This window comes from Scyliorhinus canicula, chromosome 5, assembly GCF_902713615.1.
Source record: "Scyliorhinus canicula chromosome 5, sScyCan1.1, whole genome shotgun sequence".
In the NCBI taxonomy this organism is placed as follows: Eukaryota; Metazoa; Chordata; class Chondrichthyes; order Carcharhiniformes; family Scyliorhinidae; genus Scyliorhinus; species Scyliorhinus canicula.
This window is the reverse complement of record NC_052150.1, coordinates 70,894,767-71,038,945: the sequence shown is the minus strand read 5'-3', so window position 1 is coordinate 71,038,945 and position 144,179 is coordinate 70,894,767.

The window sequence follows — 144,179 nt, the reverse complement described above, 5'->3', positions numbered from 1 at the left end:
CAGGTCAGCCAGTGCCGCCGAAGAGGAAGTGGCAGCGGCCGTCAGCTCGGACAGCATCACAAGGAGGACTGGCACCCAGTGCTGCAAGAAGGTCAATGATCTACACCAGGCCGTACGGGTGAGTTGGCACCGGAACCCCCTCGCCCCCCTCCCCACCATGAGACTGCACCTGGCACTGCCCCCACCCAGCTCCGTGCCATGCCCTGGCACACCCATGCTGCCCACATAGCCCACTCCCGCCAGAACCTCCCCCATCCCCCCGCACTGAACCACAAATGTGGCTATCGAGGCCCTCTCTATGTCTCTCCATAGAGAGAAGGCCCAGACTGATGGCGAGGTGCTGGACATCAGAATCTTCACCAGAATGGGTCTGGAGGTTACGGGGGTGGTCGAGGACAGAGCGGAGGTCGGCGCATGGCATAGAGGTGGGGGTCCACCAGGCCCCACCCAGATGGACTGTCACATGTGAGTTGTTATTGCTATACTGAATAACCCATTCCTCCCACTGACTATATGCCCATTCTCCCGCAGGGCTTCCAACCAATGACGCCGACCAATCTGGGGTTGTTCTGCCCCTCCCCCCGCCTCCCAGGAAAACACCTCAGAGGAGAGCTCCGAGGATGCCACCATAGATACGTCACAGCTGTCATCCCCACTCTCCATCAACGCAGAGACACGGACATCGATTGGCAACATTAGTGCTTAGACTTCTGGAGCACTATCTAGTGAGCACCACACCGTTGCAGATGTACATAAGGTGGAGGCAGGAAGACCCAGGCAAGACAGCAGTTGGAGGTCTGCTGGATCTCAGGACCCAGCTGGGTCTCAGTCAGATGCTGAACCTCTGGAATATGTTTACCCGGAGCTGTTGCAGACGTTAGGGTGCAGCTGTAACATTCAGAGGGGGATGTCAGCAACACTCCAACAGATCCATAGCCTATTGGAAGAGTTCCAGATGCTACACGCACAGGAGATGGCGTCGGCAAAGCGTGGCACTGAGGCCAACATTGATAGGGTGGCGACCAAATTGGAGAATCTGCTGCACGAAATCAGCGTGAGTGGAGGTGTCCAAGGCATGGTGTAGTCAGTGACGGCCATGGCCTCGGGCCTCGGTAGGCTGTCTGACTCTATGGGGGACATGACCCAGTACCAGGTGGACTTTGATGAGGTGCTGCGGGACATGTCCCAGCCTCAGATGGGAATAGCCAAGTCGCTGCGGCGCTTCTCCCAGTCGCAGGTAGGCATTGCCGTAGCACTGCAGAGCATGTCCCAGTCACTGAGGAACATCGCCGAGGGCGTCAACACCATGGTGCAGACATTGGGGAGCCACCAGGGTTGGCAGAGCCAGATGATGGAGGGGCAACTGTGTTACATCACTCCAGAAGCCTGGATTGATGTAACACAGACACTGGGAGGGTAGGAAATAGAAGGGGGCTAGTGTTGACAGAGCAGGCCATGTCTTATGTGAAGTGAGCAAGTATGAATGCCTCCCTGGCCCTCTGGGCTTGACGGACCCTCTCCACTGCCGCATTCCCTGCAGCCCCCAGCTGGTCCTCCGGTTGTTCTCCCGGATCGTCCTTCAACCGCAGCTCATCCGGCGCCTCCTCATCGTCGTCCTCCTCGGAGGAGGCCATTTGTTCCTCATGCACCACCACCAGCACATCGCCCTGCTGCTGTGCCAGGTTGTGGTGGACACAACAGACCACCAGGAAGCAGGCCACCGTCAGGGAGCTGTACTGCAGGGCATCACCGGAGCAGTCGAGGCATCGGAACTGCATTTTGAGCAGTTCAATGCACCTCTCAATGACAGCCCGTATGGCCAAACTGTCTGCTTGTTGAGGTGGAGCCTCCTGTGGCATACGCTGTCCATCATTTGCTTGAAAGACCGGCGATGCTTGTACACCCTGGGCTGTCGCGGGCCTCCCCCTGTGGGTCTCACCCTGGTCTGATGGGCAGCCTGGTCCTCAGGGTGTGGGGCAGGACCCTTCACTTGGGCCGCCACCTCTGTTGACACTGCTGCTGCCACCTACTCCGGCGCCTGGCTACCCGGCCTACCAGTAGCACCACTAGGGCAATTTCTGCAAGGTCCAAAATATTGGCCATACTGTTATATCTGTAAGGAATTGGGAGAGGATGTGAGACTTTCAAACAGCGGTGTCTTCCACCGTAGGACCCTCCATCCGCCCATTGATCCCCGCCTCTGTCACAGCTGGAACCCCCTGCCCATGCACACCCAGAGGGAGCGGGATTCGCCACTCACCAGACCCCAGACCCTGTAACCCTGAAACCCGCGCATAACGTTCCCTGGGCCAGGCGCTGGTACACTCACCCACCCTCCGACCATGAACATGTCCCCGCGGCTGGGGTCCATCCACTGGGTGTTCGGGTTTTGGCTGCTGCGTCAGCACTGTTGTCTCCCTCAGTGTTCAGGCACAGTGTCCAGACATCGGGGTCTGATTGGAATAATAGGCAATAACGGCCACATGCTGAATAGCATATCTAACCACAGAAACACACTTGGGATGTGTGACGTGCTCACTTAACCACGATTGCCAATTCCCTCTTAGCAATAGCCTTGAGCCGCATGGCCAGAGGCCTCCGTGGTCAGTCGAAGTTATGGGTGGTTGATGATGCAGAAAGGCAGGGACTAGGCTTGCCCTCGGAAGGGGTACAGATGATCCAGGGGTTGGCACGGTGGAGCCGCACGCAGTTGCCTTCCCCGCCCCTGGCTCCGAACCCTCCCCCTACAACCAGCTCCCAAGCTCCCTCCCCCAAGCTCCGGTACCCACCCCATGGCGACCAGCCAAGGGTGGACCCCCTCCCTCGGTTGCTTCCTCAGCCCCCTCCAAGCACACGGCAGTAGGCCCAGTGCCCTGGGCTCTTTGCCTGAGGGTGAAGATGTCCTCTCACCTCCTCGGCTCCCCGCAGCAGCCCTTCTGCTAGGTTCATGTTTTTAAAAAGGAATACTAATGGGCGCCAGCGTGCCCACTTGTTGGGGAGGCCACTGGATCACGGGAGGCAATTGGATATGGGGTGCCTCCTGTTAACTGTCTGGAAATAGGGCTTAAGGGGTGGTAATTGGTTTCTTGCCACATTATGGCAAGATCCCAATTTTGCCTATGGGAGCGGGGCGTTTGCATCTCAAACGGTTTGCTGCCCAGCGCGGTTCTTGTTTTTGGCCTCTCTCACTGGAGCGCAACGTGGCCACTGAATCTTGCCCAATGTCCCAGACACGACAATCACCATCCCTGGGTATGTCGACAGGACAGACCCAGCAGAGGTGGCGGAACAGTGGTATACAGTCCGGAGGGAGTTGCCCTGGGCATCCTCAACATCGACTCTGGACCCCATGAGGTCTCATGGCTTCTGGTCAAACATGGGCAAGGAAACCACCTGCTGATTACCACGTAGCATCCACCATCAGCTGATGAATCAGTGGCCTTTCACTTTGAAAGCTACTTGGAGGAAACACTGAGAGTGGCAAGGGCTCAGAATACACTCTGGGTGGGGGACCTCATTGCCCATCACTAGGAGTGACTCGGTAGTACCACAGACCAAGCTGGCTGGGTTCTAAAAGACTTGGCTGCTAGACTGTGACTGCAGCAGGTGAAAAATGAAATGAAATAAAAATCGCTTATTGTCGCGAGTAGGCTTCAATGAAGTTACTGTGAAAAGCCCCTAGTTGCCACATTCCGGTGCTTGTTCGGGGAGGCTGGTACAGGAATTGAACCGTGCAGCTGGCCTGCCTTGGTCTGCTTTAAAAGCCAGTGATTTAGCCCTGTGCTAAACCATCCCCTTTTATCATTATTAGGAGTACATTTCAATCATACTGCCATTTCGCAGCAGTAACTCAAACTTGCTCCAGTTCAGGGGTGTAATGGAATACTCACTGTAGCGATATGCATCACTGTATATACACAAGGGGTTAATGGAAATACACTACAACTAAGTAACCACTAGAGGGAACACCAGAGATGTATATACATCTGACAGGAAGTCAGGGAGCACTCTTCACAGGAATGGCAGCTGGTGAGCAGGATACAGACAGGCAGCTCAGATATAACATAGTATAAACTCTGGAGAGAGAATTAACTCACACAATAAAGCATCTACTTTAACTGTAAGACTACAAGCTTTATTCAAACACACGGAACAATACTCACCACTTGCCTGGATGAGTGCAGCTTCAACAACATTCAAGAAGCTCGACACCATCCAGGACAAAGCAACCCACTTGATTGCTCCTCCTTCCACAAACATTCAATCTTATCATCACCAATGTACAATGGCAGCTGTGTGTACCATCTACAAGGTGCACTGCAGGAACTCTACAATGTTCCTCAGGCAGCACTTTCCAAATCCATGACCACTAGAGGGACAAGAGCAGGTACCTGGGAACCCCACCACCTGGAGGTTCCCCTCCAAGACACTCACCATCCTGACTTGGAAATATATCACTGTTCCTTCACTGCCACTGGGGCAAAATCCTGGAACTTCCTCCCTGACAGCATTATGGGTGTACCTACACCTCAGGGACTGCAGCGGTTCAATAAATCAGCTCACCACCACCTTCTGATGGGCAACTATGAATAGGCAATAAATGCTGGCCTTACCAGCGATGCCCACACTCCCTAAATACATTTTTTAAAAAACACCTTGTTCAGGTTCTTATCTCTGTCTTAACTTCAGTCTTCCTTAGATATCCTTTGTGTTCCAATTCCCTGTTCATCTGATCTATTTATTGTTTTGGTAAGACTGCCTCTTTGCATCTCCTTTGTTCTGTCCAGCTTTCCCTTTCCTGGCAGAGTTGAGAGATGTTCACTCCCCGATGTCCTATCTGCAACTGCAAACAAATTCAACTAAAACAAAATTCAAAAAGCCTTTCTACCTTAAAAAAAAATTTTCTACCTCAGAAAATCCTTTTCTCCCAAGAGAATATGAAACTTTTGAAACCAAAAAAAAAATATTCAGCAAATTAATTTCCTATTTAGTCAGATATACTGTTTTATAAGGATGGAAATGATAGATGATGTATTGCATGCATTTTACTGGTAAGGTGGATTTTTAAAAGTTCCTTCATGAATGTGCATGTGGCAACCTAGGCCAGCATTTATTGCCCATTGCTAATTGTCCTTGAGAAGGTGGTGGTGAGCTGCTTTCTTGATCCGCTGCAGGCCCTGTGGTGCAGGTGTGGCCACATAGCTGTTAGCAAGCTAGTTCCAGGAATTTGACCCAGCTACAGTGGGGGAATGCCGCTATATTTCCAAGTTAGGATGGTGAGTGATTTGGAGTGGAACTTCCGGGTGGTGGTATACCCATGTGTCTGCTGCCATTGTCCTTCTTGATGACAATCTTTGTAGGTTTGGAAGGTGCTGCCCAAGGAGCTGTGGGGAGTTGTTGCAGTACATTTTGTAGACGGCACACATGGCTGCCACTGCTCATTGGTGCTGGAGGGAGTATATGTTTGCTGAAGGGATGCCAATCCAGCAGGCTGCTTTGTCCTGGGTGGCGTTGAGCTTCTTGAGTGAGTTGGAACTGCACTCATTCCGGCTACTGGAGAGTGTTCAATCACACTACTGACCTATGCCTTGCAGGTGGGAGACAGGCTTTGCGGAGTCAGGGGGTGAGTTACTCGACATGGGCTTCTGTGATGAATACAGTATAAGAATTTCAGATGTAATGGGTAGGATTGAGCAGACAAAGTTAAAGTCCGCTTTTGCGTGCATTTGGGGGGCTGTTTTGAATCGGCCTCATTTGCGAGATCATGGCCTGACATAGTGCCAAAATGAGCCGCCACGTGAATCCAGCCATTCCAGGTCCCACTCCGTCTGATTCATCCTTTCGTGCCTCAGCTGCTCACCGCTAACAAAGGGGAGCTGTTTTTAAATGGAGATACCCAGTGAACACACAAGCATGGCAGCGCGCAGATCTGCTCTGCATTTTGGCGATCCTGACCTGATCAGGCTTCTTGACGCCATCGATAAAGGGCGGGACACCCTGTTCCATTGAGGGGGTCAGAGTTTGGCACCCCCAGCATGCCCAGATGCCAGGGGAGTGCGAGGATACTGCCTTGCCCTGTCCCCAACCATCCGGCAGGCTTCAATGGTTTCTGATACCTCAGAGTGGCCATTACACCCAGTCTCTGCTTGTAGAGACCGGCAGTACTTGCCGCCTGGTTAAGGCCTCATTGGTGTGGCCAGTGACTCGCAGGTGCCGGGAGAATGCCGCCTCAGATAGACCATGATTATTAAAATGAGCCTAACTGCTGATTTAAAATGATTATCTGGATCATGCTCAGTGAGAGAATGATTCTGATTGCGCTGGGCACCGTGGGTCGGGTGGCTGGCACACGCAGTTTTGCGCCCAGCACAAAGCCCTATTTGGGCTTCTTCCGCGATGTACCAGCTGCAACCAGATTGGTGCGGGGCCAACGCAGCGGGAAAATCACACACATTTGGATTCTCCGCTGGCGGGATGCTCCGTTTTGCCAGCAGCCTGGGGGTTTCCTGATGGCGTGGGGCTGCCCCACAATGGGAAACCCCATTGACCAGCTGGCGTAACGGAGCATCTCGCCGGCATGCAGAAACAGAAATGTGGCACGGTGGGGCGGAGAATCCAGCCCATTGTATTTGGTCTTATTAAGATGATGCAGTGAATGGGAGGATTCAGGGCTGAAGCAGTCAGATGTTGAGTTTCAGGGTTTCAGTTCTGCTTCGATCTGTCTGTGAACAGACTAGCTTCTTCTCTCAAAGCAGTTCAATTAAAAAGATTTTGACTGTGTAAAGAACAAAGAACAAAGAATAAAAGAACAAAGTTCCTGAAAAGGCTGGCATGTTCAACAATAGTTGTCACAGGCAAGAATCTACAAGCTGTTTCCAGGATGATCTCTTTCTCAACCTGATTTATCCAAGGTATCTCTTTACAGCAAGTATCCATGGGTTGGCTAACTGTATTTAAAAGTGGAATTTGACCTGAGATGGGATTTGCTTGAGTGGGGATAAAATATAGCCATTAGGATTTAAAGTGTTTCATTGTCATTGTTAAGCATTGTTTAACTGGTCATTGTGAGCTATGTTGTTCATGATGTCAAAATTAGTGATACTGTGTGTAATAAAGTTTGCTTTAAAATATCATATCCCAGAAATACTGGTTTCTTTCCAGTATTCTAGCAACTGTTGGTGTTTGGTCTGGGATAGTAATAATTCCTCGCCTCTGATCTGCTCTTATAGCCACAGTATTTACACAGATAGTCCAGTTTCTGGTCGATGGTAGCCCTCAGGATGTTAATAGTAGGGAATTCAGTGTGTTACTGCCATTGAATGTCAATGGGAGATGGTTAGATACTCTCTTCTTGGAGATGGTCACTGCCTGGCACTTGTGTAGCACTAATGCTACTTGCCACTTGTCAATCCAAGCTTGGATATTGTTCAGGTCTTTCTGCATTTGGACATGGATTGCTTAAGTACCTGAGTAACCATAAATGGTGCTGAGCATTGTGCAATCATTACTAGACATCCCCACTTCTGACCTTATGTTGGAAGGAAGTTCATTGATGAAGCAGCAAAAGGTGAATGGGCTTCTGATGCTACCCTGTGGAATCCCTGTAGAGATGTCCGGGAACTGAGATGATTGACCGGTAAAAAATCAAAACCATCTTCCTTTGTGCCAGGTATGACTTCAACCAGCAGAGTATTTTCCCCCTGATTCCCATTGACTCCAGTTTTGCTGGGGCTCGCTGACGCTACACTTGGCCAAATGTGGCTTTGGTGTCAAGGACAGTTACTCTCACCTCTGTCTGTCCTTTTATAACCATAATATTTAATTATTAAATAAATAAAACATCAAGCCAGAATTCAAGATTAATTGTTGCTTTATTATAGAAGTTTGCGATTTGGATGTGCTTGTCAGTTCGATGTGTGAGCTGGAAATTCTGCAGTATATTAAGACTTCCTTGTCTGTAACAAAAGCTGATGTCTGCAGTGCGACATTGAGTTAATGCATTGATGTGTGCACTATTATTATCAGAAATTCTCCCAAGGCATTGATCACTTTTAAGCTCAGAGTATAAGAGCACATAATAATGTTATAGAATGTATATGATTAAGGGGAAGTACACTGTTGTCATGTTCTATGTGATTAATGTAGAAATTGTTCTATATTATGTTTTATATTTGCAGCAGTAATGTTATATAAAACCCTGGTTTAAAATACACACAGGCAGTATATCTATCAAAGCTGTAATTAAAGAGTCGTAAAAGGAAAGGTAATGATTAATTCCAACCGCTTACTTGATTAAAGATAAAAGGCTAATGAAATAGTGCTTTGATTTCTGGAGATTCCCTGGCGTATAGGTAATTTATGAGGGAGTACTGTTTGGTCCAAGCTAAGCAGGTCATGGAACTTAGTGGGATACAGATGATGTAATTCATTTTTTTAAATAAACATTTTATTGAGGTATTTTTTGGTATTATAACAACAACAAAATAAACATTGTACATGAAACTATAAACATAGTGCAAAAGCCGTCTCCCTCCCTTTCAGGTCCCACCTTTATTAACCCCCTACTCTAAGCTAAACTAAGCTTCTGCTGACGATTAATTTTCCGTGAAGAAGTCGACGAATGGTTGCCACCGCCAGGTGAACCCTAACAGTGACCCTCTCAAGGCGAACTTGATTTTCTCCAAACAGAGAAAGCTAGCCATGTCCGATAGCCAGTTCTTTTACTTCGGGGGCTTTGAGTCCCTCCAAGCAAATAGTATCCGTCTCCGGGCTACCAGGGAAGCAAAGGCCAGAATGACTGCCTCTTTCTCCTCCTGGATTCCCAGGTCTTCCAACACCCCGTAAATCGCCACCTCTGGACTCAGTGCCACCCTTATTTTCAACACCGAGGACATGACATCTGCAAACTCCTGACAAAATCCCCTAAGCTTCAGACATGTCCAGAACATGTGGACGTGGTTCGTTGGTCCTCCCGCACATTTTGCACACCTGTCTTCCACCCCAAAGAATCTGCTCATCTAGGCCACTGTCATATGAGCCTGATGAATGACCTGAATTGTACCAGGCTGTGCCTGGTGCATGTTGCGGACGCGTTGACTCTACTCAACGGGTCCGCACATACAGCATCCTTTGTCTCTCCTCCCAGCTCCTCCCACCTGCGCTTCAGCTCCTCGGTCTGCAAATCCTCTGACCCTATAGGTTCCTCCTAAATGTCAGAGACGCTCCCTTCTCCGACCCACCCTCGAAACTACCCTGAACTGAATCCCCCTTAGCTGTCGGAGCGGGAAGATTGACACCTGTTTACATATGAAGTCCCGCACCTGCAGATACCTGAATTTGTTTCCCCTCGCCAGCCTAAACTTCTCCTCCAGCGTCCTCATACTCGGAAAGCTCTCCTCTATAAACATATCCCCCATCCTCTCAATCCCTGCTCTCCGCCATATCCGGACACCCCCATTCATACTTCCCGGGGCAAACCGGTGATTATTACCGATTGGGGACCAGACCGATGCTCCCTCTGCTCCCACATGTCTCCTCCATTGCCCCCAGGGGCTGGCGGAGTACCGTGCCGGCGGGAACGGCAGAGGCACAGTTACCAACGCCCCAAGACTGGTGCCCTTGCATGAAGCCGTCTCCACACTCTCCCATGCCGACCCCTCCCCACCACGCACTTCCTGATCATGGCTATATTCGCCGCCCAGTGATAGTTACTAAAATTTGGCAGCGCCAGCCCGCCCTCTCCCCAACTCTGCTCAAGCATTACCTTCCTTACTCACGGGGTCTTGCCCGCCCAAACATAGCCAGTGATCACTTTGTTGACCCATTTAATAAAGGACCAAGGAATAAAGATGGGGAGACATTGAAACATGAACAGGAATCTTGGGAGGACCGTCATCTTCTTCACCGTCTGCACCCTCCAGCAGTGACAACGAGAGCGCGACCCATCTCCGAAAACCTCCTTCATTTGGTCTACTAGTCGGGCCAGATTTAATTTATGCAGCTGTTCCCATTCCTGCGCCACTTGAATGCCTAGGTACCTGAAGTTTCCACCTACTAATCTAAACGGCAGCTCCCCCAATCACCTCACCTGTCCCCTCGCCTGGACCGCAAACATCTCACTTTTCCCCATATTTAGCTTATACCCCGGAAACAGGCCAAATTCCCCTAGAATCCTCATGATTTCTTCCATCCCCTCTAAGAAGCAGGTCATCTGCATAGAGCGAGACTCTGTGCTCCATCCCCTCACCCCCCCCCCCCTACCCCGCACCAGCACCTTCCAGCCCCATGAGGCTCTCAGAGCAATTACTATAGCCAGCACAAACAACAGTGGGGAGAGGGGCATCCTTGTTTAGTACCCGGTGCAGTCTAAAATAGTCCGCCGTTGTCCTATTCGTCCGTATGCTTGCCACAGGAGCCTGATACAGCAACCTGACCCAGTCAATAAAGCCCCGCCCAAATCTGAACCATCCCAGTACCTCCCACAGATAATCCCATTTTACCCTATCAAAAGCCTTTCCCGCCGCTGACTTTGCGACCCCTCGGGGGGGTCTCCCATTCGCAGCTTCCTCGCGAGTGCTCTGTGAGCCCTGTCCACCTCCAAGGGTTGGGAGAATGCCTCATTGCCCAGCAGCTTCTCAAACATGTCTGTGATGTATGCACCAGCGTCCGCTCCTTTGGACCCCTCCGGAAGCCCAACGATTCTCAAGTTCTGCCGGCGGGACCTATTCTCTCGGTCCTCCACCTTCTCCAGGAGCTTCTTCTGCTGCTCTCTCAGCATCCCCACCTCCAACTCCACCGCAGTTTGATGTTCCTCCTGGTCAGCCAGCGCCTTCCTTCTGGATCGCCCAGTCTTGGGCGTCCAATCTAAGCTCCAGCTGCTCAATTGACTCTTTTATCGGGTCCAAGCAGTCCTGTTTCTGCTTAGCAAAGCCTCCCTGAATAACTTGCATCAGCTGCACCGTTGACCGCTGCGTCTAGAAACCCGAGGTCCGGTGCCCCGCCATGTTGTTTCCCGCTGTAGCTGCGGCTCAAGCCTTCTCTGTCTTTCTGTTTCTGCCTTTCCGAGCACTTCTAGTCCTTCTCTCCATGCACCGATGTGGGAATTCAGTAAACAATTGCCTCTGTCATCAGTTTTACAATTCAAGTCCGGTAGAAAATCGGGGGGAAAGGTCCAAAAGTCTGACCCGATCGTGAGCCACCAAATATGCGACTTACTCCTTCATAGCCGCCACCGAAAGTCCAGATGATGTAATTCATGGGAGGATCCAGGGCTGTCTGATGTTTTGCAGCCTGTTATAGGATTTTACGTTGAACCATAGTTTTGCTAAGAGCTGTTAGGTTGAGGAGAAATGTCCTGGATCTGGGGCGGGATTCTCCGACTCCCCGCCGGGTCAGAGAATCGCCTGGGGCCGGCGTCAATCCCGCCCCTGCCATGTTGTGAATTCTCCGCCACCCGAGAATCGGCGGGGGTGGGAATCGCGCCGCGCCGGACGGTGGGCCACCCACGGCGATTCTCCGGCCCGCGATGGGCCGAAGTCCCGCTGCTGACAAGCCTCTCCTGCCGGCGTGGATTAAACCACCTTTGGTACCGGCGGGATTGGCGGCGCGGGCAGTCACTGGGATCCTGGGGGGGGGCGTGGGGCGATCTGACCCCGGACGGTGCACCCACGATGGCCTGGCCCGTGATCGGGGCCCACCGATCGGCGGGGGGGCCTGTGCCGTGGGGGCACTTTTTTTCTTCCGCCTTCACCATGGTCTTCACCATGGCAGACACGGACGAGACCCCCTCCCCTGCGCATGCGCTGGGATGACGTCAGCATCCGCTGACGCTCCAGCGCATGCGTGGACTTACGCCGGCCGACGAAGTCCTTTCGGCCCCGGCTGGCGTGGTGACAAAGGCCGTTCATGCCGGCCAGCGGAGTGGGAACCACTCCGGCACGGGCCTAGCCCCTCAATGTGAGGGCTTGGCCCCTAAAGGTGCGGAGAATTCCGCACCTTTGGGGAGGCCCGACACCGGAGTGGTTCATGCCACTCCAATACGCCGGGATCCTCCGCCCCACTGGGTAGGGGAGAATCCCGGCCCTGATCTTGAAAAGAACTCTCTCCAAATGTCTCTAAAAGGCAAGTAAACCCGCCGTTGTTAACTTTCTTTCAAAGTGGCATTTGAACTTTATTGGCTTGCTTAATTTGAGTTAGGAGCAGGTGTAGATAGTAAGTTCATGCTTTTCCTATTATTTAAGAACAGTTTAACTGATCATTATAAAACTATTTATTTGATGTTAATGTGGTTAATTCTGCCTTTAAATTAAAGTTTGTTTGAACACAAAAGATACCTATTTGTCAGGGTGATCACTGGAGTGGTGTCCTTTCCTTACAGTTTTACAAATTTAAAAAGAATGCTTGGGGTTCTTGTCAGGTAACCTGACAAAGTTTGGGGTCTGGTCCTGGATCTGATCCCGGGATCATAATATCCACTTTAAGAATGTTGTAACTGAAATCAGAATATATTGAGCTAGAGAGGGAGTGGGCAAAATAATGTGATGTACCTGGAGTGTAGAAGTGATGAAAAAAAGAGTTGGTGTAAGTGGCAAGGTTGCTGGCAGCATGACTAGAAGTGTCCAATGCTTTTGCTTGTAGGCAAGGTGGTTGGGCATGCTGAAGGGGAGACACTGGAACAGGCTGGGGAGGATCAGGCGTGATTGTGTATGTGCACTCCAAATCAATGAGGAAGGTTACATCGTCTGCTGTACGTTTAAGCAGCCAGGGATTTGAAGCCAGCTGTTTCTTGTTCACTGATTACTTACTGAAATAACAACACATAATTCTGATGACGTTGCCTACCAATGAGCATGAGTGACATGCATATTTATTCAAAAGACATTCCTGATGCTTGCCATTGGGGAGTTCAATCCACTGTCAATCTGCCACCATCTTAATTATGCAGTTTTGTCTTGCACCAGGAAACTGGCCTTTGACCTCCAGCACAATCAAGCTCCAGCCCACTTTGTTTCCTGCTAATGGGGGAATTCATGATATTCTGCCCAACATTCCAAAAAGAGTGCCTCATAAGCACTTTTGAGATGTCCTGGGGTCCTGAAAGGAAGTGAGAGTGGGAATAAATGAAGCTGGAGGGTCAGTGATTCCATGCCATCAGCAAGGTTTATATAATGAATGGATAAGTGAGGTTTAAAGGAGGCATGAATTGGAGAAGAAAGGTCATGAGGCCATAAGGAATCTAGGAGAGAAACACGTGAGGAGAGAAGAGAGGAGTGGAGTGGCTGTAGGACTTTAAATAGGAAAAGAAAACATTTTTTCGATTCACCCTTAAAACCTACTTCTTGATCAAGCTTTTGGTCATCTGATCTAATATCTCCCTGTGTAACTCGATGTCATACGTTCTTTTATACAGTTCCTATGAAGCGCCGTGGGCCATTTCTTTATGTAAAAGATGCTATTTAAATATAAGTTTTTGTTGTTGCTCAGTTGGTTGTTGTGGAATTGCTTAGCTCTGTCTATAGCATGCTGCTTCTATTGTTCAGCATTGTATGGAGTCCTGTGTTGTAACTTTGCTAGGCTGACATGACATTGTCAACATGTCTGGCACTGCTCCTGCCTGTCCACACTGCATTGAACCAGGGTTGGTTTCCTGGTTTGATCATTTAGTAACTTGAGGAAGTAGGTGAAGATTGAACGTTAATTTATTTAAACTATTGTTACGACACCCTGGATGGGTATGCAATCAATTCCAGCCCCACAGGACCCAGAGTCCCGACAAAAGTGAATTAACTAATAATTTGTGTACAATTCTGAGATCTTTGACCTGTTGCAATGATTTACAGGCACCAGATCTGTATGTTAAACGCAAAAAAACGATTTATTTATAACAGCAATAGACTTAAGGCATGCAATTATTATAATAGAATATTGGCCAGCTAAACTATTAATCCCCTACCTTTTTACTGTCCCACCCTCAACTCAAACACACACAAGACAGACACACATAGGGGAAAGAGAAAGGGGTAAAATGATAGGGATTAAAATGGAAGAAAGAGAGATGAGTGTCCTTGATGTTGATATTGAAACTGTTGTAGTGGCTATCTTCCCAGGATGCAGAGTGCTGAAACCATCAGCTGGATTGCTAATGAGATTCTTCTGGCTGGAACACTCAGGCAGGACTCTCAGACTGTGGGATCCCCTCTAGGGGAGTCACTTTAACTTGTATTATCCTGCGCCTTCATACGGAAGATCCACCTCAGGTCTGTTTATCTTCCTCCCACCTCCACCAGATTAACTATCAGCCTTCCTGAGGTAAGATTAGACTTCTCCACATGAAAGTTTAAAAAGGATTTTCAAGCAAACCACCCTGCCTGCAGCTGGTAGTAGACTGAACTTCCTTGCAGTCCAACCTGACTGTAGAGAGGAAAGTCTTTGTCCTGGACCTTCAGAAAGAATCCATCAGGTGAGAGTAATGAGAGGTCTGTCCCCACCTTGCTTCTGTCTTAAGGCTTTAAGCACTCACAGGCTGGATAAAGATAAAGGTCTTTTCTTCAGGTTTTTGTCAGGGGCCAGCAGGTAAGAGAGAGAAATCGGAGCTGTGGCCTTCTAGCTTCATGATCATGACAAAAACTGAAAGCAAACACGCAGACTTATGAAGTAGGGAACAGTCAGGGTCAATCACCACTAATCAGCATTGAGAATCAGTTAAGGCCCAGGAAAATAAAACAGCTTATTGGCTACCAGCCAAGTCCATCAAGATAAGTCATCATTAATGCCTGCATATCTTGCTGGATTCTGTTTTATTTTTTAATTCAATGTGAAGCCCATCTTAAAGGTGCAGATCCCAGTAATTGTTCAGCCACAAACATCATAAAAGCCAAAGTAACAAAAAAATAAAGGGATTCCACAGGGTAAACAAGATTTAAACAGAAAGATTGTTACACAAAGGTCTGCGTGAAGCAAGAACCTACTTGCTACCTACAAGTACAATCCTTGCTGGGAGGACTAATCTGTCCAGACCCTGCTTTGGGCCAACTTTTATCTCACTACATAACGAGCTCTACGCAGGTGGCCTCCGCCCCATATCTGGGAAGCTCATACTTCATCAGTCCCATGGGACGATCAATAATGGTTCCCCCGTGGTTCTTGTGGGGATATGACACCTCTTCCACCCCCCCCCCCCCCCCCCAACCAAAGTCCAAAAATCCCCCAACCGCCGCCATTAATGGGGCCTTCTGCACCGCTTTGGCCGGGGCTGCGCCTCTGTCTGCGGCTCTGGGTCGGGTGGAGTGTAGCGGTTCATTGATCGCCATTTCCTGGCCGACCATTGAAGAGGGACTGTTGGGGCCTTGGTCTGCAACACACCATCGTCAGCTGGAATGGATTCTTCTGCCTCCATGTTAGATTCAGAGTCATCCTCCTCCTGCTGGATTGGGAGATGCGATCTGGATGGCTGGGACTCCAGGCTGAGGGGTGGCTCCTGATGTTGCTGAGACGCCAATGCTGCCAGTCGGACATTGAGACATATGGGTTTCTACTTCATCAGGTGGTCCAAATGCTTGCAGTGGACCTTCCCCTGAGCGGGACTTTATAGGACACCAGACCCGTTAATTCTATTATGAGACCTGGGAGCTACAACATTCCATCCGAAACATTGCAGTATAGACACCGTACTGAATGAAATCTTTGTCCTGGTGCCCTAAGGTCGTGGTGCCGTTTCTGGGCTTCTAGCTGTGCTTCTATTTTGCTGCCGGGACTCGGACCGTGAGATTCAAGGATCCCATGGGTGCTATAAATTCCCCGGAGCTTCTCTACCGTGGCTCTGGACGTCATGGGGGCCATTTTACACACCTCCAGCCACCTCAGGTGGGTATCCGCAACCACATGGAACATGGAATTTGCGTGGAGGTGCACCCTTGGACGTCCCAGCCATTCCCACAGATGCAGTGAGGCTGCTGGCGGGAGTTTCTCCCGTTTCTGGCACGCCGGGTAGCTGTGCACATGCCTCTCGATGTCCCCATCGATGCCGAGCCACAAGACATAGCAATGTTCCAACATTTTCATTGTAGTGACATCTGGATGACCACTGTGAATGTCCTGTAGTAGTGCCTCCTTCCCCTGTAGGGGGATGACCACCCAAGCTTTCCACAATATGATGCTGTCTTCCATACTGAGCTCAGCAAATATCTGGGTGAAAGGCTGGAGGGTCATCGGAAGGGCCTCCTTCTTCCCGCCACTCAACAGCATGAGGCAAAGCTTCACAATCCCGGGTCCGGCCTGTCTGCCCACCCCTGGTCTACCCTGTCTACCCTGAGCAGCCATCACCGGCAAGGTGTCCATAAAATTCAGTGTTGTAATCACCTCATCCTCCAATGGTGGGGACAGGGTGCTCACGGCCAACGGCAGATGGCTGAGGGCATCGGCATGGAAACTTGCGTCCCCGGGCGGTGCTGGAAGGAATATTTGTATGCCACGAGCAGGAGTGCCCAACGCTGGATCCAAGCTAATGCAATTGGTGGAATTCCCATATCATCGCTGAAAAGGCCAAGCAGAGGTTTATGGTCAGTTATACTGACAAAATGTCGCCCTAAATGTACTGATTGAATTTCTTTATTCCAAAAATGACTGCTAAATCATCTTTCTCTATCTGAGCGCAACATTGCTCTGCATTCGCCAGAATCCTCAAAGCGAATGCAATAGGTCGCTCTGTGCAGTCGCCCATACATGGGCCAGCACCGCCCCTATACTGTAGGGGAAAGTATTGCAGGTCAATATTAGAGGCCTAGCCAGATCATAATGCTTAAGAAGCTGTGTGGAAGACAAGCGATACGTCAAAGCATCAAGGGCTTTGTCTTGTGAAGCTCCGGGGCACCATTACTGGTCCTTCCTCAATGGCATGTGGAGCGGAGTAAACAAAGTGGCCAGATTAGCAAGGAACTTTCCGTAGTAACTCACCTGGCCCAAAAATGATCGGAGCTCCGTAGCGATCTTCGGAGTCAGGGCCCCTTTTATTGTGGGAACCTTATCCTCCACTTGGTGTGTAGACCATCACGAGAACCCAGATAGGTCACCATTTTATCGCGGAACAGACACTCGCTCCTCTTCAGCCAGGTGCCGACATAGGAAACCCGCCAGAGCACTTCATGCAGGATATCCATATGTTCCCTTTCTGTAGGTCCCATAATGAGTATGTTGTCCCAATGAGTAGACAGCCACCTTCTGGAGGCCCTGCAAAATGTTCTCCATCACCTGCTGAAAGATCGCTGGGGCCAATGAAATCCCAAACGTGAGGAAGATGTACTCAAACAACCACCGATGAGTATTAATGGTGGCAAACCTCCTGGACTCCTGGCCTAGCTCCAACTGCAGATCCATCCTCCAGCCAATCTGGAGCATGAACCCTCTACTCGGGGCATTGGCACCGGTCCAAACCCAAGGGCCTGTTCACAGTGAGTTTGAAATCTCCGTAAAGACAGAAAGTCTTGTTTGGCTTCATTACTGATACCAAAGGTACACCCACTCTGCAAACTGCGCCGGGCATGGAACTCCCAGATCTTACAAGCACTGAAGTTCTGCATTGATCTTCAATAGCAAAGCATAAGGTACAGATCTCGCCCTGAAATATGGGGGCTGAGCCTCAGGATCCACGTAGATATGGGATTTGGCCCCCTTTATTCTACCCAAACCCTCCTGGAATACTTAGGGATATTTATCCAGAAAGTCATAGAGGCTGCCGGTGCCCATCCGAAAGACCTGTCACCAGTCAAAACGAAGAGCTCGTAGCCAGTCGCGCCCCAACAAATGTGATCCTGGTCCCTGCACCACAATCAATGGGAATCGAACCGACTGCTGCCCATGCATTACCAGAGTCACAGTGGTCCCCACAATTTACAAAGGCTTCTCAGTGAAGCAACATCTCACTCCCAGTACAATCCTTGCTGGAAGGATTAATCTACCTAGGTCCTGCTTTCGGCCAGCTTTTACTACAATGCATACCAGGCCTCTGGCGGGTGCCCTCCTCCCCCATCTGGGGAGCTTGTACTCCACAAGTGCCACAGGAAGATCCATAATGGTTTACCCGTGGTCCTTTTGGGGATTATGACAGATGATAATGGTAGAATGAAGGATATGTTGGGTCATAAGGCTACAGATTGTAGTTGATTAGAATTCTGTTGCTGCTGCTGGTCCATTGCACTCCATTGATGCCCTGTTTCGAGTTGCTAGATCTGCTCTGGGTCTATCCCAATCAGCATGGTGGTAGTGCCACACAACATGATGGCAGGTGTCCTCAGTGTAAAGGCAGTATTTTGTCTCCACAAGGGCTATACGGTGGTCACCTCCAGCAATACTGTTATGGACAGGTGCATCTATAACTGATAGATTGATGGGATGAGGTCAAGTACAGTTTTTCCTCTTATTGGTTTTCTCACAACTTGCCACAGTCCCAGCCTGGCAGTTGTGCCTTTCTGGACTCAGCCACTCAGGGCAGCATGGTAGCACAAGTGGATAGCACTGTGTCTTCACAGCGCCAGGATTCCAGGTTCGATTCTCCGCTTGGTCACTGTCTGTGCGGAGACTGCCGTTCTCCCCTTGTCTGCGTGGATTTCGTCCAGGTGCTCCGGTTTCCTCCCACAGTCCAAAGATGTGCAGGTTAGGTGGATTGGCCATGATAAATTGCCCTTAGTGACCAAAAAGGTTAGGAGAGGTTATTGGGTTACGGGGTTACAGGGATAGGGTGTAAGTGAGGGCTTAAGTGGGTCGGTGCTGACTAGATGGGCCAAATAGCCTCCTTCTGCACTGTATGTTCTATGTTCTATGTTCAGCCAGCTGGATCACTGGTGGTGCTACCAAGCCATCTTTGGTGGTGGACACTGAAATCCCCACCCAGAGTACATACTGTGCCTTTGCTACCCTCAGAGCTTCTTCCAGATGGTGTTCAATATGGAAAAGCACTGATTCATCAGCAGGAGGAATGATAATCAGGAGGTTTTGTTTGGCGGGTTAATTCTGAGGCGAGGACATATATGATCCTCAGCCAAGACAGAAAACAAACCTGTAATAGATTACAGATTGTACAGTGCAATTCTTTGAGGTAAACAGTGAGTCATTTTATTTTTGAACTTGAAGCTTGTATAACTTACAGTTAGGAGTTCTTTGATCAGAGTCATTTACGAAAGATCAGATTGGTTTGGGAGTTGTGCCTTGGAGGGTCAGGCAATGCACTGAGTCAAATTGAGAAAATAAAAAAAAGATACCCGCAATCAAATCGGCGCAGTCTATCAATATATTGTATATTCTTAACATTGCTGGCCAATTTATTCTGATACTCATACCTTACTGACTATAGATACCATCTCAACAGTTGCTTCTCTCAGTAACACAAGCGAGTCTGACTGTGCAAAATGAGGGGATTGCGTCAGCTGGACCCATATCACCTGCTGTGATTTCTGATTGGCACAAAACATAAACTCAGCATATGTATCTCCCTGGTAATTTAAGACTGACTGGCGCTAAATTGAATCGGTGGGCAGGTGTGAGTATAAACCTCAGGGGATCACCGGCGGTTTGAGCTTGTTCTGATTTAAACCAAACACAATGGTCTTCAGAGCTGCAGCTTGAACTAGGCTCGGCATCATTTTATTGCTTCGCTGTGGCAGGTTGTTTGGTAAATTTTACAATATTTAAATTGCAGCCCAGTTGTCTCAAGATCTCTCCTTTTGTGTGTTTATCTTAATTGTATTGATAAAGGAGAATAATAAAATGCACAACATGATGACTGTGTTCAAAACTATTGGAGTTTTGTGGAGATTAGCTGGTTGAAGAGCTTGGCCCAGATCTTGCGATAAGTGGCAAAAGAATGGCACTCACTGTAAACCTTCAAGGAAGCCACACACCAAGTGAGTTCTGTAGCATCGATTTCACCTGTTACGATGCTTATTTTCAGTTTCATTCTGGGGCAAGATGCAAAGTCATCGAACAGGCTGAACAGCCAAACAGGTTGAAGAATTCTCATTGACCCAATCCAGGAAGCAAATCATTAACTTTTGATCATTTTACAGCAAATAAAAAAAGATTGTGAGGTACACATGGCATTAAAGTAGAAGCTGAAATATCATAAACAAACTTTTAAAAACAGGGGTTACTTTTTATTATTTTAAAAAATTTGAATTATCATAGATGGATGAGCCACACTCAAGTCCCAGGGATGTTCTTCAGCAGTAATTGTGACATGATATTCTATCAGAAACTCAGTTACTCCTCACTCAACAAGGTTTCAATTGTTCATAGAACATAGAGTTTACAGTGCAGAAGGAGGCCATTTGGCCCATCGAGTCTGCACCGGAAGACCACCCCACTTAAGACCACACTTTTATCCTATCCCTGTAACCCCTCCTAACCTTTTTGAATACTAAGGGCAATTTAGCATGGCCAATCCACCTAACCTGCACATCTTTGGACTATGGGAGGAAACCGGTGCACCCGGACGAAACCCATGCAGACACGGGGCGAACGTGCAGACTCCACACAGACAGTGACCCAAGCCGGGAATCGAACGTAGGACCCTAGAGCTGTGAAGCTGTGCTACTGTGCCATTTTTATATCAAGAATAATACGTAGAGAGTAGAAGTCCATGTCAAATCACTGTTTTCTACGTATCTGTGAAGACTGAAACAATGCAGCCAGTGGAGGAACAGAATAACCTTGGCAGCAACTTTCAGATTTCCATGTTTAACTATGCAATGTGCAGATGACAGAGGTTGTGGTAAATTGCACAGAATAATAGCAGCCAATGCTGACAATTATCATTACAACTGCAAAGTCTGGGTGTAACATTGCAATCAGCGTCCTTTTACAAATCATATTGTTACACATAATTATCCCTTTCAACATTCCTCTAGTTCTTTCTATCCTTTTGACCTTTGTCTGTGGAAATATCACTGTCGGGTGAAAACATGCACTTCTTACCAGCCACTTTGTTCTGCTTCTTCTTGCTGACTACAGTTCAACCCATCATTTCAGAGCAGGGCATACTCTTTCAGAAACTGCAGGTACAAACTGTGTGATCTTTCCTCCCAACATAAGACCATAAGACCATAAGACATAGGAGTGGAAGTAAGGCCATTCGGCCCATCGAGTCCACTCCGCCATTCAATCATGGCTGATGGGCATTTCAACTCCACCTACCAGCATTCTCCCCGTAGCCCTTAATGCCTCGCGACATCAAGAATTTATCTATCTCTGCCTTGAAGCCATTTAGCGTCCTGGCCTCCACTGCACTCCGCGGCAATGAATTCCACAGGCCCACCACTCTCTGGCTGAAGAAATGTCTCCGCATTTCTGTTCTGAATTTACCCCCTCTAATTCTAAGGCTGTGCCCACGGGTCCTCGTCTCCTCGTCTAACGGAAACAGTTTCTTTGCGTCCACCCTTTCTAAGCCATGTATTATCTTGTAAGTTTCTATTAGATCTCCCCTTAACCTTCTAAACTCCAATGAATACAATCCCAGGATCCTCAGCCGTTCATCATATGTTAGACCCGCCATTCCAGGGATCATCCGTGTGAATCTCCGCTGGACACGCTCCAGTGCCAGTATGTCCTTCCTGAGATGTGGGGCCCAAAACTGGACACAGTACTCCAAATGGGGCCTAACCAGAGCCTTATAAAGGCTCAGTAGCACATCGCTGCTTTTATATTCCAACCCTCTTGAGATAAATGACAACATTGCATTCGCTTTCTTAATCACAGATTCAACCTGCATGTTTACCTTTAGGGAATCCTCGACTAGCACTCCCAGATCCCTTTGTACTTTGGCATTATGAATTTTCTCACCGTTTGGAAAGTAGTCTATGCTTGGATTCTTTTTTCCAAAGTGCAAGACCTCACATTTTCTCACGTTGAATTGCATCAGCCATTTCCTGCACCACTCTCCCAAACTGTCTAGATCCTTCTGCAGCCTCCCCACTTCCTCAGCACTACCTGCCTGACCACCTAACTTTGTATCATCGGCAAACTTCGCTAGAATGCCCCCAGTCCCTTCATCCAGATCATTAATATATATGGTGAACAGCTGCGTCCCAACATTGAACCCTGTGGGACACCGCTGGTCACCGGCTGCCATTCCGAAAAAGAACCTTTTATCCCAACTCTCTGCCTTCTGTCAGACAGCCAATCCTCAACCCATGCCAGTAGCTCACCTCGAACACCATGGGCCCTCACCTTACTCAGCAGCCTCCTGTGTGGCACCTTATCAAAGGCCTTTTGGAAATCCAGATAGACCACATCCACTGGGTTTCCCTGGTCTAACCTACTTGTCACCTCCTCAAAGAATTCTAACAGGTTCGTCAGGCACGACCTCCCCTTACTAAATCCATGTTGACTTGTTCTAATCCGACCCTGCTCTTCCAAGAATTTAGAAATCTCATCCTTAACGATCGATTCTAGAATTTTACCAACAACCGAGGTTAGGCTAATTGGCCTATAATTTTCCATCTTTTGTCTTGATCCTTTCTTGAACAAGGGGGTTACAACAGCAAACATGATGTTTCAGAGCACATTCAGCTAGCTCCAAAGACAGAAAACATGAGCTGGATTTCCTAGTGAGTGGCAAAACAATGGGGAATGCTGCCGACCTCGAGGAAAGACACCCACCTGATCTGGCACACTCACTAGCATGGATTTTCTCTTTCCTGATGTCAGTTTGAATCTGGCGCCAGGTTCAGGGGATCTCCACATGCCCAGGAAAACATCACTATGCAGAGTGACTAGACAATCATACTGAAGCATTTTCATAAACAGCATAAGAAAGTAAAGCACACTGGTTTCACTATTACTTAGTTTTTACAGTGAGTGAAGTAAATAAGGGTATATATATAGGAATTAAGATAAAAGTTGAAATATCGTATACAAACCATTTCGCACAATTATTCTTTTAAAATGTACTTTTATCAAAATAGTGAAATATTCCACAAATATAAAATTAATTTTCCAGGGCTAAAGAGTTTTCTTCAACGATAATTATAAATTTAGTATACTGTTTAAAACCCAGTTACACCTCATTCAAGAAAGTGTAACTTTTGCAAGAGTTTGACCTGAAAGACTAATCGTGTAAAAACGCAAGTTCTAATTGATTGTATCTTGGGGAGACTTCACAAACACCCCTTCTGGAGTCTGCAACTTTTGGATTTCTGCATTTAATTGCACATATGTGGACACTAGGATCTGAATTTTCACTCCCAAGCCAGCTGTGCAGTGTCAGGAAATGTCCTGTCTCCACGTGCCTGATGTGGGAGAAATTACCCCAAAAGGCTAGAATTTTTCTCGGCTTGGCATAGGTGCGTATTGAAGTCCGACCCGTTGCTGCTGGAAACAGTGCAGAAGCAAACAGAGGGGCAGCCGAGTGCTGAGATGGCAGTTTAAAGGGTGCTCTGGTGCTTCGTCCCAGTTGTAATAAAACCATAAGATCCTCGAACCCTCACCAGTCATACCCTGTCACCCCCACACTCTCCTCTTGCCATATCTATACCAACTCCTGCCACCTTATACTGCTGGAAGGGTCCTTCCTGTGATTCCCTTTTTTTCCCCTTTCTTTATTTTTGCTGTTATCATTTTGATCCATGGATGCTTAATAGATGCTTTCAGTTGAGCAGGGGAAGGGAGGAATTCAAAAGTCACAGAGGAGAACACTGCGCTAGCCTTTGGATAGCAGAACTCAGACTTTTCAGCCCCTGAGAGATCGGTGGTTTGATTGGTTGGCTGGTGACCAATGAATTGGCCAAAAGGCCATATTCTACCCGGTAACAGGCAGTGATTGGATCCTACCTGAGTGGGATGATTCGTTTCAGAGAATCAAGGAAAGACAGTTGAGTCCCAGGATGCTCCGAGGAAAGATGCTGCTCTCTCTCTTTTTATCTTGTTTACGCCAGCAAAGTTGCATGGCTGCTGTATTACTGAGACTGCAGGGACCTGAATGAATCTACAGTGAAAACCATTACAGGCTGGAAACAGAAAACCTTGAACTGAAGAAATGTACGCCAGAAAACAACCATCTGAAACAAAGTCCCTTATCCTTTTTACTTTGCATCCCACTTTTCCCCTCTGTGTTTGTCTGTCATGTGTGTTTGAAGAGAGTCGGGTGAGTTTAAGTGGGGGAGGGGGGGGGTTTAGGAATTAGACAATAGTTAACCTGTTGTACTTGCTGCATATTTAATCATAATGTGGAGATGCCGGCGTTGGACTGGGGTGAGCACAGTAAGAAGTCTTACAACACCAGGTTAAAGTCCAACAGGTTTGTTTCAAACACGAGCTTTCGGAGCACGGCTCCTTCTTCAGGTGAATGGGTTTCTGTCACTTGTCAGGGACATTCACCTGAAGAAGGAGCCGTGCTCCGAAAGCTCGTGTTTGAAACAAACCTGTTGGACTTTAACCTGGTGTTGTAAGACTTCTTACTGTATTTAATCATAGTTATTGTTATTAATAAAATTAATTGTGTTTACATTTACAAACCTCTTGACTGTAGTTATTGAGCAGCCAAGGGCCAAATATTTTGGGTGTTTTTCTAAGAGTTATTTATTAATTTCAATTGTGTTGCGACTCTGGTCAAGTGGAGCTGGATTTTACAGCGCACTAGCCCAAGGGTCGTAGCATTCCTATCAAACTCCTTGGCTCCTCATATCCTACATTCAAACCTATATCCCACTACCCACCTTTGTATGGCTCCTTATAGCCTCAGTAGTATCTTGGATCCACCTCAAGCCAAATAATGATTCCTACATCCATCATCCTTTGCACTTATACATTTCATGTCAATTCACCCAGTATTCACCATGGGCAGGCAACAGGAGTCACACTGAGATTCAATAAAACAAAGTTCCAAGTGTCTGTTACAGATATCATATTATTAAAAATGCACATTCATCAATATAAGCCTAAATACAATTAAATCCCTTCAAGTACTTAATCACTTATAAAACAAACATTGGTGTTCATAGCCCCACATCAAAGACAATTCATCTCTTTATAACCCCTTGGAGCTGTCAATTAAACTATGAAGTTACAGGACCTCACTTTGATAATGTTGGGCTGCAGAAGCAGTCAAGCAATACAAATAGTGCAATGATACCCCTTCAGCTTATATCAACAAATAGCACTTGAAATTACAGTCATATTTTGTTTTAAACTGGGAGACAAAGCAGGCTTTTTTTTTTAAATTTAAAGAGCATGTTATTTTAATGACTTGTCAGCTTGATGGTTCCACAGAGCTTATCCACCTTTTATGCATTTTCAGTCTACTCTTAAAAAAATCAAAAGGATGCCTGACATCTCCAAAGAACTCCAGTCAGCTTAGAGTTGGTCCTCAAATTTGTAAGTTGTGTTTCACAAACCTCAGTGATAAAAATTGCTTCTGAGTGAAGGTAGCACCTTTGCATGTGTTATGTCCACCATGAATTGCCTCTGTCAACAATGGTTGTGGTGCCATTTTGGCTAAGGAGCAGAGTCCGTCCATCATAGCGGACATTTTGGAAGAGTACTGACAGTGAGTTCTGAAGTTTTTCCACCACTACTACTGCAAAATCCGGGCCGTTGAATATCTATGAACAAAGAAAGAACCAGTCAGGTGATCCCAGGCTTTCCAAATTCCCTCAGCCCTTCTTTACACCTCTGATGTTTTCCTTCTGCGAAGCTAAATTTCCACAGGATGCTATTGCTCATCAGCCATCGGCTTGGTGAAAGAGCAGCAGATAAACTGTATAAATGGTCACAGTGAATGATTGGGAGAACCCCTGTTGAATTTTACCCCATTGATTGTTCTGATGCAGTGCAGTGGAGCAGATTTTCAGGATTAGCAGACATCAGGCAGTGGGGGGAACAATTACCTGATGTCCCTGACAAGTGACAGAAACCATTTATATAGAAGCACAGTAGCATGGAATTGGCGAACAGTAGTCACTGAACCAATGCTCACAGACAGCTCACCTGTCAGGGATAGGAAATCAGGCTACTACTACAGAGAGCTGAGCCAGAAATGGGAGATTAAAGGTGAGAGACATTTGCATAAAGGGACTCCCGAGGGACTGGCAGTAAGTGAAAGGATTTTTGTGGGATGCGAGGGTGCATTCATGTACCTTTTGGACCCACAAGAACCTTGAAAAAAATGTATTTTAACCATCCTTTGGCACAATCACAGCAATCTGTTCAAGGTTCAGAAGTTAAGCAAATGCTTTTCCTGTTTATTCTTCAAAATTGAAGGTTCATATGTATACCAGAGGTTCCTGTGTTGAATATTATAATAGGGTACCTGCCTGAAATAGTGTTTGGCTGATCTGTCCTTGTGGAAGGCCTGAACAGATTGGTGGTGATGGATCAGCTACTTGGGGAAGCAATTAAAAATAGCATTTTGATCCCCGACCTTTGCCAAAGTTTTTCTACTAGCATCTAATAGTGCAGAAATGACAACTTGAGTTGACATCCTATAATTGTTTTTCATCCTTCCGAAAGATAAGAATATGGGTACTGATCAACGCTTCCATTAAAGGAATTGTGGATGCAAGTTTCCATTCTGCCAGTTCTTGTGTTAAGAAACTCGCTAATGGTAAATGCAAGGGTATCCCAAACGCAGAAGGTAACTTGGAACACGGGTTCTTCATGGTGTATTTTTTCAATTTGGTGTACTGTGAGAAAATATGTGCAAACCAGGGAGGCATAGTACAGTCATTTTTTGATCAATTAATAAAGAAATGGGTTAAAGTGTGTCTGTTTCAATGCAAGGAGTGTCAGGAATAAGGGAGATGAACTTAGAGCATGGATCAGTACTTGGAACTACGATGTTGTGGCCATTACGGAGACATGGATTTCACAGGGGCAGGAATGGTTGTTAGATGTTCGGGGGTTTAGATGTTTTAAGAATAGGGAGGGAGGTAAAAGAGGAGGGGGGAGTGACACGGTTAATTAGGAAGTGCATCACAGCTGCAGCAAAGCAGGTAGGATTCCTGACTCAATATGTAGATAGGCCGACTAGGGGGGAGGCCATATTGGATTTGGTGCTTGGCAACGAACCAGGCCAGGTGTCAGATGTCTTGCTGGGAGAGCATTTTGGTGACAGTGACCACAATTCCTTGACCTTTACCATAGTTATGGAGAGGGATAGGAACAGACAGTATGGGAAGGTATTTAATTGGGGGAGGGGAAATTAGACAGGAGCTGTTCTTGGGTAAATGCACAACAGTAATGTGGGGGTTGTTTAAGGACCACTTGCTGCAAGTGCTGGATAGTTTTGTCCCACTGAGACGAGGAAGGAATGGAAAGGCGAAGGAGCGTTGGATGACAAGAGAATGGAGCTTCTAGTCAACAGGAAGAAGGAGGCTTACGTAAGGTTGAGGAAGCAAGAATCTGGCACGGCTCTAGAGGGTTACAAGGTAGCCAGGAAGGTACTCAAAAATGGACTTAGGAGAGCTAGAAAGGAGCATGAGAAAGCCTTGGCGGGAAGGATTAGGGAAAACCCAAGGCATTCTACACTTATGTGAGAAATAAGAGGATGATAAGAGTGAGAGTAGGGCCAATCAGGGATAGTGGAAGGAACTTGTGCCAAGAGTCTGAGGCGATAAGGGAGGCCCTAAATGAATATTTTGCTTCAGTACTCACTTGAGAGAGGGACCTTGTTGCTAATGACAACAGCATAAACCAGGTTAATAGATTCAAACGGGTTGATATTAAGAAGGAGGATGTCCTGGAAATTTTGAAAATAACCAGGATAGATAAGTCCCCTTGGCCTGACAGGATATACCCAAGGTTACTCTGGGAAGTGAGGGAGGAGATTGCTGCACCGTTGGCGATGATCTTTGCGTCCTCGCTCTCCACTGGAGTAGTGCCGGATGATTGGAGGGAGGGAAATGTTGTTCCCCTGTTCAAGAAAGGGAATAGGGAAATCCCTGGGAATTACAGACTAGTCAGTCTTATGTCCGTGGTGAGCAAAATATTGGAAAGGATTCTGAGAGACAGGATTTATGATTATTTAGAAAAACATAGTTTGATTAAAGATAGTCAGCATGGCTTTGTGAGGGACAGGTCATGCCTTGTGATGGAACCATCAATTCACCAGACACGTGTTTCCGATGTGAATCTAGGCTTTAATTGACTTACTTCAGAGCCAGCCTGTTACCTGTCGATGAACTCGTAGTGAACTCAGGCTGACTCTGGACATGGGTATTTATACAGCTGCACTAGGGGGAGGAGTCGTGGGCGGAGCCAAGGGTGGAGCCCAGTACAAGTTCCTGAGTGCTCCCAGCGCTACTCCCCCTAGTGGTTGGATAGCGCTACTGCGCTTACAAAGACAGTGTGAATTAACATATATACATCTATATTACATTCACCACATTCACATTCATGCAAAAAAAATCAAGTCCGGTGGGGGTGGTGGTCTAGTCTATAAAGTCAGTCTGTCCGGCGGTCGAATTGTCCGCTGAGATCTGCGGAGCACCGGGGTTGCAGCCTCTTGCGGTAGCTGGATGGGTGTTGTGTGCTGGGGTACGATGGGGGACTCTAGCGAGGGTTGTATCCGAGCTTCATACTCTCCTGGTTCGACCGGGGACTGGGGGCGCTGGGGGCTGGCCGGAGCGGGGGCGCGGAACTGGTGGAGAGAGCTCATGGGCTCGGGAGCGCAAGGGGGCGGCAGCATGGGGTGTAGGGTGAGAGGTCCTTCTGTGGGGGTAGAGGAGGCGCTGTATCCGGCGGGTGCCAGATCCCGGAGGGATACAATGTCCTGACGGCCGTCAGGGAACTCGACAAATGCGTACTGGGGGTTGGAGTGGAGCAGGCGCACCTTCTCAACAAGGGGGTCGGTTTTGTGCGCCCTGACCTGTTTCCTCAGGAGTACGGGGCCCGGCATCCTCAGCCATGCCGGAAGTGAGACCCCCGTGGTAGTGCACCTGGAGAAAATTAAGAGCCTCTCGTGAGGGGTCTGGTTGGTCGCCGTACACAAAAGGGACCTAATAGCGTGGAGCGCGTCTGGGAGGACTTCCTGCCACTGGGAGACTTGGAGCTTTCTAGACCGGAGGGTCAATAGGATGGTCCTCCAGACCGTTGCGTTCTCCCTTTCCACCTGCCCGTTCCATCTGGGGTTGTAGCTGGTAGTCCTGCTCGAGGCAATGCCCTTTTCGAGCAGGTACTGACGCAGCTCGTCGTTCATGAAGGACAAACCCCGTTCGCTGTGTACGTAGCTGGGGAAACCAAACAGGGTGAAGATGCTATGCAGGGCCCTAATGACTGTGTGGGAGGTCATGTCGTGGCACGGGATAGCGAATGGGAAACGGGAGAACTCGTCTACGACGTTTAAGAAGTAAATGTTCTTGTTAGTTGAGGGGAGTGGCCCTTTGAAATCAATCGCGAGGCGTTCAAAGGGCCTAGAAGCCTTGACCAGGTGGGCCCTGTCTGATCTATAGAAGTGCGGTTTGCACTCCGCACAGATCGGGCAGTCCCTGGTGACCGCTTTTAATTCCTCGTTGGAGAAAGGCAGGTTTCGGGCCCTGATGTAGTGGGCGAGCCGGGTGACCCCCGGGTGGCAGAGGTCATTGTGGATGACTTTTAATCGGTCGATCTGCGTGCTGGCGCATGTCCTGCAGGATAGGGCATCCGGAGGCTCGTTGAGCTTCCCGGGTCGATATTTGATATCGTAATTGTAGGTGGAGAGTTCAATCCTCCACCTCAGAATTTTATCGTTTTTTATTTTGCCCCTTTGCGAGTTGTCGAACATGAAGGCAACCGATCTTTGGTCGGTGATGAGGGTGAACCTCCTACTTGCGAGGTAGTGCCTCCAGTGATGGATAGCCTCCACAATGGCTTGTGCTTCTTTCTCGACTGAAGAGTGTCGGAGTTCTGAAGCGGAGAGGGTACGGGAGAAAAATGCAACTGGTCTCCCTGCCTGATTTAACGTGGCTGCAAGAGCTACCTCTGAGGCGTCGCTCTCTACCTGAAATGGGGTGGATTCATCCACCGCCCGCATGGCCGCTTTGGCGATGTCCTCCTTGATGCCGTCGAAGGCCTGGCGTGCCTCGGCTGACAGGGGAAATCATGTGGTCCTAAAGAGTGGGCGGGCTTTGTCCGCATATTGAGGGATCCACTGGGCATAGTAGGAAAAAAAATCCCAAACACCGTTTGAGGGCCTTGGGACAATGAGGGGGAGGGAGTTCTAAGAGGGGGCGCATACGTTCCGGGTCGGGGCCCAGGACTCTGTTTTCCAAGACATAGCCAAGGATGGCTAGTCTGGATGTGTGGAAAACGCATTTCTCTTTGTTGTACGTGAGGTTCAGTTTCTGTGCCGTCTGGAGAAAACGGTGGAGGTTGGCGTCGTGGTCCTGCTGGTCATAGCCGCATATGGTGACATTGTCCAAGTACGGAAACGTGGCCCACAGCCCGTACTGGTCCACCATTCGGTCCATTGCTCGTTGGAACACCGAGACCCCATTAGTGACGCCGAAAGGGACCCGGAGTAAATGGAAGAGGCGGCCATCGGCCTCGAATGCCGTGTAGTGGCGGTCCTCCGGGCGGATTGGGAGCTGGTGGTATGCAGACTTCAGATCCACCGTGGAAAAGAGCCGGTACTGGATGATCTGGTTTACCATGTCTGCAATCCTGGGGAGGGGATACGCGTCGAGGAGCGTAAATCTATTCATAGTCTGACTGTAGTCGACCACCATACGGAATTTTTCCCCGGTCTTAACGACCACCACCTGAGCCCTCCAGGGACTATTGCTGGCCTCTATAACCCCCTCACTGAGTAGCCTTCGGGCCTCTGCTCTGACAAATACCCTATCCTGCAGGCTATACCGCCTGCTACGAGTGGCTACGGGTTTACAGTCCTTAGTGAGATTGGCAAAGAGAGGGGGGGGGGGGGGGATTTGCAGCGTAGCAAGGCTGCAGATCGTGAGTGGGGGCAGGGGCCCTCCGAAGCTGAGGGTGAGGCTCTTGAGGTTGCATTGGAAGTCTAGGCCTAATAAGAGTGGCGCGCAGAGTTCGGGCAAAACGTAGAGTTTGAATTTCGAGTAACTAGCCCCTCGGATTGTGAGTGTCGCGGCGGTGCGCCCCTGGATCTGGACCGAGTGGGAGCCTGAAGCGAGGGTGATAGTTTGCTGCGCGGGGAAAACGGGGAGCGAACAGCGTCTTACCAGGTCTGGATGTATGAAGCTTTCTGTGCTCCTGGAGTCAAAGAGGCATGGCGTTTTGTACCCGTTGAAATGGACCTCTGCCATCGAGTTTCGTAGATTCTTTGGTCGTGATTGGTCCAGGGTGACCACGCTGAGTTGCGGGTAGTTGGCGGCTCGATCAGCTGTGCTGGAGTAGCCCCGTGATGACTGCCCTCTGAGTTCATAGTCTAATTCGAATTCCTCTGCTGAGTTGTCCGAGCGCGGAGATGCCGATCGGGCCCGTGGATCGCACGTGGCAGGCGGCGAGGAAGATGGCGTCCAAGATGGCAGCCCCCATGAGTCGCACGTGGCGGGCGGCGAGGAAGATGGCATCCAAGATGGCGACCCCCATGAGTCGCACGTGGCCGGCTGCGTGGTGGAGATTTTCCAAGATGGCGGCCCCCATAGATCGCACGTGGCTGGAGGGGGCGGAGTCGGTGCATAGGCCGCAGCTTTGCGGGCCCCGCGGGGCTGCGAGTTAGGGGAGCGATTACTGCGAGTCGCTGGGGAGTTGGAAGCTGGGGCCCTTTTTGCGAGGCACACTCTTGCATAATGCCCTTTTCGCCCGCAGCTGCTGCAGGTCGCGTTGTGGGCCGGGCAGTGCTGCTGCGGGTGCTGATTCTGGCCGCAGAAATGGCAGGCTGGAGCAGCTTAGTGGCTGGCTGGGGCAGCATAGTGGCTGGCTGGGGCAGCATGGTGGCTGGGCGGCCGCGTGGCACAGGCCTGGGGGAGTCGCTGATCGTGGGCCCATGATTGGGTCGCGGGGTCCGCGGGGAACAAGTTAAGGCTGCGGAAGGAGACCTCCATCGTGGTAGCAGCTTCCACAGGCGTTTCTAAATCCTGGGCCCCCTTTTCCAGCAGTCGCTGGTGCACATAGTTAGACCTGAGGCCCACTACAAAAACATCGCGTACCGCCAATTCCCTGTGTTCAGCCGCGGTAACCGCTTGGTAATTACAGTCATTGAACAAATTATTAAGTTCTCTTAGGAATTTGGCTAGTCGTGAACACATGGCGAGCGTAAACTTCATTAATGGGCCTTACATACATTTTTTCGAGAACTGCGAGCGCCGCAGTATATGAACTGGTCGAGTTTAATTGCGTCGAGATTCTGTGGCTCACCCTCGCGTGCAGTAGACTTTGCTTCTGATCCTCTGTAGTTTCGGCTGTGCTCGCTTCGGCCAGGTAGGCCTTGAAGCACCGGATCCAGTGGGAGAAGATTTCTTTAGCCTCTGCATCCTGCAGGTTGAGTTCCAGGCGTCCAGGCTTAAGGGCCGATTCCATAATCGATCTTTACTGTTCTTAAGTCAATTAAATTGATGGAACCATCAATTCACCAGACATGTGTTTCCGATGTGAATCTAGGCTTTAATCGACTTACATCAGAGCCAGCCTGTTACCTGTCGATGAACTCGTAGTGAACTCAGGCTGACTCTGGACACGGGTATTTATACAGCTGCACTAGGGGGAGGAGTCGTGGGCGGAGCTAAGGGTGGAGCCCAGTACAAGTTCCTGAGTGCTCCCAGCGCTACTCCCCCTAGTGGTAGGATAGCGCTACTGCGCTTACAAAGACAGTGTGAATTAACATATATACATCTATATTACATTCACCACACCCTCGCAAGCCTTATTGAAATCTTTGCGGATTTGATGAGACACATTGATGAATGTCGGGCAGTGGATGTGGTTTATATGGATTTCAGTAAGACATTTGATAAGGTTCCCCATGGTAGGCTCATTCAGAAAGTTAGGGGGCATGGGATGCAGGGAAGTTTGGCTTCCTGGTTACAGAATTGGCTGGCTGAAAGAAGACAGCGAGTGGTAGTGGATGGAAAGTATTCCGCCTGGAGGTCGGTGACCAGTGGTGTCCCACAGGGATCTGTTCTGGGATCTCTGCTCTTTCTGGTTTTTATAAATGACTTGGAAGACACGAAGGTTGGTGGAGTTGTAGATAGTGTTGAGGGCTGTTGCAGGTTACAACAGGACATTGACAGGATGCAGAACTGGCTGAGAAGTGGCAGATGGAGTTTAACCTAGATAAATGCGAAGTCATTCATTTTGGAAGGTCAAATTTGAATGCCGAATACAGGGTTAAAGGCAGAATTCTTGGAAGTGTGGAGGAACAGAGGGATCTTGAGGTCCACGTACATAGATCCCTCAAAGTTTCTACCAAGGGTGATAGGGTTGTTAAGAAGGCGTATGGTGTGTTGGCTTTCATTAACAGGGGGATTGAGTTTAAGAGCCGTGAGGTTTTGCTGCAGCTTTATAAAACGGTGGTTAGACCACACTTGGAATATTGTGTCCAGTTCTGGTCGCCTCATTATAGGAAGGATGTGGATGCTTTGGAGAGGGTGCAGAGGAGATTTAACAGGATGCTGTCTGGACTGGAGGGCATGTCTTATGAAGAAAGGTTGAGGGAGCTAAGGCTTTTCTCACTGGAGTGGCGAAGGAAGAGAGGTGACTTGATAGAGGTGTACAAGGTGATGAGAGGCAATGAAAGAGTGGATAGCCAGAGACTTCTCCCCAGGACGAAAATGGGTAACACGAGGGGGCATAATTTTAAGATGATTGGAGGAAGGTATAGGGGAGATGTCAGAGGTAGGTTTTTTACACAGAGAGTGGTGTGTGCGTGGAATGCACTGCCAGCAGAGCTGGTGGAGTCAGTCATTCGGGACATTTAAGCGACTCTTGGACAGGCACATGGACAGCAGTAAATTGAAGGGGTGTAGGTTAGGTTGATCTTAGATTAGGATAAATGGTCAGCACAACATTGTGGGCCGAAGGGCCTGTACTGTGCTGTACTGTTCTACGTCCTATGTTCTATTAGCTTAAAAGAAAAACACATGACAATAAGGTCTGTACAACATGACACTTAACTACACTGATGGCTGTATACACACAATATTACATGAAGGTACCCCTTTGTTCCCAATTATACACGTTTCCTGAACTCTGAGGCAACCTTTGAGACAACGTCCAATATTATTTAACACTATGAGCTCAATCCAGCAGATGATTACCACATACAGATGATTTGTCCGCGGTTGGGAAAACCATTTTCAGTTTCAGTGAAAGTGTAAACTTCTTGGTTCAAGTTTTGAATTTTAACCAGCTGCCCTTTTAGAAATAACTTGTTTTCAGGGGAGACTATTTCCTGCAGCTGGGTGTGGCTGTGATGGTAGCTGCCTCCAGTGTGTCCCTTTCTCCAGCTCTTGTGCTTTGGATATATCATTCTATCGCTTTGATGCAACCCACCCTGTGGACCTGGCTTTTTGCATATATGCCAATTCTCTTATCTCTCCACTTTGAAGTTACTTCTTCTAAAACCCATTGGCTATCCCTTGGTCACATAGGTAGACATTTGCTTTTCTCACTGGTACGGATCACATACCAAACACCCTTCAGACAAGTGCCCTGATCAATTCCCCTTTTTATTTTATTTTACCCCAATTTCATTTTTTAATCTTAATTTTCCCCAGTTTGTTACACTTGTAACATTGAGTTGGAGCCTCATTGACCTACAATTTTGCTCAAGTGATTCATCTCATAACAAATAAAATGAACGAGGAAACTGCTTATAGTTGGATCACAAAGCCACCTGCCTGAGAGAAATATTTTCAAAGCTCATCGAATTTGTAGATGCAAAAAAAACAAAGTCAAATTAAGATTGATAAATTGCATCATCTAAGCCGATTTGACAGCTTAATTAAATACCACCAGATGCACTTACTTCAGAGGATTCACAATTCCTATGAAAACATGGTAAATCTATCTTCCTAGTACTTACACATGACCCATCAGCAGCTCCAACTTAAACATCGGGGCTACCATTTGATGTGTGCCAGTTTTTGAGTGCTGAGATTGGAACACATGACCTGTCCTCACCAGTGGGGTGAGTTAGCAGACAATTTTGGTGCAGTCTCATTTACCTCATTGCAGCAGAGGGCTGAACGTCTGCCACACTGCCTATGGCTTCAGTAGAAAATGAATGGCATTCAACCATCTCACGTGCTGCTGACAATATTCTGTTCTAAAAGACACTCTGCCCCACTTAAAGGGAGGGTGCACGGAATCGCAGGAGGCTGCTGCTGAATACAACTTCTGCAATTCAAAACAAGGAAAATGGAACAACCGGACAGAAGAAAGGGCTCCAGTGTCATGGATGTGACGTTGGAGATCTTAGTGGCAGTGTTGGACAGGAGGAAAAGGATTATTTGTTCTGTGGTTTCTGCTTCTGCTTTAGTTGTGTCGGCACCACGGACTAATATACATATTCTACCTACATTTCTGTGGGTAGCACTAACTAAACCAGCTGAAATGGTGATCCTTACAATGAACATTTATTTTTTTATTTTTATTTTTTTTAATAAATTTAGTGTACCCAATCATTTTTCCAATTAAGGGGCAATTTAGAGTGGCCAATCCACCTAGCTTGCACATTTTTGGGTTGTGGGGGCGAAACCCACGCAGACACGGGGAGAATGTGCAAACTCCACACAGACAGTGACCCAGAGCCGGGATCGAACCTGGGACCTCAGCGCCGTGAGGCCGCAGTGCTAACCCACTGCGCCACCGTGCTGCCCTTCAATGAACATTTATAACTGGAAATAATCTAAAGGTATTGAAGATCACAGATAATGGGGCTGTGACTATTTCCTTGGGCAGCCTGTTCCACTGTGAAATTGTCCTTGGTAAGAAAGATACTAGAAAGAAATGATCTTTGTAGTTTATGTGGGTGGCTGCCTTGTGTTTTGTCATCGCTGGAGAACTCCAGCTACTTGTTCTGCCCATTCCCACCAATCCATTCAATATTTTATCGGACATGGTCTGTCCACTTTTCTTCCTCCTTCACGGTAGAAGACACCAGTGGGATGCCAGAGCTCTGGGAGAATCAGGGGGCAGAGGTGAGTGCTGTGGCCATCACTAAGGAGAAGGTTCTGGGGAAACTGAAAGATCAGTTTTGAAACTGAACGGGCAGCACTGTAGCACAAGTGGCTAGCACTGTGGCTTCACAACGCCAGGGTCCCAGGTTCGATTCCCCACCGGGTCACTGTGCGGATTCTGCACGTTCTCCCCGTGTATGCATGGGTTTCCTCCGGGTGTTCCGGGTTTCCTCCCACAGTCCAAAGACATGGGGTTAGGTGGATTGGCGATGCTAAATTGCCCTTAGTGTCCAAAAAGGTGAGAAACGGTTATTGGGTTATGGGGACAGGGTGGAAATGAGGGGTTATGTGGGTCGGTGCAGACTCGATGGGTCGAGTGGCCTCCTTCTGCACTGTATGTTCTATGTTCTATGTAATGTCTGAAGGTGGATAAATGACCTGGACCGGATTGACGACACCCCAGGGTTCTAAAAGAGATAGCTGAGCAGATTGTGGCGGCATTGGTGAATCACTGGAAACAGGAAGGGTCCCAGAGGACTGGGAAGTGGCTAATGTAACACCGCTGTTTAAGAAGGGAGGCAGAAGATGGAAAATTATAGGCCTGTTAGCCTGACTTCGGTCATTGGTAAGATTTTAGAGTCCATTATTAAAGATGAAATCGCGGAGTACATGGAAGTGCATGATAAAATAGGACTGAGTCAGCATGGCTTCGTCAAGGGTAGGTCATGTCTGACAAATCTGCTAGAGTTCTTTGAAGAAGTAACAAGGAAGTTAGACAAAGGAGAACCAGTGGACGTGATTTATTTAGATTTCCACCTTTGACAAGGTGGCAGTATAGGAGACTGTTAAATAAGTTAAGAGCCCATGGTGTTAAGAGTCCAACCCCTGGCATGGATAGAGGATTGGCTGACTGGCAGAAGACAGAGAGTGGGGTTAAAGGGGTCTTTTTCAGGATGGCAGCCGGTGAATAGTGGTGGGCCTCAGGGGTCGGTGCTGGGACCACAACTTTTCACAATATACATTAATGATCTGGAAGAAGGAACTGCAGGCACTGTTGCTAAGTTTGCAGATGATACAAAGATCTGTAGAGGGACAGGTGGTATCGAGGAAGCAGGCGGGCTGCAGAAGGACTTGGACAGGTTAGGAGAGTGGGCAAAGAAGTGGCAGATGGAATACAATGTGGAAAAGTGTGAGCTTATGCACTTTGGAAGGAGAAATTGAGGCATAGACTACTTTTCAATGGGGAAATGCTTCAGAGATCAGAAGCACAAAGGGACTTGGGAATCCTTGTTCACGATTCTCTTAAGGTTAATGTGCAGGTTCAGTCGGCAGTTAGGAAGGTAAATGCAATGTAAGCATTCATGTCGAGAGGGCTAGAATACAAGACCAGGGATGTACTTCTGAGGCTGTATAAGGCTCTGGTCAGGCGCCATTTGGAGTATTGTGATCAGTTTTGGGCCCCGTATCTAAGGAAGGATGTGTTGGCCTTGGAAAGGGTCCAGATGAGGTTCACAAGAACGATCCCTGGAATTAAAAGCTTGTCGTATGAGGAATGGTTGAGGACTCTGGGTCTGTACTCGTTGGAGTTTAGAATGAGAGGGGGGAACTTATTGAAACTTACAAGATACTGCAAGGCCTGGATAGAGTGGAAATGGAGAGGATGTTTCCACTGGTAGGAAAAACTAGAAGCAGAGGACACAATCTCAGACTAAAGGGACGATCCATTAAAACAGAGATGAAGAGGAAGTTCTTCAACTGGAGGGTGGTGAATCTGTGGCACTCTTTGCTGCAGAAGGCTGTTATGGGCCAGGGTTTAGAGAACCCCAAAGTGTATCATGGAGTTCACCTGACCCACACCTTTTGATAGATTGTGGTATGGGAAGCACACAGCCCACTCTACAGGTGTGGTACAGCAGAAATGGGAAAGTAATTTTTAAAGGAAAACAATGTTTATTCTATGAACTCAAGTTAACCTTTTTAAAACATACAGTGAACATCTTAGCAACCATCAATTCAAATACAACCCCAAAGAATACAACACTAAGTAATCCTTAATAAATTCCCAAACAACATCCAGAAGACAAAAGATCCTTTTTACACAGAGATCAGGTTTAAATTCTCTAATAAGAGCAGTTATCCCTTTGTAATTACCCATATGAACACTCTTTAGCTTGTAGAGATATCCATGCACATTTGCTGGCTTTCACTGCAGCTCTTCTCTCTGAAAACGAAGCTAAAACCTCATTCTATAGCAGCCTACTCAAAAACGAAAGTAAAGCAGACAAACAGCTCAGCTCCGCCCACTCTCTGACATCACTGCAGTAATAAACACCCATTTCTTAAAGGTACACCCACTACAGTTATTCTATAAAGGAACAGCCATTTCTTAAAGGTACTCTCACATAACACCTCCCCCCAAGAAAAAAAAATAAACCATCAACTTCAAGGTGGTTTCATTTTTTAACTTTTCACTATCCCGTGTGACCATTTGACCCTGTCTGTTTGTATGGCCAAGGAAAGTAACTTGGGCTTTTCCAAATTCTCCTTTGGCTAGGTTTATCACCAAACCCGCCTGCTGAAGTCGATCGAATAACTCCATCAGATGTTTTAAATGTTCGTTCTGTGTCTCGCTGAAATTTACCAGATCGCGATGTATACCACACAATTGGCTAATCCTGAAACAACTTTGTTAGTTAACCGTTGAAATGTGGCTGGGGTGTTTTTCATGCCAAATGGCATAACTTTGAATTGGTATATACCATCTGGAGTCACAAAAGCTGAAATCTCCTTCGCAATTTTGGATAAAGGTACCTGTCAGTAACCGTTAAGTAAATCCAGTTTGGACAAAAAAGCTGATTGTCTCACTTTCTCAATGCAATCCTCCAAACTTCGAATAGGATAAGAATCCATTCTTGTAACTGCATAAACCTTTCTATAGTCCACACACAGCCGTTGGGTACCGTCTGGTTTAGGTACCATCACTATGGGTGAGCTCCATTGGCTGCAACCCACTTCAATTATGCCATTTTTTAAACATACTCTCAGTCTCTTTGTTAACCTGTGCCAATTTTAAAGGGTTAAGTCTGTATTGATGTTGTTTGATTGGAGCAGCATTTCTCACATCTACATCTTGTATAGCCATTTTAGTACAATTATCTCTACAAATTTGCCAACGTGATATCAATAACTCTTTCAGGTCAGTCCGCTTATCCTCTGGAAGGTAACTCAACAATTTATCCCAATTTTTAAGAACGTCCTCGTTTTCCAATTTAATTTGAAGTATGTCAAAGTTACAGTCATCTGGATTTGGTTTGTCACTTCGAGTTAGAATCATTAATACCTCCTTTTTCTCTCCTTCCCTTTCAAAGCACCTTTTAAGCATATTCACATGACACACTTAATTCACCTCACTTAATTTCCTTTCAATCTGATACGGACCACAAAACCTAGCTTTTAAAGGCTCGCCTACCACTGGTAACAACACTAAAACTCTATCTCCACTGGCAAAACTACGAACTTTGGATGTCTTGTCCACTACCCGTTTCATCACATTTTGTGCAACTTTTAAATGTTGTCTAGCCAATTCATCTGCTCTATTTAATCATTCCCTAAAATTTGACACATAATCCAATAATGTAATTTCCGATTTCTCACTCACCAATTTTTCCTCAATCAATTTAAGTGGTCCTCTTACCTCATGACCAAAAATTAGTTCAAAAGAACTGAATTTGGTTGGCTCATTAAGTGTATCCCTAATTGCAAACAGTACGAATGGAATTCCTTTATCCCAATCCTCTGGATAATCGTGACAATGAGCCCTCAACATTGTCTTTAATGTCTGATGCCACCTTTCTAATGCTCCCTGCGATTCTGGATGGTACGCAGTTGATTTAAATTGTTTTATTCCTAAGCTATCCATAACTTCTTTGAATAACCTTGAGGTAAAATTTGATCCTTGATCCGATTATATTTCTGTGGGACGTCCATATCTTGTAAAGAATTTAAGTAACTCCTCCACAATCTTTTTAGCACTCTTTAATATTACACACTGGAATGGCCTCTGGAAACCTAGTAGACACATCCATTATCGTCAAAAGAAATTGATTCCCACTTTTCGTTTTAGGAAGCGGTCCCACACAATCAATTCGGATCCTTGCAAAAGGTTCCTCAAATGCTGGAATGGGTATTAACGGTGCTGGTATTATCACTTCTTGAGGTTTCCCTATCACGTGACATGTGTGACATGATTGACAAAGTTTAACTACATCTTTATGTAGTCCAGGCCAATAAAAATGTTTCTGGATTTTAGCTTGAGTTTTCCTTATTCCCAAATGACCTTCCACTGGTACCTCATGTGCAACTCGAAACACCTCCTTTCTATACCCTACCGGCAATACTACTTGATGAACTTCTGCCCACTTCTCATCCGCCTGCATTTGTAAAGGTCTCCATTTTCTCATCAAGACATCACTTTTACAGTAATAACACTCTGGTATACACTCCTCTTCCGCGTATGCTTTCTGATACATTCGTTTTATTTCTATATCTTTCTGTTGCAACTCCGCCAATTTTCCTGAACTAAAAATACCCGCCTCATCCTCCACCTGTTCTTGTTCTTTTTCAACCATCTGATCAAAACTAGTTTCTGATAATTGCACTTCAACTTCATCTTCACTCTTTGATTTCTCCTCTTGTCTTAACCTGTGACTTTGCGACCTTGTTACCACACAATCCGGAAAAATCCCAGGATACTCGTCCTTCAACACTTCAGTCGTCTGATTTTCCACTGGCTTATCAACCACAGTAGGCATCACTCCCACCTGTGATCCAGCTATATCATTACCCAAGATAAACTGCATTCCTCTATTACTCCTACTACCACTTCACCAGTCTTCACTGAACTTTCCAACCTTACCTTATATAATGGAACACTACTTCTCTCACCCTGAATGCCACATATTACCACCTTTACTGGCAATATTCTTCCCAAACTACATAACTCCTCATCTCTTCCATTAAAGATCGACTAGCTCCCATATCTCTTAAAATTGTGACTTCTTTACCTGCTCCTCCTGATACACATGAGTAAACTTTACCCACACAAGTAAATTATTTAAAGAGATCTGGCACCTTCTTATCAATCACCTCTTGATCAGGCTGTACAATCTTTTGCACCTCCTTTACTTCACTTGGGCTTTCCTTTGCCACTTTAACAAAACCCACTGTCTTATCCTGTCTTACCACATCAGCCTTCCCAGTGATTTTCTTCAACCACCAACACTGTGACTTTACATGGCCTAGTTTATTACAGTGAAAACATTTGAAACTTTTCATTACTTTTCCACCCTCCTGGATTAAAAAAAAAAATCTGAGGTACACTCTCCTTATTATCTCCCATCAGATCACCTTTGCCGTTACCACTTGAGTATTTCCCATGTCCCCAGTTTCTATCCTTCACAGGCTGAAACTGATGTTGGAAACCAAGCTTTGACTTATGAACTAATTCATGATCATCTGCCATTTCTGCTGCTAATCTCGCAGTTTTAACCCTCTGCTCTTCCACAAGCGTTCTCATGACATCAGGAATTGAATTTTTAAACTCCTCGAAAGGCATAAAATTTGTCTGAGAGCTTCATACGTTTGGTCTATTTTCAAAGCCCTTACCCACCTATCAAAATTACTCTGTTTGAGCCTTTCAAACTCCATGTATGTTGACCAAATTCTTTCCTTAAATTTCTAAACAAGCCATTTCTTAAAGGTACTCTCACATGACAAGGCTGGGGAGGCCAAATCACTGAGTGTCTTTAAGACAGAGATAGATAGGTTCTTGATTAATAAGGGGATCAGGGGTTATGGGGAGAAGGCAGGAGAATGGGGATGAGAAAAATATCAGCCATGATTGCATGGTAGAAAAGACTCGATGGGCCAAGTGGCCTATTTCTTTTCCTATGTCTTATGGTCTTATGGTCTTTAGAGATTCCCATTCCAAATTTTAGATCAATATTGTGACACTGGTGGATTTCCCATACTGATTCATGCTGAATCATCTTTGGATTGCTTCAATCTTATTTACATATTTTGCCATATAATGATCACACTCACAATGTGTATACTCCAGGATTGGACAAACAAAAGTTTGACGAGCTATAACTCTGTGAGATTGGTGTATGGATGCAAAAGGGCCTCAAGAACCACACTCAGAAGAGTTCAGAAGCAGGGGTTGTGGAGGTCAATTCCCATGTCTCATGTCAGGTCAAGGTCAGTGAATGTAACTTGACATGACATCACCTCTGCGCCTCTCCACCAGCCTCTCACACTACTCAATGCCCCACATCCTCATCACTGACCAATGCTTGGCACCCAGAAATTACATCTAACATCCAGGGATTCCACCTCCCCCTCAGATATTTATTAATGCTGCCCGCCCCACACCTCTACCTCTGCAATCTTTACATACCACCAGCCATTCAGCTGTGGCAGGCAAACTCCGTGATGAACAATCTGAAAGAATGAAACATATTCTCTCCCTCTTGCAGGGAAATGTGACCCACAATAGAGTGACAAGGACGCCAGCATCTCCTGAACCCAAATAAAAAACGAGCCTCCATATCATGGGATCAGCTGCAACAGAATCCACAAAATCCAGTGTCACTGACAATATGGTCCTGCCTTAAGCCCCTCCCAGGATATCCGCCCACCTCATCCCCTCTTCCCTCCACTCTTGGTGAACATGGTGAGCAAGCTTCAGGTGGTGTTTTCATGGACCTATTGCTTTCCCCCCAGCCCCCCTTCCCATGCACCAGACTCCCCCCCCCCCTCTTTCTGATTTTCTGCTTTTAGACACCCTGGGGCTATCACCTACCCAGCCACAGGAGTTCCAGGAACAGCCAAGAGAGCAATAGCAACTGATGGAAAGGCCCCATCATTTGATATGACACTTGCAGACGAGTAGTGTTGGGCTCTACATATGTCACCTGGCACAGTGATTTGCAGCCAAGCTAGTGCTGCCAGCTCATTGAAGGGGCAGGTCACAGATGAATTCTACCACAGGGTACTCAGTTCATTTCCTCGATGGGGTGACATTCATGCAGAAGAATGCTGATGACACGCCTACCGTGATACTGGGCTAACCTGCAAGACAGCCATCTGTCACTGCCAAGGAGCATCAGAGAGTCTAGCCCAAGTTGGCAAAGGCCTCATGCAGAGCTTTCCCTCTCTGCAGTCTCCCCCTCATCTCCACTGGCCATTCTGCTGCAACACAGTAGTACCATTTTTGATACTGTTGAGGGGATTTGCCTCTCAGGGGAAAGCAGGAACAGCCAAATTCATTGCACCGTGGTTGGCTCTGCTGCACAGGGGAGGAGTAAAATGTGTGGGAATGCAATAGTTATAGGGGATTCAATTGTAAGGGGAATACCACTGTACACCGCCCCAATAAGCAACACCGCATCCCACCCCCTCCACAATACCGGACCCCATCCCCAACTCGCCACCCCTGGGGTTCGATGGGACTGTGAGATGGAATGGCCAGCATGCATGCAGGACGGATGGTGGAATGTGCTACCAAGGGCAGGAGACAGACTTCATCAAACGATGCAGAGCACCAGAGCTCATCGAGGAGCAGATCATCATCATTCTCCATCCCATGGATCAGACCCGCTAATACTGCCAATTCAGTGCCAGCACCCTGTAGTGAAGCAGTTGGGAAGCAGTTGGGTGAGACAGGGGTAGTGGGTGTGTATGGGGGTGGGATTGGACATTTGGCCTGGCGGGGGCCATGATCATAATGAATGGTGCAACGACTCCAGGTGGCGGTATGTAGATGGAAGTTGCACGTTGGGTGACCCCCTGCTCGAGGCTTGTTTGTTTGGGAATTTAATGCAGGTCCCAGGGGCGGTTTTTGGATGAGCAGGTGCTCATGAGGAAGGAGGGGAATGTCAAAGAACCAGAAACAAGCTGTCGGGAAGAAGGGGGTGAACGAAGGTTCACCATTGAGCAAACGGGTCAGCCCGGCTGCAAGAAAGATGGCGGAGGTTGGATCGCTGGGTGGGATCACAGTAGAGAAGATGACTGAGGTGATGGCCGGGGAGTTTGAGGAGCAGTTCGCCAAACACATGGAGGTGATGAGGAAAGAGATGATGGCAGCAATGAAGGAGCTGCTGGAGGAGGCGATAGCCCCGGTGAAGGCGGCGGTGTTGAAGACATCGGCCAAGGTACGGGAGCAAGGAGAGAAGCTGAAGGGGGTGGAGGAAGCTCTGATGCAGCACAGTGACCAGTTCACCTCGATGGGTAAGGAGCTGCAGAGGTTGGTGGAGGCCAACAAAGGACTGAGAGCGAAGGTGGAGGACCTGGAGAACAGGTCGAGGTGGCAGAATTTAAGAATTGTGGGTTTGCCCGAGGGGATGGAGGGCCCGAGGCCGACAGAGTCCTCTGCGAGGATGCTGGCAGAGTTGCTGGGGAAGGGGGAGGAACCCTCCTGATATGAACTGGAGAGAGCTCATCGGTCACTCAGGCCCAAGCCACAAACGAGCCGCCAAGGCGGTCATAATTTGTTTTCATAGATACCACGTTATGGAAAAGGTCCTGAGTTGGGTGAAACAAAGGCGTGAGGTGCAATGGGAAAGAGTTGGTATTCATATAACTATGGAGCTGCCGAGAAGGCGGCGGCCTTCAGTCAGGTGAAGGCAGCACTAGAATAAGGTGTGAGGTTTGGCGTGGTCTACCCGGCGAAGCTGAGTGTGACCTACAACATAAAGGACTTCTACTTTGAGACAGTGGAGGCAACTGAGGCGTTTGTGTAGGCTGAAGGACTGGGGTTAAAATGAGAGCTGGGACTGGGGTTTAGACTGAGGGAAGGGGGGTGAAATGCTGTATACAGTTTCAGTTCTTGTTTGTTGTTTAAGGACGCTCCTGCACCCAAGGGAACGGGAATACTCGTCTTTCTCCCTGGTACATAAAGTGTATTCGAGAATCAACTTTTTTGTGGTGGGGAAAGCGTTATTGGCCAGAGGCAAGGTGTCAGAATATTCTACGAAAGCGATCTCGGACCATGCGCCGCATTGGGTGGATGTGGTCTTGGAGAAGGGGATGTCCCAGAGACCAGGGTGGAGAATGGATGTGTGGTTGTTGAGGGACCGGAGTGTTTGGGAAAAGATTGGGAAGATGATTGAGAGATATGTGGGATTAAACTTTACAGGGGAAGTTCAGCAGGCAGTGGTTTAGAGGCTCTGAAGGCGGTAGTGAGGTGGGAGTTGATATCGTTTAAGGTGGACAAAGAGGAGAGGGGGAAGCGCTAAATGTTGTTCGAAGAGATGTTGGAGGTGGATAGGAGGTATGAGGGAGACTCGGACCCGGCCCTACTGTACTGGAGGAAGGAGCTTCAGGCAAAGTTTGATCAGTTGTTCTCAGGGAAGTTGGTTCACCAATTGAGACGGGCAAGCGGGGCAGTCTACAAAAATGAGGAGAAGGCCCCGTATGTTGGCCAACCAGCTCTGAAGAGAGGCGACGGCAAGGGAGATAGTCCAGGTACGGGATAGGATGGGAAAGTCAGTGGTGGCCCCGGAGCAGATTAATAAATTTTTTGGGGCATTTTATGAGAAGTTGTATAGGTTGGAGCCGCCAGGAGAGGAATGAGAGGTGAGGGAGTGTCCGGATCGGCTGGAGCTTCCGAGGTTGAGGAAGGGAGATTGGGCAGGGATAGAGGGGAAGCACTGCACTGTAAATTCTATGATTCTATGAGGTAAAAGAAGCAATCGGGAGGATGTAGTCAGGGAAGGTGGCAAGGCCGGCTGTGTTCCCAGTGCAGTATTATAAGATGTTTAAGGACAAGCTAGCACCGCTGATGGTGGGAATGTCTGAGGACGCGATAGGTAGGGGGATTTGTCCGCAGTCATTGGGACAGGCTTGATTTCCTGCTGTTCAAAAAGGACAGGACCTGGTTGAGTGTGGGTATATTGGCCCATAACCCCATTAAATGTGGATGCAAGATACTGGCAAAGGTGTTGGCAGCAAGATGGGAGGGGTGCCTCCTGAAGGCGATAGGAGAGGATCAGACAGGGTTCATAAAGGGAAGGCAGCTGTTCTCGAATGGTAGAAGGTTGTTAATTGTGATTGTGTCGCTGACGGATGGGAAGGAGATGGAGGTGGTGGTGGCACTGGACGCAGAGAAGGCATTTGATCGGGTAGTGTGGGATTATTTGATGGCGGTATTGGAAAGATTTGGAATCGGGCCGAGGTTTGCCGCATGGGTACGGCTACTATATTGGGAGCTGATGGCGAGTGACCGCATGAATAATATGAGTTTGGGGTATTTTGCTCTGCACCGGGGTACTAGTCAGAGGTGTCCCATGTTCCACTGCTATATGGATTGGCTATGGAGCTGCTGGCCAACGCTCTAAGGAGCACAGGGTTGTGGAGGGGGATAGTGAGAGGGAGGAGGGAACATAGGGAATCCTTGTACATTGATGATTTGCGACTGTACATCTCAGAGCCGAGTACGTCGGTTGGGAATATAATGGGACTGCTCCAAAGAATCAGGTCGTTCCTGGGTATAAATTGAACCGAGGTAAGAGTGAGTATTTTATGGTGTCTCAACCGGGAGTGGTGACTGGGGTGGTGGGGCTGACATTTTGTGGGACAACAACCCACTTCAGGTACTTGGGGGGTGCAGATGGTGCATGATTGGGAGGGGGGCTCCGAAGGTATAAGTTTACGAGTTTGGTGGGAAGGGTGAAGGTCGATTTGGCTAGGTGGGACAACCTCCCTCTGGCGTTGCTGGGCCAGGTACAAGTAGTTAACAATAGCGGCTGGTTTAGCACAGGGCTAAATCGCTGGCTTTTAAAGCAGACCAAGGCAGGCCAGCAGCAGGGTTCAATTCCCGTACCAGCCTCCCCGAACAGGTGCTGGAATGTGGCGACTAGGGGCTTTTCACAGTAACTTCATTTGAAGCCTACTTGTGACAATAAGCGATTTTCATTTTGTTTTCAATTCAAATGAATGTGCTACCATGATTTCAGTGATTGCCTATCTTTGTACCCAATTCAGTTTTTCCAATTAAGGGGCAATTTAGCGTGGCCAATCCATCTACCCTGTACATCTTTGGGTTGTGGGGGCGAAACCCACGCAAGCACAGGGAGAATGTGCAAACTCCACACGGACAGTGACCCAGAACCAGGATTGAACCTGGGACCTCGGCGCCGTGAGGCATCAGGGCTAACCCACTGTGCCACCGTGCTGCCCCTCCAAATCTTTTTTCAAGGAGGTGGACAAGTTGGTCACTTCATTTATTTGTGGGGGAGCGGTGTGGGGGTGGGGGGCTGAGAAGTTTTGGGGCTGGGTCATGGGGGGAGTCGCGGTGGGTTAAGATGGAAGAGAGCTCATATGGAGGGTCAGGGTTGAGGGCACTGGCAATGACGTCGCTCCCGATGGCCGTGAGCAAGTATTTGGTAGGCCCAGTGCCGGTAGCAACTTGGAGGATCTGGAGGCAGTTTAGATAGCACTTTAAGCTGGGGCCAAGTCGAGGGGATGCTGACTTGGGGGAATCGTAGGTTTGAGCCGGGGAGGCTGGATGCGAGGTTTCAGAGGTGGGAGGAGAACGGGATTAGTGCAGTGAAGGATAAGGTGTCCATGGAGGGGGTTAAGGCTAATTGGGAAGAGGGTCTGTCGTGTGAAGTGCGGCGAAAGGTGAACGTCTCAACCTCATGCGTGAGGTTGGGGCTGATACAGTTGAAGCTCGTGTATTGGGCACACCTCTCAAGGGCGAGAGTGAGCCGCCTCTTCGAGGGGGTGGAGGATGTGTGTGAGTGGTGTTGGAGGGGCCCCACAAACCATGTTCACATGTTTTGGTCCTGTAACGGTATTGGAGGGAAGTTTTTAACATCATAGAGGGAGTGCTGCATATGGACTTGGAGCCGGGTCCCCTAGAGACCATTTTTGAGGTATCGGACTGGCCCGAGTTGCAGGCGGGTGCGGGGCAGACATTTTAGCCTTCACCTCGCTGATTGCTCGTAGGCGGGTCCTGTTGGGGTGGAGGTCAGCTTCTCCACCCTGTGCCTCGGCGTGGCTGGGTGGGGGGAAACCTGCTGGAATTTTTTTTAATAAACAAGTTTATTGAGGTATTTTTGGCATATAAAATACCAACATTATACCGTAGTGTGCAAAAAGCAAATAAGACATAATGCAAGCACGGCTCCCCTCCCGCAAGAACCTGCCTAAGCAACCCCCTACTCTACGCTACCCTAACCCCCCCCCCCCCCCCCGCTGACAATTAATTCTCTGCGAAGAAGTGAATGAATGGCTGCCACCTCCGGGCGAACCCTGACAGTGACCCTCTCAATGCAAACTTAATTTTCTCCAGCCCGAGAAAGGTCCCCATCTCCGAAAGCCATACTTCAGACTTCGGGGGCTTTGAGTCCCTTCATGCCAACAGTATTCGATGCCGGGCTACCAGGGAAGCAAAGGTCAAGACGTCGGCCTCTTTCTCCTCCTGGACTCCCGGGTCCTCCGAAACCCCAAAAATTGCCACCTCAGGACTCATTTCTACCCTAGTTTTCAATACCCGAGACATGACATCTGAGAATCCCTGCCAGTACCCCCTTAGTTTAGTTTACACCCAGAACATGTGTACGTGGTTCGCTGGTCCCCCGGCACATCTAGCACATTTGTCTTCCAGCCCAAAGAATTTGCTCATCCGGGCCACCGTCATGTTGGCCTGATGTACGACCTTGAACTGGAGCCTAGCGCATGTTGCGGTCGTGTTTACTCTACTCAAAGCGTCTACCCATATGCCGTCCTCTATCTCCCCCCCGAGCTCCTCCTCCCACTTAAGCTTCAGTTCTTCGGTCTGTGCCTCCTCTGCTCCCATTAGTTTTTTATAAATGTCGGAGACTCTCCCCTCTCCCACCTCTCCTCTGGAAACTACCCTGTCCTGGATCCCCCTTGGTGGGAGGTGTGGGAAGGATGGTACCAATCTACGTACGAAATCCCGCACCTGCAAGTACCTGAAATCATTTGCTCTCGACAGCCCGAACCTGCTGGAATCTCTGACCCTGATGAAGTTTGAGTTAGGGGGGGGGGGGGGGGGGGGGGGGGGGTGGCAAAGTAGGAGTTCTACAATTCATGGGCCTGTTTATCATGCGCTTTTGGGAGTTGATTGTTGTTGAACTTTAAGGGGGGAGGGAGGAAGGGTTTGTTTGTTGTTTGATTTTTGTTTTTACCTTGCGATTCAATGTTTGAGGTTGCATATTGGTGGGGTCATTTTGTTGTTTCTCTTTTTTTATATTCTTCTCTGTTTGTCTGGTGAAAATTATGAAAAAACGGTGAATAAAAAGATTTTGAAAAATGAATGGTGGAGCAGGCTGGAAGGTCGAATGGCTCCTAGTTTCCATCTTTCAATCAAGGAGAGGTAAGTGCATTCCAATCACTAAGTGCATTCCAATCACTCACCCATGAAGGAAGAGGAATGAATCAAGGCTGAGGCTGTTTTGTGCAAGCTGAAAACTGGGAATAAAAGACCAGTCAGTCTGACGCTGGTAGTGGAGAAAATTCTTGAATCTATTCCCAAATATTTTATTGCAGAGCACTTGGAAAACAATGGTAGAATTTGACACTTAGTATGGGTTTAACTAAAGGGAAATTATGCTTGACAAATCTACTGGAATTCTTCAAACGTGTAACTAATAGAATTGATGAGGGAGAGCCAGTGATGTGGTTTATCTGGTCTTTCAGAAGGCTTTTGATAAAGCCTCACAAAAGAGATAGCATGTAAAATTAAAGCACATGGGATTGGGTGTAGTGTGTTGAGATGGCTAGAAAACAGGTTGGCAGACAGGAAACAAAGGGCGCAATTCTCCGCACTCACAACGGTGCGGAGAATAGCGGGGGTCGTAAAATTTTACGGCCACGCTAGTCCGACGCCCTCCCGCTATTCTCCCCCCCCCCCACGACCGACTCCCGATACTAATCGCTGCCGCCGTTTTTTTACGGCCAGCAGCGATTCTCAGCTGGCCGATGGGCCGAGTTCCAAGCCCTTTATGGCTGTTTTTACGAACGGCAAACACACCTGGTCTGGCCGTTCGTAAAAACGGCCGTAAAGTGCCGATTTTTAAAACCATGGCACCGATTGGCACGGCAGTACCACGGCCGTGCCAAGGGTGCCATGGGCCCGCGATCGGTGGACACCGATCGCGGGCAGCGGGTCCGATACCCGCGCACTCTTTGTCCTTCCGCCACCCCGCTGTATCACTTCGCGGGGCGGCTGAGGGGCATCCCGGCCCGCGCATGCGCGGGTTTCGCGCAAATGCGCGATGACGTCATCCGCGCATGCGCGGGTTGGAGTCTTCCAATCCGCGCATGCGCGGCTGACGTCATATGACGCGTCAGCCGGCGCAAACTCTGGCAAGCGGGCTTAACGAAATTCGTTAAGCCCGCGATGCCGGAGTTTACGGCGGCGGCATGCTAGCCCCGACCGGGGACTGGAATCGGTTCCCGGTCGGGGAGGGGGGGGCTGGCGTCAAATCCGCCCGGATTTGACGCCAGCCTTACGATTTCTCCCTGTGTGGGAGAATCGTGCCCAAAGAGTAGGAATCAAAGGGTCTTTTTCCCAATAGCAAGCAGTGACTAATGGGGTACCGCAATGGGCTAGGACACCAAATTTCACAATTTATATTGATGATTTAAATGAGAGATCTAAATGTGTCACACAAGTGCCAGGCAATGATCATCTCCAATAAGAAAGTACCTAACCATTTTCCTTGACGTTCGATGGCATTACCATTGCTCAATATCCCACTATCAATACTCTGTGGATTATCATGAACCAGATACAGAACTGGACTAGCCATATAAACATTGCGCAGGAGCGAGCTTGTGAATCTGTGGCAAGTAACTCACCTCCTAACTCCCGAAAGCCTGTCCACTATCTACAAGGCAAAAATCAGGATAATTAAGATTAATCTACACTTGACTGGATGAGTACAGTTTCAAACAACATTTAAGATGGCTGACACCATCCAGGATAAAGAACCTGCTTGATGAGTACCATATTCACCATCTTACACATTCACTCCCTACACCACTGATACACAGAGGCTGTAGTGTGTACCATATAAAAATTGCACTGCAGCAACTCACCAAGGATCCTTAGACAACACCTTCCAAAACTATGACCACTACCACCTAGAAGGACAAGGGAAGTAGGTTTATGGACACACCGCCACCTGCAACTTCCCTTCCAAGTCATACACCATCTGGACTGGGAACTATAAGTGCCATTTTATCACTGTTGCTGTGTCAAAATCCTGGAACTCCCTCCCTAAAAGCACTGTGGATATACCTACACCACATGGACTGCAGGAGTTCAAGAAGGTAGCTCACCACAACTTTCTCAAGGGCAATCATTCACAGGCAACAAATACTGGCCTAGTCAGTGAAGCCCATGTCCTGTGAATGAAAAAAACTGCCAGCAAGTAGTGTGCCTAATCCTTCAAACAATACCTATTGTGACCCCTTGGAGCTCAATGTCTGATCTTTGGTGAGAGATGCACCAATGCATTGAGTAGACCTACATGGTCTAAACTTGGAAAATGGTCATCACATCAGTCTGTAGGGCTCCCTGACATAATTATATCACCAGTTCAGTATTCTCTGGAGCTTGAAAATTCTCCCTCACAAGTGCCTTTCTTAATATGCTGTGCTACACTGGCTTGTCAAAAGTGGATGATGGTAATGCACACACCTCCAGACAAACAATTGCGTTCCATAGCGCTATCTGTGATGACACTGCAAATCCAAATTCTGTGCTCAAGGCGTCCATATTTGTATCTGCCTGCTTCCAAAGAAGAAACTTCTGAATCAAACGCAGCTTCTATTGCTTGTTGCCTCTCTGCCCTATCATCAGAATGGTATGGTGGCACAGTGGTTAGAACTGCTGCCTGGCAGCGCCAGGAACCCGGATTTGATTCCCACCTTAGGTGACTGTGTGGAGTTTGCACATTCTCCCCGTGTCTGCGTGGGTTTCCTCTGGGTGCTCCGGTTTTCCCCACAGTCCAAATATTATAATAATAATCACTTATTGTCACAAGTAGGCTTCAATGAAGTTACAATGAAGCCGCCACATTCCGCTGCCTGTTCGGGGAGGGCGGTATGGGAAATATGTGCAGATTAGGTGGATTGGCCATGCTAAATTTCCCCTTAGTGCTTCACGGTTAGGTGGGGTTAAAGGCTGGGGTGATAGGCCTGGGTAGTGTGCTCTTTCAGAGGGTAGATGCAGACACAATGGGCCAAATGCCCTCCTTCTGCACTGTAGAGATGTTATGACTCTTTACACTTTAATAGCATTATTAACTTTGATCTGCACTCCATTTTAGAGACAAATATGGTACAATGATTTGAAACCCAAGCTGCATATACCCTGAGTGATCGCTTTGCAGAACACCTTCAGTCCATCCATAAGCAGGCCAGACCTTCCTGTGGCTTGACATTTCAACTCATCGTCCTGTGTCCTGTCCACATGTCTCTCCTTGGCCTGCTGCAATGTTCCAGTGAAGCCCAACGCAAACTGTAGGAACGGCACCTCATCTTCCAATTAGACATGTGCATATAGCCTTCCGGATTTAACATTGAGTTCAACAATTTCCCACTGGGAACTCTCTCCTCCACCTTCACCCCATTTTTATTTCTATCAGTTCATTCTAATTTCTTCCACCCATTTTCCCCTCACCATTGTCCCCCCTCCTCCCACCCCACCCCACCCCACTTGAGTCTTGTCACAATATGTGAATATTGTAGAGTTCATAAAGGGTTAATGTAATGTGACTAATCTGGTCTCTAGATGGTGCTGTCGAGCAACCACATACATATCAGATGCCTCCACTTCTGGGAGAGAGAGTGGAAGAGAGCAAGAGAAGTAGAGACAGAGTAGGTGTGAGATAGTTTAACTGGCAGCATGGTTTAATATTGTAGCTGTATAATTCCTTAGTAATATGTTCAAATCTAATTCAGTGTAGTGTAGTAAAATAACTTTGTTTGTTAAACACTGCTTGCTGTTCTTTGTTAACACTGCAACCATCACCATTCTGAAAGAACAAAATCAAAGAACACAAGTCGAATTAATTCTCAATAACCTAAAATGTTTAAAGGCATAACATCAGAAGAATGAGCAGACTCTCTTGTTTCTCACTTATTGCCCTGTTGAAATTTTGGAATTGCTGACGAAATGCGAATAGGAAGCAAGAATTATGTGTAAAAAAATGAAATTCAGCTGATGCTGTCGACAGAATGTCTACTCCCAGGCAACCCCTGACAAGCAGTTCTAAAGCAGGGTAGCAAGAGATGACAGTTACTGACAACTATATAATTATCATGTCTGTCACTTCAGGATTGCCCAACAACTCAGTAGAACAAAGGTCACCTTTAATAAATGTATGAATTTCCTGAATTTTAATCCATGTGCCTTTTCTCGAATCTAACTAATTTTGCATTTAAGCGATAGCCCTCTATTGAAAATGTATAAGAATGTCCAAACAACAAAATTCTACTACCCACCTCAGAATCCCACCCTGGACTCACCCTCTCACCCACACCCCAAACAAGCTCTTCCAGACAGGGATGAATGTGAATTGGAATCCAATAGTGCATCGGACTTACCTAAGGGTGTGTTATCGAGTATTAAATTTATTAAACCAATTTCACCTTGTCGAACAGAGAAAGCAAAACTTTGTCATCCCCTGTCCTGCCATTAATAGATCTAAAACATTTGCTCTGCAAAGCACGCTTCCGTTTTATATCAGTCACAAGTCAGTGCAATTTATGGGCGCGATTCTCCCAACGGGAGACTAAGTGCCGACGCCGGAGTGAAAACCAGAGTGCTTCATTCCGGTGTCGGAGGCCGCTCCTCGCCCCCTATTCTCCCGCCCCCAGAGGGCTAGGAGCGGCGCCGCGTCAATTTCGCGTGCCGGGCCTTGGCGCCCGCGTCAAAGCGGCGCCGCCTAAATGACACAGCCGGCGGCGCTTAAATGACATCACCCGTTCATGCGCAGATTGGCCCAGGACAACCTGTGCATGTGCGGTTGCCGTCCTGCCCGCGGGCACCCCACAAGACATGGAGGATTGATCTTGCGGGGCGGCGGAGGGAAAAGAGTGCGTCTTTTAGAGAGGCCGGCCCGCCGATCGGTGGGCACCGATCGCAGGCCAGACCCCCACTGAGCACCCCCCTGGTGCTCGATCCTCCCTCCCCCCCTCCCCCCACAGGCCGCACACACAGCGTTCGGGCGCTGTTCACGCCAGCAGCGACCAGGTGTGGTTGGCGCCGGTGTGAACCGGTCATATTGGGCAGGCCGCTCGGCCCATTTGGGCCGGAGAAGCGCCGCTCGACCGTTAGAAACGGCGAGCGACGATTCTCCGAGCGGCCTGTTGTAAAACGCAGCACGCCATTTTGGGGGGGGCGGGAGAATCGCGTGTGGGTGCCAGGGCGGCGTGGTGGGAATTGCCCAGCACTCCCGCGATTCTCCCACCCGGCGTGGGGGTCGGAGAATCGCGCCCCATATATCTGGAGTCATTTTACCTCATGTGCCAATACAATAGAGTAGACTAGGTGTGGCATGGTGGTTAGCACTGTTGCCTCACAGCGCCAGGGACCCGAGTTCAATTCTGGGCTCGGATGATTGTTTGTGTGGAGTTTGCTCTTTCTCCCTATGTCTAGGTGGGTTTCCTCCGGGTGCTCCGGTTTCCTCCCACAATCCAAACATGTGCAGATTAGATGGATTGGCCATGCTAAATTGCCCCTTAGTATCCAAAGATGTGTGTAGGTTAGGTTAAGTGGTTATTTGGACAGGGTGGGGAAGTGTACTTGGTGGATTGCTCTTTCAGAGAGTCGGTGCAGACCCTATAGGCCGAATGGCCTCCTTCTGCACTCTAGGGATTTTATGATAACATTTTCAATCCCGTACTGTTTTCTACCTTCTAATATGTTTGTGTAAAATTTAGCCTGATATATGCAGTCTAATTCCTTAAATAATCATTAAGTATCATTAAGTTTGGGCAGCACGGTAGCATGGTGGTTAGCATAAATGCTTCACAGCTCCAGGGTCCCAGGTTCGATTCCCGGCTGGGTCACTGTCTGTGCGGAGTCTGCACGTCCTCCCCGTGTGTGCGTGGGTTTCCTCCGGGTGCTCCTGTTTCCTCCCACAGTCCAAAGATGTGCGGGTTAGGTGGATTGGCCATGCTAAATTGCCCGTAGTGTCCTAAAAAGTAAGGTTAAAGGGGGGGTTGTTGAGTTACGGGTATAGGGTGGGTGCGTGGGTTTGAGTGGGGTGATCATTGCTCGGCGCAACATCGAGGGCCGAAGGGCCTGTTCTGTGCTGTACTGTTCTATGTTCTATGTTCTATGTTCTATCATGACAAGATTACAGAAATTCATATTGAGCTAAATTCAGACGAAAAAATGCAGAATTTTTGTCACTTTTTATAAAATCAATAATAAATGGGAATAGTTTTAGCCATGGGAGAGACGAAATCGGCAATGTCGAATCAGTTGTCTATTATCCACCTCGCCTGATTTTAATTTTCCATCTTAGCTGCAGTTGTCACGGTCCTCCAGTGACAACTGCAGCTAAGATGGAAAATTAAAACCAGGCGACATGGATAATAGACAGCTGATTCGACGATTCTGCCCAAAGTAAATTTCATGAAGAAATAGGCTCATTGAGGGAAAAAGTCATTCTCGCAGCTTGAAGCAGACTGACATCAATTCCCTGAGGCTAGGCAGAGCCATGGGCCACTACCTACATGGTCTTCAGTGACATTGTTGTGAGATGCCGGCGTTGGACTGGGGTGAGCACAGTAAGAAGTCTTACAACACCAGGTTAAAGTCCAACATGTTTGTTTCAAACACTAGCTTTCGGAGCACTGCTCCTTCACATGAGGAAGGAGCAGTGCTCCGAAAGCTAGTGTTTGAAACTAACATGTTGGACTTTAACATGGTGTTGTAAGAGTTCTTTCAGTCACATCATTGAAGAATGCTGCATGACCACCCAGGTAACAGCCCAAGGCACCGTCTACACCCAGAGCATCATCGGGGCTGGTTTAGCTCACTCGGCTAAATCGCTGGCTTTTAAAGCAGACCAAGCAGATCAGCAGCACGGTTCAATTCCTGTACCAGCCTCCCCGGACAGGCGCCGGAATGTGGCGACTAGGGGCTTTTCACAGTAACTTCATTGAAGCCTACTCGTGACAATAAGCAATTTTCATTTTTCATTTTCATCGTATATCTGTGTGAAAGCAACAATACCGGAACAAATACTCCTCCCAAGGAATGTATGCACATAACATTAATAATAAAGTAAATTGTGTCACAATATATATAAATTCAATAAAACTGGTTAATTTTGACAAACACATTAACATAGAGTAACAGCTGACTGTACTGTCTGTTATTCTGCAGCACGTACCTGCTATCAGCATCTGATTATAATTAAAGCTACAAACACCAAGCTAATAAATATTTCAATTGCAGAGTTCTCTCAGTAGGAATGGTACAAGATGCAGCATTCCTCAAAGTAATTAAATTGTCTGATATATATTTCAACTTCTTAACTTAAGGTGGAAACATTTTTAGCAGGTAAAAGTAAGAAAACATGTATCATGTTTCTAAAAAAATATTTTCATTGGCATTTTCCAGTTTTGCAGAACAACTTGACATATAGTGCACCTGATATTTATATGTTGTGATGTCTTTTATTTACAAATTTTTACATAGATTCTCTACGTACCCCCCCCCCCCCCCCCCCCCCCCCCCCCCCCCCCCCCCGCCCCCATTGGTAGTCTTGTTCTTCCCTGGCACCAACATTTGTCCTGGGTGCCACACACTGTGCCCTTCTCGTGGCGTCTACGGTCTTTGTTGTTGTCCTTGTGGGTTTGGGGGAGGGCTGGTCCAATACCACAAAGACTACCACTATTGGGCACATCTCCACCCTCACTCCCACAACCTTGGACATCGCCTCGAAGAAGGCTGTCCAGCACCTGACAAATCTATGGTAGGCCCAGAACATGTGAGTGTAGTTGGCCGGGCCTCCCTGGCACCGTTCACATTTATCCTCCACCTCCGGGACGAACCTGTTTATTCAGTTCTCGTTAGGTGCGTTCTGTGCACCACTTTAAACTGCATGAGGATGAGCCTTGCGCAGGAAGAGGTGGAGTTGGCCCTACTCAGTGTTTTGCTCCAGAGTCCCCAGCCCACTTCCGTCCCGAGTTTATCCTCCCATTTCTGCCTAGCTGCGTCCAGTGGTGTACTTGCCCTTTTCAGCAACCATCCGTAGATGACCCCGTAGTTCCGTGTTTAAAAAAGGAGGTAGGCAGAAAGTGGACAATTATAGACCAGTGAGCTTGACTTTGGTAGTAAGAAAGATGCTGGAATCCATCATCAAGGAAGAAATAGCGAGGCATCTGGATGGAAATTGTCCCATTGGGCAGACGCAGCATGGGTTCATAAAGGGCAGGTCATACCGAACTAATTTAGTGGAATTTTTTGAGGACATTACCAGTGCGGTAGATAATGGGGAGCCAATGGATGTGGTATATCTGGATTTCCAGAAATCTTTTGACAAGGTGCCACACAAAAGGTTGCTGCATAAGATAAAGATCCATGGCATTAAGAGTAAAGTAGTAGCATGGATAGAGGATCGGTTAATTAATAGAAAGCAAAGAGTGGGGAGTAATGGGTGTTTCTCTGGTTGGCAATCGGTAGCTAGTGGTGTCCCTCAGGGATCAGTGTTGGGCCCACAATTGTTCACAATTTACATAGATGATTTGGAGTTGGGGACCAAGTGCAATGTGTCCAAGTTTGCAGCCAATACTAAGATGAGTGGTAAAACAAAAAGTGCTGAGGAAGTAGATTTAGGACTGAGCTTAGAAGGAACTTCTTCACCCAAAGGGTTGTGAATATATGGAATTCCTTGCCCAGTGAAGCAGTTGAGGCTCCTTCATTAAATGTTTTTAAGATAAAGATAGATAGTTTTTTGAAGAATAAAAGGATTAAGGGTTATGGTGTTCGGGTTGGAAAGTGGAGCTGAGTCCACAAAAGATCAGCCATGATCTCATTGAATGGCGGAGCAGGCTCGAGGGGCCAGATGGTCTACTCCTGCTCCTAGTTCTTATGTTTTTATGTTCCCCCCTCCTTACTTTCCATGTTTATTAGCTCTTCCAGTAAAGTGTCTCTCAGCCCTAGGGTACCCTGCCGTCTCCTTGCGGAGAAAGTGTTTGATTTGAAGGTGCCGGAGTTTCTGTCCTGTCGGCAGCTCCAGATCTTACATCAGTTTGCCCAGGGTCGCAAGTCTGCCCCCTATGTAAAATTCCTTGGCTGCTAGCGTCCCCCGCCCTGTCTCCATTTTGTGAAGGTGGCGTCAAGCATGGCTGGTGGGAATTTGTGATTGCCGCAGATGGGGACCATGGAGGACATCTCGGCTAAGCTGAAATGCTGCCTCATTTGGTTCCATGTCCTCAATGTGGCTACCACCACTGGGCAGGCTGTGCATTTTGCCGGGGGTATGGGAGCGCTGCCATGGCAAGCGCCCGAAGGGTCGTTCCCTTGCAGGAAGACTCCTCAAAATTCGCCCATTCCATGTTGGGTTCAGGTACCCATCCCCTCACCCTCTCTGCCGTAGCTGCCCAGTGGTACTATTGTAGATTCGGTAGGGCCAGGCCGCCCATATTTTTCCTTCTTTTAGTGTTGGCTTGGAGATTCTTGGATTCCCCCCTCCCCACCCCCCACTCCCACCACCCCATATACAGACACACAAACACCATGATAATTTTGTCCATCGCTTGCAAAAAGGGCTTGGGGATGAAGATTGGTATAGATCTGAATAGGAAGTGGATCCTCGGCAGTACTTTCATGTTGATCGTCTGCACTCTCCCCACTAGGGAAATAGGGAGCCCATCCCATCTCTGTACGTCCTTTTTAACTTCCTCTGCCAGACTGGCCAGATTCCACTTGTGGATCCGGATCCAGTCATGGGCTATCTGGATCCCCAGGTAGTGGGGTTTGCCTGGGTTTTGCCCCTACACCCAAAAATAGATGTGCAGGGTAGGTGGATTGTCCACGCTAAATTGCCCTTAATTGGAAAAAATGAATTAGGTATTCTAAATTTATTAGAAAAAAGGAAAGTATTTCACAGACTACATCAATATGGGTTAAAATTGAACAAGTCTAAATGCACATTTGCTAACTCGCCATTGAAATTTTTAGGTGGTGTCCATTTCAGATAAAGGTGTCTCACCGGATGAAGAAAAGATATCAGCCATACAGAAAATGCAGCAAACAAAAGACAAGAAAGCTGTACTTAGATTTCTTGGATTCGTAAATTTCCTCGGTAAATTCATCTCCAATTTATCTTCAAGAACAGTTGCTCTACGAAACTTGATCAGAAAGAATACTGAGTTTGAGTGGACTCCACGCCACCATGCAGAATGGTTGGACCTCAAACAGCAATTAATCAAAGCTCCAAGTTTCAATTTCTTCGATCCAAACAAACCCACAAAAGTCTCGACAGATGCAAGCCAAGATGGAATTGGTGCAGCCTTGCTTTAGCAAGACAACCAGACAAATTGGATTCCTGTAGCATATGCTTCGAGAGCGATGACCGCCACAGAGTGCAGGCATGTGCAAATAGCAAAAGAATGTCTAGGACTAATAAGAGGCATCACTAAGTTTCACAACTATGTATATGGTCTACCTAAGTTCATAGTTGAGATTGATCATCGACCTCTAATAAATATCATAGAGAAAAGCCTCAATGATATGACACCAAGATTACAGAGAATGATGATGAAGTTGAGGAGGTATGGTTTTACATTAATCTATACTCCTGGCGAAGATCTTGTAATTGCAGATACGCTTTCAAGATCTATAAATGCTGAGAATCTACCATTTGAATTCATCAATGACGTAGAAGCTCAGTTCCAGTTATAGAGAGAAACACTTCCTGCATCTGATGAAACACAAAAAGATGTAACCTTGCTTAGAGTTATCAATCATCTATAGCATGGGTGGCCAAAAGGACACTGTCCTCAGTATCAAAGTATTCAAGCAGAACTTACTGTGGTAGATGGCATATTATTAAGAAATGACAGGATTGTCATTCCATCAAATCTCAGGTCAGAAATGCTCAGCAAAATTCATGAAGGACATCTTGGCATCGAGAAGTGCAAAAGAAGAGCTAGACAAGCTGTGTATTGGCCGGGAATAAACAAAGACGTTGCAGAGAAATTATAATGTTGTGTTCGGCATGTCAACGGCATCAACCAGCAAAATGCAAAGAAGCACGAAAACAACATGACATTGCAATGTCACCATGGGTGAAAGTAGGCATTGACTTGTTCCATGCAAGTGGAAAAGACTATGTTCTTATCACTGGTTATTTTTCCAACTTTCCAGAAGTGATGAGACTTCCTGATCTCACCTCTACAGCAGTGATCAAAGCATGTAAGGAAATTTTTGCGAGACATGGCATTCCGCAAACTATTATGTTGGATAATGGTCCATGCTTTGCAAGCTGGGAGTGGACAGAATTTTCAAGAACATATAACTCTAATCACAATAATTCAAGACCCATTTTCCTCAATCAAATGGAAAAGTGGAGAAAGGTGTACACATTGTGAAGCAATTGTTGAGCAAAGCAAGAGATTCTCAGTCGGATTTTTACTTGGCTTTACTAGCATACAGAGCCTCTCTGTTAAATTCAGGTTTATCTCCAGCTCAAATGTTGTACAATCGTGAAATAATAGCAACTCTACTGAAAATTTATGTTGGTGATCCAGATCAACTGGGTGTATTGAAAAGAATCCAACAGCAACGTGAAAAACAACAAAGTTATTATGACATGCACGCAAAACCACTGAAACCTCTAATAGAAGATCACATTGTTAGAATCAGACATCCTGATGGAGAATGGTCTGATATTGCTATGGTTATTAAGCAAATATCACCACGCTCCTACATAATCAAAACTGCAGAAGGTGGATTGATTAGAAGGAATAGGCGTGACCTTTTGAAAGTGCAAATTCGTCAACCTGTCTTTCCAACTTTGAATTCAAATCAATTTCAAGTCAACTTGTGAAAATCAAACAACCTGTTGAAAATGAACAGAAGAACATTAACGTGTCGACCATTCCAAACAAATTAAGAAGATCAACCAGATGAAGAAGAAAACCGAATTGTTTGAACTTATGAACATTTGACTAATTGATTCATAACTGTGCATGACATTCTTATATATTTATTTCTTATGTGCAAATTTCTTCATTGTGTATATAGTAAAATGTAACACAAAAAAGGGGATGTAGTGATCTCTGTATATGTTAATACATGATTAGTTAATGTGCAGTAAGTACAGTCAGATGATCACTAGATGGCAACACTAATATAAACTATATAAGTAGTTTCCCGCTCTTTCTTAGTACTAGTGTGTGTATATTGCAGCTGGAGGATAGAAGTGACCAGCTCAGAGTGCAGTGTATTATATTAATTGTTCATTTAATCTAATCTTAGTTAATTACACTAATAGTCAAAGTATTAAAGTAAAAGAACGCACAAGTATATTATTTTGTTACTCAATAAATAATTTGTCATCAACTGGAAGACTTTGATTATCATGAAATTGAATACAACTCGGCAAGACAAATGAGTAATATATATATGACATCTCTGTAATATAACAGTGTTCTCTCCCCAGATGGGGTCATTTTTACATTCAGCAGCTGCCTGATGTCCTCAGTTACCTGTCTACCCTTGTCCTCTGTGACCATCTTAGCCAGGGCTTTCGCGAGTATCTTCGCGTCTACATTGAGCAACGAAATGGGTCTATATGATCTGCATTCCATGAGGTCTTTGTCCTTTTTCTTGGGTATCAGCGATATTGTGGCCTTGGAATTGTAGCATTGGAAGCAGGGTGCCCCTCACTAGCAAGTCTGAGATCTTATCCCTTAGGTGTTGGGCCCGGGCTGGTGCAAATGTTTTGTAGAAGTCCGCCGGGAACCCATTGGGTCCTGGCATCTTCCTCTCCTGTATGGAGCTGATGCTCTCCATGATCTTTCCCAGGCCTATTGGTGCTTCCACCTCCCCCTCGCCTATCGTCCCCCCAAGACTGGCACGTCCAGTCCATTGAGGAACAGTTTCATCTCTGAGTCCCCATCAGGGGGTGTGGAGGTGTATAGTCCTCGATAGAAGGTTTTGAATTCTTGGTTGACCTTTTTTGGTTTGGCTACCAGTTTGCCTCTGCTATCCTTTACCTGTGCTATCTCTTGAAGGCAGATTATGTCGGTTTTCAAACTTCTCAAATGGGCGAAGACCCTGGATCTTTTCACCTGGGCGTTAAGTCCCCTGACATTCCAGGTGATAATCCGGGTGGGGGATTTTTGTCCCCCCTTCCTCGGGATCAACCATACTTTAAAAAAAATAAATTTAGAGTACCCAATAAATTTTTTCCAATTAAAGGACAATTTAGTGTGGCCAATCCACCTAACCTGCACATCTTTGGGTTGTGGGGGTGAAACCCACGCAGACACAGGGAGAATGTACAAACTTCATACGGACAGAGACCCGGGGCTGGGATTGAACCCAGACCCTTGGCACTGTAGGTAGTAGTGCTAACCACTGCACCACCGTGCCGCCCTTAGGATCAATCATACATACCTGGTGGACACGTCTCTGCATTCCAGGATTTCCCTTTGTTAGTAGGCCGTCCAAAATGGCCACGGTCGCAGTTTTCACCATGAGGCCAGGCCCCTGCGCTCCGTGGTTTCGCTTTGTCTAGGGGGCACCCAACATGGCCGCCAACCGTGTGTACGTCATGTGAGTGCATCCTTACACATCCCGGTCTCCCTTTGTATAGGGACCCTCCAAAGTGGCTGCTTGCGCGCCATCTTGTTCATTCAGCCTGCATCTTACCTGCCGAAGCCAATCCCAAAAACAATCCTTTCTTTCAATCGTGTTCTTTCTCCCCCCCCTGCCCCCCCCCCCCCACCATCCCCACCTTCCTGCATCATCCCCTCCCAGACCCGCTATGCATTCCGTCCCCTCTCCAGGTCCTCCCTCCCTGCTGAGAGGTGCACCGCGGGCCCCCCCTTGCTGTCTGCCTTCCTGTGTTAGCTATCCCTACTAGTTTCGTGGCCCAACTCCCGGGGCTGATCTTACCTCTGACTTATGCCTGCTGACTATCCACTCCCTCTGCCTGAACCTCACCCCTGCCTGCATTTCCCTGTCCTCGCCCTTCCCTGTGACCCGGTCCTTTTGATCAAAGTGAGGCAGCGTAAACATAGCAACCAAGAAATCTCTATCTCTTTTGTTTCCTTCTCTGTTCTGCCTTCACTGCTGCCTCACCTGCCCCTTGTACAGGCCGTTTGTCCGCACAAATTCATTCCCCTTTGCCGGGGTGTTAAAGTAATGTTCCTTGTTGTGGAACGTGACCCAGAGACTGGCTGAGGACAGCATTCCGAATCTTAGACGTTCTTGTACAGAGCTGATTTTGCCTGATTGACTTCGTCCCTGCATTTTGCCAAATCCGTCCCAATGTCCTGATATACCCGGACATTGTGTGCTTCCCAGCCACTTCCGTTGGTCTGTCTCACCCACGTCAGGATCCTCTTATCGGTGTAGGTTCACGACGACCACCCTCAGTTGTTCCCCTGCCTTGGGTATAGGCCTGAGCGACCTGTGCGCTCTGTCCATCTCCGAGGGGATGGGGAAGCTGACTCTCCCGACTAGGTTGCCCAGCATTTGGGCGATGTAACCTGTCGGGTCCCTGTCCTCAGTACCTACTGGCAGGCCCACGATCCAAATGTTCTGGTATCGAGACATGTTTTCTTGGTCCTCGACTTTCCCTTTTAAGTTCCCTTGGGCCGCCACGACCCTTTTCCCTTCTGCCTCCAGAGCGATGATCCTGTTGCTCTGGTCTGTCAAGGATTTCTCTAATTTGTGGATTGTTTTTTTCCTGTGCTTCCACCTTCTTCCCCAATCCATCTATAATGTTTTGCATGGCGGCCATCGCCTCTGTCACCGCTACCTTGATCGCCATCTTGACCGCCAACTGGATTTCGACATTTATTGCGTCTTGCATGGCGGGCAGTTCCTCCGTAAGGAATGTCTTCCATCCGTCTCCAGGTGGTGGGGCGGGTGGGGGGTGGGGGGAAGGGGGGGGGGGGGGAGGAGGGGGGGAGGCTGATGCTCGGCTCATCAACCTCCCTCTCCCCTGGGTGGCCAGGGCCCCTCGCCTCCTGCGTCCGCCGGCTCGTCCTCCTGCTGTTCGTAGTCTCTTCCACCACATTTGCCGTTCCTTAGACCCCTCGAGCTCCCGTTCGCTGGCACTCTGGTTCTATTCTTTTCTTTTCTCAGTTGACGTTAAGTTGCTTTCAAATTTTCAGGCAAAATTCACCTAGAGGTGCCCATTTGGTTCTAGTCCGGAGGAGAGCCACTTGATATGCGTCCATTCAGCACATCACCATCACCTGGAGTATCATAAATGTATACTGTTTATTCAATGTTAAATGAGAATGACGATGTGAGAACTGTGAATTTTACTTCCCTGTCCTCCCCAGCGTTGCTCACAGCAGTACCCAGTATTCTATTCCTGGAGACTCCAGTTCAACCTAGTTGTGATGAGTTTTATACATATAGGAAAAGGAGTTGACCATTAATCCCCTTGAACCTGTCACACTATTCAATTACTGTGGGGTGGCTTGGTGACAGGGTAGTTAGCACTGCTGCCTCACAACTCCAAGGTCTCAAGGTTCAATTCCGGCCTCGGGCGTGGAGTTTGCACTTTCTCCCTGTGTATGTGTTGGGATTCCTCCAGGTGCTCCGGTTTCCTCCCACAGTCCAAAGATTTGCAGGTTAGATAGATTGGCCATGCTAAATTGTCCCTTAGTGTCCAAAGGTTAGGTGGGGTTACTGATTACGGGGATAGAGTGGAGCTTAAGCTTAAGTAGGGTGCTCTTTCCAAGGGCCGGTGCAGACTTGATGGGCCGAATGGCTTCCTTCTGGACTGTAAATTCTATGATTCTATGATCATGGTGCCTCTGTATCTGAACTCAATCTACCTCCTGGGTTGTGTAACTTTTAATTCTATTGCTCACAAAACTCGCCATGGCCCCCTGGATGAATTAATCACTGGGGTGATTAAATATGTTCATTTGAAGGCCTTCAAGGAGCCGCCAAAAATTAAGCAAGATCTTCTGGGTGCAAGGAAACGAAAATATACATTTTATTAGTTTTGAATGAATCTTTTAAAATTTACTAAGGAACAGCCAACTGTACTCAATCTCATTTAAAAAATAATTTTGGATATTTTTTTAAAAGCCATTTTAGATCAGGTTACCTACACATAATGAAATGAGACTGTGATTTAAAATGTAAAATTGTTCCTGATCATTTTCAGCTGTATTAAACAAACCACAGTAGGTTATCGCTTTTAAATACTTTAGGAATATTTTGTAAAGCCAAACTAATTTTTTAAAATTACATTTTAAAACATTGTCTGATTATCCTGCTTCATGGCATGTTTTGCATTTGTGCATTGATGAAAGTCAGCAAAAACTCTGAGTAAAAACGCTTTTCAGAATGACGACAATTTTGGATGCAGTTTGTACTGGTAACGCTGCTTGCACCCAAATCAGAAACTCTATTCGGGTATATTTAAGTAAGTACATGTTGAGCATACATTGAGTGTTTAATCAGCTAGCAGTGCATGTCATTTCCACTCTGAAGCATGCTGGAAGTTAAAACACCTGCTGTGATGCAGAAAGATAATAGCGTAAAACTATAAATAGACCCTGGATAATTCAAAATGAGTGGAATCATATTGATTTCCACTTTAATGTTTTTTCAATTCATTGCTGCAGTTAGTATAATAAAGTGCAGCTTTCTGAAACAGTGCCAAAAGGTATAATGCTATCAGATATTGACATTGGTGAACCGTCATAGGTCAAGTTTTGAAGCTGGAGTATGAATCCTGGGGCGGGATACTCCATTTCAGGGCTGGATTCTCTGATTTTGAGGCGGTCAGGAGCATGTGTCTAGTCTTACGACCAAAACGTCGGTGCTGTTCCCGCACTGATCCTCCACCCGGTGGGGGGCTAGCAGCTGCGCCACGTAAAGCCCCGGCTTTACCTGCAGATACAGACGGAGAATTGCCGGGTCCATGGCTGCGCATGCACACAGTGGCGGCCTGCAGCGGTCGCGCCATACATCATGGCGCCGTCCGCACACAGACCCGGCCTGCCAGATAGTGCCCCCCTGTAACCCCCTCACCACCTCCGGTCCAACACACCCACCAGTCCTCCCAGCCCCCGCTGAAGTCCCCCCCCCCCATCCAGTGGTACGGTTCCTGCCCTCCCCCAACTGTCCACAACAGCCATGCAAGGTCCCCGAGAACTGTGAGCACACGCGCCCCGCGCTGTCGGGAAGTCGGCCCATTGGGGGCGGAGCATCGGAGGAGGGCCTCAGGTGATGCCCTGAGGCCGTCCCAATGGTATGCAGTGTACTCAGCAATGACGCCGTTTTTGAGGGGGTGGAGCATCCAAAAAATGGCACCGCCCCCGATATCGGTGTAAAAACGGATTCTCCAGCCAATTGCCGAACGCGATTTCGGTGTAGGTGGCAGATGTCATGAGCACAGTGAGCCCCACTACCAGGATCAGACAGCAGAGCTGCTAAAAACTGCACGACATCCGCAGGGCGGCCTGGGTGAGTAGGCAGCATTGTGCCCCTGGCACTAACCCCATCCACACAGCCGTAAACCCCCCCCCACCCCCCCCCCCCCACCAGGCGCGTGAATAAACCCCCACCCTGCACCACGTGCCAGTAGCCATACTGGCCTCCATGGCTGGATGCCCTGGCCATGAAGGCCACCAGCTACCCAACCCCTAGGCTGCATGCATCCGACTGTCTAACACTGTGCATTGTCTGTCACCCCCGCCCTCCCGACCCCCAACCCCCAAGGGAAGGCGGGCCACAGCCAGCAGGAGAGGGAAAAGATTGGAGGGGGCCGCCGGACCTGTGGCCCCTCACTGCAGGAAAGCAGCGGGCACTAGACCTAGTTGAGGACCCCGGAGAGAGGTCAGTCACTGGGCTGGAGGTCGGCATTGATGGCACTGCCTGATATGGCACAGACCCAGTGGAAGGTAATCCACTCCCTGTGCTTCATGAGCATTGAGAGCCCGGTCACGACGGGAGCATGCCTCTAGGACTGGCAGTGCCAGGTGGTGGGGGTCCTCAGGGGCTATCTCTGCTTGCCCTCCCGTCCCGTGGAGTAGCCCCGTTGCCATTTGGTACCCCAAGGGAGTAGGAGACGATGGGACCCATGCTGGTGACTCCCACAGGGGTGCTGCTGGAACACCATAGCGCTTCAGACTTTCCCCCTCCAGTCCCTGCCGCATATGATGGACAGCGGGCGGGTAGAACAGGGCAACATCATACCACCTGGGACACCCAAGCAGCAGCCGGGCACATCCTGGCGGGAATGAGACCTGCAACTTGAAAGTGCAATTCAAATCTGTCATGCTAATGAGCTTGATGTGAAGCAACATGGCACATTGAATCTCCAGCATTTTGGCACGAGGGCAGCAGAGGCGACAGATGGCTTTGGTGTGGTGATGCAGCTGAATAAGTAATGTGCCCCAGTGTGGGCGGCCATTTTGAGCAGCTGACCCCATCTTCCATCGTATGTCCACGAGGTAGCAAACAGCATTTGCCACGGCAATGCCCTGCTTATGGAAAAACATGTGCCATCTGTATTGGCAGGAAACATTTTGCAACCCAATATTATTCAAGGAGAAAGCCTGAATAAATGAAGAGTATTAGCGCTATTGATGGAGTGTGCCTAGATGATACATTCTTTGTAGACATGGGCCTGGATTTTCCACCGACGGGAATCTCCATTTTGCTGGCAGCCCAGGGGTTTCCTGATGGTGTGGGGTTGCCCCACAATGGGAAACCCCAGTGGCCAGCCAACAAAATGGAGCATCCCGCTGGCATGCTGAACCAGAAATCTGGGGAGCAATTCTCCGCTCCCCAGGCCGGGTGGGAGAATCGCGGGAGGGCCGCTCTGGCACCCCCCCCGTGATTCTCCCACACCCCCCAAAATGGCGTGTCGCGTTTTGCGACACGCCGGTCGGAGAATCGCGTGTCGCTGTTTTTCATGGCATGTGAACATCGCGCGAAAGGTAAATTTGGGGCCTGTGGGGGGCGGAGAGGGGATCGAGCACCATGACCGTGCTCGTGAGGGGACTGGCCCGCGATCGGTGCCCACTGATCGTCGGGCCGGTGTCTCTAAGAGACGCACTCTTTCCCCTCCGCCGCCCCGCAAGATCAAGCCGCCACATCTTGTGGGGCAGCGGAGGGGAAGACGGCAACCGCGCATGGGCGGATTGGCGCCGGCCAACCTGCGCATGCGCGGCTGACGTCACTAAGGCGCCGCCAGCCGCGTCATTATCGGCGCGATGCCTTGACACAAGCGTCAAGGCCCGGCGGCCGAGTTCCCCGCAACGCCACTCCTAGGCCCCGGGGGGGGGGAGGGGGGGGCGGAGAATAGGGGGCGAGGAGCGGCCTCCGACGCCATTGTGAAACACTCTGGGTTTCACGCCAGCGTCAGCTGTTGCGGAGAATCGCGCCCCTGGTGCGGTGGGATAGAGAATCCAGCCCATGGTCTCCAGCGAAGACAGGGAGACACAGGTCACACCAAATAACTATGCATTTGTACCAATCTGCAGCAATAGTGAATTAAAAGCAGATAATCATAAAGATAAATGGACAGTGCCATTAAAGATAAATGGCACAGTGATAACAGTCAAGCTCGACACTGGTGCGAGGGCCAACCTCATCAACCTGTCTCATGTAAAAAAGCTGCGAATTGAACCAAAAATAGTTCATATAAACATAGAATTTATAGTGCAGAAGGAGGCCATTCAGCCCATCGAGTCTGCACCGGCTCTTGGAAAGAGCACCCTACCCAAGCCCACACTTCCATCCTATCCCTGTAACCCAGTAACCCACCCAACCTTTTTGAACTCGAAGGGCAATTTTAACATGGCCAATCCACCTTACCTGCACCTCTTTGGACGGTGGGAGGAAACCGGAGCACCCAGAGGAAACCCACGCAGACATGGAAAACGTGCAGACTCATGTGCAGACAGTGACCCAAGCCGGAAATCAAACCTGGGACTCTGGAGCTGTGAAGCAGCTCTGCTAACCACTATGCTACCGTGCTGCCCTAGTTATCAGAACAGTATTGTTAAAAGATTACAATGGTAATGAAATCTCGTCGTTAGGAGCATGTGAGCTCGAGGTTGATGTAAAGAACAAAACTCATAAGTTAAAATATTCTGTGGTGGTGGCGGACCGTAAGTCTTCGATTGGAGTTGAGGCCTGTGAGGAGCTACATTTTGTCCGACGTGTCTACAGTGCAGACAGTGCTGCAATCAGCCCTTAGCCTTCAGGAAACTCCATACTGAATGATTCCCCAGAAATTTTTCAAGGTTTGGATACATTACCATACACATACAAGATTCAATTAAAGGAAGCCTCTGATTCATGCGCGGAGACATGTACCAGTTCCATTAAGGGATAAACTAAAGGCAGAGTTAGAAAGAATGACTGCCTTTGTCATTGTGTCATTGAGCGTATTGAGGTCCCCACAGACTGGGTTACTTTGATGGTTTATGTAAAGAAGCGCAATAGAAAACCTTCACAATGGATGACTTGTATTGATGGTGTCAAATTAAGGGAAGACACTAAGAAACTGTTGCAGTAGGAGACAAGATATCTTCGAGAAGGATGGCTCAGAGAATCTTCCGGTTTCTACAATGTGAGAACACCGTTGAACGTTGCGGATGGCGATTTGCTGCGTAAAAAGAGAATAGTAATCCTGAAATCTTTAAAATCAATGGTTCTGAGCAAACGGAAAGAAAAGGTGTAAAAAGAGTTGAAGACATGGTCTATTGGCTGGGCATCCTCCAGGATATCAACAAAATGGTTTGACACTGCACACAGTGCAGGAAGCAAAAGAAAAAGGCACACGCTGCAATATGCTTCAGTTCCAAGTGTTGGGAAAGCTGCCCACCCAGAAGCAGAAAGGCAACCACTCTGTCAGAAAAGGAGGTATAGGAGAGATTTCAAGCCTATATCCACATAGAGGATTGCTGATGAATCTAAGAAACTCCTCAAACAATTATGTTGCAACCACCAGAAGTAGCATGCAACAGTCCTAAAATATCTGGAGAACATACGGAACAAATACAACAGGAAGATGATACAGTAATACAGGAAAAGCAACAAACACTGTAGAAAATGAAGAAACTTTGCGAGTTCAGCAGACACTGAGTAGGTTTACAAGGATAAGGTGCAACCCAGAAAGACTAAACTTATAACAGACTTTAAAAAGAAAAAAATTCTGAACATGTAAATTGTTATGCATATGCATATCACGGTTGTAATTTAAAAAAAAATGTATATTAATAATTTTATTTTCCCAAGGAAAGGGGATGTGATGATATGCATAAATCAAGTTTGTACATAATGTTATGCATGGCCTCTGACCACTAGGTGGCAGTGTTAATCCACCATGTGACCCTGTGGCTGGGGAGTTGGGAGTAGGTTGTGCTAAGGGATAGATATATTTAACAGTATCTCTATAATAGTTAATTGGTGTTAGTAGTTTATCATTTTAGTTATCTTTATCACAGAGTTGTTAAATAATAAATTATTTAACCCAGATATTCGGTAGTTCATCATTTACTTGGGCTGGTGTCACTCTGCAGAACCAAGGCCAAGGTGAGTGGTCAGTGGGGTGCACAGCAAGATGGCTGCCATACAGGCCACGGCAATAGCGGTCCGTGCCTGGGCACCACCCAGTACTGTGGGGGGGTCACTCCGGCCGCACGGCCTGTCCCCCCCCCACCCCAGCCTGGGACCGGCCTCCCACGGGTGAGCCACTCCGTCTCCTACTTCCTCTCTCTCTCCCTCATCAGCCATGGTGTCAATTTCACGATTTTAAAAGCACAGGTGAACGTCGCTGTCAGGAATTCCCCTGGTGGAGGCGGAGAATTGCGGAGACACCTTGGGAGTACCGGGTCAGGCCTGCTAATAATATGCCAATAACATGTATATGCAAAGTGAAATAAATTGACGCTGCTGTTGAGGAAATTGAGAATTGCGATTTGGCATGAAACTGGCGCCAACCACGATTACGACGGAACCAATTCTCCCCCAATCGTGTTTCTCGATTCCGGCGTCGACCGACAGAGAATCTCACCCTTGGTATATGTGCTTGGCTGAGGAGTTTGAATCCCGGCCCTGCGTCACTGTCCGTGTGGAGTTTGCACATTCTCCCCATGTCTGCGTGGGTTTCACCCCCACAACCCAAAGATGTGCAGGTTAGGTGGATTGGCCATGCTAAATTGGCCCTAAATTGGAAAAAACCCCGCAGGGAACCTGGGCGTATAAACAGACGTATAATACTCAAAAGCAAGGAAATTGTTATGGACATTGTAAAACTTTGGTTCAGCCTCAACTGGAGTATTGAGACAAGTTCTGGGCACCAAATTTTTAAAAAAATTAAGGGCAGCACGGTAGCACAGTGGTTAGCGCAATTGCTTCACAGCTCCAGTGTCACAGGTTCGATTCCTTGCTTGAGTCACTGTCTGCGTGGAGTTTGTACTTTCTCCCCATGTCTGCGTGGGTTTCCTCCGGGTGCTCTGGTTTCCTCCCACAGTCCAAAGATGTGCAGGTTAGGTGGATTGGCCATGCTAAATTGCCCTTTGTGTCCAAAATTGTCCTTAGTGTAGGGTGGGGTTGCTGGGTTACGGGGATAGGGTGGAGGTATGGGTTGGGTAGGGTGCTCTATCCAAGAGCCGGTGCAGACTCGATGGGCCGAATGGCCTCCTTCTGCACTGTAAACTCTATGGTTTGTATTTTTTTTCTTTATTGTCACATGTACCGAGGTACAGTGAAAAATATTTTTCTGCGAGCAGCTCAACAGATTATTAAGTACATGAAAAGAAAAGGAAATAAAAGAAAATACATAATAGGGCAACACAATGTAACTACATCACACTGGCATAAGACCATAAGACATAGGAGCGGAAGTAAGGCCATTCGGCCCATCGAGTCCACTCCACCATTCAATCATGGTTGATTTCAACTCCATTTACCCGCTCTCTCCCCAGCTGAGAGAGCTGGTGCAAGGAGAGGCTGGCAGAGAGAGAGAGCTGGGGTCGGGATCTCTGTCTTATACTCCTCTCGGGGTCTTGCGCCCACCTGGGCGGACCCTCTATACACTTGCAATCAATTGGGTCTCTTCCCAATCGATTGATTTGAATTTCCCCAATAGCGGGGCAGTCCCTCGATCACTGGGCGGTTCTTGGGGCTTATTGTTTTGGACTTCTCTTGGCGCCGAGAAGTCTGACCTTCTATTCACTGTAGCAATTTGAGTTAACTTGTTTCCATTGTACCTGGGAATCACCCGGTATCGCCTCATTAGTATGCTAACTTGTTTCCTTTCACAGTGCTGTCTGGTTTCTGCAGCAGTCAGAATACACAAGTGCTTTTGCAAGCTGCTTGCTTTTGCAACATGTCCATTTTCCCTGCATTCTTTGTAATCTTCCATTTTGTGTTGGGCAGTGGCCACCCCAGGTGGCTACACTCCCTCCTTGTGATCCTCATGAGAAATCATGAAGGATCACCCAAGTTCGGTGTCTTTGTGTTCCCTGACCTCAGCGAGTCCCATGGCCTCTACACTTTCCTCAATTATAGCACAAATTTTTATCTAACAGTCTCTGGTTGGCGCTATGTCAAAGGGGACATGCATTACTAGGGAACCTCTAACTATCCATAAGACCATAAGACATAGGAGCGGAAGTAAGGCCATTCGGCCCATCGAGTCCACTCCACCATTCAATCATGGTTGATTTCAACTCCATTTACCCGCTCTCTCCCCATTGCCCTTAATTCCTCGAGAAATCAAGAATTTATCAATTTCTGTCTTAAAGACACTCAACGTCCCGGCCTCCACCGCCCTCTGTGGCAATGAATTCCACAGACCTACCACTCTCTGGCTGAAGAAATTTCTCCTCATCTCTGTTCTAAAGTGACTCCCTTTTATTCTAAGGCTGTGCCCCCGCGTCCTAGTCTCCCCTGCTAATGGAAACAACTTCTCTACGTCCATCCTATCCAAGCCATTCATTATCTTGTAAGTTTCTATTAGATCTCCCCTCAACCTCCTAAACTCCAATGAATATAATCCCACGATCCTCAGACGTTCATCGTATGTTAGGCCTACCATTCCTGGGATCATCCGTGTGAATCTCCGCTGGACCCGCTCCAGTGCCAGTATGTCCTTCCTGAGGTGTGGGGCCCAAAATTGCTCACAGTATTCTAAATGGGGCCTAACTAGTGCTTTATAAAGCCTCAGAAGTACATCCCTGCTTTTATATTCCAAGCCTCTTGAGATAAATGACAACATTACATTTGCTTTCTTAATTACGGACTCAACCTGCAAGTTTACCTTTAGAGAATCCTGGACTAGGACTCCCAAGTCCCTTTGCACTTTAGCATTATGAATTTTGTCACCGTTTAGAAAATAGTCCATGCCTCTATTCTTTTTTCCAAAGTGCAAGACCTCGCACTTGCCCACGTTGAATTTCATCAGCCACTTCTTGGACCATTCTCCTAAACTGTCTAAATCTTTCTGCAGCCTCCCCACCTCCTCAATACTACCTGTCCCTCCACCTATCTTTGTATCATCGGCAAACTTGGCCAGAATGCCCCCAGTCCCGTCATCTAGATCGTTAATATATAAAGAGAACAGCTGTGGCCCCAACACTGAACCCTGCGGGACACCACTTGTCACCGGTTGCCATTCCGAAAAAGAACCTTTTATCCCAACTCTCTGCCTTCTGTCTGACAGCCAATCGTCAATCCATGTTAGCACCTTGCCTCGAATACCATGGGCCCTTATTTTACTCAGCAGTCTCCCGTGAGGCACCTTGTCAAAGGCCTTTTGGAAGTCAAGATAGATAACATCCATTGGCTCTCCTTGGTCTAACCTATTTGTTATCTCTTCAAAGAACTCTAACAGGTTTGTCAGGCACGACCTCCCCTTACTAAATCCATGCTGACTTGTCCTAATCCGACCCTGCACTTCCAAGAATTTAGAAATCTCATCCTTAACGATGGATTCTAGAATTTTGCCAACAACCGAGGTTAGGCTAATTGGCCTATAATTTTCCATCTTTTTTCTTGTTCCCTTCTTGAACAGGGGGGTTACAACAGCGATTTTCCAATCCTCTGGGACTTTCCCTGATTCCAGTGAATTTTGAAAGATCATAACTAACGCCTCCACTATTTCTTCAGCTATCTCCTTTAGAACTCTAGGATGTAGCCCATCTGGGCCCGGAGATTTATCAATTTTCAGACCTTTTAGTTTCTCTAGCACCTTCTCCTTTGTGATGGCAACCATATTCAACTCTGCCCCCTGACTTTCCTGAATTGTTGGGATATTACTCATGTCTTCTACTGTGAAGACTGACGCAAAGTACTTATTAAGTTCCTCAGCTGTTTCCTTGTCTCCCATCACTAGATTACCAGCGTCATTTTGGAGCGGCCCAATGTCTACTTTTGCCTCCCGTTTGTTTTTAATGTATTTAAAGAAACTTTTACTATCATTCCTAATGTTACTGGCTAGCCTACTTTCATATTTGATCCTCTCCTTCCTTATTTCTCTCTTTGTTATCCTCTGTTTGTTTTTGTAGCCTTCCCAATCTTCTGACTTCCCACTACTCTTTGCCACATTATAGGCTCTCTCTTTTGCCTTGATGCATTCCCTGACTTCCTTTGTCAGCCATGGCTGCCTAATCCTCCCTCTGATAACCTTTCTTTTCTTTGGGATGAACCTCTGCACTGTGTCCTCAATTACTCCCAGAAACTCCTGCCATTGCTGTTCTACTGTCTTTCCCACTAGGCTCTGCTTCCAGTCGATTTTCGTCAGTTCCTCCCTCATGCGCCTGTAATTACCTTTATTTAACTGTAAAACCTTTACATCTGATTCTACCTTCCTTCTTTCAAATTGCAGACTGAATTCTACCATATTTTGATCACTGCTTCCTAAGTGTTCCCTTACTTTAAGATCTTTTATCAATTCTGGCTCATTACATAACACTAAGTCCAGAATAGCCTGTTCCCTCGTGGGCTCCATCACAAGCTGTTCCAAAAAGCCATCCTGTAAACATTCAATGAATTCCCTTTCTTTGGGTCCACTGGCAACATTATTTACCCAGTCCACCTGCATATTGAAGTCCCCCATGATCACTGTGACCTTGCCTTTCTGACATGCCCTTTCTATTTCGTGGTGCATTTTGTGCCCCTGGTCCTGACCACTGTCAGGAGGCCTGTACATAACTCCCATTATGGTTTTTTTGCCTTTGTGGTTCCTCAACTCTACCCACACAGACTCCACATCGTCTGACCCTATGTCGTTTAGTGCTATTGATTTAATTTCATTTCTAATTAACAAGGCAACCCCGCCCCCTCTACCCACCTCTCTGTCTTTTCGATAGGTTGTAAATCCCTGGATGTTTAACTGCCAGTCCTGAACCCCCTGCAACCACGTCTCTGTGATGCCTACCACATCATACCTGCCAGTCACAATCTGGGCCACAAGCTCATCTACCTTGTTCCGTACACTGCGGGCATTTAAATATAGCACCTTTAATTCCCTATTGACTGTCCCTTTTTGTTTTCTTAGTGTGGTGGACCTTGGTTTACTGAGCCTTTCCATACACTGTGTCATATTTTGTGAGATGGGGACTATCGTAACCTCTCCTGAGCTCTGTCTTTTCGTGATTTTTTGTAATCCTAAGCAGCTACGCTTCCCACTGATTCCTTCACCTCTTGGTTCCCTGACTTTCCCTTCCCCCCCAATCTCTAGTTTAAAGTCCTATTGACCACCCTATTACGCGCAATGGATGATGTCTTGGACCTCATGGAGGCTGTCCTTGCGATGCTTGTGGCAGGCTAGATGGCCAGACGTTGAAGAAGGCACTGGCAGGACCGTTGACAGAGGCTCGGGTGGTGACCCATGTGCAGGGCCCTGCCCACACCCTAAGGACCCGGCCATGCATCAGGCCAGGGAGGGGTCAGAGGGGAAGGCTGATGATGGCCCAAGGCGTACATGCGTCGCTGGTCTTTCGAGCAGATGACGGACAGTTTGTGCCAAAGGAGGCTCAGCCTCAATAAGGGAATGGTGGGGCACTTGGGCCATCTCCTTACAAACTTGGCACTACGTGGGAGGAGGAGGATACCTGCTCCCGGTGGCCATGACGGTCACTGTAGCCCTGAATGTTTATGTTTCAGGATCATTCCAGGGCTCGAGCAGGGATTCTCTACCATTGCTAGAATACCCCAGTTCTGGGGAGTAATAGATGGCATGCAGGTCACCTTCCTTGCACTGGGGCGTCAGGGAGTGCCCTTCATCAACAGAAGGGGGTTCCACTCCCTTAACATCCAACTAATGTGTGACCACCACCTCCAGATCATGCACGTATGTGCACGTTTCCCAGGGAGTGTACATGACAGCTACATCCTGGACATTCGGAGATCCCTGGCATTTTCGAGGACCACCCCAAGATGGCTGGATGGCTCTTGGGGGACAATTGGTACCCACTTAGGGCCTGGCTAATGACGTCAGTACGGAGGCTGGTGATCAATGTGGAGATCTGGGGCGCGATTCTCCCAAAGGGAGACAAAGTGCCGACGCCAGAGTGAAAACCGGAGTGTTTCACTCCGGCGTCGGAGGCCGCCCCTCGCCCCCTATTCTCCCACCCCCAGGGGGCTAGGAGCGGCGGCGCGTCAATCTCGCACGCCGGACCTTGACGCTTGTGTCAAAGCGGCGCCGCTTGAATGACGCGGCCGGCGGCGCCTAAATGAAGTCACCCGCGCATGCGCGGTTGCCGTCTTCCCCTCCGCTGCCCCGCAAGACATGGAGGATTGATCTTGCGGGGCGGCGGAGGGAAAAGAGTGCATCTTTCAGAGACGCTGGCCCGATGATCGGTGGGCACCGATCGCGGGCCAGACGCCTCCTGAGCACCACCCTGGTGCTCGATCCTCCCTCCGCCCCCCACAGGCTCCACACGCAGCGGTCGCGCGCTGTTCACGCCGGGAGCGACCAGGTGTGGTTGGCGCCGGCGTGAACGGGTCGTATTAGGCAGGCCGCTCGGCCCATCCGGATCGGAGAATCGCCGCTCCGAGCGGCCTGTCACAAAATGCGACACGCCGTTTTGGGGGTGTGTGGGAGAATCGTGTGCGTGTTCCAGCGCGGCGTGGCGTGAATCGCCCGGCACTCCCGCGATTCTCCCACCCGGCATGGGGGTCGGACACTCGCGCCCCAGATATGAGGCCCATGTGGCCACCCGGGCTGTCATTAAGCAGTGCTCAAAATGCAGTTACGATGCCTCGACAGTTCTAGTGGTGCACTGCAGTATACCCCCTTGAGGGTCACCCACTTTGTGGAGGTCTGCTGTGCCCTCCACAACCTGGCACAGCAGCGGGGCGACATGCAGGAGATGGTGGGGTAAGAACATGTGGCCACCTACTCCAAGGAGGGCGAGAAGGCGCCGGACCAGGAGGGGGTGGAGGACGAACCCAGGGAGGATTCACAGGACCAGCCAGAGTATTGAGGACAGGCAGCAGCGACAAGGGTCTTGCAAGCCCAGAGGGTTAGGGAGGCCCTGATTTTTGCTCGCTTCTCATAGGGCGTGATTTTGTCCATCATCTCCCCTCACCGTTCCACCGCACCCGTTCCCTCATTCCCCCACATCACCCTCCCTTCACCCACCCATTTCCCCTCCCTCCTCCCAATCACCCTGCTCCACGCTCCCAGGGTCTGTGTCACGTCACCCTAGGCTGATGGGCCTATATCGGCACTGTCAGCTGGTCACTGTTGAAGGCAAGGGGGTGATGATAACACGCTGTGGGCTAGGCACTGGTGCTCCTCAATCTATGCCATAGTCTGACTCCTGCTGAGTGCGCACTCACACCCATGGACTGCATGTGGTATGCCTTGGGGGATTCATCGAGGGATGGGAATCCAGGACCACAATGCCCAGGAGGGCTGGGCAGGGGCTTGGAGGTCAACCCGCATTGCGGAATAACATGCCATACGTTGCATACGTCTCATGTGCAACTTGTGATCCTAACTACCCCTAGCTTCCGATGGTGCCACCCCCACTTCCCCGCTCCCTTCCCAACAGTGCCCTCTCAGTGATACTCAACCCGCTTAGCCTTCCATCCTCTGCCTCTATGTCTAGGCGTGCCCCCATGGATGCACATCAGAAGTGGAGAAGCAACTCGGACATGCTCCTGAGACCCTCAGCCATGGCTGTCACTGACTGAGTCACGCCTTGGACACCTCCACTCCTGATGCTGATGTTGTGCACCATTGTGAGCTCCTGTGTTTAAGATGCAACTCCAGCTTGTCCAGTTGCCCAATAGCCCCGTACTTTTTAATGGCTCTTCAGAATGTGAGCATTTGGAACAATGGGTTAATACGAGGAGTTTGAGTGGTGTCAGGAATTGGAATCCGTCTCACATGAATGGGCCTCGGTGCTTAGCTCTCATGCTGCCTGCATGGCCACTCAAAGGTGCCTACCAGTCTCAGGTGTGCATCTACCCTCATTTGGTGAAACTCTATTCAGTTGGGCACCCATTCACTTGGCCCCCCTGTACAGAGTACCAGTTCTCCAATCAGCCCTCAGAGCCCTCACCGTTACTGTGTCGCCTATTTTTAATTTAATGCTGCACTTTTGCTTCAGGTTGGAAGGTGGTGGAGCTGAGCTCTCACTCCAGATCAGCTTGAACTCTCCCTGTGTGACTGCAAAAATCCCTCCTTTCGGCCTGGAGATCATTTTCCAGCCTTCTCTCATCCAACAACCATCATTCTTCCCGCTCCAACCCTGGAACCCTTTTTGCTTATGGTGGGAATTCCAGTGTTTGCCCCTGAATCTTGGGAGGCAGATGTGCCTCTGCCCTGGCAAGATCTCTCCCATCCCCATCTTGAGGCCTCCTCTCCAGTTCGCCATCCCTCTCCAGAACCCTCCAATGCAGACTGTGAGTGTGCCACCTGCAGTACAGCATAATGCCAGTGTTGTGAATACTACCTGTGTATAGCATTCTGTGCATTACTGACTCAGGACTGACATGCCTTCACCCTCCCTGGACTGCAACAAGATGAGTCTGTGCAAGGTCAGCCACACAAAATTAAACACTTTTTCACACCGCGAGCCTCACATTCCGGCCCCTTTGTGGGTAACTGAACCTTCCCCTGAAGCTCGCTGTCATGTTTGAGTTGAACCTCCATCAACCTGTCCCCGGTGGAGGCCATGCCCTGCGGCCCCTCCCACTGCCTTCCCACCGATCTGATAGATAGAGCCTTGCCTGTGATAACCCCCCTGAGAATGGTACAGCCTGCCAAACCTGGTGTGTTGAAAAGTTACCAACAAACCTCGCAAGCACGAGCAAAGTGCTGGTCACCAGGCGCAAGCCGCTTATATGCTGTTGTGAAATATGTCGGTCAAATTCACTGCTGATGTGACCTATTAATACAGCGTGGAGGGATGATACCATCAAGCAGACTTTATAATGAGTATTAATGATATTTGAATGTATTCAAATATGTTCCCGAGAACGTGTCAGGCAACGTGATCCGCCATTGAAGTGCCGATCTGATGACAGGATCCTGTTTTCCCGTTGACTATTTTTCAATCCTGCGATATTTTTCCTGCCCACCATGACACTTGCTGCAGGCAGGAGTGGAAAATCCAAGCCATAATCTTAGTTCTAATATAGAATCCAAAAGTTCAACCTCTGCATTTTCCATGATGATGTTCCTATTGTTATACTGTTTCTAATCTGATTAGCTCATCCTTTGCAAATGTGGTTACCCCTCGATATCGATTCATTCCCTTTGCATTAGTAAGGCTCTGTAATTTACTATTATCGTGATGTGGAGATGCCGGCGTTGGACTGGGGTGAGCACAGTAAGAAGTCTTACAACACCAGGTTAAAGTCCAACATGTTTGTTTCAAACACTAGCTTTCGGAGCACTGCTCCTTCCTCAGTGTTTGAAACAAACCTGTTGGACTTTAACCTGGTGTTGTAAGACTTCTTTCTGTACTATTATCGTGACTTCGGTGGTGAACCTCAGTGGAGGTTGCACACTGGGTGGCTCCCGCTACAGTTCTCAGTTTTAGTCCTTTTTCACCCGGTTTTTTGAGCAAACTTAGATGAAAATTTGTTTCCGATAAGGTTGTGGGTTGCAGAGGATGCCGGAATCCCAATGAAAAATAATGGGAAGTAAGGGAACGAGCATTACTCAGCCAGTGGCCTTGAGCAAGAGTCGGAGTTCTGAAGGAGGAAAGTATCCGGGGAAGGAGATACTTAAACAGTCAATGGAGGATGCACTTGGTTCAATAAAGGAGGCTCTTGGAAAGATAATGAAGATGGTGCGGCGGCAAGGGGAGGTGCTGAAGGAGGTGGAGGAAGCACTATCGCAGCACAGCAACCAGCTTGTCTCGCTGGAAGTGGAGCTGTCGAGGGTGGAGGATAACAATAACGGCCTTAGGGCAAAGGTGGAGGACCTGGAGAATAGGCCGCGACGACACAATTTTCGGGTTGTGGGCCTGTCGGAGGAGCTGGAGGGCCAGAGACCCACGGAGTACATTGCGATAATGTTCACAAAGCTATTAGGGAGGATGGAGGTGCCACCCCCTTCAAGCTGGATATGGCCCATCGGTCACTTTGGACAAAGTCAAGGACAAACAAGCCACTAAGGGTGGTGATAGTCTGATTTAGCAGCTAGTGGGCAAAGGTGAGGTCTTGAGATGGGCCAAGCAGAACTGGGACATGAGGAGGGAAGGCAGTGGTATTTGTGATGTACCATCGATTGTACGCGAGGCGAGTGATTTACCAAAGTCTGGCTTTAATTGACTAGAACACAGCTTTGCGATCATCTACAGTAGAAAGGGACGATCGTCAGGCGTCTGAGCATTTATACCTCGTTAATAGAGGCATGGTTAACTCAGCCTCTCGGCCAATCGGTCGAGAGGCACATGACCGACCAGGGCCAATGGTAAGCCGACGTTCTGGCCCAATGGCAGATGAGTATGCAGATCATATCACCACAATTTGTATATGCCAGAATGTCAGGATGGAGCTGGCAAGAAGATGCACGGCCTTTAACAACGTGAAGGAAATGCTCTGTGAGAGTGGTGTACGGTTCAGGGTGGTCTACCTGGCGAGGCGGAGGGTCACGTACAACTCCAAGGACCATTTGTTTGATATGGCGGAGGAGGTGGAGGCAGTGGTGAAGGCTGAAGTACTAGGACTGAACTGTCTTTGGATTAAGTTGTCTGAAGTCAGGGTTGGGTTGGGTTGGTTTGGCGGTGTTGGGATACTGCGCAGTGACCCCCCTGTGTGTTTTTCTTTATATTGCTTTTAACATGTTTGGCTGTTTTTGCTCTGTACTTGATTTGTGTATCACTGTGTGAAAAGGTAGTTGGGTGAGGTAGGGTTTTGGTGCTCAAGGTAGAGGGAGTGGGTGAGGGGGGGGGGGGGGGTGTTGTGTCTGAGGGTTCTCTGTGTTTGTTAAATCGAGCTGAGAGGCTTTGCGGGGGCCACCTCGCTAGCAAGGGCTGGCTAGTGAACGGGCGCAAGTCGGGGGAGGCGCTGGGTGGCCAGCCAAACCTGTTCGGGCAGGTTTTGGCTGCCTAGGAGGTCTGAATGTTGGGGGAGGGGGAGAAGGAGGAGGAGAGCCATTTCAAGAGGAAGTGGCTGGGGGAGTTTTGGGATAGGTGGGGGGTGGATCGCTGACGGAGGCTGGGGGCAGGGCTAGGTCCCACCCGGGTGGAGGGGCTGGGGGCCATCTTGAGTAGGTAGCGGACCTACGATGTTGGTGGGGGTGGCAGGTATGCCCTGTGGGTGGTTATGGCTGATAGAGGAGGGGTGGTGGGTAAAGCACCCCCCCCCCCCAGTTCGAATGGAATGGTGACGTGGAATGTACAGGGATGGGGTGGTCTGGTGAAGAGGGCAAGAGTCCTTTTGCATTTGAAGAGCTTCAGAACTGATGTGATGTGGTGCTGCTGCAGGAGACCCATCTGAGGGTGAAGGGTCAGGTACTACTTTGGAAGGGTTAGGTGAGTCAAGTGTTCCACTTAGGCTTTAAAAGCAGGGCTCAAGGGGGTAGCAATACTGGTGAGTAAGAGAGTTAGGTTCCAGATGAAGCTGGAAGTGCCCGATCGGGGGGCAGACACGTTATTGTTAAGAGAACTTTGGAGGGGAAGTTGGCAGTGTTGGTTAACATGTATGCCCCAAACTGGGATGATGCGTGGTTTATGAAGAGGATGTTGACAGCCATTCTGGGCTTGGTCGCGGATCAGTTGGCTTTGGGTGGCGACCTAAATACAGTGTTGAACCCGAGATTGGATTGGTCAAAGCCATGCCCATTGACTCATTTGGGGGAGGGGGGTAGGGAGGGGGGGGGGGGGGGGGTGCAAAGGTATTGGCGGCGATCATGAAGGAGATAGGTGGAGCAGTTTCTGCACCTGGGGGGTAGGGTGTATTCTTTTTTTTCTCCAGTGTATAATGTAAATTCGAGGATTGATTTATTTGTTGTGGGGAGGCCGCTGCTGCCAGGAGTGAGGAAAGCTGAATATTCGGCTATTGTCATTTCAGATCATGCACCGCATTTGGTGGATGTGGCCTTGGAGAGGGGGGGCGGCACAGAGGCCGGTGTGACGGATGGACATGGGGTTACTGGCGGAGTTAGATTTTTGTGGGAGGATGACAGGGGTCATAGATGAATATGTTAGAATCAATAACAACGGGCAGGTCTCGCTGTCGGTGTTATGCGAGACATTGAAAGCGGTGGTGCAGGGTGAGATTATTCCGTATAAGGCACAGGTTGACAGGGACCAGAGAGGAACGCCTGCAGTTGGTGGGCAAGACTTTGGAAGTAGACGTGGAGGACCCGACACCTGAGGTTTGGTTAGCAGGAAGGAGCTGCAGACAAAGTTTGATCTTTTATCCAGGGGACAGTGGTATGCAAATGAGGTGGGCAAAGTGGGTGGTGTATGAGTATGGGGAGAAGGCCAGTCATTTGTTTGTGGGTCAGTTCAGACAGAAGGCGGCCTCCTGGGAGACTTTTCAGGGGGGTGGTTGGTGTCGCTGCCAGAGCAGGTGAATAAGGTATTTGCGTCCGCGGAAAAGGCATTTGACAGGGTCGAGTGGAGCTATTTGTTTGCGTTCTGGAGTGGTGCTGGCTCAGGCCTATGTTTGTGGCTTGGGTCAAGTTGTTATACACGGATCCAAAGGCGGGCTTCGGATGAGGTGAGCTCAGGGTACTTCTGCCTACAGAGGGAATGAGGTAGTTTGCGTTGGCGATAGAGCCCTTGGCCATTGTGCTGAAGGCCTCAGATAAGTGGAGGGGTATAATGAGGGGAGGTGTGGTGGAGCATAGAGTATCCCTGTACGCTGATGAACATGTTTTGTACATATCGGATCCTATTCCTACGGTATGGGACATGATGCGGCTGCTAAAACAGATTGGGAACTTTTTGGTCCACTGAATTTGGAGAAGAGTGAGTGCTTTTCAGTTTCCCCCTCCGGGAAAGGGGACTAACTTGAGACCACCCATTTCAGGTATCTGGGAGTTCAGGTGGCACGGGATTGGGCCTCCCTCTGTAAATTAAACTTCACACGCCTGGTGGGTAGGGTCAAGGCAGACCTCCTGAGGTGGGATAGATTCCCCCTATCGCTTGCGGGTAGAATGAGATCTGTGAAAATGAATGTTTTGCCACTGTTTCTATTTTTATTCCAGTGTCTCCCGGTCTTCCTGCCAAAGGCATTTTTCGTGGGAATCGAGCTGAGGATCTCGCCATTTATTTTGGGCTGGGAAAGTCGGCAGGCCTCATAAAAGGGTAGCACGGTAGCATTCTGGATAGCACAATCGCTTCACAGCTCCAGGGTCCCAGGTTCGATTCCCGGCTGGGTCACTGTCTGTGCGGAGTCTGCACATCCTCCCCGTGTGTGCATGGATTTCCTCCGGGTGCTCCGGTTTCCTCCCACAGTCCAAAGATGTGCAGGTTAGGTGGATTGGCCATGATAAATTGCCCTTAGTGTCCAAAATTGCCCTTAGTGTTGGGTGCGGTTACTGGGTTATGGGGATAGGGTGGAGGTGTTGACCGTGGGTAGGGTGCTGTTTCCAAGAGCCGGTGCAGACTCGATGGGCCGAATGGCCTCCTTCTGCACTGTAAATTCTATGAAAACGATGCTTCAGAGAGTAACAGTTGGGGGGCTTCACTGTCCCAAATCTCATGTATTACTATTGGCCGGCAAATGCTGAGAAGGTGCGGGGTTGGGGTAGGGAGCCAGAAACCGTGTGGGTGAGGATGGAGGCAGCCTCATGTCGGGGTCGGGGCTGTGGGGGTTGGCTACAGCAGCGCTCTTGTTCACGCCTGGGAAGTACTCGAACACCCCGGTGGTGGTGGCGACGCTGAAGATATGGAGGCAAATTTGGCAGCATTTTAAATTAGAGGTGGCGTTGAAATTGATGCCAATCCGAGAGAATCACATGTTTGAACTGGCTAGATTGGATGCGAGGTTTCGGGACTGAGGGGGAGAAGAGTGTGGGGGCTGGGGGGGAGGGGTGGCTACACAAAAGGCTTTATTCCATAAGAGATGGCACCTATTTATTTCTCACTTAAAGGAATTGACCTCCGTCAGCTGCTGGGGGCGGGGGGGGGGGGGGGGGGGGGGGTTAGTTTCTGGTTTCTGGGTGTTGGTTGGTGGGGGGGGATGAGTTGCTTATTGTATTTTTATAATCTTTCTTGTATTTAGTATAAAATGTTGAAAATGTAATAAAAATATTTTCAAAAGAAGTTTTTTCCACTGTTATCAGTAAATCCTTTAATTGTTGAGAATTCCCTTATCGTGAAGTCGTGATCTTTTATCTGGTCCACAGACAATCGCTACAACCAGCTTACTTGCTTCTTGATGTTAGAATTGTAACTAATATGTTAAAAAAGGCATTGAAATTTTTACAAAGAGTGATTAAAGGGGCTGGTTTAGCTCACAAGGCTAAATCGCTGGCTTATAAAGCAGACCAAGCAGGCCAGCAGCACGGTTTGATTCCCGTGCCAGCCTCCCCGGACAGGCGCCGGAATGTGGCGACTAGGGGCTTTTCATTGAAGCCTACTCGTGACAATAAGCGATTTTCATTTCATAAAGACATTTGATCATTTTTTTCTCCTATAGTTCAGCTAGAGGTTAAAACTTTTTTTTAAATAGTTCAACTAGGGTCTATGACATTTATTTTCTTGTAATGGGCATGTTCCATTTTCTGTGATTGAGAACCTTTAGGTTAATTGATAATATTTCACAAGACATTGTTTCGATCTAGTACCAACTTAGAATTCATTTTTTTTCAAACTTAAAACATTGAGGTCACCCGGTCACAGAGAAAACTGATATTAATGTCTATTAATTTAACATTCCTTTTGCTACACGCTATATCATTAGCTTTATGAAATAGGGAGAACTTGTTATCCTCACAATAGTGTGCACCTTTTAAAGAAATTTCAATAAATTCTCGGATTATTAGGTCATGAACTTATGTTTTAAGTCTGGTTTTGGAGATGTCGCTACTTGTGCAAAGGTGTCTGGGTGAAAACCTTTTAAAAAATAAATTTAGATTGCCCAATTCTTTTGTTTCCAATTAAGGGCCAATTTAGCGTGGCCAATCTACCTAACCTGCACATCTTTTGGGTTGTGGGGGTGAAACCCACGCAGACACGGGGAGAATGTGCAAACTTCACACGGACAGTGGCCCAGGGCCGGGATGCGAACCCGAGTCCTCAGCACTGTAGTCCCAGTGCTAATCACTGCTCCACCGTGCTGCCCTGTATGGATGAAAACTTTACCTTTCTGTGTTTAAATTATTTTGTTCTAAGGGAATTCCCCAAAATGTATTGTCCCAATTATAACTGAATTCTACCTAATTATCAAATTCTACACAATTATGTTTATGTTCCTTCACACCATTATAAGGTCAGAAATGGGGATGTTCACTGATGATTACACAATGTTCAGCTCCATTTGCAGCTCCTCAGATACTGAAACAGACCGTGCCTATATGCTGCATTTCATACCTGGAAAACATTCAGGCTTGATAAGTGGCAAATAGCATTCATGCCACACACGTGCCAGGCAATGGCCATCTCCAACTGGAGAAAATCTGACCATCTGTCCTTGACATTCAATGGACTTACCATCGCTGAATCCCCCACCATCAACATCCTGGAGGTTAATATTGACTAGAAACTGAACTGGAACCAGTTGTAATGTAGTGTGGCTACAAGAGCATGTCAGAGTCTATGGATTCTTCAGTGAGTACCTCACCTCTCGATTCCCCAAATCCTGTTCACCATCTACAAGGCACGAGTCAGGAGTGTGAGGAATACTCTTCATTTGTCTGGATGAGTGTAGCTCCAGCAACACTCAAGAAGTTCACCATTGTGGGTAAAATGTTGGAAAAGGTTATAAGAGATAGGGTTTATAATCATCTTGAAAAGAACAAGTTGATTAGCGATAGTCAACACGGTTTTGTGAAGGGTAGGTCATGCCTCACAAACCTTATTGAGTTTTTTGAGAAGGTGACCAAACAGGTGGATGAGGGTAAAGCGGTTGATGTGGTGTATATGGATTTCAGTAAGGCATTTGATAAGGTCCCCCACGTAGGCTATTGCAGAAAATAAGGAAGTATGGGATTGAAGGTGATTTAGCGGTTTGGATCAGTAATTGGCTAGCTGAAAGAAGACAGAGGGTGGTGGTTGATAGCAAATGTTCATCCTGGAGTTCAGTTACTAGTGGTGTACCGCTAGGATCTGTTTTGGGGCCACTGCTGTTTGTCATTTTTATAAATGACCTGGAAGAGGGTGTAGAAGGATGGGTTAGTAAATTTGCAGATGACACGAAGGTCGGTGAAGTTGTGGATAGTGCTGAAGGATGTTATAGGATATAGAGGGACATAGATAAGCTGCAGAGCTGGGCTGAGAGGTGGCAGATGGAGTTTAATGCGGAAAAGTGTGAGGTGGTTCACTTTGGAAGAAGTAACAGGAATGCAGAGTACTGGGCTAATGGCAAGATTCTTGGTAGTGTAGATGAACAGAGAGATCTCGGCATCCAGGTACATAAATCCCTGAAAGTTGCCACCCAGGTTAATAGGGCTGTTAAGAAGGCATATGGTGTGCTAGCCTTTATCAGTAGGGGGATTGAATTTCGGAGCCACAAGGTCATGCTGCAGCTGTACATAACTCTGGTGCGGCCGCTCCTGGAGTACTGCGTGCAGTTCTGGTCACCACATTATAGGAAGGATGTGGAAGCTTTGGAAAGGGTTCAGAGGAGATTTACTAGGATGTTGCCTGGTATGGAGGGAAGGTCTTACGAGGAAAGACTCAGGGACTTGAGGTTGTTTTCATTAGAGAGGAGAAGGCTGAGAGGTGACTTAATAGAAAACATATAAGATAGTCAGAGGGTTAGATAGGGTGGACAGTGAGAGTCTTTTTCCTCGGATGGTGATGACCAACACGAGGGGACATAGCTTTAAATTGAGGGGTGGTAGATATAGGACAGATGTCAGAGGCAGTTTCTTTACTCAGAGAGTAGTAGGGGTGTGGAAGGCCCTGCCTGCAACAGTAGTAGACTCGCCAACTTTAAGGGCATTTAAGTGGTCACTGGATAGACATATGGATGAAAATGGAATGGTGTAGGTCAGATAAGCTTCAGATGGTTTCACAGGTCAGCGCAACATCGAGGGCCGAAGGGCCCATACTGCGCTGTAATGTTTTATGTTCTATGTTCTATCCAGGACAGAGGAGCCACTTGATAGGCACCCCATTGACCGTCTTCAACGTTCATTCCCCCCCACCACCAATGCACGGTAGAAGTGATGTGTGCAATCTACAAGATGCCTTGAAACATGGCTCCTTTGACAGCACCTAGCAAACCCACAGCCTCTACTATCTAGAAGGATAAGGGCAGCAGATGCATGGGAACACCAGCACCTGCAAGTCCCCTGCGAGCCACACACCTTCCTGATTTGCAATGATCCATTCCATCAATATCACAGAACTTCCTTCCGAAGAGCACTGTCATAAAATTTACAGTGCAGAAGGAGGCCATTCGGCCCATCGAGTCTGCACCGGCTCTTGGAAAGAGCACCCTACCCAAGATCAACACCTCCACCCTATCCCCATAACCCAGTAACCCCACCCAACACTAAGGGCAATTTTGGACACTAAGGGCAATTTATCACGGCCAATCCACCTAACCCGCGCATCTTTGGACTGTGGGAGGAAACCGGAGCACCTGGAGGAAACCCACGCACACACGGGGAGGATGTGCAGACTCCGCACAGACAGTGACCCAAGCCGGAATCGAACCTGGGACCCTGGAGCTGTGAAGCATTTGTGCTATCCACAATGCTACCGTGCTGCACACTGTGGGCACACCTACACTACATGGGCTGCAGCGGTTCAAGAAGGCGGCTCACCACCAGCTTCTCAAGGGCAATTAGGGATGGGCAATAAATGCTGACTGAGCTGGGGACACCTACTTTTACGTGAAACAATAAATTAAAAAAAGGGAAAGTTGAAAATCTAAACCAATGTATCGATAATTAAAATTTTTGCCCTCAGAATTTTGCACTGTAGCACCAAAGGACTTGGTGCTCCAGATGGCAGTTTAGCTGGAAAATGGTGTCTGCTGTTTCTGTTCCATAGTGGGACTCACCGCACGCTATGTTGTCGAGGGAGCCAACTTGGGAGTTACATGAGGGCAAGAATCCATCAGCCATGGCTTTGTGAGCATTACATCTCAATGGTGAGATAGACCAACAGCAGAAAGTTACCTCTAACTTGGGCTGAAATTAATGGCCAGAAAACCAGTAGCAACTCTACTCTGGCCAATTCCAGAGCCCCAACAAGATTAATTACCTATCAGGTACTCAATTCCCTGCTGTCACGGTTCCCATTCCTTTAAAAGCAAAGAACCACCTCCAAGAGCTGCCAGTTAATCGGATGGCTGGCAGCGAAGACCCTGCTGGCAAGAATGACTGGAAACGATCCCCTGCATCATATTCAGCAACATCCTTGATTAGACACTACCTGGATTGCTGTAAGCATTTCTAGACACCACACCTTAGGAAGGATATATTGGCCCTGGAGGGAGTGCTACATAGGTTAAACAGAATGGTATCCACTCACCCTGTTTCTCACTGTTTAGAGAGAAGACTGTGAAGTCCCCTCTGCTGGTGTACTGAACCTCTGTGACCTTCCAGATGCTGAAAGGGCAGGATGTGAGCTGTTTGCTATGTTGCCTATTTCTTCCTGTAAGGATCCACCACTAGAAATATTCAGGTTAAATTATCAGAAAAGATGATGTAAATTGAGAGTTTATTCCCTGGAATTTTGAAGGTGAAAGGGTGATTTGATTGAAGATTTGAAAAGATTAAGGAGAACAGATGGGGAAGATTGGGGAAAACTATCTCTGCTGGTGGTCTATGATGAGGAGACATAGTTAAAATTTAAAACCAGACCTAGGAATGAAATTAAGAAACACTAAATGGGTGGCACGCGTTTGGAACTCCTGTAAATGGCAATTGATGGTACCTCATTGATAAAGTTTAAAATTGGGATTGATATACTTTTGATATCGAAATTTATTGATTGACTGGCAGAGACCCGCAAAACAGTTGCGGTGAAGTTAATGGGCAGTTTCTCTGTCCCGGGATGCCCGGAATGTGTCCCCAATGGGGCAGAGAATCGGGTGTTGGGGGAAAATCAGGAACGGTGCTGATCCGAACGTGATGCTCCAACACCCCCACTGTTGGAGTGAACGAGGTCCATGATGCAGGCTGGTGGTGGGTTGTAAATAAGTGCCCTATGCTCCGGCCTCCCATGAGTCCCGTGAAATCACACACTTGAGTGACTGGAATGCATTGAGTGATTGGAATGCACTTACATCTCTTTGATGTGGTCAAAATGCACAAACCTTGGGGTTTCATCACTTGGGCCACTGAAGCGTGAAGTGATATGAATGGATCAAAGCTGCAGATGGTTTTTACAGACCACAACTCAAATGCTGTGAATAGCTTGTAGATAATGGACCTTTGGAACCAAATGCAGACATAGCTACTTTCCTTCGAGGAATGGATACGTGGAGCTGCAAGGTAAGTAATACAGCTATGATGCTTCCCACAGCACCTTTTCTGGGAGGGGGGATTATCTGTGTTGGGGGATCTATGGAGGGTGTGGGGGCTGCTTCGCGGTGGGGGAGGAGAGATCAGGGCCGATTTATAGTGGGAGGGTTGGACCGATTTGCGGTGCAGAGGAGGGGTGTGGCCGGCCGCGGGACCTCGTTATTGGGCCACCCACTCAAGATGGTCATCCGACAGCAGGATTCCCTGGGAATCCCTCATTTTCCACGTGATGCATAAATTTGCATAGTGTGAAACGCTGAATAGCATCCCGTTTTATGACCGCAAGGGAGCAGTAACTGAAGCCAGGGAACAGCTGGTGCTGTGGTTGCCTGGGAGGGGCAGTAACTGAGGTCGGGCAGCATCTAGAGTTGAGGCTGGTGGGGGGAACAATAACTGAGGCTGGGAATGATGGGTGCTGAGGCTTGTGGGGGCAGTGACTGAGATCAGGGAGCAGTGGGAGTTGAGGCTGGGGCGAAAAGGGGTTGTGGGGGCAGTAACTGAGGTTGCGGAGCAGTGAGAGCTCAGGCTGGGTGGGGGGAAGGAGGGTTATGGAGCAGTAACTGAGGTTGGGGAGTGGTGGGAGCTAAGGCTGTTGGGAGGGATGGGTAAGGGGGGGGGTGAGGCAGTAACTGAGGTTGAGGAATGATGGGAGCTGAGGCTGATAGGGGTGGGGGGGGGAGGGGGCTCAGTAGCCAAGGTCGGCAGCAGGGAGAACTGAGATGAAGGACTCAGTAACTGATGCCAGAGTGCAGTGATCGTTGGAGTCTGGGGCCCTGTAACTGAGAGTGAGATGCAGGGCCGGCTGTGGATTAGAAAGCGAGACCAGGGAGCGACAACAGCTCAGCATCCCCAAGTTCAGCACACCAAATCAACCCACCAAACAATAAGAACATTGGGACAGATGGAAACTCGATTATTATACATATGGGCAAAGGCAGGTATATGGAGTTAGGTCACAGATTATCCATGTTCTCATTGAACAACGGAATATGCACAAGAGGCCTGCTCTCGTACTTCTGTTCCAATGATTTATTCATTTTGCACCAAGCTGCCATTTCAATAACCTTTCCGACACCAAGGTGAACCAGAGAGTGGCTGCTGGATGATAAAGACTATCCACTGTACAGCTGGCTGATAATTAATCTCCTCAACCCCACCACACCTGACCAACACTCACACAATAAGAGCCGTGCTTCAATGAGACAGCAGACAAGAGACTCGCTGATGCAATGGTTTCGCTGCCTGAACTGGAGGTCCCCAGCATCACAGATGTCAGTTTCAGCCAATACGATTCACGCCACATGATATCAAGAAATGACTGAAGGCACTGGATACTGCAAAGACTATGGGCCCTGACAGTATTCCGGCAATAGTATTGAAGACTTGTGCTCCAGGACTTGCTGCACCCCTAGCCAAGATGTTCCAGCACAGCTACAACACTGACATCTACCCGGTAATGTGGCAAATTGCCCAGGTGTACCCTGTACACATAAAACAGGACAAATCCAACCTAACCAATTGCCACCCTATCAGTCTACTCTCCATAATCAGCAAAGTGATTAAAGGGGTTATCAACAGTGCTATAAAGTGGCACTTGCTCAGCAATAACCTGCTCACTGACGCTCGGTTTGGGTTCCGCCAGAGTCACTCAGCTCCTGACCTCATTACAATCTTGGTTCAAACATGGACAACAGAGCGGAATGCCAGAGATGAGATAGTGACTGCTCTTGACATCAAGGCAGTATTTGACCGAGTATGGCATCAGGGAGCCCCAGCTAAACTGGAGTCAATGGGAATCGGGGGAAAACTCTCCGCTGGTTGGAGTCATATCTGACACAGAGGAAGGTGGTTGGGGTGATTGGAGGTTAATCATCTCAATTCCAGGATATCACTGCAGGAGTTCCTCAGGATAGTGTACTAGTCCAACAATCTTCAGCTGCTTCATCAATAACCTCCATTCCACCATAAAGTCAGAAGTAGGGATGTTTGCGGAAGACTGCACAATTCGTAGACTGCATATTCAGATAATGAAGCAATCCATGTTCAAATGCAGCAAGACCTGGACAATATCCAGTGGGCTGCCAGTGGGCGGCACGGTAGCATAGTGTGTAGCACTGTTGCTCCACAACTCTTGGGTCCCAGGTTTGATTCCCGGCTTAGGTCACTGTCTGTATGGGATCTGCACATTCCCCCTGTGTCTGCGTGGGTTTCCTCCGGGTGTTCTGGTTTTCTCCCGCAAATCCCGAAAGACATGCTGTTAGGTCATTTGGACATTATGAATTCTCCCTCTGTGTACCTGAACAGGCACCGGAATGTGGGGACTGGGGACTTTTCACAGTAACTTCATTGCAGTGTTAATGTAAGCCTACTTGTGACAATAAAGATTATTATTATTATATGTGGCAAGTTACATTCACGCCACACAAGTGCCAGGCAATGACCATCTCCTACAAGAGAGGATCTAACCACCGTCCTTTGACATTCAATAGCATTACCATCGCTGAATCCCCCACAATCAACATCCTGGGGGTTACCATTGATAAGAAACTGAACTGGACAAGTCATATTAATACTGTGGCTACCAGGACAGGTCAAAGGCTGGGAATCCTACGGCGAGTAACTCACCTCCTGACCCCCCACAGCCTGTCCAAAGCATAAGTCAGGAGTGCAATAGAATACTCTCCACTTGCCTGGATGAGTACAGCCCCAACAACACTCAAGAAGCTCAACACCATCCAGCCGAGAGCAGCCCGCTTAATTGTTCCTCCTTCCATAAATATTCAACCGCTCCACCACTGATGAACAGTGTCAGCTGTGTGTACCATCTACAAGATGCACTGCAGTAACTCACCAAGGTTCCTCAGACAGCACCTTCCAAACCCATAATCACTACCATCTAGAAGGACAAAAGCAGTAGAGACCTGGGAACCCCACCACCTGGAGATTCCCCTCCAAGTCACTCACCACCCGGATATTGAAATATATAGCCGTTCCTTCATTGTCGCTGGGGCAAAATCCTGGAACTCCATCTCTAACAGCACAGTGGGTGTACCTACACCTCAAGGACTACAGCAGTTCAAGAAAGCACCTCACCACCACCTTCTGAAGGGCAACTAGGGTTGGGCAATAAATGCTGGACTAGCTAGCGACATCCACATCCTGTCAATTAATTTTTTTTTAATTTAAAATTTAACGACCTTCATCACTGGTGTGAAGTCATTAAACTTCTTGCGTCATTGCAGATAGGCACATGGCACCAGACTAGTGAGATGACTACCATGATCACGTGAGTTAATTGTATATTAATTGGGTTTAACTTTACCTAAGTGGTGGGCATTAACTGGGGTTTCAAATGTGCTCCAACAAATAAAAATAGACTCAAACCATGGTGGTTAGGTTATGAGGTAAATGTTTGTAATGTGCATATCTGAACAAAGTTTTAGAAAAATTGGCCCCAGTTCTACCCTTCACACCTGGAATTTTAGAATATAACAATCTGCACCCACTGCCTTCTGAGCAATTGCCTGAAGGACCTCCTGGCTCCCTTAGCAAAGGGAACCTCTCTCCTCTGTAAGACTTTCTGCACCCACAACTCCAACATGGCATCAAAAAACCTGGGGGAGCACTCTCTGGCCTATTGCACATTACTGTCCCCTCCCAAATGTCTTGAAATCTTATCTAAGCAATTTTAGCCCCTGCTGCAGCCGGAATGCACCTTGCCTTTAAGAAGTGCAGTCGAGATTTAAGTAGGGCAAGGATTTACAACTGGTGCTCGCCTCACATAAACTTGAGGCATGGAATCTCTCAGCATCACATCCAACTTTGGGATGTACACTGCAATCATGAAAATGACCGGGCAGCATAAAGATTGTTTGCTGTATGCATCACTCTGATTGGACTTGGGGTAATTGTACACCGTGATCGTTGTGCCTGATTTAGGCAGCTATATAATGCTTTGTTCCCTTTGTTCCTGCAGGCACAACCGGTCTACAAAATTTTTGTGTCATTTTTTTTCACACTTTGATGTCGACATTTTCCATAATAAATTTATTTGCCCACATTTATAATGTAAATTGCAGTAAATTGCAGTGGGGGAGCCAATTTAGCTCACTTGGCTAGACAGCTGGTTCATGATGCAGAGCAAGGCCAGCAGCACAGATTCAATTCAATACCAGCTGATGCCTTCTCAACCTTACCCCTGAGGTGTGGTGATCCTCAGATTAAATCACCACCAGTCAGCCTAGGGCCATCTGGGACTATGGCAACTTTACCTTCACCTAATGTAAATTTGCTACACTGTACTGACACCCTTTCGTCATTGGCATTGCTGCAGCAACTTATCTCACAACGTCTTGCAACTTCCTTCACTCCAGTTAATTCTATACTTTGCCTCAAATTGGGATACATTTTGCTAACTATACCTAAAAAGCAAAAAAAATCAAATATTGGGTTAAAAAGCGATGCTTGTAAAAGTGAAATGCATTGCACCCAGTCCATCATCCCCCAATCTTTCACTCTGCTTCCCCTGAAGGCTACACTTGATCCTCACTTCCCACTTGTAACTTTGGTTGATAGTGTAAAATGGGCATTATGGATTCAGCTCCATGTTGTACATTTCTCCCAATTTTCCTTTCCAACCGAAAAGTAAAAGTTACCCCCAATCCCATCCCATTATGTCAAAAGAAATCAAAACTAATAGAATATATATATTCTCATTTGTAATTTCTAAATAAATTAATCGCTGGACAAAAGCCCTTTTTAAAATGGTTGATGGATGTCTGTCTGTGACCCTGAACAAAACGGGCTATTGGGCAGAATCAAAGAAATGTGCACCTTGTTATCTCTGAAGAGACCTTAACAACTCCTGACAGCTGCAGAGACCAAATTCAAAGGGAACTATACAGGGGGCATCTACATTTCACAAGTCAGGCCTGGCCAATCGGAGTCGATTTGTCTGCTCGGACAAAGAACCTCACAACCTCTCTTTAAGAATTAATGTTGGAACATTAACAACCTCAGAAACCCAGACAAAGGGATATCCACCCTTTGTCAAAGCCAAAGTGGAGATGTGGGAGTCATTTGACATGAGCCCCACCCAACTGGTGGAATCAGTAATATTGTCTTGTGGAGATACAACTCACAATCTGCCATTTTCCCATCTACCTAGCAGCAGCACAGAAATGGGGTTCTGTCTAGGCTTGCATGCCTGGACACATCTACACTGTTCTACTGGAACTTCTGCACCATCATCTACAGAGACTGATTCATTTCCATGTGCCTTTGTGAAGGATTATACCACTGGACTTTGATTCTGGACTCTGGACTCATGTGAAATAGTAATTATTTTCTCTATGGTCTTTTCCCTATTCATGTTTCTCTCTCTATCCCTCTTTTACTGTCTGAGTGAAAAGGTAAAAAGGTTGTTGCCCTCCTCCCTGCATTTGAGTCTATACAAATAAACTAACCCTCTGAGTTCATCCTATCATGCATTTTCTGTGGGGTTATTAATAGAAATTGGGTCACACCAAAATTTAGGAGTTGGGAAACATGCCACCACTCACAAAGGAAGAAACAAATCACAACATATTTCTGTTTACAGAATGGTGGTGAGAGAAGAAATCAGGACTTTTAATATTTTGCTTTTTAAGTTAAACTGCCTCCTGACCGTAACATAGCATTGGTGCCTCGCCATATTTTTAAGAAACATGTTTTTTGCAGGCTTTTCAGAAGCATAGATATTTTAGATTCAAAGTTGCTATTTTTAGCCTTTGTCTTTGATAAACCTTCGTAAAAAGAATTGGTGCCTACTGTGATAATGATAATGGCAGCATAGCAATACTTTCAGTGTAGTTTAGAACATTCGGGAATTGGCTTTACTTAAAAACATTAAAATTAATCAACACACAGGCACAAGAGCTGGCTTAAATGCTCATTATATAATGAATGATTACTATATGTAAGGTAGATGAAAGTGAAAATATTAGAACGTTCCTTGGAGCACAGTTAGAAACACTCAGGGAAGACAGACTTTACATAATCACATTGGAACTTTGCATTACTTAGCTGATTATATCTCAGTATCCTATACAGAACACTATGAGGTAGCAATTCACCTTGGGCAGTGGTGCAAAATGGGTGGTATCAGAGCAATCACATGTTGTATGGAGTACCTGATATTCAGTAAAATTGAATATAAGTTGTTTCTTATAACTTATAATACTCTCTGTGCACCACTGCCCAAGAAATATTTCCACCTCTTTTAGTACAGCTGCTACATTATAACTTCTTGCCATTTGTATAAGTGACAGACTGACAGAAATATCCATATCAGGCAGGTCCTGATGACAATTAGCATGCAATACTGATAGGACATCAAAAATGTAATTGCGAAGCTCAGTACACCACGTGTTCAGCAGTAGGAAGGACCCCGTCTGTTCTATTTAAAGGGATCATTAGTCATTCACAGGTTAGTTGCTGCTTGATTTCTTCGGGCTGTTGTTTGGATTGTATAAGTGTTTGGTGCTTTCTGCACTTGTTTACAGCTGCAAATGTCTGCAGGGAATGGTGTGGCAGGTGCACAAAGATTTCTACTGCCAGCTTCAAAGGTTCAGCATGAACCAGCTGCTTCCAGGTATATATACTTTAGCAGCAATTGTATTTATAAAGCAGCATGACTTAGAGAACGATAAAAGTTTCAGAGGACATAACATGCTTCTGCGAGAGGAAGGAGTGAGAGAAGGGTTCACTGCAGGAAGCCACATCTATCAGGGCATTCAGGGAGTGATCCCTCTTCTTGAACCTCAGTCAGCAACAAGGTGTATGATGTCTGTGCCTCAGTAAAGAAATCCTTCCCAAAAACTGCTATCTGCAACCTAGAGCAGGGCAAGGCCTGCATTGCTAGTCGCTATGAAGGTAGTGAACTTTCACTGACCTGGCTCCTTCTAAGCTGAAGATATTTGCACCTTCAGTGTGCCATGAACTCTTCTGTAAGAATTCGACACAAGAGACTCTCTTCTCAATGAGAGCCAACTACATTTTGTTCTCTACTTCCAGAGAGAATTGGGCAGAGTAAGCACGCAGCTTCACTATGATTACAGATTTCCCCATGCCACTCATGGCACACACATCGCTGGGCAGCCGCCACTTGTCAAAGCTGTCCTATATCAAAGCTGAAAGGGGTCCACTCTCTCGGTGTCTAGCTGTTGTGTGACCAGAACAAGAGAATTACAAACATCAATGGTTGATATCCCAGCAACAGTAGTGATGTCTTCATTCTGCAGCAATGTGAGGCGCTAATTGCATTGAGTCACCACAGAAAATCAGAGGGTTAGTTACTGGGTGACAAGGGCTATCCACTGAATCCATGGGCGATGACTTGGGTGCACAATCCACACATGTGCATAGCCTGCATAAAATAAAAGCGATGCTGCAACACAAAATCCAATAGAACAGGTTGTTAGTTTGTTAAAGGAGCAGAACAAGTGTCATGATTCAGTGTGGGCCATTGCATGCTGGGAAACCTTGCCGCCAGCCATAGACATAACAGCTCAGGAGCAGGAGAGTAAACAGGAGTAACAAAAAGTAAGAAGTTTTATAACACCAGGTTAAAGTACAACAGGTTTGTTTGGAATCACTAGTTTTCGGAGTGCAGCTTCCTCGACAGGTGAATTGGTTTCCCTCTTGTTAGCGATGGCTGTTGCTTGGTGCTTGTGTTACTTGTCATTTGTCAGCCCAAACCTGAATATTGTCCCGCTCTTGCTGCATTTGGACATGGATTGCCTCAGTATCTGAGGAGTCACAAATGGTACACAACATTGTAAAATCATCAACGAACATCCCCACTTCTGACCTTGTGATGGAGGGAAGGCCATTGATGAGACAGCTGAAGATGGTTGAGCCTAAGGCACGATCTGAAATGATGTCCTGGGGCTGAGATGATTGATCTCCTACAACTATCCTTCTTTGTGCTCGGTATGACAACAAGCAGCAGAGGGTTTTCTCCCTGATTACCATTGACTCAAGTTTTGCATGGGCTCCTTTATGCAAAACTCTGTCAAATGGTGCCTTGATGTCAAAGGCAGTCACTCTCACATCTGCTTTGGAGTTCAGGGGCGGGATTCTCCGTTATCTGACGCCGAAATCGGGAAAGCCGATTGGGCGGAGAATTGGTTCTGACGCCAAAATCGCGGCAGGCACCGATTTGCTGCCAAATCCCAGTGTTCTGTCAATGCGTTCTCCAGAATGCAGGTACAGTAGGCATTGTTTGAATATCAATAGCGGGCCTGATCCAGTACTCTCCGGGGCCTCCGCGATTCTCCGCGTCCGATGTGCTGAGTTCCCAACTGCGCGGTTCACTTGTGCTTTTAAAAATTGTGAAACAGGCGTTGCAGCTGCTGAAGGAGAGAGAGGGGTTATGGGAAGTGTCCAACATCGCCATAGTTTGCTGACCTTTGTGCCACTGGTAGGGGGGGGGGGTACTCTGCCATGGCTGGAGGGAGTAGCGGCGGGGTGGCCAGGAGGTGTGCTGTGAGATCGGAGTGGTTGGCACAGAACACATGCAGCTGTGCACATTGCTAACAGCTCACTTTGAACTTAGTGCCACGGGTCATATAGGTGCCCCCCCAGGGCACCCCCCTGGGCCCAGCAGCTGATTGGGTGTGATCCAGCATGACCAGTAACATCTTTTGTGTGTGGGGAGTGCAATGAGTGTGTGTGGCTGCAGCATGTCAGCTTCCCAAGTGTCAATCATGGGCCTGCCGAATCCCACGCTGTTTTTCATTGGAATCGATGGTGTTCCACTTGGCACTGATGCCAACCCCTTAATAGTAATGGAATTGGTCCAGGTGTGGCGCCAGTTTTTCTATCGTGAAAGTCCACGAATTCTGCGTTGGCGTAAACACGTAGTCTGTGCAATGAAGAATCCTGCCCAAGATCGTTTGTCCTTGTTTGAACCGAGGTTGTAATGTGGTCAGGAACTGAGTGGGCCTGACGGAACCCACAACTGAGCGTCAGTGAGCAGGTTGTTTCTGAGTAAGTGCGCCTGGTGACCCCTTCCATCACTTTGCTGATGGTCAAGGGTAGACTGATGGGCAGTACTTGGCCAGTTGGATTTGTCCAGTGTTTTATGTACAGTACATACCTAGGCAATTTTCAACATTGCCAGGTAGATGCTAGTGTTACAGCTGTACTGGAACAGCTTGGCTAGGGCACAACAAGCTCTGGATTACAAGTCTTCAGTACTACTGCTGCAATGCTGTCAGGGCCATTAGCCTTTGCAGCATTCTGTGTCTTCAGCTATTTCTTGATGTTGCGAGGAGCGAATTGAACTGATTGAAGTTCAACTCCCCTGTGTTGCTGGGGACCTCAGGAGGAATTGAGATGGATCATCCACTCAACACTTCTGCTTACAACAATCTTCAGCCTTATCTTTTGCACAGAAGCATTGGCCTCCCCTATCATTGAGGATGGGGATATTTGTGGAGCCGCCACCTCCAGTGAGTTGTTTAATTGTCCACCACCATTGATGACTAGATGTGGCAGGACTACAGAGCTTTGATCTAATCCATTGGTTGTGGGGTTGCTTAGCTCTGTCTATCACTTGCTGCTTTCTCTGTTAGACAGACAAGTAGTCCTGTGTTGCGGCTTCACCAGGTTGACACCCTCTTAAGCCTGGTGCTGCTCTTCACTCCTCCTCTCTTCATTGAACAAAAGTTGATCCCATTGTTTGAGGATAATGATAGAATGGGGATATGTTGGGCCATGAGGTTACAGATTGTGGCTGACTACAATTCTGCTGCTGGTCACTGCCCACAGCGCCTCATAAAAGCCGAGTTTTGCGTTTCTAGTATTACGATCCCAGTGATGTTATAAGTGGATGGAAAGATCCCAGAATGGAACCCTGGCTCAAAAGACAACTTTAAAAAAAAATGTATTTTGTTACAAGCAGGTTACAGCGAATAAACACCCCAGGAAACATACTTCCTCACAATCAACTATGCAGTCTGCACAGATTCTTTCCCTTCCCCCCGGGGCCAACAACCACTCAAACACGGTCACAAACATTCTCCACCTTTCCTCAAATCCCCCTGAAGAGCCCCTTAACTCATACTTTACCTTCTCTAACCGCAGGAAGTCGTCAAAAGACTACTTTTACTTTTTTAAATAAAACGTGGAGGAACAGAGACACAGGACCACCAATTAGTTTCAAACGCAAGACAAAACATTTATTAAACATGAAAAAAATGTATTAGAATACAGTACTCCTTTACTCCTCCCTTATCTTAACATATACACACAGATTTAAAGATTAACATGGATTACAAAGTACATCTTAAGATACAATGGTCTCATTAAAACAAAAAGTCCCTTTAAGCACACAAGATGACTGTGGTCAAATGCACACACTCCACTTTAAACCTAGGTTAGTGTCTGGATTTTTCATCCGAATCCCCCCAGGTGATGATCATGTGAGCGTTTCCATACTCCACTCATCAAAAACATGCTTTAAAATCGTCTCTCATATTTATTCCTCTCCTTAGCAGTTTGCATTCTGAAATCCAGTCCAGGTTTTACAAATGACTCTTTTAACCCAAGCTTCCACTCCATTTTTAACTGTGAATTGTGTCCAGGATTTTACACCACCCCCTTTTAGGTTTCATTTGTCTGAACAGCTCTTACATAACTCCCAGATCCTGCCATCGATTTCCATAGTTATTTCAACGCCTGTTTCGCAGAATTGGAAAAAAAAGAATTTTGTACTGTAAATGTATATTGAAAAAAATAAAAGCTTCTCTACCATACATGGCCCCGGTTGTTACACAACACCAATGTGCTTATGCTTTTTATTTATTCTACGCACTGTAGTCCAATCTAAGAACCTGGGACCCTGGAGCTGTGAAGCAACAGTGCTAACCACTGTGCCACCATCGCTGTTTTCATACTGATCCTGTACTGCCTGGTCAAGTTTCACTTCTCTGGTATCCAAAAGGAGAAAGGCACCAGGGTAAAATTATGGTGTGGGCGGCACAGTAGGACAGTGGGCGGCACAGCAGCAGAGTGTTTAGCACTGTTGCTTCACAACTCCAGGGTCCCAGGTTCGATTCCCGGCTCGGGTCACTGTCTGTGTGGAGTCTGCACATTCTCCCTGTGTGTGCGTGGGTTTCCTCCGGGTGTTCTGGTTTCCTCCCACTGTCCAAAGATGTGCAGGTTAGGTGGATTGGCCATGATAAATTGCCCTTAGTATCAAAAACAAACGTTAGGTGGAGTTACAGGTTTAGGGTCGAGGTGTGGACTTAAGTAGGATGCTCTTTCCAAGGGATGGGCCGAATGGCCTCCTTCTGCACTGTAAATTCTATGATTGTATGGTGTAGGATTGAGAGCGGCACAGGAAAGTATGAGGTTCATGCTTATACCATCTGCACTTGTAAATTAGAAGCGAGTATGGGAATGAAGGGGAGATGGGATGTCAGATGGATTCACTGTGAGGATATCGTTATCTTCATTTATTGAACTTCTTGTGGCGTAGCATCCATGTCCATGGTGCATGTCTCCAGGCATTAATCTCCACATCTTCCTGACCACACATCTAGAGGGCCTCCATTTAAAACAGCAGGCAGAACAAAGTTGACATGCTGTCTGGGCTAATCAAACATTGTAATTTCCATTTTCGGAGGCTATCGAGTTTAGCTTCATATATCCTGAAACAAGTTTCCTCAATTTCCTGAGTTTCAAAGTAAGAAGTCTTACAACACCAGGTTAAAGTCCAACAGGTTTGTTTCAAACACTAGCTTTCGGAGCACTGCTCCTTCCTCAGGTGAATCATTCAGGGCGGGCTGTGCTCTACCCGAGCTTGGCTGACCAGAGGGGGGGTCCTCAGACAGGGCGGGGACCAGTTCCGTTTCTCCACTGCCTGAGTAATCGGCAAGAACGGGCAAGAATGTAGTCGTCGTGGTGGATTGCAGTAATGCCTCTTCTAACCACAAATTAGAAGAGCAATTATGAACTGGTGTCGGGCAAATTCTCAAAGGTTTCTGCGGACAAACTAGGCGTCTCTGGCCGTGGATAAACGTGCTCCATTAACTGCCAGGGAGCGTTAAAGGAGTAGTGGCGTGGTGCTGTGAAAAGCTGTTTAAATCCAAACACTGAACATTTAACAAAGACATACAAACAAACATGCAACGAATATTGTGCAGGTTCCATCAGAAAGAAGGATACTGTAAATCACATTTGGCTTAGGGTGTAACTAGCATATGGAGTCAGTGTAGTGTGACCAAAGAAGGGAGGAAGGAGAAGAGAAACAAAAATGAATTGGCATTGCTGAGGTGTCCCTGCCATGAGAAGTGGCGGGTAAGCGCTCACAGTTTGCATGGGGCAGCTGGCACCTTGTAGCTGCTGTGGGTGGGGTTCTCTTTCATATCTGGGGGTGGGTCTAGCTGGTGGTGGGGGTCTCCTGCAATCTCGGGCGAAGGGTCCTGGCTGCCCACAGTTGTAACATGACCCCTGAGGCACATAAGGTGGAGCAGGCACTCTGGTGCATTGTTCCCTTGGGTATTGTTCCCTGAGTGGGGGGTCGGGGAGGTTGGTGTCGTTGCTGGTTCGGGGGGCATTGGTGGGCTGATTCCGTTGCTGTTTCAGGGGGGGCTTGACAGTCTCGTGCGTAATGTCCTAATTGGCCGCAATTATAACACTCCTGGGATTTGGTCTGCTGTGGGCTGTTTCTACTCTCATTTATCCATGCGGGGTTTTGATGTATTTTAACTGGATGCATGTCTGCATCTGCCTGTTCTTCCTCGGGTTGCCTAAATGCTGTTTTATTGTGTACAGATTGCTCCCAAGCGCGGGACAACCTTTTTAAAACCCATTTTTCGTTGTGGGCTTCTTCTGAGGGGGTCATCATTAGCACAAGCTCTCTGTCCTGCTTCTGTGGCATGAGAGATCAGGGTTCGGGTCCATTTGGCCGTGTCATCGGGGGTCAAATGGGCGTGGTTTAAGTTTCCGAAAACTGCTGTGAAATGGATCCACAGGCGTCCAGCAAACGCTGTGGGGTGTTCGGTTTTCTTCTGCCTGCACTTATTCAGGCCTTCTACTGGGTCACCTCTATTGTAACCGATCGCGTCTAGGATCGCCGTGTGCATCTCTGCAAGGGTGCCTCCTCCTACGTTCTGTGGGTTGGGAAGGACTGCTACAACAGAAGGGTCTAAGCTTAAAACTGTGAGATTCACTTGCTCACGCTCATCCAGGCCGTACATGGTCGCCTGCTGCTTCACTCTTGCAAAGAAGTGGTGGGGGTCTGAGGTGGGGAGGAACGGTGTGATCTTTTCGCACGCGTCCCGTAATTGGGTCACAGTTAAGGGGGTTGTTGGAACCAACAATTCTACGGACACGTGCTTGTAGGATTAGAATAGCGGTTTTAATATACTTACAACAGAGCCAGCCTGTTAGCCGTTGAACTTTCGGTGAACTGGCCGGCTGACGCTGTGGCACTGATCTTTATACAGCAGCTCCCGGGGGGAGTAGTCCTGGGCGGAGCCAAGGGAGAAGCCCAGTACAACTCTCGAGTATTGCCAGAGCTACTCCCCCTGGTGGTCAGGTAGTGCAACTGCACTTACAATATAGACACATATATATACAGATTATAATACCGTGTGAATCACATTCACCACAGGGGTCATGTACAGGAATTGCGCTTCTCCGTCTGATGTGGCTGTGCGGTGGGTGGTGACTGGATTCATGGGTGCCTGATCTATCTGCTCTGTGGGGGGTTGGGGTGCTTTTCTCTTTTGGGGCTTTCCTTGCGCACATGTTCCCTGTACATATCTGATTAGTTCTTGCCAATCAGGGCCGTCTTCTTCATCTAACTGAGATCCAAAGGTGCTTTGAAACCCATTTTGAACTGAAAGCAAAGACTGCAGTTCAGCAATCTGCTTCCGGCATTTTGCATGATCCACTGAGCTTTGTCTCTGCTCCGTGGTGGCAGCATGGAGTGCTCTTAATGCTGCCTTTAGATCGCTGCACTGCTTTTGCAATGCCTCTACCTGTTTCTCTGTCTCTTCTCTTACCAGGACTGCACATTGTGTGTCCTGATATGCCTTATCGTATTGGGTTTGGAAGCTGCTCAGATGCTCTAGATAAGACTGGTGTGCCCTCTTGGCATCATCCACCTCTCCGTCCTTTGCTGCTAACTTCCTTCTCAATTCTACATTCTCTCTCTCTATCTCACTGACATCGACTTTGCTCATTCGATTTCTCTCTTCGAACTCTTTGCGGAGCGACCGAACGATTTCCTCTGTGCCTCGCAATTGTGCCAGACAGGACACGATTGCCATCGGCTTGCGAGCTTTCCCTAAGCTCTTTTTATGTATTTCGCTCAGGTTCTCCCACCAAGTATGTCCTATACTCCCGGGACCTGTTTCCTCATTTGAAAAAAAGTCGCTCAAAAGGGGCAATCCCTTCCCTTTGAGGTACCTACTAATCTCTTCTTCCCAAACGGGACACTGTCCTACTCTGCTGCTGGTCGCTGCGACCACGAATTCTTGAGGGTTCATGAGGCATTCCATTGCCTTCATGGCCATTTTTCCTATCTGTATTCTCTTTTTAAATTTGGACCGAGGGGTACTAAGGCGGTGCTGTGAACACGGGTAGGGCTTTTGCTAATTTCCGGAATACAAACTCCCGACAATTTTTCGCAACAAAATCTATCAGTTTTACCTTATAACCCTGTTAGTTATGCATGCATTAACACTCTTCCGAATTATGAGGATTGATCAGAACTGCTTGAACACTTGTGGTTATTTCTGTTCCCAATTGGATTCTAATTTCAAATTTTTGGGTTCTCTCGGAGTGGGGGGGGGCCGCTTCTAAGTCAAGTCCCATCAGAGTTCGCCACTAAATGTTGCTAAATGTTGCTGAGTGTGCTTTACACTTAATTGCTCTGTTTTATAACCTTTGCTCTAGAGTCGGCAGGTATCTTTATGATACCACCACGAGGTTCAAGTTCAAGTGCTGATCAATAACTCAATACACCAGTTAGTAAGGTTCAAATCAAAACACATTTATACACAGTTAATCGCTACTCATGCATAAAATACTACTCACTAGACTATTTCTAACACTAACAGGCCAATACTTAGCTTTGGAAAAGGGGCCCACTAGGTCAGGGGAACAATTGGCCTCTTGTTCGATCCTGAGTCTGCAGGCTTCCAGCTGGTATGGACTAAGGGTTAGGAGCGCCTATCTCGTAGCGTCCATTGACTGGACACTTATTTGGTTGGTGCAGCTGCTAGGCAAGTCTCTCCGAGTTGAGAGTCACGGTCAAGAGTTCTTTGAGAGCTGCCAAGAAGGATGAATTGAACTTGGGGACTCTACTTTATCGTCCCCAGGGGCTTCGCGCCATTTTGGGCGGACCCCGTACCTGGTTCCAAGTGATTGGACTGAGTTCTGATCACTTGGGTCGATTTCTCCAATACTGGAGCTGTTCCCTGATCGCTGGGCGGTTCCTAAGTGTCCATTGGCCTCCCTTTGTTTTGGCTCCCGCTGGCGCCGAGAAGTCTAGCTTGTCCTCGATTATCTTAACTGTTTCAATTGTTCCCGGGGATCGCTCATCAATATGTAGATTGTCGTCAGTTTCAGTGCTGTCTGGGTTTCTGCAAGTTCTAATATACAGGAGATTTTGCACCTGCTTGTTTTCCTGCGTTTGGCCATTTCTCCCTGCATTCTTAGCGGATCTCCATTTTAAAGTCGGGAAGTGGCAAACCCAGGTGGCTACAAGACAAACCAAGTTTATTCAACCTCTCCTCATAGCTAACAGTATCCAGCTGTTTCAATGTATAAGGAACAGAAGGGTGTGGGCGAACTTATAGGATTGGGAATAAAAAAATATAGGTGTGTTTCAAAGAGAAATTGCATTCGTACAAAAAAACACACACTCATACCAGGGTTCTCAAAAACAGGCAAAGCTGGAAGAAGTTAAATATATCTTTCATCTTGGTCCTTCTGTTTTAAAGTTAGGAAGATTACAGAGTTGACAGTTGCAACCAGCCTTTTGGCCTCTACCAGATGCTCAGTTGCAGAATGGGTCCCAGCTTAATGATTCTCAAACCATATCAGACGATGTGAGCTTTGAAATCTTTCTTGATGGGTTTGATTTTTCATCTTTTTCTTAACATCTTTTTCTACCCGGGGTATCAAAACAGCAAGCAGAGAGCTATATTAAATGGAACACCATATTTAACCGCATCTATCATAGCGCAATCACTAGTAAAAGTGTTGATAATCACAGCAAAGATTATCTGCACAGAAATCTGACTGAGATATTTGAGGGTGCATTTAAATTACTGTTGTACTTTTTAGGCCCAATATTTATAGTAAGGTAGGTAGGTAGGGTGCAGTTAAGGCTGGCAGTGGTCAAAGAACACTAAAAGGCTGAGGGTTTTGCCTCAGTCATTTGCGCCATGTAGATCTATCCACTGCCCAGGAGCTGGTGAAATGGGCAGTCTGGCATGCTGCAGGAGAGCGGAGGAAAGAGCTTTATAATTTGGAGGACTGGGGGTTGGAGAGAGCATTCCAAGTGTGATCCCACTAATCCATTATACAGTATTAACAAACCCCCACTAATGCATTATACAGCATTAACAAACCTCTGGATGCTTGCACTTTATATGGCTATATATTCCACAATTCTATTAGCTTTGCTAATTGCATTGCCAGCTTGCCTGGAGATTAAAGTGATGGATCTTACTATAATTTACATATCCTACTAAATCTTCCTGTGCTAATTTAATTTCAAGCATTTAATACTTATAAGATGCATTTTGATCAACATCCTATGCTTTGCCTTTATCAGTGTCAAGTTTAATTTGTTGTCCCAATTGCGTAACCAATTTAAATCCTTCAGTGAGTCTTTTAGCTGAATCCTGTCTCTAACATTATTTCATTTTTGGTATTGTTACTTTGTCAGGTCTTTTATGATCAGAAACAACAGAGATTAAAACATTGGTCCTGACGGACTCTATTCAATACATCCTCCTGTATGACATTAACTCGTGTCATTTTTTAACTGACATCTTATCAATTCTTGTTTTCTTCCTTGGATTCCTGTGGCTTTCAATTTAAATTTTAAAAAACTTTCATTTGGAACTTTTTTTTGAAATTGCATAAAAGCTATAGGGATGCTGTCAAACTTAACAATATTCATCTAATTTATCTGCCTGGCACTTTCTTACCTCTAGAAAAAAAGTAGTCTTTTATGTTCATTGGACCTGGGCTGAGCCAGCATTAATCGCCCATCCCTAATTGCCCTTGAACTGAGTGACTTACTAGGAGGGGTTATTGGGATAGGGTGGAAATGAGGGCTTACATGGGTCGGTGTAGCCTCAATTTGTCGAATGGTCTCCTTCTGCACTGTATGTTCTATGTACTAGGTCATTTAAAAGTCAACAGATCTGGGGTCACATGTCGGCCAGACCAGATAAGGATGGCAGATTTCCTTCCAGTGAACCAGATGGGTTCTGGTCATCATTAGACTTTTAATTCCAGATTTTTATTGAACATAAATTTCGCCATCTGCCATGGTGGGATTCGAACCCTAGTCCCCAGTGGATTTTCCTCGGCCTCTGGATAACTAGTCCAGTGAGAATGCCACTACATCACCTCCCTGAGCTATTCTTTTTTGAAAATTCCAATCAGGGAAGATTTTAAATCTCACATCATCTGATATGTTTTAAAGCTATTGTTGGGACCCTGCTTTACAACCAGGAATCTGGTAGAGGCCAAAAGGGTGGTTGCAATTGACAATTCTACATTGTTCAAAACTTTGAAATAGATGGGCCAAGATGAAAGACATATTTAAGTTCTTCCAACTCTGCCTATTATTGAGTTTGCCTGTATTTTATTTTGCAAACTTAGCTTGCATGAATGCCATTGACCCTTACAGTATGCATAACATGACTTTTGTTATTGTCATTCTTATTATGCTGTACATCATCCTTCTGTTCCTTATCGGGAGTTTAATGTTCTTCATCTGTTCCTTGTTGGGAGTTTTTCTTCATTTATAATGCTCTCAAAGAGGACGAGGAAGTTTCTAATTCTTTCTTCTAATTTCCTCTGAATTTATATCAGGTAACGTTGTATTGTTCATTCAAAGAAAAGCTTCCCATAAATTAATTAAAGCTACATTTGCAAACTAAGGTGGTTTAATGTGCCCAGTGAAAAGCTGATAGGACTGAATTGGCCAAGCATTTTACATCCCACTCAGTGTCCTTGGGGTCCTAAACTAGTATGAAGCCCCATATTTGTCTATGCCAAAGGTGGGCACCGAACAGAGCATTCTGACCCTAACCAATGGTGGACAGCACATTTCCAGCTCGTAATGAGCATGTACTCTTTGCCCACCATATTGGAAGCTTAGGAGGTAATTTAGTGTCTGAAAAATGGTTCTGCATTGCCAGGTTTCTAGGCCAATATTCTTACTGGAGCCTTGACAGTAGCTTGTATAGGAGTTTAACATTATCTCTTTTTTGTTCTGCTCTGTGCCACTAACTTAAAAAATTGAACATACCATGTGCTTTTTTTAAAGCTCTTTTCAACCTATCGTCCCAACTTATAAAATAATTGTGATTCTGAATTGTTAGATGTCTCTGATTCACTTCTACTTTTAAGGCTCAATATTAGGCTGAATCTGGTTTTTGAACATGAGGATTGTGATGCGCGATTACTTCGCACCCGATTGAGGCAAAACACAAACTGCTTACTCAGTCCTCATCATCATGCTTGGAGCTTGCAGATCAGTTCTGAAGAACTGTTTACTGGCTGTACAATCAGCAGGGGGCTCAGGTGCATATGTGGCTCACTTGAGTTGAAGCTAGTCCACGCTCCTTAAATGGGGGGGGGGGGGGGGGGTGCATTCTGTGTGGAATAGATGGTGCAATTGCATCAAAAATGTTTCTGAGAAGGAATAAAAAGTACCAATGGAGCAGCAAGTCAGAGAGAGGGCTCCCAGGTTCTCTGCTGTGACCTTTGAGAGCTTAGTGGCAGAGGAGGGGGGGGGGGGGGGGGGCTATGTTCTGCAGTATCAGGCACTGGTGCAGGAGAAAGGCTTCTTCTACTTCTACATAATGGGAAAGATCTTATGCAGTTATCTGGGTTGCAAGTGTTGACTCTGTTGCCTAAACATGAATTTACTAATATTGATGCAATGTGCAGAAAATGTTAATGAGGGCTGAGGCAGTCAGCAAAATCAGGGTTCTTGTCTGCACAGTGTTGTAAATAAGAATTGGGATATTTTCTTGTCAATATTGCACAAAGCTGTGAAAGTAATATTCGTACTCTGGTTTGTTTGATTGTCATAGTGTGATCACCTGTAGGGCGCACACAATCTAACATTCCATTGTATCATTGCTGCTAGCAATATTAATGACCCATTCTGCATCCATATTGGATGATATTTAGAACCAGATGCCAACGATGGGTGTTATCACTTTACTAGGACCTTCCTGGGATTGTTTGGTGAATTGATGTGTGAACTTTGAAAGCGGAAAAAAAATCATGCACGACGGTAACATCGTGGTGGAGGATTATGAGGCAGGGGAGGGATAAGGGGCCCGGAAACTGGGGAAGCACCGAGGCCCATGATTTCTCTCCCTGGCCCTGATCATTGGCCAGGTCATGCACAAGTTCTGCTGTTGGGGAAATCAGAATACTGGAGAAAACTGATCGGCATGCACACAAAGTGCTTGGTGCATTGGCAAGCCTGTCAAAGATTCTGTTGTCACTGTCAAGGAGCATGGAGGAATCCAGCTCCAACCTGGCACAGGTTTTCATACAGATATTGTAGCCCAGCCTTCCCTATGTAAATGTGGTTTTCAACTGGACCATTGTTGACTGAGCTGTGATGCAGATTCTGGTGACTAATCACGCTGCTTCCATTGCAGCACAAGCAGAAATCACCCAATGTCCCATTGCAGCAGTGGAAGTCAGGCTGAGGTCATGAACTCTATAAATGCTTCCAAGCTTGGTCAGATTTCTGCCATAGTGGTTGCAGATCCCAGTGGTCATAGGGGTATATGGTCTCTTACAGCTGTCCAGCAATCTATGCTCTTCAGCATATTACTAGATTTTGCTGAGGCAACTCCCTGTGGGAGAGGCAATAGCTTCATGGTGCAAGAACCTCTGTCCTCTTTTAGGGGGCAGCATTCATGCTCCCATGATTGCCACTCTAACATGTGCCACTGCTGATGTCTCTCAGACAGCCAACCCAGAATGTTGCTACCCATGCGGAAGTAGTGCAGTTCAAAAGGGCAGCATGGTAGCATGGTGGTTAGCATAAATGCTTCACAGCTCCAGGGTCCCAGGTTCGATTCCCGGCTGGGTCACTGTCTGTGTGGAGTTTGCACGTCCTCCCCGTGTGTGCGTGGGTTTCCTCCGGGTGCTCCGGTTTCCTCCCACAGTCCAAAGATGTGCGGGTTAGGTGGATTGGCCATGCTAAATTGCCCGTAGTGTCCTAAAAAAGTAAGGTTAAGGGGGGGTTGTTGGGTTACGGGTATAGGGGGGATACGTGGGTTTGAGTAGGGTGATCATTGCTCGGCACAACATTGAGGGCCGAAGGGCCTGTTCTGTGCTGTACTGTTCTATGTTCTATGTTCTAAAACTGAACCCTCCGGCCCCAGAGGTTTTCAAGAATGTCCTGCAAGGTTATCTGCCGTCACTCCCACTGAAAGTCAGCAACTTTCCACCACCAGCTGAAGTGACAAGTGAAGCAGTGTGAAGGAGCACAAGGCCAGGCTAAGGCACTTAGAAGACAAGGAAATGCACAAAAGTGAATAGTTCAGCTTTGTATATTTTATTCCAGGATGAGTTGCTCCACAGTGTTCCCGGTGACAGTATGGTTCTTATTGTGGACGTGCAGTCCACGTGTGCTTGGCTGACAGAGAGGTTTAATGACCGTGTGTCGAGTGGGTAGTTCAGTTACCCTTTAGACACTCTTTGGTTTGACATGGTGGCTTGAATATGGCGGCAATAGGTAACTGGCGCTGAATAAAACCAGTGTGGCTACTGTCGGATTAGCAGATATTCATCAACATGATGTTTCCATGCATGGTCACACAGCAACTGCATATTTAGGGAATAGAACACTCTGCCATTTTGGTATATCTCCCTACTGTGATGTGGCATGTGCAGAGCCACTTGAATACTGTTAATGTTTCCTTGTGTCAATGGGAATCCAACCACCCTGGGAAAGCCACTGGCCCACTCCTCCTGCTTCTGTCTGCTAGGGACAAGACAATGGGCCTGAATATTTTGGGTGGTGGGGGCTTGACCCCAACTATCTGGAGAGTTGGCAGGAAATGCATCCCTGCCAACTCCGACAGGCCTGCTTCCATTCTATGAGTGATTGAGCATTGATTGGCAGCAGGTAGGACTTCTGTCTGCGCTTGGAAGGAAGTCCCAACTAGGAGAGAGAAGTGGTCTGCCAATCAGATTGGCAGACAGCTCTCCAGCCCATCCAGACACAGCACTGCAGTGGCCAGATGAGTCACTTTAATAGGGGCAAGGGTGGGCTTCCCGTCTGAGGCCCTGCGTGTCGCACCATAAAATTGTGGTCTGGGTTGGGGAGGACAGGATTCTAGGGGGAATCCCGTCCATGCAACTTCACGCTCCCTTCCCTCCCCCCCCCCCCCCCCCTTCAAAATCCACCAGCGGGAAGTGTAAAATTCAGGCCATGAAGTCTCCTGATGCACCTGACCCCTGTGACCTCCCTCATGTAGCGATGCATGGTGAAGTGTGTGTAGTTGACCATTTCACTGGGCCCTTAAGTATTACTTCCAAAGCAACAGAGTGAAATAAGCTAACCTTTACTTTTTTTTAAGTAAGAAGGCGTTGCTGCTAGGTTATTTTAAATTGAATTTTGCACTCCACAGGTAAGAAAACACACACACTTACAAATGCATTGCTCATGAGTGACTTTGGAGAAACAAATCAGCAAGTACGTGCTTCCTGCTCGCAGAGGCAATTTAAGATTCATGTGCACAACCAGAACAAATTCCAATGTACGAGTAAAAGGACTCGCTGCAGAATGTATTGAGATATCGTTAGTAAAAATTCAGTTAAGGATTGGACTTGTTATGGGGCTAGTAACAAGCGGGTGTAATCTCAAGCTTACCCAGGGTTGACCTTTTATTGGGGAATGATCTGACAGGCTGGAGGGTGTGACCTCCAAAACGGCAAGGACAGTCCAGAAAAGCTGCAGAGACTGTGATGATATGCATAAAGCAATTCTGTATATATTATACACGGATGACAGTGTAAATCCACCACGTGACCCTGTGTCTGGCAAGTCGGGAGCAAGTCGTGTTGGAGGATAGACATATTTTGCTGTAGCTCTATAATAGTTAGTTAGTGTTAGTAGTTTATTATTTTATTTATCCTAGTTATCTTTATCTCGCAGTTGTTTCATAATAAATTATTTAAACTAGATGTTTGTAGTTCATCATTCATATGGAAGGTCTGGTTTAGCTCAGTGAGCTAGACAGCTGGTTTGTGATGCAGAATAAGGCCATCAGCACGGTTCAATTCCCGTACCAGCTGAGAATTCTGAATTCTCCCTCTGTGTACTTGAACAGGCGCCGGAATGTGGCGATTAGGGGCTTTTCACAGTAACTTCATTGCAGTGTTAATGTAAGCCTACTTGTGACAATAACGATTATTTATTTATATCAGCCAGTCTACAGAACAAGACATGGGGCGGTATTCTCCCCTACCTGGCGGGGCGGGGGGTCCCGGGGTAGCGGAGTGGCGCCAACAACTCCGGCGTTGGGCCTCCCCAACGGTGCGGAATTCTCCGCATCCTTAGGGGTTAGGCCCACGCCGGAGTGGCTTCCGCTCCACCGACTGCCGCCAAAGGCCTTTGGCACCCCGCCGACCAGCATCGGGGCTGGCCGAAAGGCCTTCGCCAGTCGGTGTGAGTCCGCGCATGCGCCGGAGCGTCAGCAGCCGCTGACATCACCACCGGCACATGCACGGTGGAGGGGGTCTCTTCCGCCTCCGCCATGGTGGAGGCCGTGGCGGTGGCGGAAGAAAAAGAGTGTCCCCACGGCACAGGCCCGCCTGCCGATCGGTTAGCCCCGATCGCGGGCCAGGCGACCGTGGGGGCACCCCCCGGGGCCCGATCGGCCCGCGCCCCCCCCCAGGACCCCGGGCCCCGCTCGTGCCGCCTGTTCCCGCCGCCACCAGAGGTGGTTTAAACCACGTTGGCGCGAGAGGCCTGACAGCGGCGGGACTTCGGCCCATTGCGGGACGGAGAATCGCCGCGGGGGGTCCGCCAACTGGCGGGGCGCAATTCCCGCCCCCGCCGATTCCCGGGTGGCGGAGAATTCCGGCCACGGCGGGTGAAGGATTTACGAAGGCCCCAGGCGATTCCCTGACCCTGCGGTGTGTCGGAGAATTCCGCCCTTGGTATCAGTATTGATGAATTACTAAGAACAAGAAGATTCTGCAAAAACTCCGAACCACTATACATACTTCAAAGAAGAAGAAGAAAGAAAAAGCGTTTTTTTCTACTAACCTTGCAAGCTACTAGCAACTGGTGCTCAACGCGCAGTAAAACTTCGAAGCCCAGGATGGAAGGTACCTCAAGGCACATCAACAGCTTTGGATTACCTGTAACAAAGACGAGAATTGGAGGGTGTTTAAGCAACAGTTCAAACTATATATTGCAACCCTTGGTCTGCAGGCACAGCCCGGTGAGAGGCGTATCACGCTGTTGCTCATTGCCTTTGAAAACGAGGCAGATAGTAAGAACTTTGGCGAAGTATTCAGATAATTATTCAGATAGTTGAAGATAAATGACAGAGTGATAACAGTCAAGCTCGACACCGGTGTGAGAGCCAACCTCACAATCTGTCTGACGTAAAAAAAACTGAATTCAACCGAAAACAGTTGACAAAACGGTATTGTTAAGAGATTACAATGGTAATGAAATCACAATGTTAGGAGCCTGTGAGTTTGATTTCGACGTAAAAAACAAAATTCACAGGTTGAAATTTTCCGTTGTGGCGGTGGAACGCGAATGTTTGATTGGAGTAGAAGCGTGTGAGGAGCTGCAGCTAGTCAGACGGGTCTACAGTGCAAACAGTGTTGCAGCCAGCCCTCATGCCTCAGGGAGTCTATGCAAAATGATTTCCCTGAAGTTTTCCAAGGTTTGGTATATTACCATACATGTATAAGATTCAATTAAAAGAAAATGCAAAGCCTGCAATTCATGCGCTGAGACGTGTGCCAGCGCCATTAAGGGATAAACGAAAGGCTGAGCGAGAGAGAATGACAGCTTTAGGCGTCATTAAGCGTATAGAAGAGCCTACAGACTGGGTTAATTCCATGGTCTGTGTCAAGAAGTACAATGGAAACCTACAATTCTGTATGGACCCTAAGGAATTAAATCTTAATGGTCCCCATTATCCTATACCAAAGAAGGAGGAGATAATGTGCGAAATGGCAGGAACAACCTGCTTCAGCAAATTAGATGCGTCACAAGGCTTCTGTTAAATTAAACTAGATAAAGAAGCACTAAATTATGCATGCTCAATACACCCTTTGGAAGATATTGCTTCTTAAGAGTGCCATTTGGCAAAATATTTGCTTCAGAAATTTTTCATCTTGCCATGGAGCATATAGTTGAAAGGATTCCAGGGGTCCGGGTTTATGTAGATAACATAATTATTTGGGGATCGACACAGGAAGAGCATGATAGACGGCTTCTCAGGGTCCTAAAAAGTAATAAGAAAAATGGTCTGAAGTTGAACAGGGCGAAATGTCAAGTCGGTGTGCGGACAGCATCACCTTCCTGGGAGACAAGCTGTCCGCACAAGGTGTTCAGCCTAATCAAGACAAGATGAGGGCAATTCTGCAGATGCCACGCCCTACCGATAAAAATGGCATCTGAAGAATGCTCGGGATGATAAATTTTGTGGGCAAATTGTTCCCTACTTGATAGCTAAAACGGCACATCTTAGGGAGACCATAAAGAAAGACGCAACATTCCAGTGGTCCAGCAGCCATGAACAAGATTGGCAGGCATTGCAAGTTTCATTGACCGCAGCGCTAGTCCTGATGTTTCTCGACCCAGCAAAAAATACAAAAATCTTGACGGATGCAGCAAAGGATGGTTTGGGAGCAGTCCTACTCCAACAGGATTGGGAAGTAAACTGGCTTCCAGTAGCGTATGCATCCACAACGATGTCTGATGCTGAATAAAAATACGCACAAATCGAAAAGGAATGCCTTGACTGAATACTGAGCTAGTGAAGGTCCATGATTATGTATATGGGCTTCGAACATTCATTGTGGAGATGGACCATAGGCAACTGGTCACCATCATAAAACAAAATCTTTCTGAGGTGTCGTCAAGAATTCCGCAAATGATTATGAAGCTGCAACGGAATGACTTTGAGTTGGTTTATACACCAGGATGGCATTTTATTGTTGCTGACACGCTTTCTAAAGCTGCCAGCAATGAGGAACCACTCCAGCTGGATGAGGAAGTCTACGTTCACGTAAACATGGTGACAGAGTCTCTTCCAATTTTTGACAACAAGTCAAAAACAATTAAAGAAGAAACTGCCAAGGATACCGTCCTGCAGAAAGTGGGAAAGTCTCTCCATGAAAGATGGCCCAAAGGATCCTGCTCACATTTCTACAATGGATGAGCAGAGTTAAGTGAAATGAATGGATTTTTGTTGAGGAATCAGCAGACTGTGATTCCACAGGCACAACAGTCAATGATCCTCATGAAGCTACATGAAGGGCACTTGGGGATGGAAACGTACAAGCGTAGAGTCAGGGAGGCAGTCTATTGGCCTGGGATCAACCATGACATTGAAATGATGCTGGATAACTGTGAAACATGCCAAAGATTTGTATAGTGTCAGTGTAGGCAGAGGAAGGAACCGATGCTGATGGGCGACACGGTCACAACCTCGTGCAGAAGGTTGGCATGAATCTTTTCCACTTAAATGGAAAGGAGCACCTTCCGGTCATAGACTATTTCTCCAACTACCCGGAGATAGTGCAGCTGTTGAGTTTTATGGCCAGATGTGTCATTTAAGAATGCCAAAGAGGGACCTCCGGTGGCTGCCATGATGTGAGTGATCGCACATTAGGAGGTTCCCGCTTGTGGCGTATTTTTGCGGATCTTTTCCCCGGTTAACGTTGGATGTGAGGAGGGAAAAAGGTGCAGGAGTGCTGGTTAAAGAGAGTGACCGAGTGGTGCATGGAGCTGAGGACAAAAGGCAATCGCAAAAGAGGGGAACAGATTGCAAAAGATGGTGCGGTGCCTGCGATACACGTGGAGATGACGGAGGGGCAGGGAACGACCCTGCTGGCTCAGTGATCAACAGAGCAGCTGTTGGGCTTCCTGAACAGAACGTTCACCCAGCAACGTAAGGAGAATCTGGAGAATCTGGCCCAGGCAGTGGATTTGATTAAGGCGGTGATCGACCGCGTAGCGATGAGGCTGGGGGCCCAGGGTCAGGAGATCCAGAAGATGGAGGAGGTGGCGGGGGAATATGAAGAGCAGCTTGCCTTGATGGCAGCAGAGATGGGGCTGATGCGGGATCAGCAGAGGCGGCTGCAGGAGAAAGTTGAGGACCTGAAAAATTGGCACGCAGCAGAACATAAGGATCATTGGCCTGTCGGAGGGAAGTGAGGGAGAAGATGCCGGCACGTATGTGGGGAGGATGCTGGAGACGCTGCTGGGTGAGGGAGCATTCACACAACCTCTGGAAGTGGATCGAGCGCATAGGGCACTAATAAGGGGGCCCCAGGAGGACAAGCCGCCAAGGCCGATGATAACGCGATTGCACCGTTTCCTGGACAATGGGGTGAAATTGAGGGGGGCCAGGCAGTCTCAGCGCTGCACCTGGGAGGGCAGTGAAATCCGTGTGTACCAGGACCTGGGTGCAGAGCTGGCCAGGAGGAGAGCGAGGTTTAGTAAGGCCAAGGTGGCCTTCTTCAAGAAAGGGGTGAAGTTCGAGATGCTGCACTCGGCACACATGTGAGTGACCTATGAAGGCTGGGAACTATACTTTGGGACATCGGAGGAGGTGATGGAGTTTATCAGAGACAATGAATGATGCTTTGTTGCTGTGTTTGGGGCCATTATTTTGCTTCAGGTTTGTTTCTGTTCTATGTTGGAAGATGGGGAGGGGGGGATTCTCTTCAATTGGGCTTGGGGTGGAGTTGTTTTTGCCTGCACTAGCAGGTTGGTTGGACAGGGGGGGTGAATCTATCAGGGATAGGATGCTAGGCGCCATGGGTTGAGGCTGCCAGGCTATCTGGGCGGGCTAGTTTACAGATCTGCAGTGGGGGGTGAGCAGATGGTTGGTAGTGGAGGTGGGGGTAGGAGTTGTGGTTTTGGAGGCTTGGCGGTGGGGGGGGGGAGGGGAGACATACTACTGACAGGGGAAGGGCTTCTAAAAGGTAATAGGAGGAGGATCAATGATAGTGGGCGCCCGAGGATGGGCCTGGGGAGATGTGAGATTGAGGCTGGCCCTAGAGGAGCTATGGTTGATGGCCGGGTGGGGCAGAGGGGTGCGGGGGTGGGGGGGGGTGGGGGGGGGGGGGGGGGGGTAGGGTGCCCATGACCAGGCTGATCACGTGGAACGTGCAAGGGTTTAATGGGCCGGTCAAGAGGGCCCGTGTGTTCTCGCACCTTAAAAGATTGAAGCCGGATGAGGCCATGTTACAGAAGACTCATCTGAAGGTGGGGGACAAGAATATACTAAGGAAGGGATGGGTAAGGCAAGTATATCACTCGGGATTGGATTCTAAAATAAAGGGGATGGTGATTTTGGTCAGTGAGTGGCGTTTGAAGTGGGAAGTATGGTAGTGGATTCTTGGGGGAAGTATGTTATGGTGAGTGGGAAATTGGAGGGGATACATGTGGTATTAGTGAACATTTATGCCGCGAACTGCGATGATGTCGAATTTATGAGGCGGATGCTGGGGAGGATCCCCGACCTGGACTTGCATCAGCTAATTATGGTGGCGGGGGGGGGGGACACTTTAATACAATCCTAGATCCAAGACTGGACCGGTTCAAGCTCGAGTTTGGGGAGGGTGTCGGCAACAGCAAAGGAGCTATGGGGTTCATGGAGCACATGGCAGGAGGGGGGGGGGGGGGGGGGGGGGGGGGATCCGTGGAGATGTGGGAGACCGAGGACGAAAGAATTTCATTCTTCTCCCATGTGCACAAGGTGTATTCCTGAATAGACATTTTTGAGTTTGATAAGACGTTGCTGGCGGGATTGGTTGATGTTGAGTACTTGGCAATAGTGGTGTCGGATCATGCCCTGCACTGGGTGGTTCCCGCATATGGAAGCTGAACGTGGGGCTGTTGGCAGAGGAAGAGGGAGCGGGTGAGGAAGGTCATCCAGGGATATATGGAGATTAATGATATGGGGGAAGTTTTGGCAGGTGCAGTATGGGAAGCACTGAAGGTAGTGGCCAGGGGGGAAGTTTATTTCGCTTCGGGCACAGAGGGAGAAGGCGGTGTGGGCGGAGATAGAAAGGCTAGTGGAGAAAATCCTGCAGGTGGACAGGAGGTATGTGGATGCCCCATAGGCGGGGCTGCTAAAGGAGTGGCAGAGGCTGCAGATGAAGTTTGGGCTATTATCTACGGGAAAGGTGGTAAGGCAGTTGAGAAGGGCGAGGTGGGGGTGTATGAGTATAGGAAGAAGGAGAGTAGGATGCTATCACACCAGTTGAGGAAGCAGGAGGTGGGGAGGGAAATCAGAAAAGTGAAGGACCACAGGAGGGATCATGGTCTTGAACCCGGCGGGGGTAACTGGGGTGTTTGGGGACTTTTATAGCATGTTGTATAAGTTGGAACCCAGCCGGGGTGGAGGGGATGAGGCGGTTTCTGGAGGAGTTGGAGTTCCCGAAGTTGGTTGAAGAGTTGATGGAGGGTCTGGGGGCCTCAATTGGGTTGGTAGAAGTAGTGGAGGGGCTGGAGGTGATGCAATCGGGTAAGGCCCCGTGTCCGGGTGGGTACCCGGTGTAATTTTACAAGAAGTTCTCAGAGGTATTGGGACCGCTGCTGGTGAGGGCTTTTAACGAGGCAAAGGAGCTGGGAGTACTCCCCCCGACATTGTCGCAGGCTTCAATCTCCCTTAATTTAAAGCGGGATAAAGACCTGGAACAATATGGGTCATATGGACTGATTTCCCTGCTAAATGTAGATGCCAAACTATTGACTAAGATCTTGGCCTCGAGAATAGAGGATTGTGTGCCGGGGTGATGGGAGAGGACCAGACTGGGTTCGTGAAGGCGAGACATCTGGCGGCCAACATCAGGAGGTTACTTAATGTGATTATGACGCCTCCACAAGGGTGAGAGGTGGAGGTGATGGTCGCCATGGACGCAGAGAAGGCCTTTGGTCGAGTGGAGTGGGAATATCAATGGGAAGTCCTGGGGCGGTTTGGGTTTGGGCAGGGATTTGTGGACTGGGTCCTGTTGTTATATCAGGCACCGGTGGCAAGTGTGCGGACGAATCAGATGAGTTCAGACTAGTTTAGGGCAGCAGTGGAAGACGAGGCAGGGATGCCCACTTTCCCCACTGCCCACTTTCCCCTGGCTATAGAGCGATTGGCAATGACACTGAGAACATCGGGGGTCTGGCAAGGGATAGTGCAGGGTGGGTGGGTGGAGCATAGGGTCTTGCTATACGCATATGATTTATTACAATATATTTCAGACCCTCTGTGTGGTATTGAAGGGATAATGGGAAAATTAGAGGAATTTGGCTGGTTTCTGGGGTATAAATTGGATAAGAGCAAGAGTGGGATATTTGTGATTCAGGCGAGGGGACGGGAGAAGAGATTGGGTGAGATGCCAATCAAGGTGGGAGGGGGGGGGGAGCTCTCGGTACTTGAGTATCCAGGTGGCACGGGAGTGGGAGCAGCTACACAAGCTGAATCCGTGTCGGTTGGCAGAACAGATGAGGGGGGGAACTTTCAGTGGGATGTGCTCCCTCTGTCATTCGTGGGAGCCTCCCAATTTCTATCCCTAAGGCATTCTTTAAAAAAGTGAATGCGATGATCTCGGGATTTGTTTGGGCGGGTAAGCCCCTGTTGGTGAAGAAGGTGCTGCTGGAGCGGAGGCCTGGTGTGGGAGGGAGTGCTGGTCCTTCCGTATTTTATAAATTCTTATTGGGTGGCGAATATAGTGATGGTCAGGAAGTAGGGAGTGGGGGAGGGGTCGGTTTGGGAGCGGGCAGAGGCAGCCCCAAGTCAAGACAGGAGTTTGTTAACGGCATCTCTGCCATTCTCGGCAGCCAGGCACTCCATAAGCCTGGTAGTAGTGGCAGCCCCGAGGCTGTGGGGACAGTGGCAGCAGCACATGGGGCTAGAGGGGGCGTCAGTGTGGGAACCGAAATGTGATCACCACCGGTTTGCTCTGGGGATGCTGGATGGGGGATTCCGGAGGTGGCAGCGGGCAGGGATCGAGAGATTTGGAGATCTCTTTATCGATGAGGGCTTACCGAGTTTGGAGGAGTTAGAGGAGGAGTTTGAACTGCCAGGTGGGAATAAGTTCCGGTTTCTGCAGGTGAGGGACTTTGTGCAGAGGCAGGTTTCCAACACCTGCCACCTCAAGGGCTGCAGGATGAGGTGGTGTCGAGAGTAGAAGTAGGGGAGGGGAAGGTCTCAAAGATCTATAAGGAATGAATGGAGTGGGAGGGAGCCCTGATAGGGGAGGTGAAGTGAAAGTGGAAAGAAGAGCTGGGTGTGGAGTTGGAGGCTGGGTTATGGGAGGAGGCCCTGAGGCAAGTCAATGCATCCTCATCGTGTGCCAGGCTCAGCCGGATACAATTCAAGGTGGTCCACAGGGCACACATGACTGTGGCCCGGGTGAGCAGGTTCTTTGAGGGGGTGGAGGTAGGTGTGGATGCTGTGCAGGGGGACCTGCGAACCATGTCAATATGGTCTGGGCATGTCCGAGGTTGAGAGGTTTCTGGCAGGGGTGTGCTGATGTCATGTCAGAAGTATTAAAGGTGAGGGTAGTTCCGAGTCCACAGGTGGTGATAGAACACAGACCATAGAACATACAGTGCAGGTGGAGGCCATTCGGCCCATCGTGTCTGCACCGACCCACTTAAGCCCTCACTTCCACCCTATCCCCTTAACCCAATAACCCCTCCTAATCGTTTTGGTCACTAAAGGCAATTTATCATGGCCAATCCACCTAACCTGCACGTCTTTGGACTGTGGGAAGAAACTGGAGCACCCGGAGGAAACCCACGCAGACACGGGGAGAATGCGCAGACTTCGCACAGACAGTGACCCAGCGGGGAATCGAACATGGGACCCTGGCGCTGTGAAGCCACAGTGCTATTCACTTGTGCTACCGATCTTTGGTGTGTCAGAAGATCTGGGAGCCCAGGGGGTGAGAGAGGCCAATGTTAGATTGCTTTGTTCTGGGCAACAATGGTGGCGCAGTGGTTAGCATTGCTGCCTCACTGCTCCGATGTCCCAGGTTCGATCCCGTCTCTGGGTCACTGTCGGTGTGGAGTTTGCACATTCTCCCCGTGTTTGCGTGGGTTTCACCCCTCCAACCCAAAGATGTCCAGGGTAGGTGGATTGGCCACGCTAAATTGCCCCTTAATTGGGAAAATGATTTGGGAACTCAAAATTTATAAAATTATAAAAATAAAAAAAATATTGTTTTGTTCTCTGATGGTTAAAATTGTTAAAATTATAAATGCCTTAATAAAATATTTTCTAAAATAAAGAATGTCAAAGAGATTTTTGTGTGCCACGGCATTCCAAATGTGGTCCTGAGTGACAATGGTAGTTATTTTGATTACTATGAGTGGACAGAAGCTGCGTGGTGGCATGATTTCCAACATGTTCTCTCTTCCCACAGTCAAACGGCAAGGCTGAAAAGGGAGTTCATATCATGAAACAGCTCCTAAAAAAAGCACTCGACAGCCGAAATGACATTTACCTCGCGTTCCTGAGCTATAGTTCGGCACCACTAGTCAATTGGCTCTCGCTGCTCAGATGCTGTTGAACAGGCAACTGAGAATGACCTTGCACCGTATTACTCAAGAACCAGTTAACCACACGTTAATGGCACAACTGGGGCTGGATTCTCTGTTTTTCGGACTATGTCTCCACACCGTTGTAAAAACTGTGGACTTTCACGCCAGAAAAACTGACACATATTCCCAGCCTTGCAGGGGGCTAGCAGGGACCCGGCGTGAAACCAGCAGCTTTTGTATGGGCCCCCGCACTTCTGGGTCAGAGGCCACGCATGCACACGGCGGCAGCTTCCAGCACCCGTGCCGTGCTCCATGGCTGGACCTTAAACATAGTACCCCCGATCGGTCGCGTGCCTGACCCGCTTGCCCAAAAACTGCCCGGTCACGTATAAGGCCCCCCCCCCGCCCTCCGATCTGCCCACCCCCGACCAGTTATACGCTAGTATCCCGACCGGCAGGACCATGTTAGATCCACGCTGTCAGGACTTCGGCCAGTCGGGGGCGGGGAATTTCCCCGTGTGTGCGTGGGTTTCCTCCGGGTGCTCCGGTTTCCTCCCACAGTCCAAAGATGTGCAGGTTAGGTGGATTGGCCATGATAAATTCCACTTAGTGTCCAAAATTGCCCTTAGTGTTGGGTGGGGTTGCTGGGTTATGGGGATAGGGTGGTGGTGTTAACCTTGGGTAGGGTGCTCTTTCCGGGAGCTGGTGCAGACTCGATGAGCTGAATGGCCTCCTTCTGCACTGTAAATTCTATGAATGATGGGGCGGACCACCATCAATGGCCGCAGGTAGGGGATACGCGGCGTCCGGGGCCCGGGGAATCGGGGAACTGGCGTTGGTCCTGATTTCATGCAAGGAAATTGATTTTCCGCCCCAGCGCCGGTGGCGATTTCGGCGTCGGTGTGCAGAGAATCCAGCCTTTGATCTCTCAAAAAAGGAGGCAGAAGGGATTCTATGATAGATCCATGTAAAGACTCCAACTTCTGCCGCCAGAGAACACCGTTAGACTAGAAGATTCCAAAGGAAATGGATGGTCTAAGCAGGTGAGGGTACTGTGACTAACAGATCCAAACTCGGATCTCATCATTACAAATGAAAGTGCTGTCTTGAGAAGGAATAGATCTTTGCTCAAAGTATGGCAACCGTTTGTAATGCAACCATCAGAAGTAGCATGCAACATTCCGAAAACAGCTGAAGAACATACAGTGCAGCATACGGAACAACTAAAACATGCTGAAGATACCTCGACACATGAAAAACAACAAACACAATCAACAAATACTAAAGAAGATGAAGTAACTTTGTAAGTTCAGCAGCCACTTAGAAGGTCAAGAAGGCTAAGGCGCAAACCCGAAAGATTTAACTTGTGACGGACTGTAAATACTCTAATGATGTAAGTAATTATGCATACCATAGTGAATTGCAAAAATAATCCAATGCATGTAAATAATTTCATTTTCCAAAGGAAAGGGGATGTGATGAAGCAATTCTGTACATAATATTACCTCTGATCACCAGGTGGCAGTGTAAACCCACCAGGTGACCCTGTGTCTGGGGAGTTGGGAATAAGTCATGTTGGAGGGTGGACATATTTTGCAGTAGCTCTATAATTGTTAGTGTTAGCAGTTTATTATTTTATTTATCCTAGTTATTTCATCACGCAGTTGTTCCACAATAAATTATTTAAACTAGGTGTTCTGTAGTTCATCATTCATATCGGCCAGTCTACACAACATGACAGAGACCCGAGAAAAATAGTAGAATCCTGCAGGGTGCAGAACTCTGGAAAAGCTCAGAGGTCTTGCAGAGGGCGATGGAAGCTATGAGGGTTGATGCGACTGAGGAGAACCCCTTGAAGCAAAAGTGTCTGAAACTGGCCAGTAGAATTGAAAGAGGTCAAGCAAGGACCCATGGAAAGTAGAAAAATGAAAAGAGTGACTCTGAAATTGAATCAGCAGACGCTTCCTTCTTAGAGTTAAACAGGGAGCGGAGAATGTTGGGGGGGGGGGGGGGGGGCGTCTCTCCCAGTTGAGCAATGGCAGGGCAGCAGAAGCGAGACCATCATGGCCAGATTGGGGACCAATCCATCCACACAGGAACCAACCTGGGGAAATCATTACTCTTTAAGCAAAATCACCCTTGCAACAGCCCAAAAGTAAGTTCAAATGCTGCTGACACCTCCCAGGATCCCAAAATTAATGTAGCCCATTCCACCATTCCAGAAATTCAAATCCTCAATGAGTTGACATCTGTGGCAATAAGGTTCTGGATTTTAGGCACAGCCAGGCAAAGGTTAAGAGCTTTACAACATTTTTTTCCAGGCAGGCAACTTAATTTGCATATTACACACCTTTGTATCCAAGACAACCTGGTGAAAGCTATCTCGAAGAACCAGCAGGAATTCTAAACCTTCCTGAAGTGTTAACTGCTTTGAGAGTGCTGTGCCTGATAATGTCACCAATTCTGAACTTTTGTACACTTTCATCTAAAATCCTACTCCAGATAAATGTCCTTGGGAAAGATTAGAAGGGAAAGAATGTAATAGGAAACTGCATTGCATTGTCCAACAGCGTGTGTGTGTGTGTGTGTGTGTGGTGGTGGGGGGGGGGGGGAGGAGAGTGAAGAAAAAAAGATTCCTCAGTGTGTGCTTTTCTTTTATCTTGCTTCATTAAAAAATATGAAAAAAAGTAAAAATGCAATTTCATTTTGTGCCTCACAGGAAAGTTATGCTGCACAGTTAAGATGTTACAAGGTTACAGCATTAATGAAAATCATTGGACTGACTTGAAAGACTAGCCAAAATGGCTCCAGGCTATCAGACAGAATAGTGGATTTCAGGCTGGGTCTCCTCTACTGAGGGATCGTAAGGCAATCTTTAATTATGGCTCACTGTGGTCCCATCCAGGAGATAATGACGTTATTTTGATGCCTTATTGTAAGAATGTAAATGTTGCATTGGCCAGAACAAAGGCTAAGAACTACAGGTGGGAGAAAGGCAATTTAAAATGTCAATGTCATGTATGGTAAGTGATTCAGTATTCTTGTACAGGTCACATGATATCAGAGGCCATCTTGGCTTACCTGCGAAAAGCATTGCAAAGGGCAGGAAGCAGGCAGATCCACAGAGAGCCATCTTGAAGAAATTTCACCTCAGGGAGTGACAGAGAAAGGCATCTAAAACAGATATTTGCTGTAAAGTAACCAGCAGCTAAAATTACTACTCCTCATGAACAAATGTAAGGAACCTTCTCTATTTCTGAAGACCTGGGGCAGGATTCTCCATTTGGGAGACTATTCTCCCATCTGAAGTAAATCGCTCCTGGTTTGCGCTGGCGCTAAGAGTGTTGCGCAGGAACGATTCCTTATCCTTGCCATGCTAGTTTACTGCAAAGCATTAGCTCCTAGATGATGGAGAGGGGAACCCTCTGATGGACTTTGGGGGCACCTACGGTAAATACTTACCCCCTTGGCCCACCGTGTTAGGGCCAAGCTGCATCCTCCCACTGGCACGGTTACAAACTTCAATGCCGCCCATTGTGTGGCAGCCCCACACTGTCTGGAAACCCCTGGGCGCTGGCAAAACGGAGAATCCCGCCGGTGGAGAATCCCGGCGCTCGCGTCGAGCAAAAAACGGGATCGCCGTCCTTGCGATGCACTGGTCCCCGCTGGGAGCGGCATTGAAGTTTGTAACCGTGCCAGTGGGAGGATGCAAATGAGTCATTTGAACCCATTTACATCCTACTAATGATCTGGACCCCACATTCTCCACGCCTTTATGATGCTCCGGCCCTCTTGACTGGGATTCACGTGGGCGTCGATTGTTGCAAGTATTTAGCAGCTTAGCCCTAACACGGTGGGCCAAGGGGGTAAGTATTTACCGTAGGTGCCCCCAAAGTCCATCAGAGGGTTCCCCTCTCCATCATCTAGGAGCTAATACTTTGCAGTGAGACACCAATGCAAGAAAGGAAGATGTGCAGGAACTGTGGATGATCACGTGAGTTCATAGATAGAAGGAAATGTCCAGCATGTGGATCAAATTGAGCTCCTGGAAAGTCTAATCACTGGAAAAAATATATGCAGAACAAAAATAAAGGTTTTTGTTCTTTATTCATTCATGGAATGAGGGTGTCACTGGCTGAGCCAGCATTTATTATCCATCCCTTTAAGAGTCAACCACATTGCTGTGGGTCCAGATTCACACGTAGGCCAGAGCAGGTAAGGATGACAGATTTCGGGCGGCATGGTAGGACAGTGGTTAGCACTGTTGCTTCACAGCTCCTGGGTCTGAGGTTTGATTCCTGGATTGGGTCACTGTTTGTGTGGAGTCTGTATGTTGTCCCCATGTCTGTGTGGGTTTCCTCTGGGTGCTCCGGTTTCCTCCTACAGTCCAAAGATACCCGGGTTAGGTGGATTGGCCACACTAAATTGCCCTTAGTGTCCAAAAAGGTTAGAAGGGGTTATTGGGTAATGGAATTAGGATGGAGGTGTGGGTTTCAGTAGGGTGCTCTTTCCAAAGGGCAGTGCAGACTTGATGGACCAAATGGCCTCCTTCTGCACTGTAAATTTTATGATTCTATGACTTCCTTCCCTAAAAGGGATTATTAGTGAACCAAATGGGTTTATATGACACTCGACAATGTTTTCACGGTCATCATTAGAATTTTAATTCCAGATTTTTTTATTCAATTCAAATTCCATCATCTGCCATGGCAGTTTTCAAACCCAGGTCCCCAGTGCATGACTCTGGGTCTCTGAATTGTGAGTCCAATGGCAGTACAACTATGCCACTGGTGGGATTTGAACCCAGGTTCACCCTGGGTCTCTGGATTATTAGTCCAGTGACAATATCACTCCACCATTGCCTCCCCTGATGGTAAACAGGTTATTAGAGATAGAGTAAAAGGGCGAATGAGAAAGTAAAAAAAAAACATCCCTTCCCTGGAAGATGACAATGAGTTTGAGGACACAGTAGGCATAGAGACCATACAACTGCATGAATTGGCTGGATGTGACAGTTCCCAGACAAAATAAACTTACATAAGAATTCAGATCAGGAAAAAGTTGAGAAATAAACACTCAACCATTCAACTGAAACTGGAGCACAAAGCAGCATCAGCCTCCTCAGACTGTACCAGACCATCTTTCCTGAAATTTTAAAGAAAATAGTTACCCAAGGAAAAGTGCTCAGAAACTGAGCACCGTTGTGGGAACTGAGATTCAACAGTTGGGAACAATCCAAATCAGAGGGACATAAAGAGGAAAAGATATAAACTATGTGTTCTGCGTCACTGCTATTCTGAAGTTAAACAGTTGCAAAGAACTACAGTTGGTCTCAGTAAACCGTGAGATACAAATCTGTGTACGAAAGATCTACGCATAGCAACATTACTTAGTGAATGTAACACCACAGAAACTGAGTCAAATTAGAGATGTGACTGGCAATGATGAAGAGTTACAGATGTTCCCTCAGCAAACTGGGCAGCATGGCAGCACAAGTGGCTAGCACTGAGGCTTCACAGCTCCAGGGTCCCGGGTTTGATTCCCCGCTGTGTCACTGTCTGTGCGGAGTCTGCACATTCTCCCCGTGTCTGCGTGGGTTTCCTCCGGGTGCTCCGGTTTCCGCCCACAGTCCAAAGATGTGTAGGTTAGGTGGATTGGCCATGCTGAATTGCCCTTAGTGACCAAAAAGGTTAGGAGGGGTTATTGGTTACGGGGATAGGGTGGAAGTGAGGGCTTAAGTGGGTCGGTGCAGACTCAATGGGTCAAATGGCCTCCTTCTACACTGTATGTTCTATGTTCTCAATGATCCAGAGATGGTTTGATAAGATACAGGAAAAACACTGTCAGCTGTACAGCAGTATTGGTCTATCACCTAATTTCTGAAGTGTTCTGTTGGCCAGATCCAAAATAATCAAACCTAAAATGATGCAGGAAGAACTTCAACAGAGGGTCTATGAAGGCCACATGGAAATGGAGAAATTTAGACTCAGAGTCAAATCAGCTGTTTACTGGATAGACATCTACAAAGACATCGAAAGAGTGCTGTCTACATGCAGTATTTAGCACACTGAGCTAAATTGCTGGCTTTTAAAGCAGACCAAGGCAGGCCAGCAGCGCGGTTCAATTCCCATACCAGCCTCCCCGAACAGGCACCGGAATGTGGCGACTAGGGGCTTTTCACAGTTACCTCATTGAAGCCTACTCGTGACAATAAGCCATTTTCATTCCAGTGCATTTCAGAAGCACAGCAGAAGAAAGATGAGACGATAGCTACTGAAGTGGAATTACAAATAATAAAATAATATACCATCCCTTTTTCTCTGTATGCTTCACCCGATGCCGGTGTTTATGTAGTTACATTGTATACCTTGTGTTGCCCTATTATGTACTTTCTTTTCTTTTTCTTTTCATGTACTTAAAGATCTGTTGAGAAGCTCGCAGAAAAATACTTTTCATTGTACCTTGGTACACGTGACAATAAACAAAGATCCAAATAAAGTTGCTCCTGGCATTGCAGGAGGTGTGCTGGATGTCAGTAATGTTGTTTCATTTGTTGGTGACCTTGCTGATGTTGAAACCACTTGTTGGTGATGCTGCTGATGTTGTCTTGCTCGTTTATGATGTTGCTGATGTTGATGGTCTTTCCTGCTTTTCGCAGATCATGACATATTGTGAGAGCCAACTTATTCACACAGAATCAAGAATGAGATCACAGTTGTAGACTAGTACTCAAAGTTCCCTTTTATCGAAGAATTACAAGGATCACCTCAGCAGTTCGAGTTTTGTCAACGCAGCAAGAATTCCTGAAAGAATAATATGTGATGATGGAACTCAATTCACCTCCACAGAATTTAAGGAATTTGTTGAATAGAATGGGTTCAATGTTCATCACCGTATTACCAAGGAGATATGTAGGTTTGTAGAAAGCCATGTCCCAACTGTCAAGAGAACCCTCATGAAATACTGAGAGACAAAAGAAGAACTAAACCATGTCTTATTGTCACTCCGATCTACAGCACTCATTAATGACATGGAATCACCTGCAGAGCTGTTGAATGAAAGAAAGTCTGAACAACCCTGTTAAGCAAAATACTCCCCCAAGTGATGAGGGGGAAGTAAGACACCAACTCACTGATGCACAGGTGGAAGGAGGTCAACACTTCAAGCATGCTAACTCTGTGACTGAATCGTTAAAAGGACAGAATGCACAACTACAGGATCCAATCATGAAAACCTGGAACCTTGCAAATGTTGTTGGTGAAGCTGAGCTTCCAAGGCCATACATCACCAATGAGCAAATGAGAAGGAACAGAGTCCATATTCAACACACACTGGAGCTGTAAAAATAGAAAAGATCATTAATAATGTCAACAGCATCACAAACCCTTTAGACAGCATCACCAGCAAATTAAACAAAATTAGTGCAAGGTAGTAAAACAGGGACAGAAGCAAAAGGAAGTAAGGGGGAAAGTGTAAGGCAGAGAAGCCATAGTCAAAAATCAAAAAGGGCGACAGTGCAAGGTACAGTGACTGACGGGAGCTCAGTGAATAGGCCCAGTAATACTAAAAGGAATAAAACTGGAAGTAAAAACATTAATGGTAAGCGATGCGGCAGGTTGTTACATGAAGATATGGGTTCAACGACAGGGAAAATTTGGAGAAAAGTTAAGAGGAAATATAACGTAGGAGAGGTTACTGATCGAGATGTTAAGATTCAAAACAGAGGTAAAAAAGCCAACATAAGTGGACTTTACCTGAATGCTCATAGTATTCGGAATAAAGTAAATGAGTTGATGGCACAAATCATAGTGAATGACTATGATTTAGTGGCCATTACTGAAACATGGTTAAAGGATGGTCACGACTGGGAGTTAAATATCCGAGGGTATCAAACTATTCGGAAGGACAGAGTGGATGGTAAGGGAGGTGGTGTAGCTCTGTTATTTAAGGATGACATTCGGGCAATAGTAAGGGATGACATCGGTGCTATGGAGGATAAGGTTGAATCCATTTGGGTGGAAATCAGGAATAGTAAGGCAAAAAAGCCACTGATAGGAGTAGTCTATAGGCCATCAAATAGTAACATTATGGTGAGGCAGGCAATAACAAAGAAATAACTGATGCATGAAGAAATTGTACAGCAGTTATCATGGGGGATTTTAATTTACATGTCGATTGTTTTATCCAGGTCGGTCAAGGCAGCCTTGAGGAGGGGTTTTTCGAATATATCCGCGATAGTTTCTTCGAACAGTATGTAATGGAACCTACTAGGGAACAAGCGGTCCTAGATCTTGTCCTGTGTAATGAGACAGGATTGATTCATGATCTCATAGTTAGGGATCCTCTCGGAAGGAGCGATCACAATATGGTGGAATTTAAAATACAGATGGAGGGTGAGAAGGTAAAATCAAATACTAGTGTTTTGTGCTTAAACAAAGGAGATTACAATGGGATGAGAGAAGAACTAGCTAAGGTAGACTGGGAGCAAAGACTTTATGGTGGAACAGTTGAAGAACAGTGGAGAACCTTCCAAGTGATTTTTTACAGTGCTCAGCAAAGGTTTATACCAACAAAAAGGAAGGACGGTAGAAAGAGGGAAAATCGACCGTGGATATCTAAGGAAATAAGGGAGAGTATCAAATTGAAGGAAAAAGCATACAAAGTGGCAAAGATTAGTGGGAGACTAGAGGACTTGGAAATCTTTAGGGGGCAACAGAAAGCTACTAAAAAAAAGCTATAAAGATGAGTAAGATAGATTACGAGAGTAAACTTGCTCAGAATATAAAAACAGATAGTAACATTTTCTACAAATATATAAAACAAAAAAGAGTGGCTAAGGTAAATATTGGTCCTTTAGAGGATGAGAAGGGAGTTTTAATAATCGGAGTTGAGGAAATAGCTGAGGAACTGAATAGGTTTTTTGAGTCGGTCTTCACAGTGGAAGACACAAATAACATGCCAGTGACTGATAGAAATGAGGCTATGACAGGTGAGGACCTTGAGAGGATTGTTATCTCTAAGGAGGTAGTGATGGGCAAGTTAATGGGGCTAAAGGTAGACAAGTCTCCTGGCCCTGATGGAATGCATCCCAGAGTGCTAAAAGAGATGGCTAGGAAAATTGCAGATGCACTAGTGATAATTTACCAAAATTCACTAGACTCTGGGGTGGTCCCGGTGGATTGGAAATGAGCAAACATGACACCACTGTTTAAAAAAGGAGGTAGGCAGAGAGCGGGTAATTATAGGCCAGTGAGTTTAACTTTGGTAGTAGGGAAGATGCTGGAATCTATCATCAAAGAAGAAATAGCGAGGCGTCTGGATAGAAATTGTCTCATTGGGCAGACGCAGCATGGGTTCATAAAGGGCAGGTCGTGCCTAACTAATTTAGTGGAATTGTTTGAGGACATTACCAGTGCAGTAGATAACGGGGAGCCAATAGATGTGGTAAATCTGGATTTCCAGAAAGCCTTTGACAAGGTGCCACACAAAAGGTTGCTGCATAAGATAAAGATGCATGGCATAAGGGTAAAGTAATAGCATGGATAGAAGATTGGTTAATTAATAGAAAGCAAAGAGTGGGGATTAATGGGTGTTTGTCTGGTTGGCAATCAGTAGCTAGTGGTGTCCCTCAGGGATCAGTGTTGGGCCCATAATTGTTCACAATTTACATAGATTATTTGGAGTTGGGAACCAAGGGCAATGTGTCCAAGTTTGCAGATGACACGAAGATGAGTGGTAAAGCAAAAAATGCAGAGGATACTGGAAGTCTGTAGAGGGATTTGGATAGGTTAAGTTAATGAGCTATGGTCTGGCAGATGGAATACAATGTCGACAAATGTGAGGTTATCCATTTTGGTAGGAATAACAGCAAATGGGATTATTATTTAAAATATTAAAGCATGCTGCTATGCAGAGAGACCTGGGTGTGCTAGTGCATGAGTCGCAAAAAGTCGGTTTACAGGTGCAATAGGTGATTAAGAAGGTGAATGGAATTTTGTCCTTCTTTGCTAGAGGGATGGAGCTTAAGACTAGGGAGGTTATGCTGCAATTGTATAAGGTGTTAGTGAGGCCACACCTGGAGTATTGTGTTCAGTTTTGGTCTCCTTACTTGAGAAAGGACGTACTGGCACTGGAGCGTGTGCAGAGGAGATTCACTAGGTTAATCCCAGAGCTGAAGGGGTTAGATTACGAGGAGAGGTTGAGCAGACTGGGACTGTACTCGTTGGAATTTAGAAGGATGAGGGGGGGATCTTATAGAAACATATATAATTATGAAGGGAATAGATAGGATAGATGCGGGCAGGTTGTTTCCACTGGCGGCCGAAAGCAGAACTAGGGGGGATAGCCTCAAAATAAGGGGAAGTAGATTTAGGACTGAGTTTAGGAGGAACTTCTTCACCCAAAGGGTTGTGAATCAATGGAATTCCTTGCCCAGTGAAGCAGTAGAGGCTCCTTCATTAAATGTTTTTAAGATAAAGATAGATAGTTTTTTGAAGAATAAAGGGATTAAGGGTTATGGTGTTCAGACCGGAAAGTGGAGCTGAGTCCACAAAAGATCAGCCATGATCTCATTGAATGGCGGAGCAGGCTCGAGGGGTCAGATGGCCTACTCCTGCTCCTAGTTCTTATGTTCTTATTCCTACAATACGAGGAGCAAATCGCACATCGCCTGAACAGTGTGCAAACTCATCAGTGAGAATAATTAATGTTCATTGTACAAGATCAGATGCGGCAGGGTGGCGCAGTGGCTAACACTGTTGCCTCACAGCGCCGAGGACCCGGGTCAATCCCGGCCCCAGGTCACTGTCTATGTGGAGTTTGCACATTCTCCTCGTGTCTGGTTTAGCACAGGGCTAAATTGCTGGCTTTTAAAGCAGACCAAGGCAGGCCAGCAGTGCGGTTCAATTCCCGTACCAGCCTCCCTGAACAGGCGCCGGAATGTGGCGACTAGGGGCTTTTCACAGTAACTTCATTGAAGCCTACTTGTGACAATAAGCGATTTTCATTTCATTTCCACAACCCAAAGATGTGCAGGGTTGGTGGATTGGCCATGCTAAATTGCCCCTTAATTGAAAAAAACAGAATTGAGTGAAAGAAAAAAGATGGAGACACATCACCCTCCCAGCTAAGTGATAGCATAAATAATGGGCGGGATTCTCCTGTGCGGGGACCAAGTCCGCACGCCGGCGGGGAAACTGGCGCGAACCACTCCGGCGTCAACAGCCCCCGAAAGTGCAGAATTCTCTGCACTTTCTAGGTGGACGCCGGATGTGTTGCTGCTGTACCAGCCGGCATCGAAGGGACTGTGTGAGTTGATTGCATGTGCTGAAGGGCCGGCGTGATCTCGTGCATGAGCAGAACCGCCGACGTGGTTCTGTGCATGCGCAGACTGGCCGGCATATTCTGGCGCATGCGCAGGGGGTTGTCCTCTCCACATCAGCCATATCAGGGCCCTACAGGGGTCAGAATGGAAGGAAAGAGTGCCCCCACAGCACAGGCACGCCTGCAGATTGGTGGGTCCTGATCACGGGCCCAGCCACCGTGGGGGCCTCCCTTGGGGTCGGATCCCCCTGCGCCCCCCCCCCCCCCCCCCCGAGGACTGCACCAGCCGACTTGCCTGCCTGGTCCCGCTGTGTGGGACCATGTCTAATCCACGCCGGTGGGAGTGGCCAGAAACGGACGGCCGCTTGGCCCATTGGGGCCCGGAGAATTGCCGGGGGGGGGGGGGGGGGGGGGACGCTGTCAACGGCCCCTGACCTGCGTGGTGTGAACTCCGCCCCCACCCAAAAACTGACGCCGGAGAATACGGCAGACGGCGTTGGGGCAGCGTGGTGGGATTCGCACCGCCGCCTGGTGGGGGGCCGGAGAATCCTGCTGAATATTTTTTGAAAATAAAATGAGCTATAAGAGAGTCTTATGGTGTTCATTTATTAATAAGTTGATTGTTAATCTTTTTTATTTTAAATAAAGTTAATGATAGTAACAGTTATATTGATATTGAGGCATTATATATTTTGTGATGTTGCTGGTGTTGTTGATGGTCATATTGTTATAGTAATCATGAAGAGCTAAGAACTCCCGAGATGCCTCATTTTACTGCCAGGTGGACTCATGCTGAGTAACAACATATTAGTCTACCAGCCACATGGGGAGATGCAAGAAATACACTCAATGAAGCTCCAGCATTTTAAGTCTAAAATGCAATTATTTCTAACTTATCGGAACCAGAAGACATCACAACGGACTCGCCTGCCAATAACAATATTTAAACCTGGATTTCAACTGAATAATGTGACAATAGTTCTTTATGACAGTAACTGCCACAAATCCTTACAATCCTCAGGCAAAATTCTCTGACCCCCAGCAGAGTCAGAGAATCGCCTGGGGCCACCGGAAATCCCGCCCCGCCGTGGCAGAGATTCTCCGCCACCCGGGAAGTGGCGACGGCGGAATCTCGCCACTCTGATCGGAGAGGCCCCTGCGGTGATTCTCCGGCCTGGATGGGCCGAAGTCCCACCGCTGGGAGGCCTCTCCCGCCGCCGAGGTTTGAACCACCTCTGTAACGGTGGGGTCAGCGGCGCGAGTGGGCCCCGGGGTCCTGGGGGGGGGGCAGGGGGCGATCGAACCCCGGGGGGTGCCCCCACGGTGGCCTGGCCCGCGATCGGGGCCCCCCGCTCAGACTCCGGGCCAGTGCCCTGGGTGCACTCTTTCTCCTTCCACGGCCTCCGCCATGGCGGAAGCGGAAGAGAAACCACATCGCGCATGCGCCAGTGGTGACATCAGCGGCAGCTGGCCGCTGACGTCACTGCCGGCGCATGCGCCGACCGGCGATAGCCTTTCGGCCAGCCCCGCTGCCGGGGGCGCCGGTTTTTTGCGCCAGTCTTCTGGTGCCAACCGCTCCGGCGCGGTGCTGGCCCCCAAAGGTGGGGAGAATTCCCCACCTTTGGGGAGGCCCGACCCCTGAGTGGTTGGCGCCACTCCCCTACGCCGGGACCCTCCGTCACGCCGGGTAGGGGAGAATCCAGCCCCTCAGCAGAAGTGGGCCCTTATCACTTTGACCGTGTGCAGTTTTCTGTACTATGCATTTCCAGATGTGATGAACATCTTAGGATCCCAGGAAAGAGGTGCTTCATCCAGATTCATAGCTGAAGCCTGCCTGTATTTAAGCTGAGGAATACTGTGTTGTAATTTATTTCTATTCTTCACCATAATCATCCTGCCTTCATTCAGAGGCAATTCTTCAAAATTGGGGTGTGCTCAAAACTGAAAATGAATCACTGTAAAGTTTCATTAAAAAAGATCGTGAGCCTTTACATCTGAGGGATGGATTAATCAGATGTCAGATTTGGGTAATTAAATGGGAGAATTAATGAATTTATGGGCGACATACTATTCATAATGATCAATTTAATTGTTGTTGTGAATTTCTTGTCAGGTAACATTAATAATATCCAATTAATTTTATCAAGTGAATTATTTTTCCAATGAATGAATGGGATGTATATGAGAAAGGATAGAGCATTATATGAAGTTTATTTTTAATTTTTTAAAGTTCATTTAGGGGGCGTGGGCATCGCTGGTAGGGCCAGCATTTATTGCCTAACCATAGTTACCCTTCAGAAAATGGTGGTGAGCTGCCTTCTTGAACTCCTGCAGTCCCTGAGGTGTAGGTACACCCACAGTGATGTTCATAAGATATTATGAATGCAGAATTAGGTTATTTGACCCATCGCAGCTGCTCCGTCATTCGATTACTGCTGATCTCATCCTGACCTTAACTCTACCGACCTGCCCATTCTCCATAACCCTTCCACCTATTACCAATTAAAATTCTGTCCAACTCCTCCCTAAATTTACTCACTGTCCCAGCATCCACTACACTGTGGGATAGCGAATTCCAGAGATTCACAGCCCTTTGGGAGAAATAGTTTCTCCTCAATTCTGTTTTCAATTTGCTACCTCCTATCCTAAGACTATGACTTCTCGTTCTGGAATGCCCCACAAGAGGAAGCATCCGCTCCATGTCTACTTTATCTACTATTAGGGAGGGAGCGCCAGGATTTTTCTCCAGCAACAGTAACATTTATAGAAAATGTACACAGTAAAGATGATATAAATGGTAACCAGTTATGAAGAGGATTCAAGATAGTATGCTGAATATTTAGTCCTGGATGGGGGCGGGGGACACGTAGGTGAATAGGCATGGAACTTTGCATTACTGGCTGGTGTGCCAGTCCTCCAGCTCCAACTTGCCCCCAGAAGGTTTCTCTGGGATGTAGAGGTGGTCAGCAGGGCTATCAGCCTGCAAGGGCTGGGTAGCCAGTTGGCTAACTTAAAGGCCTTTAAGGCCTACTGTCAGAGACCATCTTGGATTTTCCAGTTGGTCCCCAGGTCACAACACAGCTGTTCTGAGATAGCCTCCTGCAGCACCTGACGAGGGGACCAGTGCTCCATGCAAGCTAATAGGCCGTCCCTGGACTGCCTCTGCCTTGGTTCAGCTAAATCCACAGCCTGTCCTGTGGAGGGATAATTCTCCCCATCATCTCCATGGTGGTTTGGGTGGGAAGGCCTTTTGTTTTGTAAATTTAAAGAAGTTGGAGAGAGGTCACCTTAATCTTATACCCTCTCGCATACCAGCCATGACAACCTGCAGCTGATTAAGGCTGGAAGACGTCCTTTTGGCCTTCCAGTTGCCCACCATCCTTAGCTGGATGGCTAACTCACTCTTTGGCCATTAATTCAGGGAAAATCACAGATTGTTGACAGTTCATCACACAGGTCAGGATTCTGGTCACCAAATTAGCCTGACGACAGGGTCCTGATGCCTGCAGGGAAAATCCTGCAGCATGTATATATGGCAGAAATGTTGATGAAGACTAAGCAGAATACACTACATTTAATCCTCATTGATACCCCGGCTTCATAAATACCTTGGATTACACTGTCAAAATTGAGCATGCTCTTGGTTCCAGAAATACTCATTGGCCCATCTCAGTGGCAACGTTGCACTCGAGAATGTTCCTCACTTAATGTTGCTGTCCATTTCTTTCAGGAACTTCTACTCCCACATTTCACAGAAATGTGAAGCACAGTGTCGTTCGTCGCATGGGGTAGTCAAGGAAAGACTGTTTACTGCACGTGCAGCCAGATGCAAAATTTCATAATGTTAGTAAATGAATAAGTGAATGCGGGAGTGGATGGGTGGGTGAGTGAGTGGATGGGTAGGTGGTAAATGGGTAATGTGGGTGGCTGGATGGCTTGGATGGGTGAGTGAGGAAGTAGATGGGTCGAAAGGATGGTCAGGTGGTCACGAGAGGTGGTCAGGTTGGGCGTGATGTCAGGTGTTTGGCATGTGGTTGGAGTGGTTATTGAGGTTTGGTTGGGTCAGGGCAACAGTTGGGTTGTGTGGGTGGTCCCGCTGGCGTAAATCAAGGTAGGTCCCTACCGGCGGGACCCAGCTTCGTGGGCGGCCTCCGAGGTCCTGGGGGGGAGGCGGGGCGATCTGACCCCGGGGGTGCCCCACACGGTGGCCTGGCCCACAGTTGGGGCCCACGGATCCGTGGGCGGGCCTGTGTGTGGGTTGTCATGTGGTCAATGGATTTGTCAGGTCAGGTGTGCAGTCGGATGGTTTGGGAGATAGTTGGATAGGCATTGCGGGGGCGGGGGTTGTCAGGTCAGGACATAGTTGGGCCTGGGGGTAGCTGGCTGGTCGGGGTAGTTGTGTGTTCGGGGAGTAGTTAGGTTGGGTTGGGAGGGTTTAGTAGGGTGAAAGGTGGGGTGCAGTTGGACCCGGGGGGGGGGGTTTCAGATCAAGTCGGGAGTTATTGGATTATCGGGAGGGGGTGGGTTGGGGGTTATTTGGGTGGTCAGGGGCTAGTCGAGTTGGTGGATAGGTGAGTTGGGTTGGGGGGGTGGCTGGATGGTTATGGGGTTAATCGAGTCGGGGCAGAAGTCTCAACGGATCAGGCAGGGGGCAATTGGGTGATTGGTGAATAGCTGGAGAGTTGGGTAGGGGGGCCAAATTGGGTTGGGGGAGGCGTAATCAGATTGGGAGGGTAATCGGGTTAACGGGAGTATCCAGGTGGTCGGGGGTAGTCAGGTTGAGGGGTAATCAGCTTGGTTGTGAGGGGTGCATTTTGGGGGTCAGGGTGACAGTGAGGATGAGTGCTTGTGGGGGTCAGTTATAGAGATACAAGCTTGTATTATAGTTGTGGAAATATTCAGTTATTAGACCTGGATTTATTCGATCTTACATTTGCTGGGTAAATGTCCAGTTAGTGCCAAAGAACTGTCCCAAGTCTCCAACTCCAGCTCAGAGTCAGAGACATTTGTGCAGGATCCTGACGAACACGGGAATTGCCCTTCGGAAGTTGAACTCTTCACCAATTCTCACCTGGGTTTGCTCTTCATGGTTTCCACAGGGCCACATCGTACATTTTCAGTTGTGTGCCTGGTCTCTGACGAACTGGAGACCTGAACATTTTCCCCAGTGCATCCTTCACAACACTCCTTTTATTTTTATTTAACAAGTGAGTCATCATACCCAAATTCTCCGACCACCCACCGGGTCGGAGAATCATCGGGGGTCGGCGTGAATCCTGCCCCCGCCAGCCTCCGAATTCTCCCACCCCCCAAAAGTCACCACGGCGTAAATCGCGCCGCCCGCCTCGGAGAATGGCGGGGACCGGCGCGACTCAATGTGTCCCAGGGCCGCCTGAATTCTCCGGCCTGCCTCGTTTGCCGGATCCCGCTGGCGTAAATCAAGGTAGGTCCCTACTGGCGGGACCCAGCTCCGTGGGCGGCCTCCGGGATCCTGGGGGGGAGGCGGGGCGATCTGACCCCGGGGGTGCCCCCACGGTGGCCTGGCCCACAGTTGGGGCCCACGGATCCGTGGGCGGGCCTGTGCCGTGGTGGCACTTTATTCCTACGCACGGCCGTGTAGGCCTCCGCAATGGCCGGCGCGAAGGTGAACACCCCTGCGCACGCAAGGGGATGACATCAGCAGCCACTGACGCTCCCGCACATGCACGGCTGGCGCGGTGCCAAAGGCCTTCCATGCCGGCCGGCGGGGCGCAAACCACCCCGCCACTCCACTGCGCCATTTCTGTCTGCCCCGCCAATTCCCGGAGAATCCCGGATCTCAATGTTCCCGCACATACGCTTACAGCAGGGGTCAGTGGATAGGGATCAAGTATGGAAGCCTGGGATGATATTCCCCTGCATAACTTTGGGCAATGGGGCCAATTATTGAATCCTCTACTGCTGCCTTGACTGGGTTTGGGTTATTCAGCAAAGGACAGTGAATAAACTTGGAACCTTCTTGGTGTTTATGACCAAGTTCCTCACTCACTTAACTTGGTGAGTGATCAAGGTAATTAGATTCCTGTTTCTTAAGGCTTAGTGTAGAACCTGCTAATTTGTCTGATTTTAACTTGCCCAAATCAGCAATAATACAGCAGCATGTTCTTTAGAACAGGATAGGGAGAGTTACCACCTTGATAACTTGGATTTTTAGTCATTTTAAAAGGGTGTGACTAGACTGCTTCAGGTGCTGGGTTTAGTTATGCAAATTGGGCTCCTATGTAGTATTCAGGACTCTAATTACAATTTTCAGTTATACACAGATGGAGCCTGCACCACACGCAGCCTGTCTTTCAGTCCTAGCATTAAGTGTCATAACCAGCCGTCCTTAAAGGTGCTGGATTATAATTTTGCACAGCCGTGAAGGACAGGAGGCTCCTGGCACCACAATTGTGGCTCACCATCACCCTGACCTCACCCCTCTTCATGATCACCTCCCTCTAGTGATTTGCCTTTAGACTGGATGTCGCACGAGCCTTCTGATATTGTGCTGACTTGAAGCTGGCGAGCTCCACTGGGTTGCCCATTCAGGCCGCGCAGCTCATCAATAGCACGGAGATTAGATCTGGCCCTCTAAACGACGTGAGCCTTCTGTCAGCGACAAACACTGGTTGGCCTGAAATCAAGATAAAAATCAACCCTGATTGATGCCCATCATTGGTAATTAGCCATAGTCCATGAAGAACCATTAGAGACAATTGGTAATATAGTTTGAAAGGCACTACCTTCTCAATTGACATCGTTTTTCAGAATAGGTGACAAGGTGGCACAGTGGTTAGCACTGCTGCCTCACAGCTCCAGGGACCCGGGTTCAATTCCAACCTTGGTGACTGTGTGGAGTTTGCACGTTCTCCCCGTGTCTGCGTGGGTTTCCTCCAGGTGCTCCGGTTTCCTCCCAGTCTAAAGATGTATAAGTTAAATGGATTGGCCAGGCTAAAATTCCCCTTGTGTTCAAAGGTGTACAGGTTAGGCAGTGTTATAGGGATAGAGTAGGGGAGTGGGCCTAGGTAGGGTGCTCTTTCAGAGCATCGCTGCAGACTTGATGGGCCAAATGACCTCCTTCTGCAGTGTTGGGATTCTATGGTTCTATGGTGCCACATCAAGCATAGGGGCAAAGCAAGGAAGCAGCCCTCCATAAACTACCACAGTTGAAACAGGGGTTGCTCACATCCTGCTGCCATCATTCTCTACATATAGTCAACTGACTGCTTTATCATTATCTATTACAATAATAACTAGAGCCTCAGATGTACCCCTTATCCATTGAAACTCCACCGATAATCCTCTGGTCACCGATAAAACAAGTTACCAGTGAACAAACTTCAATGTCCATATCCCAACTACTTGGTTGTCAAGTCAGCTTCAAACACTCAGACCAGCCAACATTTATAGACTAAGGTTATCAAAGTGTTATCCAGATGGGAAAGAACAATCTTCTGTTTAATGCCAGAAGGGAGCCTTGAACTTAATTAAAGCATGAGTTCACTTTATCCCCTACGGGAACATTCATTATCAATAGAATAATGGACAATTCTGAATGTAACACAATACCATAAAACAAAGAACTAAGGCAACATTGTTGGCTGCAGAAGTGAATTCCAAATAATTTATGACGTTGCCTAATCCTTTGGACTCATTGTAGCTTTGTAGCACAAAGGCATTTTCTTCTTGTTTTGATAACTGACCTTGTATCTTTTATTGCTGTTTTGCTGTTGAGGTTTGGAATATTTTCAGTTTATTACAGGACAGGATGAGACGAGAATATTCTGCCCTTTTACCAGAAAATTATTTCTTAACCATATTACATAATGCAGCCACCTAACAGCAATTTCCACATGAGCTTAAAAATTACTGGCATTTTACTACATTTCTTGGATATTTAACTCAGTGGGATAGATATTGGAATGTGCCGGTTCTTCAATATGCCATGCAGCTTCGGCACTAGCTCTGTTGTGGCTAAATGGGAGCTGTCTCTGTCTCTCTTTGAATCAGCAGATTGTAAGTTCATGTATCACTCCGAGACTTGAGTACAAAACCTGGATTGAAGCATTCCCCGTGGTGCTGAGGGAGTGCTGCACTGTCTGAGGATCTGCCTTTCGGATGCAATGTTAAACCGAAACCCCTTCTGCTCTGTCAAGTGATGTAAAAGACACCATGGCACAAGTTGAAGAAGACCAGAAAAGTCTCACTGGTATCCTGGCCAATATTAATCCCTGATCAAACATCAGTAAAACACATTGGCCCAAAATTTCCTGGCTCCCCGGTGTCGGATTTGCTAGGGTATCCCTCTCAGAATTTCCCAGGTAAGGGTTTACTCGGTAATTGACTAGAAGTGTTAACTTTCCCTGGACAATTGTGCTGGGTTGGGAACCATCTGCAAAAGTTACTTACATCGCTAACTTCAGATGGTTCTGCCAGTTTTAAAGACCCAGACCAAGCCATGTACGCAACACGCGCCACACCCCTGAACCCCCAGGGGACTTCCCAACTGCTCTCTCACAACAAAGCACCTATCCCTCCATGGTATTAGCCAACTGCATGGGAATTCCCAACACACCCGCCCCCCCCCCCCCCCCCTCCCTGCGACCAAACTGAACCCCACCCCGGCCCAACCACCCCACCGACCTAAACAACATCCCCACCCAACTCAACCCTATGCCCCTGACCCATAAGTGTCTGATTTCCAATATCCCACTACCACCCCCCCACCCCCCATGATATCCAATTCCCCGTACCCCCAGGTCTGACTCCCCCACCCAAATGCCCGACCATACCTTGATGTTCGAACCTCCCCACCCCCAGGTGTCTGAATCCCCCCCCCCCCCACAATGTCCAACTCTACCTCCCTAAAGTTTGGATCCTGCCCTGCGTCAATGTCTGAACTCTCACTCACATCCAATTCACTTACCGTAAATACTTAACCTTCTCCCTTTCAATGGGGCATTTGAACTCACTTGCTTTATAGCAGTTAGAGCCATAAAAAGGCCGCGTGACCTCCTTCATCACCTCATTTTACAGATTGTAAGTTCATGTATCACTCCAAGACTTGAGTACAAAACATGGATTGAAGCATTCCCCGTGGTGCTTCTGCTGGAACCATGAGTAGTCTTCACTGCCTGAGCCTCACCCAGCCTGAGTCAGGAAGGTTGGGCAAGACAGGCATTTTCGAATTTAAACACAGTTAAGTAGCTACGGAGTGGCAGTCCACCTCTGATTGCCACTCCGAGGAAGTTATGGCTCATTATTTGATCATTTCTACACTGCCGTTTGTGAACGTTTATGCATAAATTGACTGTCACATTTTCGACATTATAACAGTGACTGTATTCAAAAGTACTTGTTCAGCTGGAAAGCTCTTGGGGACCTCGTGAAAGACTGTATAAATGCAAGCCTTTCTTTTCAGGCACCGGACATTGTGGTTGGCCTGTGGTTTCTCAGGGCGCCTTCTTGTGTAAGCAAATCAGAGGCAGAACTGGATTTTGACTGAGGACATCATATACTGCTGCGGATGCTCTCTGATGGACAGCAGCCCAAAGTGGAGGGGGGGGGGAAGGAGGAGGAGGAGGGGGGGTACAGTGAAGGGGGGAGGGAGGCATGTTGGTCAAAGGATGAAAACAGCTGCTAAACAGGAGCTGCGCCAATATGACAAGACTGTAAATCTAAATTTAGCACACAATTTGGCTCAAATTTGATTGTCTTAATTTGAACGTGCCTGGAGGTGAAAGACCAAACCTGTAAAGTTGGTACTGAAAGTTGAGTGCTCAATAGCTGCAATTTTTGTGAGCAGTACATGTATCCCCCACACACCCGCATCTAATGAAAGCGAGGTGTGCACTGGCTAGCACATGCTGGTACATTACATAGACCCAATGAGAGGACACACAGGTTGCCAGATATGACACTGAAGGTTCTGGTGGAGGAGGTCCCGAGGAGGAGCGATGTCCTGTATCGCAGGGAGAGGAGTAACATTTTGCCCTCCTGTCCCTCTCGTACCTGCAGCAATTGGTGTTGCTCTGCCTGTCCTCATGTCCTCCCCTATTCCTCATCCAGACCTGGGGGCTCCTAGCAAGATGCTAAAGTTTCCACTGCTGACTCCTGTAAGGTGTTCAATAAGTTGGATTGATACAGCACTTACTTGGAGTACTCCTGTTCCTAATTGGTATGTTCATAAAAATACTTTTTATAAGCTTTTTGTCTGACAACCAATTGAAGATTGTCAATCGGACTCACAGTGTGGTGCATTTGTGTGTACTGGCAGCGATGTAGCTGTCATGCATGCTCCCTGGGTAGCAGGCTCACATGTGAATGATACGGAGGTGGTGGCCGCACACAATCTGAACATTGAGGGAGTGGAACGCATTCCTGTTAATAAAGGGCACTCCTTGATGCCCCGGTGTG